Source organism: Zootoca vivipara, chromosome 1 (genome assembly GCF_963506605.1).
Source record: "Zootoca vivipara chromosome 1, rZooViv1.1, whole genome shotgun sequence".
In the NCBI taxonomy this organism is placed as follows: domain Eukaryota; kingdom Metazoa; phylum Chordata; class Lepidosauria; order Squamata; family Lacertidae; genus Zootoca; species Zootoca vivipara.
This window is the reverse complement of record NC_083276.1, coordinates 106,761,760-106,883,655: the sequence shown is the minus strand read 5'-3', so window position 1 is coordinate 106,883,655 and position 121,896 is coordinate 106,761,760. Positions and strand designations below refer to the sequence as shown.

General features: G+C 43.0%; 2 protein-coding genes across 4 annotated transcripts; both read right to left on the bottom strand.

Annotated features, from left to right (window-relative positions):
• Nucleotides 1-426: 426 nt before the first annotated feature.
• On the bottom strand, nt 427-11,687 carry TBR1 (T-box brain transcription factor 1). The gene is made up of 7 exons (XM_035130690.2): nt 11,406-11,687; nt 10,804-11,357; nt 9,422-9,576; nt 8,753-8,874; nt 7,918-8,076; nt 6,754-6,815; nt 427-1,387 (listed from the first exon to the last, which is right to left on the bottom strand). Exons 1-7 carry the CDS (start codon nt 11,685-11,687, stop codon nt 427-429), a joined length of 2,295 nt encoding a protein of 764 aa, XP_034986581.2.
• A 7,741-nt stretch (nt 11,688-19,428) lies between these two features.
• On the bottom strand, nt 19,429-78,363 carry PSMD14 (proteasome 26S subunit, non-ATPase 14). 3 transcript variants are annotated; one of them, XM_035132487.2, is made up of 13 exons: nt 78,199-78,363; nt 77,902-77,996; nt 73,798-73,881; nt 71,270-71,322; nt 55,687-55,758; nt 54,977-55,096; nt 51,801-51,871; nt 50,751-50,901; nt 32,626-32,733; nt 29,795-29,869; nt 27,116-27,241; nt 26,296-26,358; nt 19,429-21,789 (listed from the first exon to the last, which is right to left on the bottom strand). In XM_035132487.2, exons 4-13 carry the CDS (start codon nt 71,315-71,317, stop codon nt 21,691-21,693), a joined length of 933 nt encoding a protein of 310 aa, XP_034988378.1. In that variant the 5' UTR covers nt 71,318-71,322; nt 73,798-73,881; nt 77,902-77,996; nt 78,199-78,363; the 3' UTR covers nt 19,429-21,690. The 3 variants fall into 3 exon arrangements, with proteins under 3 accessions (XP_034988378.1, XP_034988369.1, XP_034988388.1); XM_035132478.2 differs by lacking the exon at nt 77,902-77,996; XM_035132497.2 differs by lacking the exons at nt 77,902-77,996; nt 78,199-78,363 and adding an exon at nt 77,464-77,861.
• Between the last annotated feature and the right edge of the window lie 43,533 nt (nt 78,364-121,896).

Genomic DNA, 121,896 nt, shown 5'->3' with positions numbered 1-121,896 from the left:
GGGGACCTGGGTACAAACAACTGGGGGGGGGGAGCTGGGGAGCGTTCCCTATGTTCCCTTTGCTTTTGCCAGGGGCGAAGCGATTAAAATCACCACTTCAGATGGGAAAGAGATATGGAGAGAGAGAAAACGATTTCTCGTCGCGGGTGCCGAGCCCAACCCCCACTGCGAAGCTAAAGTGGGTTCCGAGCGCGGATGTGCCGCTCGCGCCCTAACACGCGTGCGTGAGTGAGAGAAAGCGGAAGGGGAGCGAAAGACTGCGCGTGCGCAGGGCCCGGAGAAAGAGAGGCGCTCGAGTGACGCGCCTAACTAAGCGCCTAGCCCCTCGCGCAGGCGCCGAAGCTTGGCGGGAAGGAATTGGCGGGAAGGGAGAACCATTGAGGGGAGGGGGAGGAGTATGTGTGGGGGGGGTAAAGGGCCGCCTCTCTAGCTGTGCGAGTAGAAGCCGTAGTAGCCGATGTCCTTGGCGCAGGTCTTGTCGCAGTCCCTGGGCGTCAGGGCGGGCTCGCTCTTGAGCGGCGAGGAGCTCTCGGAGGCCGGCGTGCCCACCGGGGAGAGCCGCCGGCGTTTGGCCTGCTCGTAAATCCCAGAGTCGGTCGAGTCGATGGACTTTATGGACGATGGCGTCTCGATCCAGCTCGAGTCGGACAAGTCCTTCGGAGGCTTCGAGTCCTCGGGGGGCTGCCCGGCCGAGGGAGGAGGCGGTGGAGGCGCCACCAAGGGGGAGCGCTCGGGGGGAGCCAGGCTGTCAGGCTCCTCGCCGCCGCCACCACCCCCTGTGGGCAAATAGGGGTTGCCCCCCGCGCGGGCGCTGCTCCCTCCGCCTCCGTTGGGCCAGCACGACAAGGCCTTGGCGCAATACTGAGGCGGGCTGCGCGCTCCCCAGCCCGACGGGTCCGGGTAGTAGCTGAGGGGCCGCGCAGTGCAGCCGGCGGCCTGCAGGGGGAGCGCCTTGACTCCGGCCGCCGCGTAGGACAACAGGGTGGCGGCGTTTCCCGCCAAATCGCCCGCCGGGTCGTAGGCCGAGGCTGCCGCTGCGGCGGCGAAGTCCAGCCTGTTGTTGGCGGGCGTGACGAACCAACGCTGAGGGGAGGGAGCGCCGGGCTCCTCGGCTTGCTGAGGGGACAGCAGCCCGTTGGGGTGAGGCACCCCCCGCTCCGGAACCGGCCCTCCGGGGCCCACACCGGCTCCTGCGCCGGCCCCCGGGTGGTGGTGGTGGTGGTGGTGGAAGCCGCGGGACTTGGCGTAGTTGCTGACGAACTGGTCCTGCAGGAAAGAGCCGGCCGCCGCGGCCGCCATGGCGTAGCGGGCGCCCGGCACGATCTGCGAGCGAGGGGAGTCGTTGGGCGACGGGGTCAGGCGGTCCATGTCGCAGCCCGTGTAGATCCTGAGGGGAAGGGGAGAGCGGGAAGGAGGAAGAGAGACGTGTGGGTGACGGGTCAGTCGGAGGGAGAGAAGACGCAGAGCATCGCAGCCGCCCTTTAAGCGCTGCCCTCCCCCAAAAAACAACGTCAAGAGAGCCGCTTCAGAGCTCAAATCCTTGCTCAACTCACTGGGCGTCACTGTCGTCAGGGGTACCAACTTGAATAAAATATTGAGGGGCCTGCATAATCGATTATGTGAATATGGTGCATGCACACCATTTGAATGGCAATGCCCATCAACTTTGGGGAAGTGGCCCCCCAAATATTTTTTGGGGGTGAAGACCCCTCAGCTCCTAGGAGTTGGCTCCTATGCCTGTCGGGGCACCTCAGGCCTACCCAACAGGGTTGTGGTTAAAAGGGTGTGTGTGCATGCCTCTCTGAAGTCTTAATGATCAGCATCGTATGCATGACTAGTGTTCAACCTATGGGATTCTAGTGTTCCTCCTGTAGTAGGGGAGGCAGCAGCCCTACAGGTGCTTCAAGACCCCCAATTCCTATCAGTCCCAGCCAGCGTGGCTATTGGTCAGTACTGGTGGAAAAAAATTGGGGGGGGGAGGTGTCACAAATTTCCAATCCCTGGATTAGGCTAATCTCATAAATCAAGTCGTCGAGGCATCTGAGCATGCGTCAAGTTCCTCTGCAGCCACACCACCACCACGCACATAAAGGAGAAGAGCAGTTAGGTGACAACGTGACTTCCCAGGCGGGCTTTGTGCTAAGGTTGCTGCTCTCCTCCCTTTTAACAAGGGGAGGACAATCAACCTCCGTTCCACAGCAGTAAATGGGGGTAACGCTCATTTCTTCTCATCTGGTTTAAAAAGAAAAAGAAAAATGTGGGGCTGCAGCTCAGGCGCCTCCTTAAGTTATAAAAAGTCAAACACCAGACTCTGCTCTAAAATGAAGAAATCGGGCCAGTTAAGAACCGTTGGGTTCCAAAAAGAAATAAATACAATGGTCAGATCTTGGAATGAATGGGTTCTCACTCCCCAAATTTCCTGTAAATGATGGTTGGGCTGGAGATAATAGGAGGGTCTTGGGAAGGATGGGGGAGTTCACCGCTATTATTCCTAGGGCAGCCTTCCCCAACCTAGGGCTGATGGGAGTTGTGGTCCAAAGCATCTGGAAGAGGCTGTCCTACGCAAATAAGGACCACAAATAAGGGAGAGTAAGACTGCAATGACTTCAGGACCTTGGACAAGGACCTCTCTAGGGCCGCTTGTCTCTAGACTCTTGACAAGTATAAGGCTCTGAGCGAGCTATCGGCAGAACAAAACACGTGTGCTTGGGACTCGAGGAAACCAGAGATTAAACCTCAGAAGGCATCCAGGGGCAGTAGTTCTATAACCATTCTGGGGTAGAGCTAGATTTTGTAGAGTAAGGAGAAATCCGCTACACAAGCTCTAAGAAAGCACCTGCTATTCTATTATATTCTATTCTATTCTAGTCATAATACAGAAGGATCCATGAAATGAACAATCCAAAAACCTTTGATTCGAGAACCTGAAGCTGCAATCCTAAACACGGGTACTGGAGAAACAAGTCCCCATTAACCTCAACGGGACTTAGTTCTGAGGACTGCAGTAAGCAACAGCTGGACAGAGGAGCCCAGGAAGAGTCAGTGCTAAAAACTGCAGGGTCAGAATGGACTAGGTAAGTGACGTGACCAGATTACTCGGGGGGGGGGCTGCTTACTCTAGATAATCACAATTCTCATTCAAAAGAGCTACAAGCTTCAAATCACGATGGGCAATTTTTTTTTACTGCAAAACACCACAATTTTATACAGTGCAAGGAATCTCCCTTTCCAGAAAACGGTATTTTAGGACGTCTCTTAATCTTGATCCAGCAACTTCACTGGACAGTCAAATGCTTGGGAGAGGGGACCTAGTGGGGTTATTTCGCGGAGAGAAACTAGCACAAGGGAAGTCTACATTTCTGCCCCGTGGATCTAAGAAACTAAACAAACCCGAGGGACCCGAAACCCTTAAAGTAACCTGGAACCACCCCACGAAAAGGCAGCATTCCTAACCCCTTAAATCAATGGAGCCCCGTGGATAACGAGAAGCCTAGAGCTTCAGACAAGGCAGCGCACCTGGAGATCCAGAGAGGAAGAGGATCGCTGCCTGGCTTGGAGCCCAGAATCCAATCAACTGAGTCCTCGTCTGCTTGATAACTAACCCAGACAAGGAAACATTGGATTATGTCAGATTCACTAAAGTACACGTACGACTTTTCTTTTAAAAGGCGTCCTTTTTTAAAGGGCGGGTGGGGTGGGGAGAACTAGACTGGGCTTTTTTTTTTTTCCTTCCCCTGGCCAGATTTATTTATTACCATAAAAACGAAAAAGGAAACCAACAGCGTGCAAAAGGTTAAGACCGGTTTTTCATTTTATTTTAAACAAGGCACCCCACCCGTCCTGCAAGAATAAGCCTGCCAGTGGGGTAAATCGACGCAGGCCCAAATACACGCAACAGGTACTCCGGGGCCATTTGTAGCTAACAGCAGGCGAGGCAGCCTCTGAGCGGTTCCCTGAATAAGCTGCTTAACGAGCTAAGCGCCAGCGGCTGTGCGAGCAGAGACCAGCCAGGCGGCGTTCAATTGCAACCGCTCCGATCATCTGAGGGGGCAGGCACACGATCACACCCTTTTATTCTCTTCCCGAGGTTGCTAATAAACGGTGGATCGCGGAGCAACGGAAAAGGAGATCTATAGCGCGGGAAGCCAGCAAGAACCAAGTTCCGCGCGCTGCTGTTGCCCCTATACGATGGCTTTGTGCACGACTCTGTCGCCGTAATTGAGGGAAGGGCCCGCACTGATTAACTCTTGCTAACTTGCCACCTGTTTCTTTGGATGACCTTGCGGTCGAGGCTGTTTACATTACGCATGGATTTAAATCTCTAGGAACTTTCGAAATAAATCCTGCATTGTAAGTCAGAGGAGAGGAGAGAGCGGGGATGGTTGGAGAGTGTTAAGGAATAGTTGTCCCCTGCCGCTGCGGAAAATTGCTATTGTGCGCCTGGAGAAAGGGCAAATAAAGCCTTTAGTGGCAAATACCCTTCACCATATGCAAGGAACTATTTATACATTCTCGGTCAGATTTGGGCTTTAGGGAACTTCCTGCTCCGCCCAGAAAGGAGCGATGCAACATCTGTTTCCAACAAATTTCAGTACCATGGAGAGTGACTTCAGTTTTGCTTGCACTAGGCTAGCTCCCCCATTGACTTTACCCATCCGGATTTGCACTCCCTCTCGAAAGCTGTTTGTGGATTGAGGTCTTAAAAGGTTGCTTCTAAATCGCCACTGAAGAAGGACGAAGGAGCCGAGAAAAAGGGTCCTTTCAGGCCCCAGGCAAGGCACATTTCTCCAACACATGTCTGAAAGGCTGGGTAAACCTTTCCAAAAGCCAGGCCCAAGGAACACAGGCAGGGTCAGCATACTTTTTTCCTCTACAGCCCTGAGGACCTCGGGGTCACCTGGTGACTAGCCTCCATCAACCTGCCATCCTCTGCACGTTTACATGGGAGAAACCCCACTGCGCACAGTGGGAATTACTCCCGAGTAACACGCACGCGCGCACACATGGGGCTGCGCTGCTGGCCTTACGGGGTCCTCTTGGGTCTCCAGCATCAGCCCCAGACGGCCTTCTCCCATCACAGATGGTGCTTTTGCTTTCCCAAAGGTCTAAGACTTGCAATGGCAGCCCCTCTCGCAACATTGCCCCCTTTACCAACACCAGTCCACAGAACTGCGTGTTGTTGATGTCTTCCCGACAGAGGAGGAAGGTCGAGGATGAGTCAGGATCTTGAGGGGGGAGTGCTGTTTTTTGAGAGGGGAGGAGGATCACACAGCTGTGGTGATGGGGGGGGGGTCACAGGAAGCAGCAAAGAGTCAGGTTGTTTCTTTCTAAATCGATTTCGCTGATGCGAAGCCTAGAGGTGAAATCAGGGCGCTTGGGAAGTCACCGACAGCTTTGCGAAAAGTCTAAAAGAGCACATCTCACAATTTGAGGCAAAACTCGTGATAATTGGTGGCTCTAGGAACAGAGACAAGCAAACATCAGCCGAGGGTCTTCTTCCGGGGGCAGCCTTTGTCCCTGTGGGGACAGGCGAACTCTAAAGCTATTCTTCAGGGCCGCCGGCTGAGAAATTTGGGGTACTGTATCTCGAAAACCTGGCTAAGCGCATCACCTATTTTGTAGCTATTTCTTCTATCGCGTTTGTTAACACTCCTTTTCCTTTGACTTGTAGTTAGGTGGGGTGGGGGGGAGTGGGGACAATCTTACTTGGCAAACTTATGATTAGATAAAATTCTAGTACTGGGTCCACCGAATTTTCCCTTTGTTTGGAAATGAATACGTCGCACACCTCATCAATTTATCTGTACAAGGGGCACTCCGGTATCAGCCAAATATCAAAGCAATGACTACAGTCAGCTGTTTTAGACAGCAAAATCCAAGGGGTGTCAGAGAATGGGGGTGTTGTTGTTTTAAAGACAGGTGATAACTTTTTGGGTTTTAAAAGCTCGCCTGCAAGCGCGTTAACTTCGATTCTAAGTAAGTCCCATTTGATTGCCTTGAATAGAACTTATTATCTAGAAAGGAAGCTTGCGATCACTGCATTTGGCTCAAGTCAAACTTTAGGATCACTCAGTGAATTCCCTAAGTTCGCAGGGCCCTCTCTCGTGATCTCCTTTGCCTAACCTGCCTCACAAGGTTGTTGAGTGATTGGAGGAAGAGCGGGATACGAAGGTGATTCGGTAGTTAGGTCGATATTTATTTCTAACACAAAGCACTCGGGATAGTTTAAAGAGCCATTTCTTCGCACAAGTAACCTGCCCCTTCTTTCACAAGTCTTGTGTCAATAAGCACAGCGCACCCTCCTGCGGGAAAACCCACAGAACTGAAGTCACGCCTCCCAAAGTGCAACTGTTACAATTGGGAATCGGGTAAGCAAAGGAGATGAGGCTGCACTCCCTACCCCCCCTTCCTCGTGCACCAAAATATGAGCTGGACGACCAAACTGCGTGTGCCCACCTGCGCGCACTTTTGGGAGCATCATTCGCACGACCTACTCTGCCAGCGTCTACTAGGGGTGCGGAAGATTCCCAAAGTCCTAGTTATATAGCAGCCACGCCAAAGGGGGTGGGGGAGAGAAACGGAATGGATTCCAGGAGCGCAGGGTTAGTTCCTCTTTGGGGAAGCCGGAAAAAGGCAACGAACATTTAACTGAGCCGTTCTTTTCAATGGAGGTGAAGAAGGCTACCCGATCTAAACATTTTCCTACTACTAGCCAGCAGAGAATAAAAAGACTCAAGTCTACAGTTGACTTACGTGTCATAGTTATCTCGGAAGCCTTTTGCAAAAGGGTTGTGATCTATTTTCAGCTGTGTGATCTGTGGAGGGGAGGGAAAGCAAGAGTCAGAGGTGCTTCATTGGATAGCACATTTCATACTTTAGGATTAGGACTACCAATAAAAATAAAACCCACCCAACACCACCATCATTTAAAGCGGGGATTCTGTTGTTTCATTTTGGGATTGCCACGCTAACAGGAACGGGAATAATAGTCATAGCAATGGTAATAATATAGCACCAGCAGCCCTAAAGAACACGCCAACACGCTTACATATCCTCCCACCGAAGAATTTCATTACTCTGATGGGCTAAAATGTTCTAAATTAACTTTCAAATGCAGTTTTTTTGCAACTCAGCCTAGAAACGCTACACTTCCCTTTTTTTCAACCGGTGTGATCCCGCGTTTCAGCCGTTCAAACGACTTATCTTCGCGCGCGGATCGGGGCTCCCTCACTTCAGCAAGTGCCCCACTGAACTCAGGGGGACCGACTTCCCAATAAACTCGGCTCAGGATCGGACTGCAAAAGCAGCTCACTTCGAGCCACGTGCTTTATTTTACGGCGCCAGGACCCAACAGACTGACACGAGATGTAGATGAAAACAAAAACCCGAGCCATTCAAGTAGAGCTGGTGGACACGCGAACAGCAGCCTCCTAGCCGCGTCTACTCAGAAGCAAGTTCCATTGAGTACAATGGGTCTTCATCCCAGGGAAGTGGGGGTTGGACTGCAGCCTAAAGAAAGCTGTTTACTAAAGCGCTCCAGCAACACGACACCTACCGCTTTCTCTTACGCATACAGACACGAGCAAAGCCAGTTCAAATGTGTGTTTGCGCCTTAAAACTGTACACACAAGAACTGCCACAATACTTATCAAGTGGCCAATGCAGGGTGACAAACGCTGGAAGCTGTTTTTGGTCTCCTGAAACTGGTGTTTGTTTGTTTGTTTTACTTCCTTGGAACATCTAATTGTTCTCCCTACTTTGGGATGGGGGGAGGTATTTAGCATCTTAAAATTACATATATATATATATATATATATATATATATATATATATATATATATATATATATATATAGCCGCGGGCCTCTGTCCCGAATTCGGAGCGGGATTCGGAGCGAACAGACAAAAAGCTCTTTACATCAGTGTTCTGGTAGGCGGTGACGGCGATAAACTGCGTCTCCGGGAAGGTGAAAGTTTGCACCCTGCCGGGCTGGCTGGTATCCTCCGTGCCGTCCTCGTTCACCTCCACCACGTGCAAGCGGGGCTGGTACTTGTGGAGGGATTGCAAGACCACCATCTGCGGGTGGAGAGAGATAATGGGTAGGTTGGAGCGAGTGGGTGCGGGAGACAGCCCAGGCTTGACCGCGGTTATTTTTAAGGGAAATAAGAGGAACAAGAAAGGGGAAGCAAGATCCACCCGGGATCGATAGCCTTCTTGCAGCGTCTGGGAGCCAGCAGTGTAGGGGCAAGCTTTGATCCGAAATCTTTTCCCCCCGCTCCCCCTCCCCAAATCGCACTAGTAATTTCGCGCACCTACCCAGCTCACCTTCAGAGATCCACCGCGGATTCCTTCGCCTTCCCCAATACCCCTCTTTGTTCTCCCTGATCCCGCCTATTTGCCTTTTCCTTTCCCTCGCGGTGGCTCGGTGGATCCGCTCGGTTCTTTTGAAACTGAAACCAGATCAACTCTTACTCGGCTTCTGTTTCAAAAGCGGGGAAATTGGGCGAAGGTGCGGGGATGCTACGATCCGCTGCCCTTAAGGTGTGGGTGAAGTGGCTCAATTGGAAAGCGAATGAAGGTAGTGGTGGGGACCCCTTAGGATCCACAAGCGAGAAGTCGATCGGGTTCTAAGGCAGTCCCAAGTCAGAGCTGATCGGCATGGGGCGAGGTTGCAAAAGGATAAAAGAAATCAAAGTCCCTCTTTCCTCCTCCTCCTCCTCCTTTTCTCTGGCATTCGGGCGCAACAACTGACCTGCCCGTTGTTGTTGGAGGCGCCTTTATTGTTAGTCAATTTCAGCTTCCCGAAAGAGATTTCCTGGCGCATCCAGTGGGCTCCTGTGTTGGGGGAGTCTGGGTGCATATAAACCCGATTTCCTGAAGGCAGGCAGAAGGGACACGTTTGAAAACAAAACAACAAGAGAGAGAGACCACTTTGGAAAGCAAGACACGAGGTGTGCCTCTTTCCTGCGCCCCCTCCCCAAGCCCTTCACAGATGGCTCTATTCAATTCCCCAGTGGAAATTGACAGCGCTCAGGAGCCGCGGCGACTCCCCTTCGCCTCATCTTTATTTGATTTTAAAAATCTCAACGCGGGGAAGGATTAAAATAGCCATTCTACACACACACGAGAGAGAGAGAGAGAGAGAGAGAGAGAGAGAGAGAGAGAGAGAGAGAGAGAGAGAGAGAGAGAGAGAGAGAGAGAGAGAGAGAGAGAGAGAGAGTACATACACTCTGTCTTTCCTCACCAGGTTTTCCAGGTCCCCCACCCCACCCGCCCTCCTTGGCGTCGCTTCCTCGGTCTAAGGCAGTCCAGCCAGACTCCAATTAAGCCTTCTCACCTAAGCGACGTGCGCGCGTGTGGATGCGGAGAGGGAGAAGAGAGAGACAGGGGGAGCGAACGTGTTAATTGGGGAAGGACTCGCCTTGTACATTGGTGTCCGCTTTGCCGCAAGGCACCCATTTGCCGCCTTGAAATCTCCAGTGGTTTGGATCGGCCAGGATGACATCCACAAAAATATTGTAGTGAGCCGTGGGGTCCAGACCAGATATGTTAAAACTTAAGAAAGGGAACATTCGCCTGTTTGGAGGGGGGGGGGAGAAAGATTTAACATGGAGGAAAAATAATCACAATAACACTATTTTAAAAAATACATTCGGATGCCCTAGCACGCACTACACCTCTCACTAGATTTCTTCCAAGCCAGCGTCGATCTTGCTCTCTGCTTTAGGGAGTTGCAGACTGTAGTTTCGTTATAGTGGCTAAACGGACCTCATCGGACTGGGACGGAACCTCAGTTTTGAATGAGCACATTTGCCATCTTTTCTCTCTCCCTCTCTCGGGTCGTGCGCCCGAGGCAATAACAGCTTCCTGCGTATTTCTCCTTAAGCCACAAGTAAAGCTTCCAAGTAAAGCCGGCTGAAATGGACGAGACCTCCTTCCGAGGAAACAGGGTTGTCACCAGGCAGTCAGACTCTGGTCCGAACTACGATGGCTTGAATAAATAGTAGCTACCCTTGTTTCGAAATAGATTTGCTCGGAAACAAATCCCGGTGATTTCAGTGGAGCTTACTTTCAGGCCGTGCTGTTTCTGATCCGGACGGAGCGCGGGGAAACTATGCAACCGGTCGAGCGCGATCCCGGTTGCAAAATGTCCTGCTCCGGTCCTAAACTGCTGGCCACCGGGCTCCCGCTCTCCCTAAGGTACAAGCCGCTTCTCAAGTCGCCAAAGGAAAGTGAGGAAAGGAGCGGCAGCGGAGCGTAGCACCCGCTAAAAAGTGAAGTAGAAAATATGAAGATAATAATAATAATAATAATAATAATAGAAGATTTTATAGTGAGGGAGAAAGCAATTGACGTCTGGACGATAAATGGAGCGTACGAAAATAAAAGTCGCCCCGAAGGTAAAAAAGAAATAAAGAAGCAAGGCACTTCTTTTTTGTTTTCGGCCTCTTAAAAAGAAAAAGAAAAAGCTGCTACTATGAATTCCTCGACGAGTTCCTGGTATTCGGTGCGTTGTCCAAAAGGAAAGAAAAACGGAGAAGGGGTGTGCGTAAAGAAGAACAAGAAAAGTTTTGAGCAAACCCCAAAGAAGGAAGGAAAGTCTGTTGGAGCGAAGGAAGCTCTTCCAGTGGAAACGTTCTTGGAGTTCGAAGGGGTTGTTTTTGTTTTTGCCTTTGCGTCTTTTATTCCACCTTCCACCCTCCCTGCCGCCTTTGCCTTGCGCCTCGCTGGCATTTCTTTCCCGCCCTCGCCACCCCATCCCGCCGCTCCCGATCTCCTCCAGGCGCCGGCGCCGCCGCTTACCTGCCTTGCTTGGTTATGATCATCTCGGTCTGGTGCCGGTGGAACTTCAGCCAGAGCGGCCTGTTGCATAGGTAGACCTGCGCCTTTCCCGGGACAAGCCCGGCTTGCGCCGAGGGGAACTGATAGAAGGGAGAGCCCTGGTACGAGGGGCCGTACTGCTGCGGGTAAGGGTAGCCGGCGGCCGGGTAGCCCTGCGGGGCCGAGTTGGACAGCAGGCTGTTGTAGGCTCCGTTGGCGATGACCGGGTGGTGCGCCATGTATCGGCTGGGGCTGGCGATGGAGAAGGCTGCCGCGTGCGGGTTGTGCTGGCCCGGGTAGGGGAACATGCTAGCGGCCGTCGGGGGAGCCGACGCGGCGGCCGGAGGAGCGCTGGACGCGGTTGCGGCCGCGGGCGACGAGAGCAGGTAGCGATCGGCCGCCGCGGCCGCTGCTGCTGCTGCTGCTGCCGCTGCCGCAGCCGCGGCCGCTCCATCGAAGGAGGGGCGCAACTGTTCCGCGGCGCCTCCACCGCCGCCGCCGTCCAAGACGACGGGCGAGAGTTTGGCGCGCTGCTGCTGCTGCTGCGGAGGCTGAGGCTGCTGTGGCGGTGGCTGCTGTTGCGCGTCCCCTGGCGGGTCTTTGGAGTCAGAGAAATTGTCTGCCTCGGCCTGATTCGTCATCCCCCCCCTGGCGATTTTTTTCAGAGGTGAACTCCTCTCCAGGTTGTCAGCGCTCGACGACAGGATGGCGGCGGCGGCGGGATGGTGGTGGTGCGGATGGTGATGTTGAGGATGCTCGTGCAAGGCAAGCTCGGATCCGCCCGACGCGTAAGCGCCGCCGCTCACATGGAGAAATTTCTTGGAGAGCATCATCGACGGAGGCGACAGACAATGCTCCAGCTGCATCGCTCCAGACCCAGCCCGCGCTCTCGCTTTGCCTGCCCGCCTCCCCCCACCCCCCCCAAAAACAAGCCCTGTTGGTAGTGCTTGGGTTTTTTCTTTGCTTTCTTAAGGCCACCACCGCCGGGCCCTCATCCTGGGACCCCTCCTCGGCGAGGTATCCAGAGACGCTTCTCCCACCACCCAAGGCTGGTCCCAAACTGAAGCCACGATTGCAGTCTTCTTTTCTCGGGCCCCCACCACCACCACGTTCCCTCCTTCTTCTCCTTCTTCTTCTCCTTCTCCCGGATTTCTCCCCGGGAGGAGAGATTGGCCAATTGACACCGCGCAGCAATCAGCCAAGCCACACTTTTGATCTCCCTGCTTGCGGAGCGCATGAAACGGCTCCTGCCATTGGTTCACCGCTGACTGTAATTTAATTAGATAGACATTAATTAGGATAATCACCTGGCTCCCGGTCGCGACGAGCAAGGCAAATGGATGGGGAGAGACTTTTAAAAATAAAATAAATATTATTAATATGATTGCGGGGGTGGGAAGGGGATAGGAAGGCTGTGGGGAGAGGTTGTTTGTGTTTGTCATAACTGCGTGACCTTTTTGTTTGGGGGGAGGAGGAAGAAAAGACACTCAGGGGCACCTTAAGGAGGAGAGAGCGAGTGAGCGAGAATGTGGGCTTTAGGATCAGTCCCCACCTGACGCCATACAGGCCAGGGGTCCAAGCGCCGAGCCGCGATGTCCTGACTCCTAACCATGTGCTTCCACCGCAAGTTTCAGCTCCCTTTTTGGCATCCGAAGCAGGCGACCCTGAGCCCAGAGTCTAGGATAAGACTGGACACCTCTTCAGGTGCAGCGATTGGACAGGCTACCCTCCTCCACTCTCAACTATTAACACGAATTGACCACGGGAGAAAAGCGCCGCTGCCGGCGACTAAAATATAATACGAGATGATCTCAGGACGCGTCAGGGTCAGCTTCATCCTGGACTGCCCTCGTGGAAATAATAATAATGATAATAATAATAATAATAATAATAATAATAATAATAATAATAGTTATTATTATTTCACTCTAATTCCCTCCTCCCCCTCCCTGCCCATTCCATGTCGAAAACAAACACCAGCATAGAAAAGTAACTACAACCCTAGGGGGTAGAAAGGGAACGGGGAAAAACAACACCCCTTGTCTTTTTCTCCATCTGTATTCGCCCAAGGTATTATTTCCTTTCAGTTTTGAAATAATCATAAGCTTGAAGTGCCTTAATGTATTTGCCTTGATGTTTACGGGCTCTTTGGTAAATAAATATTTTATCTGCACGCAGTGCATGCGGGGGAGATTATCAGAGACAAGCCGCGCACGAGGCATCCATCTCCAGTCAGAGCGACATTCTCCAAAGCCCCCACCTCAAGCTCTCTCTTCCCTGCACCGCCGCTTTCTTCAGGCTTGTGTTCCTTCGGTGTTTTTGAATATTTTTCTTTCACACGGAGCTCTCTCCTGTGATAATAAGACGGTTGTCACAAGTAATTACCTGGATTTCGTAGGAATAAATTAACATGCTGCTAGAATCAGAGGAAATATGTTCTAAACCACGCTTTTTTTATTGAGAGAGAAGAGAGGGGGGTATTTTTAAAAATCCAGGCTTAGTTAAACAGTTTGAAGGCCATTGGTTTCAACAGGAGAGGGTTGTTTGCCTTTCAATCAATGCAGCGCGATCCTGCTCCTTGCGGCTCAAGGGTAAATCCCTAGACCAGAATTAGGTTAGGATACCAGCTTGAAAATGGCTGTCACTAATTAAATGGAAAACACAGCAAATAATTTTTAAAATATAGAATTAAGGGGATAATATGCCACTGAGACAAAGTAAGAGCTGCCTAGCAGGGGGTTGGGCTAGATGACAGTCGCGGTCCCACCCAACCTTACAATTCTTTAATTCTAAAGGGAGTAACACACTTCTTAGACAGGATGCGAAGAAATAACTTTCTTCAATAGCACAGCATATCTACAGTGTTATGCTGTGGACAGTCCCCAATTGGCTCGCCATCCCACCAATCGCAGGACAGCAGTCTGGGAGGAATGAAGACCGGACCATATTTTATAAGTGATCAGCTTCCTCTATTTCCATTTTGAAAGCTGAAACCCACTGCAGGCAAAGCTCAGCGCCTTGCCTCCTCCCAGAAACTTATTTTTCTATTCTTTTTTTAAAGCATCCAAGTCCGAACAAGACTTTGGTGTAACTGGGAAGCTGGCATTCCACATGGTGACCTGACATTAATTCCAACCACATCTGTATTATTTAACTATGTTGTCCCTCTGAATTTCGAAAGGGTTCAAGCTTTATTTTTAGCCCCTCTCCCAAAATCTGGAAGTTCTGCTCAGCAGGTTCCAACGCAGAGAAAAATATGCAGAGAAAAATGTGGGAAGACAGTCATTAAAATAAACCAGTCCTGCAATAATAGAAATGTTGAGGTTCAAAGTCCTTAAGGTTGTGTGTGTGCATTCTTTAAACTTCCTAGCTGATCTTACTCTATACAGTATGCAATTTAATTCCACATCACCATAACTTGTTTATATTCTGCAATGCTGGAGAGACTAAATGTGGGGCAGGTGGGGGGGGGCAGAGAAGATAGAACCTTAAAACTTTAGAGTACAATGGAGTCCTTAGGTTAGGCAGAAGGCTTTTAAAAACTGGTTGTCCAATCAATTCCATTAACTAAAACATAAAAATCCCAGTAGGCATAAACTTGAGGCATCCATTCTCTTGCAATGCATGCATTAAGAACAGAGTAGCCATGGGTTTATCTGCCCTTTACAGAGACTAGTATCCAAAGGGTACAAACCAGGCGAGAAAGGTGGTAATTTCAGTTTCCCAAAGCATCCTGAGCTGTATCCCATTAAGTTCTTCTTGGAGTAGACCCATTGAAATCAATGGCCCTAAGTCATGCCTGATGGTGTGAGTGGCTCCACTCTATGATTTAATGCAATCTTCTGTTGTGGCCCTTTAATGTAATTTTAAAAAACACACATTTCAATGGGAAATTCCAGCATGATGCTGCTAAGTTGCCATTCATTAGTACATTCCCTGAGGGGCAGTCCTGTTAGTTTGTTTCAGCAAAAGCGGATGCCCCAATAGAGTTGTGTTAGCCTTTAAGGTGGCTCAAGTCTCTTACTGCATAGCAGAAATTTATTGTGTGGAACTTCCAACACTACAGTGCTTAGCTGGTTATCTCAGTACAGAAAACCATTTAAAATATAAGGGAAGAACTCTCTCAGACTGCACAGGACAGAGATAAGACATGCCTTAACACAGGTCTCTGCCTCAGATATATATCTGAGGTTGTTCATGATGTAGATTTTTCAGCTAAGAACATTTACCTGCATTTTATCATTTCCACTAAGGAAAATGCAAGTTTGAGACATATGGAGAGTCTTGCTTGAGAGGCCATCATGAAGATTCTCCTGGGACAACAGTCAAGCAACAAATGGCCACATCCATTGTCCAATAATATTGAGAATCAAAGGGCAAAGGGGAAGGAACTCCTGGAAAACTTACCTGACCCTATGTCTGCAAATGCTATTCTAGGCTGCATTAATAGAAATATAGTGTCCTGGTCAAGCCTGGGCATAGCCATGGGGGAGCAGGGAGGGGCAGCTGCCACCCAAATCAATAAAAACCAATAAAAATCCATAGCCGAGGTTCTGCCCCCCTCCAACAAAAATCCTGGCTATGCTCATGTGATAAAGAGAAGCAATAGTCCTACTCTATTCTGCCTTGGTCAAACCACACCTAGAGAACTGTGTCCATTTCTGGGCACCACAATTAAAAAATGATATTGTGAAGCTGGAATGTGTGTAGAGGAATGTAACCAAGATTATAAAGGGTTAGAAACCCAAGCCTTATGAGGAACAGTTGAGGGAGTATTAGTATGCTTATCCTGGTAGAGCCTGATAAAGAGGAGACTGAGTGGAGATATGATAGCCATCTACAAATATCTAAAGGCATGTGACATGGAGGATGAAACAAGCTTGCTTTCTCCTGCTCTGGAGGCTAGGACCCGAATGAATGGGTTCAAGTTACAAGAAAAGAGATTCTGACTAAACATCAAGAACTTTCTGATGGTGGGACCTGTTTGACAGTGAGACAGACTCCCACAAGAGATGGTGGACTCTCCTCCCCTGGAGGTTTATAAGCAGAGGTTGGAGGGCTATCTGGCATGTGATCTAGTTGGGATTCCTGCATTTCAGGGAGTTGCATTCAGGAAGCAGCAATTCATATGCTGAAGGTCAGTGGCTTGAAAGATCGTAGGAAAATTTGATGAGCTTAAACAGCACATTCTTAGCTGACTGATGAGTTGTGACTTACACTGGGTTTACAGTGCAATCCCGACCATGTCTACTCAAAAATAAGTCCTATTGAATTCAGTGAGACTTGTTCCCAGGTAAGTGGGGCTAGGATCTAAGCCAGGCATAGGCAACCTTGGCTCTCCAGTTTTGGTACTACAACTCCCATGATTCCTGACCACTGGCCCTGTTAGCTAGGGATCAAGGGAGTTGTAGTTCTAAAACATCTGGAGAGCCAAGGTTGCCTATGCCTGATCTAAGCTGAGTGCCAGAATGATCCTTTAGAGCTGTGTAGAGGAAAGAAGGCAAGATCTAAATAGAAACCTGTATGCTTATAACAGAAGTAAAAGTAAAGTTTTGACAAGTGTAACACTGGAAGTTGAGGCTGGTGCCTATTGGCAAGGATACCTATAGTACGAGGAACTAGAGGCAATAAATTCTAATTTTCTCCTCCTGCTGCCGAATTCTTGTAGGTGGAGACACCATCAGTTATACCCTACACATGTCTACTTAAAAGTAACTCCTGCTGGGTTCAGTGGGCCTTAGTCCCAGAAAATGGGTTGTAGGTTTGCAGCCTTTCATCCTTATTAAAGCAATGCAACCTTGGCCCATTTGATTGCAGTGGAATGTGGGAACCGACTGCAACTCAAACTATCCCCAGCAACTATTGCCAGTGGTAAGAGATGGTGGAAGGTGTAGTTCACCAAGATCTAGCGGGCACATGTGGCTATCCTGAGCTTGGAGGAAAGATTCACCTTGCCCCCAGCTGTCTGAGAACAAATTGCTAGGCTTTGTCATGTGTGTATTTGTGTGTGGATGTGGTGTGTATATCCAGTCTGTGCATATCCGAAATAACTAAATAAAGCATGTGATTTGGGTCATGAACTCACATTTATGCATCAGTGTCTCGAAGATGATCAGGGACACTCTTAAGCAGGCATCCCCAAACTTCGGCCCTCCAGATGTTTTGGACTACAATTCCCATAATCCCTGACCACTGGTTCTCTTAGCTAGGGATCATGGGAGTTGTAGGCCAAAACATCTGGAGGGCCACAGTTTGGGGATGCCTGCTCTTAAGCTTCCAAGTTGCTCTGAGGCCTTGGTCTTTCCAAACATTTAAACAGGGGTGGGGGGCTTTTCTTTTTAGACGGAGGGCCACATTCCCTGATAAGAAACCTTCTGGGACTATGTTAAGAACTGCTCACAGGGGCGTACAGGGGACACACATGCACCAGGATGCAAGCTGTTGGGAGTGGGGGAACCACTTCAATTTCCTTTAGAAAAAGAGCAGTAAAGCAAAATAAAAAAATTCTTTCAGTAACACCTTAAAGACCAACTAAGTTTTTATTTTGGTATGAGCTTTCGTGTGCATGCACACTTCTTCAAATACCAAGTATCTGAAGATACCAAGATACCAAGTGTGCATGCACACGAAAGCTCAAACCAAAATAAAAACTTAGTTGATCTTTAAGGTGCTACTGAAAAAATTTTTTTATCTTGCTTCGACTCAGACCAACACGGCTACCTACCTGTAGCAGTAAAGCAGTTAGCTATGAAGAAAGTTAGAAAGGAAAGAGTGGAGGCAAATTTCAAAGGTTCCATCAGTCAGATACAGAGAAGCTGCTGTTGCTAAACTTGCTTACACAACTTAATTGCTGTTGCTAAGCAAACAGAGGAAGGACTACTCACCACTCTCACCTGGGAGTAGGGAGGCCTCCAACAACAGAAGAAACAGGAGCAGCTCATTGTTGCTACTAGCCAGATGCCGGATGATTGTATGTGTACTGGGATATATTTGTTTAAGCACTTTCCTCTGTGTCCACATTATTTCATTTACTCCCTGTGAGCTGTCTTTATAGTATAAAACACAACTGGCTGTTTTTGGCATGATTTGGAAGCTACTCCCTTGAAACCCCCCCCCCCCCAATATTCCATGTCTCTCTCTACCCTCACCCCAGTCATCACTGATCTGCATGTCATCTTTGCTGTTTATTAATATATAGTAATTATAATAGAAAATACAAACTTAATTTAAATTCTAACAGACTATACTTTAGAAGGGGCGGGAGAACTATCAAGTTTAGGACGTTTTCCAAGCTGAGTTGTGAAATGTCACATGCTTACAGTAGTAGTTGCTTGCCCTTCCATATACCCATATGTACCTTGCTTTTCCTTCCAGGAGCTCAGGGCTGTGTACACTGTCTTCTTCTCCCACCCCCTATTTTTATCTTCACAACAGCCCAGTGTGATAGGCCAGCCCGAGAGTTGGTAGTATGCAGACTGTGCATACTTACAGATTATTATTCTTGCTCATTCTTCACTAGGGTTGGCAAACTTTGATTTTGTTTTTGTTTTAAATATCAGGACTCTGGAAATTTTGCAGTTACAAGCAAGGAGGCTCGTCTTCTGACCTTAGGCATGCTTATTTTTGTGTGATCTCCGAGTAACATTTCAGCAGCAACCTTGTGTGGTAAGCTAGATTAAGTAAACGTGTACTTAAAAAGCAGCTCTAGCCAACTTGTAAGGTGCAGCGGAATAGCAGAGGGAACAATACACATGCAGTGTACCGGGTGCAGGAAATCCTGTTGGCATCCCTGCATAGATGGGGTAGATAAGTGGTAGATGGGGCTCTCCATCCTGGCAAGCAAAGGCATTGTGACACATTCCAGCCAGGCACTTGAGGAAGCCACAGGGCAGCACTGAAGATTGCAGCCTGGGAATGCCCCGAGCATCAGATGAAGAGAGCTAGAGGACTGCATTTGCCTCCCGCACCTGAGGTTCCCCCACCTTCAAGTTAAATGCGCAAGCTTTCCCCTACCTTTTATGAGAAATTAAACTAAGCTGATGGGAGAAAATGGCCAGAGCTGGAGAGGGAAGTGGTAGTTCTTTTGTTTTGATGGATAATTTTAGCTTCTTATCACAGTGAATTATTTTCCAAAGTAAATCACAGTGATTTGGGAGAGGGATGTTGAAGCCATGTATCAGGTTCATGCATCTCCCAAGTATTAGAATCATAGAACTGTACAGTTGGAAGAGACCCCGAGGGTGATCTAGTCCAGGCATAGGCAAACTCCAGCCCTCCAGATGTTTGGGACTACAATTCCCATCATCCCTGACCACTGGTCCTGTTAGCCAGGGATGATGGGAATTGTAGTCCCAAACATCTGGAGGGCCTGAGTTTGCCTATGCCTGATCTAGTCCAACCCCTGCAATGCAGGAATCCTGACTAACGCATCAATGACAGATGGTCATCCAACCTCTGCTGAAGAACCTCCTTAGGACGGAGACCTCCCAAGGGAGTCTGTTCCACTGTCAAACAGCTCTTACTGTCAGAAAGTTCTTCTGATGTTTAGTCAGAATCTCCTTTCTTGCAACTTGAATCCATTGGTTTGGGTCCTACCCTTCAAAGCAGGAGAAAACAAGCTTGCTGCATCTTCCATGCGATAGCCCTTTAGATGGTATTTGAAGATGACAGCCGTATCTCCTCTTTTTCTGGACAAACATACCCAACCCCCCTCAGCTGTTCCTTATAATGATTGTACAGTATATTTTTTTAATCTCCCAACCAATTAAAACAGTCCTCTTCAGCTGCAGTCTTCAATTTAATTAAAAATCCTTTACATCTTCAAGGCTGTGTGTATTGCTTTTAAAACAAAACCCCCCACAAATCTTATACCTAGATAGCCAGTTTTGCAATCTGCGTCAAGTTTGAATATTGCTTGTTTCACATTATTTATTCTGATTCTACTACCCTAGGTGAGGTGTAAAAACTGTAGTGCTCCAATGGCTTGCATTCTAACTACAAAATATTTTTTTTTATTCAAACAGAAATTCTAGGGGTCAGGGAAGTTATTGTAATTCTATTACATTTCATATGTTAGCTATCTTTTGCCAATGCATATTCAAGAGTGAATACTAAGACAGCATGTATGACAGTAGTTACCAGAACTTTATGCACCGGGTACTGGAAGCAAGCACATTTTTAAAAAGTGGACAGCAAAGATGTGGACTTCTCCTGTAGTGGCTGAACTTAAACATTATCTAAGAGTGAAAGAAAACAGACAAATCGGGATTGTTTTATTGGTAAATTTGTCTTCCTTTATTCACCTTCGAATCTATTAGTAAGAGATAGTTTACAAAACTGTTTTCAGAGGTTAAAAATCTCTCTTGAATGAGTCTTGACGGTTCCATCTTTTCTTATGGTTTTTAATGTGCAAATACTTATTTGAATAAATGCGTATTTTTCAGTTTCTTTTTTACAAATAATAATAATAAAAGAATTTACGAAGGCATGTTTTTGATTTGGTGTTTTTCAGAATTTGTTGACAAAGAATTATTGTATTTTATGGCAAGTTTGTTTTTAATAGGTTTGTTACTCTGGCATTGTGTACACTACCGGTACCCTTTTTTCTGAATTCACATACACTTTCAAGGCTCTTTGCAGTCCTAAGAGCAAGAACAAAAAATTGGGAAAAAGCGACTGAAAATGTAAGTTTTTGAGATACTGAATTCTGTACTTTACAGAGCTGTAGTGAAATAAGACAGAACGCTCACCATCGCTTATGGCAGTAATGACAGGAAGCTTGAGCCAGTTTCATGATTAGCTCACAAGGGTTTTTAGAAAAGTAGTTGTTTTGTGCAGCATTTGATGGTTTAGCATGCTTCTTTCAATATCTTGCTTCCCCACTGCCCCTTTCCGGCACACATCCCATAAAGGTGTCCGGGTTAGCTGCTGTAAAATTGCCCCTCTCTTGTTTGCTCAAAATGATAGCTCAAATTAACTGGGTCACCATAAACATTCTCAAAAAACCTGCCACCACTTTCAAGGTTTTTAATCAGCACATTGCAGGGGCCATTCATCAAGCTGGGCAATCCAAATTCTCTTCCAATACCATTGTATCCTGTTTCCACCTTTTGCACAAATTTATGAAGTCATTCCCCAATAAGGTGAACTGCCCTGCCCTGCGGTCAAGGCCACATAAACCGGCTCATGTCTGCCTGGAAGCCACACTCCTCTGACCTGAAAAGTTATAATTACAGATAGGAGTGGGATAGGACAGCAGCAAACTCAGTGCTGAGAAGAGCTTAGAAGTGCCCTAGTATTGCTTTGTGTATATATTTTAAGACTGACAAGCTCTTTTAAAGTTTCTGGGGTTCAGGCCTCCCTCACACAATAAGACCGCATTAGTGCTTCCTATACATAGAAGAGATATGTGCCACAACAACAAATGACCACATGCCACAGGTCTCCATGTCCCATCAGCTTACAGAAATATATTTCTTTGCTTGTTGAACTTTGTACAGTATTGTCAACAATATACCCTTCCCCAATTTATGAACAACACAAGCAGAACACTAAGGTTATTTTTTTAAAAAAACAACTACATGGCAATAATCAATATATATATACTGCTAATTTTCTTCCAAATATTAAAATGAAAAACCAAACCAAACCCCCAACCACATTTTTAACTCAGTTCCAGAACTGCTCTGGAATTTGCAAAGACCCTGACATAAAAACATATCCAAAGTAATTGCATAAACTGAGATGAAAAGGTGTTAGAGAGATGCTCTTAGACTTCAAATGATGTATTTGACATCCAAGCATATCTTAGTCTCAGTGCTTGAAACAATGGATGATCAGAGACTGGAAACAGCATTTACAAGCAAGTCATTATTTAAATACAACAGTATCCAACATAGCTGCTAAACACTGGACAATGTTGCAAGTCATCAGCACATCCACATGTTCTTCTAAGTGACGTTTGGGGTCCTAAAATACAAGTAGAAAATATTATTCGTAGACCTTATCGGAACATCACATTTGCAATTATTTGTTCTGTGTTTCTATTTTACGGCAGAACTGATGCCATCAATAAGCAATTAAAACTCAGGGTTCTCTTATGCAAGCTATTTGATGTAGTTTGTAATTAAAAAACCTTAAGTGTTAGATTGAGGCTACACAGTGTTCATACAAACTAAGCATGTTATTGTCCTGAAAATGGCATTTTGAACAAATGAGGACCTAACAATAAGAGACATACTTCTCTTTCCCTTAATACCCTGACATTGATGGGCAATTCCTGTGGCTACAGGAGTGGAGGACAATGATTGATAAACGAAACCCTCCACATGTGCAATTGCTTTCCCACTCATTGTATTGGCTTGGGCAGCTCCTTGTGTGCAATCCAGGTGAATGGGGGGGGATTACATTGCACAGAAAGCTGTGACAACACTGGAATGTACAGAGGATTCTTGATCATCATCATCATCATCATCATCATCATCATTTATTAAATTTCAGACCTGCCTACCACCATGAAGTGCCAGGGGAGATCTCAGAAGCGTGAACATTAACTGTCTGCAACTGTTTTGAGTCCGACACACACTGCCCATAAACACAGTGGTGTGGCATTGCACGGTGCTGCTTTTTTGCTTTTTCATATTAAAGGGCACCTATTCAAAACCTGTTCCAACACAGCAGTTCCCCCTTGTGGTTGCTTTAGGGCAGTTAAATAAGAGGTGGTGGCAGGGAGTTACTATAAAGGGAATAGGGCAACATTTGCTATTCTAGACTATGCTCCCCCATGTTGACTGTCTTAGTTGACCTGCGGATATAGGGCAGTATACAATTTTAATAAGTAAGTCACAGTAATAATAGTTGCCATGAGAATAGCCGTAGGCAAATAAGCATAATAATAAAAATAAGCATCATCATAATAATAATAGCGCAAAACAGCCTCAGAGGCTGCAATTAAGAGCGGGAAGAGTGGTTAGAGGATAATGGGTTGCTCAACACTATCCTTCCTACAATTTGTCCGTTGAAAGCCACACCAACAAGGTGCTTTCCCATCTGCAGGGAGAGGATAACGGCACACCACACACCCACATACGTCCCACCCCATCTTTTTGTAGCTACAGAGACTGAAAGCGCACATCTGTTGGGGGAAAGAACTGATGAGCAGTGGCAAAGGTAGTCTGGCCCTTAATCCAACTACAACACTAGCAGACTGCATCAGATCACAACCACAATCGGACAGCCCTTTACCCAGGAGTAAGCACCACTGAACTCAATGGGACTTACTTCTGAGTAGACATGTACAGTACTGCACTGCAAAATGCAATGTTGTTATTAAACCATAAACATGTCACCCTGTTGAAAAAGAAACTTATCTAAATATCTGGGTATGCATTCCATTAAAAATTAATAGTGATTTTCAACAATCCATTATAACACTGTCTCGTTCTTATTCATTTATCAAGTTCATTAATGAATTCTGGGCTCCATTGACATCAATGGGAGCTTTGCCATTTGCTTCCAATGGAACTGGGACTCCATCCCATGTTATTTTAAGATATCCTCACTCAAAACAAAAGTGCTTTCCAATTAAATAAATGAAAACAAACCATAAAATACAGATTGGGGGTGGGGGATAGTGAAGTGGGGGGGGGGGACCCTGATGCTAAAATGCTCTTTTTAGAAAATTTTGATTTGCAAACAAGTAGCTTATCCATAGTTTGATAGTGAATTAAACATTATTTTTGTCCACTCTTTGAGTGTTTCATGTGTCTCCGTTAAGAAACTGCACAGTTGGACAAAGGAGGATTATCTTTTGCCAAGATTAGTTATGCTTTCCAAGATGAACCTGGTTAATAAGCAAACCCAATGACACAGCCAGAACAAGACTTTGTCTTCTCAGCCTCTCTCCTATTGTCCTAAGCTGCAACTTAGGTTTATTACATTTGTATACTGCCCATCTAACTAAGTCCCCTGGGTAGTTTAATTTAAAAACAACCACACAAATTACAATTCGCAATTAAAACCACTAAATCCAAACACAATAAATCACAAAGGCAAAAAGCCTAGCAACCCCACCCCCACAACTTAAAATTGGCATAAAAAGCAGCCAAAACAATTTAAACCAGGATAAAACCCAGCAAGAAGAAACTGCATCCAATATCTGAAGCACCTATTAGATTGTAATTAAGAGACCCCCTTCTCCCAAGGCTATAAAGACATCAGGATAGGCACTTGGCAAGTCTTCCACTGCATCACCACTGCAAAAAGACCTCTCTTTATTATCTGCCTGCCTCTCTTCATTAGGAGAGGGAACCTGAAGGCCTCCAAACAAGATCAATGCAAGTGTGGATGGGAGAAGGGAATTCTTCAGATAACCACAATTCAAGGCAATTGGATCAAAGCAAGATTCATTTCTTATTAATAATCAGTGGGCCCTACCATGCATACCTGCTATAGATGTAGATGTACTTGCTCAGGCGGCACAATTTTTAAATGACATGATAAGGGAACATCTTCTGTTCCATGGCTATTATTGTTTATAAGTAAATAGCTGCATGCAATGCTGCAGTTCCATTTTCACAGATTTCCGCATGTGTAGCAGAACTTTCTTTTCCTCTGCCTGTAGCTCCACCCTTGGTAGTCTTTTCAAAATCTGCTCCAGAGGGTTTGACCCTCCAAATCAGGTTTGTTGGGGGTATGGGGTGGAGGAAAAGAAAGGGACGTTCTGAGCAGAAATCTGCTTGATCGGTGCTGGGTACAACCCACAGTAAACTTCAGTACTGCCTCTTTCTTCAAACAAAAGGGGTTTGTTTGTTTGTTTGTAAAAACCTTCAACCCCCCCACATTCTGGAATATCAGAATACCATACTTTTCCATTAAAAATCATGCTAAAAAATGGGGGCCGCCTTATACATGGTAGTGCATAGGGTGGACGTTTGATTGGTTGCTGGCGTGGCTGTTAGCGGCTATTGTGCGTGTTATTGGTTGCTGCATCAATGGGTGGTGTTGATTGGCTGATGCTGCGGCAGTTGGGCGGGTGAATGACATCTTCTGTTAGCGAGGGGACAGACAAGAGGCGGATTTTGTGATGCATGCTGGTGATTTTTGGCCACCCACCCCCCCTACAAAAAGCTCAACAACTCTGTGCCATCTGCCCCCATTTTATTAAATTTGAGTCCCCCAAAGAAGGGTGGCTGCTGGAATGCACCAATGAGGTACCGGAATACGACAAAGAGGTGCCGGAACTCAGTTCCAGTGAGTTCCAGCTGAAAAATGTCCTGCCTGACTTTCCTACACTAGAAACGCCTGGATATGCATGCTGTTCACTGAAACTCATGTCCAAGTCCTTGCCATGAGAGTCAATATTGGGTATTTGCATAGCATCTGGTAATATTCAAATAGTGCTGTCCTTACAACCACTACCTTGTATGGTAGGAAAATATTAAATCACCCCCATATTAGCTACCATGTTATTATACCTTTAGGGACGTGGGTGGCGCTGTGGGTTAAACCAGAGCCTAGGACGTGCCGATCAGAAGGTCGGCAGTTCGAATCCCCGCGACGGGGTGAGCTCCCATTGCTCGGGCCCATCTCCTGCCAACCTAGCAGTTTGAAAGCACGTCAAAGTGCAAGTAGATAAATAGGTACAGCTCTGGCGGGAAGGTAAACGGCATTTCCGTGCGCTGCTCTGGTTTGCCAGAAGCGGCTTTGTCATGCTGGCCACATGACCTGGAAGCTGTACGCCGGCTCCCTCGGCCAATAACACGATATGAGCGCCGCAACCCCAGAGTCAGTCACGACTGGACCTAATGGTCAGGGGTCCCTTTACCTTTAGCTATTATACCTTTAGCTTGCCACATGACGCAGCTGGGTGGGTGTACAATGGAAAAAGGCCTGCAGGATATATCACTCCCTCATCATGGATTTTAAGGTCATCGGGGGGCAACTTTACTTCCAAGTAAATGGAAACAGATTATGAATGCCCCCCCTCCTCGGAATGCCATTTGAAAAAGAAGGCGTTCCCATCTCTTTATGGCACAAGAAACAAATTGGGTAGTTCTCTGGGATTTAGCGCCCCAAAATCCAAAGGAAAACCAGGACGTCAATGGGCTTTGTGCATTGGTAATGGCTGAATTTTTGTGCTGATGACAGAATTTTATATGGATATTCTTGTTCTCTTGGCTTTGGTGCCTAAGTGCAGGAATACTAGGAAAACCCACTGTTTTTAAGGCTAGGGTGCCAGATGGTTTATTTAGGTAGAAAAATGTACCAAATGAAACAGTGGCAGATGCCAAATGACAATTTTATGCCCCACTGTTGAGACTATCTCAAGTCAAAGACTTCAAATAATTTGTTGCAGTGGAAATAAGTGCACCATTTGTAAGGAGTTAAGGAGAAAGGAAAAAATCATCAGCATGTGACTAAACAAAAATACACAAAACATGTTATTTCACGTCAGTATAATTCATTACACCTCACCTGCTTGCCAACATTTTTTATTGCCAGCTGTTCAGGTGTCATCTTATCTTCTTCCTCCACAGCCTGTGAAGGATATGCAGAAAAGGTTAGCATTTGAGATCTTATTAAATCAGGAGCCCCCCAAAATTAAACGTTCTTTTATAAGGCTGAAGCTGAAGTGACAGCATCATTTTAATCACTACATACCCAATGAAAAAGGAAGCTGTGCTAGGGAGACAGTCAAGGCCCACATCTCCACCCCCCCACCACCCCGTATAACAGTGCTTTCCTTGCCACTGGAAGTGGTCTGTGAAGTGTAGCATTTATATATGTAGCACTAACAATGTACACCACCCTTCACAGACTACCACGGAAAAGGAAACCCTCTTCTGATAGAGGGGGAGACAAGCGGAGGATGGAAGGAAGTGGCACGACCAGCAAGGAACACGCAAGTATCATTGGATCTTGCTTCTGATGGGATAAGCCCTTCTCTCTTGCTAGGTTTGCAACATATTTATATATATTATAAAGGCTAAGCCTGTCTATGTTGTGCACTTTCCTAGCTTTTTTTAAAAAAGAAAGGAGACGCCAGCAGGGCTATCAATTTCATGCTCCCTTCTTAGACACTTTTAATGGTCAACAATGCCATTTCAGCTTGCGTTTTTTTGCCCCCAATTCTAGTACTAAGTGCCCTGATTTTTATTCTTTGTTTTTCCCCACGAGTACATGTGGACTGGATATCTGAATCTGGAATTCCAAAGGCAAAAACGAGTCTGGGGCACCCACAGACTATCATCAGGATAGGCCTTACATCGCAGCTTAAGCGAATGTAATGTGGTACCTTGTTGTAGTTCTTTGCTAATTCCAGCATTTCCTTCACTACTGTCTCGTTGAGTTTGCAGTGCTCACTGTAATCTTGAAGGGTTAAACCTTCCATCCAACTCTTCTTATGTAAATTGAGCAACATCTGGTGAGGAAAGTCAACAAAGTATTACTGATTGTGGAAGTGCTTACTCCAGGCGAGGGCAGGAGTTTGCGTATTAATAATTGTGGCCTCAATTATGCAATAAACTTTGAACTGTGAAGAATCATGCAGATATTCCATGTCTATCAAGATTTGAAGCAACACACGGCAAGAGAGAGGAAAGTTTTTGATGACGGAAAGTGCTTAGAACACTGCTGCCAAGTCTGAATTAACTGGGGCTATCACAGATCATTTTTCTGTTTTGTAAGTTGACTCCTCACCCCAGAGTTGAGTATCCATTGGAGATCATCTGATGAGAGAGAAATTGTTTGCTCTAAAAGATAATTGTAAAACCTGAACCCACCCTCACAGGGGGATTTATAAAGACCCAATTGAGTGCTAAAAATGGTTTGTGATCATGTGGTTTCAGGCATTCTGCCAGGCTATCAGCTTCCAATACATAATTGGTGTCAGAATTGCAGAGGTCCAATTCCCAGTCATGAGAATGAAGTCATGAATGTGCAGAGGACGACACTGGACTGAAATGGATGCCTGCACACTAGGTGAAGACTTCACATGCTAATGGAAATAGCCCTGAATCCTAAAATCTCTTCTTTGTCACACTTGGCAATTACTGTTCTCACCTTTACAAAAGTGCTCGCAGTGTAATGAACAAAAATAAAATCTCCTCAGGTTAGTTCTAAGGCCTAGACTCCAAAATGTAGAGCAGAGAGAAAAGAAAGGTTTTTCTGCAGGAACTAAGATCCAAAGGAACCATTCATTTATACGTTTCTTAATGTCTTGAAAGCACAGGTCTATTTCAGAAGGCCCAACGCTAACATAAAAGTATTTCATTTCTCCTGGTTTAATTTTTTTGAATTGGCAAATGATTTGTCACCTGGTTCTCGCACACCTTTAATGAGCTGGTTCCAAGCAAAACAAAGGATAGATTCTGTTTGTCAATAAAATTATGTAACTGTAATGTTTGAGTATAGCCTTTATTTAATTTTTATACCCTCCAATAATTACGGTAGCACAGGAGTTATTTGACATAGAAAAAGGCTGTCTTAAAGGGCAGAATCTAGTTGGCACCCTGGTGCTTTTGATCCAGTAGATGCTTCTAATAACAGAACCAACCATTCCCTCCCGCAGTCCTCAGCATCCCCTTACACTGAAAATTGGCTCCAGAGAGCTGAGGGACTCTCTCGAACTTGGTGGAAGGGCAAATCAGCAAAAATCCCAGTCTCTTCTGTCTGTGAAAGCATCAATTGGATCAAAGCTCTTCCGTGATTGGATCAAAGCTCTTCCATCAAAAAACATTTACTGCCAGTGATGAACAAGCCAAGTGGAATCTATTATTGCTGTCATACCATACAATAACATTCTGCATTTGGGGAAAATTAGAAGACTTTGTAAGGTAGAAAGGAAACTAGCAGTATATTTTTTTTTTTGTTGTTGTTGTTTAGTAGTCCTTTAGTAGTGTCCGACTCTTCGTGACCCCATGGACCAGAGCACGCCAGGCACTCCTGTCTTCCACTGCCTCCCGCAGTCTGTCAGACTCATGTTGGTGGCTTTGAGAACACTGTCCAACCATCTCGTCCTCTGTCGTCCCCTTCTCCTTGTGCCCTCAATCATATAGAAACCAGTATATCGAATTCTAGAACAACTTTTTTATTGTATCATTTGAAGCACAGATAAGATTTTGGTTGTAATGAAACAACAACAACAAAAGAGTATGCTGTACAACAAGCAATTATTAACTTGCCAGCAGTTATTCTTATGTTCAGCTTTCAATGACTTAAGTGTGCCTCCCAAAATTACCTCAGCAAGTTTAAGGAAAAATTCTAATTGGATCATACAAAACTTGAGTTTTCATGAAACAAGGACCTTGACGTCATCGTTCATGACTTTGTAAACTTGAGGACTGATTTTGGAATAGAGTTTACATATGACTGTCCTGAAAATTTCTTTGGAAAATTTCTTTGGAATATTCAGCCACCGCAGAATGTTATACCATGCCACTCACAGGTAGTGGAAGGCATAAATATATTCATTCTGTACTGTAGCAACTACACAAGACAATTTAAGATACTGTTGGTAATCTATAAAAGTTCTACACCCTAGGGAATACCTCATTCTCTACATACAGGACCAAAGAAATGGAAAATAGCATTTAGAAATAAGTGGGTTTTAAAAATAGCCACATTTCCTCCATAATTTAAACAAAGATGTTCCTAAATTATTGACTTAAGACAGACTGATTTTCACCAAAAGCTCATTTAGCATTCACTAGTTAGGCATGCAGGTGCCTTCTGGAAGAAATGTAACATTCCACAATGAAGTTCAGGATGAGGTTCATTTGGGCAAGGCAATGCATTCACCATATGACATAAAGGTGTGGGGGGGAGAGTGACATAAATGACAACAAAAGATATTAGAAATTAAAATTCATATCACAACACTGCAGCATGCTGCAAGTCAATTTAAGCCATTTGCAAGCATTTTTTTTTTAATAATACCCCAAATAATTGAAAATGTGCTAGGAACAAAACTTACCTTCTGTTCTAGTTCATTCTTCCTGTAGTTGATGGTAATGGAGTAGTAATGTCTATTTAATCCATGAATTAAAGCCTAGAACATTTAAAAGGAATAAATAAAATACACCCGACAATTTCTGCTGAATACATGCAAGAATCTGACTAAAGTCTAGAAATATGAACTTGAGCTGTTAGCTTATTTGAAAAACTTTCCTGAAAGGTGTTTAGGTTTCTATATCCAAAGCTGCCCAAACATATAGCCACCAATTACATATTTTGCTGTACTTTATATCTTGCTAGAAGCGCATCCAAAATGAAACACACATTTCCAAAGGGTACAAGTAGTTGACTTTATAAGTAGGTACAGGAGATGATTAATCCTTTTAGTAAGGATGTATCTGTCTAAGTTATACTCAGAGCAGACCTACTGAAATTAATAGACCCAAAGTAGATATGTTCATTTTTTTTAATGAGTCAACCCTGAGTAGGACCAACAATGGATACAACTCCTATTCTGTCACCCAAAATTTTAATTTAAAATGGCCTTAAGCAAAGCAGACAATGTTCACACTACAATAGTTAAACTTTCAACATGAGTATTTGTCTCATAGGTCTTCAAAAAAAATGAAAGTTAAATAAATGCATGTAACCGTTTCTGGCCAGGATCCAAAGTAATATCAGATCTGCACAAGGGAGAGCCACAGCCTCAACTGAAACTTGCTGTTTTTTGAAGGACAGAGGGTTTTCTGCCTGTTCTGGTGCCACAGTTTCTATCGCTAAAAAGATAGAATCGCTTTTAGAAGCCAAACAGCAGCTTGTCTCTTTGACAGTAGGAGCTGCTACAACAAAATCCTATACGACAAGAGCTGTTATTCCAAATGCAGACACATAACTATTTGAATTCTTGTTTCTTGTTTCTAGGGAATGACACATATTAATGGATGGTAATTTAGAAGGAATGTTGGAATATACAAATTGTTAGGTTTGGGCTTGGAATAAAGAACCTGCAAAGGTTGGCAATGCCTTTAACAGCTTATCTGAGACCAAGGTATTACCAAACTCTCTAAAAGAAAATAATAATGAAGCATGACACTTTGGGGTTTGCCGGAGAGGTCATTACATACTGCCTTGGAAAGCCCAGTAATATATTCTCTAGAAACAGACAAGCACAGGCTTGCCTGCACCCAATCAAAAACATTAGTGGGTTCTTCCATACTCATTATGATTTGCAGTTTGCACAGATTCAAATTGAGTAATATACTTCCACCTTATTAAACAAGCATTCTTTTGTTTACTCGATATTTTGTTAAGCTACTGCATTCATGCTACCAATATACATTTTGAAGTCTGAGGAGTTTATGGCTATGACTAGATAGGAAGGCTCCAGGGTGAGAGCAAATGCTGGAGCCTATGATTCCAACTCAACAGTGGTACTATGCTGTTTTCAATGCAAGTCCAGTGTTTACAGCATATGTTGCTGTTGGCGCTGCTGTAATTAATCTTTGGAGAAATAATTAAGGTTCTCTGTGGCAACTATCTGGGCCTTTTAAAATTCATTTTGAAAGAAAAAATAATATATATATTTTTTGAAATTATCGTCATTAGAGCATGAGAATGATAGCGACAGAGCATTAATCATTCATGAGGGAATGCTTGTTTAAGAAAAAATATGCTTCTTCTATGGAGGTCTGTTTATATCCAACTCCATGAACTGTAGTCCTAAATGCCAGATTATTCTTACAAGATAAAATAATATAGGGCGTTTATTTTTATTTTTTTTAAATTATATGCCTTACTAGTACAAAAGCTCTCTAAGTGGTTTACTGTAGACAGTAAAAAATATTCATTAAAAAACCCAAGTTACATAAAAATAAGCTTTTTACATGCACAACTTTGGATAGAATGAATGATCCCCTTTATCTTCTACTCGTGGTTAAAGAGAACATGGGAGGATGCCTGCAAGCCCACGACTTGTATTTTGGATCACACTGCAAATAAAATCTCAGGTTATGAGAAAATATCCAAAAAGGCCTATTTTCTGAGGTGCTAAGATTGAAGTGCTAATGGAGGCAAGCTATAACCCCAGAAGTACAGATTTGTTTAGCAGAGTCAGCACAGATATTCCAAGCAATTAATTTGATGATTCAATGGAACTGCCCTTATGAACTCAGCACTTATATGAAAAACTAGGACCAACGGAAAGAGAGAACAGAAGAAGCACCAGTGTTTAAAAAAAAACAATGTGGAAATAATTTACTCTTAACACACACCTATAAAAATCTGATAAATCTGCAAGGGGCATGGCAGTTGTAAAAACGAGTCACTATAGATCTTTATGCAAAATGAAATCTCTTAACAACTTTGGCTGTAATATTGCATCTCTGTAGTAAGAGCCAGTATTTTATAAATGTAATTTATTGTATTTATAAACTATTTCATATTCAAAATGCTCAAAGCAATGGACTATAAAATGAAATACAAAAATAACAAATGTTTAAAATACAGTTCAACAACTTACACAAAGGCCGGTGGCCTACAAAGCTGATATTAACAACATAGGAATGCCTGGATAAACAAAAACAAGCTGCAGTTGGTACCGATCTAATTTCAGGAGGAAGAATGTTCCATAAAGATGGAGTTTTAATGTTAAATACCCTGCTCCAAGTAACCATAGGACGAATATGAGAAAGATGTAGTACCCCTAAGAGGGCCTTGCCTAATGACCTCAGTGATCAGATAGGGTTATGGAGTAAGATTACATTTACAAAAAAGTGTGTGTGTATGTATGCAAATATTTATAATATGTATTATAAATAATATAGACACATATATACCAAATACTGAATTTACCTGGATAGATGGCTTGTTTAAGTGACCCAGATTTGAAGTTGTTTGTCTTGGTTCATGTCCCAAGACCATCATATTAGCATTGATCAATCTGAAAGCATCAATAACAACCTGTAAAAACAAGACGCCAAAGTCAATTCTTCGTAGAAAACGCAAGTGATTGCACCAAGTAACAGTGGAGAAGTCACGATCAGCTCACATCTGTTTTTGGCCTTTCTCCAGAAAATTATTTAATTATAATATTAATAAAAAAGAACCACCTGCTGTCTCTGCCATCAGCACACCAACTCGGTTGAGTATTGTAAAGTGACACCAATTACTACATTTTTGGGGCAGTTGGGGAAAAAATAAATTAAGTTTTATACACTCTTATTTTGATGGCTTAAGTTTACACACACACACACGCACACACACAAACTTTAAAAATATGTTTGTCACCTACATCTTACCTAGTCAAATTGAATGACAGGGAAACTAAATCTGAAAGTGAGCACAAGCTAAGGGACCTTGTTTAAAGCCCAGTCCTGTCACATCAATTATACTACTGGAATACTTGAAATGACAACAAAATTATAGCCAGCAAGGAACTTTCCCCATGTATTCCCTTCTAGTCAGATGCTTTTTACTCCCTGCAAGTAGGAAAGAGGTTATAAACTGTCGGATGGATTATGACGACCTTGTCAGTGTCATGGCCAGGAGCAAAACCAAGCAAAACCAAAAAAAGGGAAGGGAACAAAAATCAAGGTCACTTACAACTGTAAATATACAGTGGGCAACTTTCGGGGAGGTGTTTTCGTTTTGTTATTTACTTATTTTTGTTTAATCCTGAAGAGCTCTCAAACCATAGCCATAAAGGCGACTCTTGATTTTGCCTATGGAGCCTTCAGAAAGGACAAAACAGACACTGCAAATTCTGACGTGGGGCAACCGACACAAAAGACTACAATGCTAGAGACAAGTTGTTTTTTTCAATTTAGCCCTCAGTCCTTCAAGCTGATTTGCTTAGCAGTGATCCAACTTTCCTTTTTCTCAAAGCAAACAGCGCCGGTGTAGTGTAGTGTGAGCTGAGAGTCTAAAAACCCCAGTTTATCTCACCTCAACTACCAGCTACATTCTCAGCTCTCCATCCATAGTAAGAGGATAATAACAGTAGCCTATTTTGCAGGATTATTTACTAGGAATGTGCAAAGCTTGTTGAAGGAAAGGAGCACATTGAAGCTTTACAATTTTGTAGGAATAGCATGGCGAAAGCCCACGCTGAGCCTTAGGAAATGATACCAACAGACAATTGCATCAACACACAACCACACATTTCCACTAGGGGACTGCCAGTGGCAGGTTAAATGGGATGTGCATGAGATCACGGGATGAAGAACACTCAAAGTTTTTAGGCTTCTTCCTAATGCATATGTTTTCTGTGTGGAAGCAGCGCTTGAATCAGACAATGACTCCAAGAAACATTAAGAGTACAGGAGAGAGGCAGCCAGGACTCATTCCTAAGAGGCATCCCAAAATGAAGGAAAGCTGCATGGAGTAAGGAGAATCAATGATTCAAAGGTTAGAATTACCAATGAGACCCCACAGAACTGAAATAAGCAGAGCTAAAAAGAAATCCAAAGGTGAGCAAAACAAATCCAGAGGTTATCTTCTTTCAATCCCTAAGCTACAGAAGCTGTTCGATTCTGCTCTTCAGCTGGGTACCAAAGGGCAGCAAACAAGAGTTTAAACTGTTTGGATCAGAGGGTGGAACAAACAACTTTTGGGCGATTACATATCCTTTATGCCTACATGGCAGAAGAGAGAAATAACAAATGCAAGAGTGTATGGTTGGAATAATATGTGATGCAAGTCATTCTTCATTGTAAGCACTGCCATAAGGCCAATGAGTAACAAACACAGCTACAAATAGGAATTTTCCTACAGCACTGTAAGCATCAACTATAGATTCTATTGTTCAGAAAATTAAAAGCATAAATTGTACTCCTGAACCAAAGTTTTTTTTAAGCACTTGCTAATGAATGGCACACCAAATGTTTAAGTCCTGTCTAATTAACAAAGCTCTCATCATGAAGTTAGAGGAAAAAGAGACGCTGAAGAACCTTCTCCTACATTTCAGCTCACAACCTTCATAGCTTAATTACAAACGGCGGCAACCCTGTTGGCTGATATTAACTCAAAAGGGGACATCTGTAGCTCACTGGCAGAACCCCAGTTTGTAGGCAAAGGGTCCCAGATTCAATCCTTGGCATCTCTAGGTAAGACTAGAAAAAACTGCCTGAAACCCTGGGCCACTGCAGGTCTGTGTAGACAATACTAAATTAGATGAATCATTGATGTGACTCAGGAAACCACCTGTGTCCTTATACCAACAGCAAACCATCAAAAGTATGAAGTTTGGGGAATTAGTTCTATAAGAAAAAGTCCTCAAACAGTATGGGACAAAAGGTGTCTTACTTTTTTTAGAACTTGCATTAAATGAATGAAAACTCAGGAGTTAGTAGGTGGATTTACACCATGCTCAGCCCCTACACACCAAGCCCAATAGGTTAGCACTACGCCATTTCTTTTGGGTAGTCTACAAAAAAACACCTATTATTTGCACATTAGTACCACAGAGTAACTGAAGTTGTTCAATGTAAGAGGTAACTGAATGCAAAAATATTTGGTGGGGGTTCTTTTTTTGGTGTGTGTGTGTGTGTGTGTGTGTGTGTGTGTGTGTGTGTGTGGAACACCTGCATATTCCTTCTATCCTTATGATTATCTGGCCTAATTAAATACATAATTTTAAACTAAAAAAAATCCTTCCAGTAGCACCTTAGAGACCAACTAAGTTTATCATGGGTATGAGCTTTCGTGTGCACGCCACGCACACTTCTTCAGATGCACACGAAAGCTCATACCTATGACAAACTTAGTTGGTCTCTAAGGTGCTACTGGAAGGAATTTTTGTTTGTTTGTTTCGACTACGTCAGACCAACACGGCTACCTACCTGTAAATAATTTTAAACTAACATTGTCATTCACTTGATGGGTTTCCCCCCGTTTAAAAAGTTAATTTAGATTCCCAGACAGTGAGATCCAAATATATGCATATACTGTGGGCTTCCTAGCAGAAGCAACCAAAAAGAGAAGAAAGAAATGAGAGTATGTAAGAGGTGGCTTGATGCTATGTATAATCCTGATAAGAAAACCCCAAACGCATATGTACCAAGAGTGGAGTGGGGTGCTTAACAGCCCAGGAGGGGGCATTTTCGGTATTATTTTCAGTTGTGGAATTCCCTCCCCTCCCAGAGGTACATCTGGCAATTTCACTATAGAGTTTCCAATGTATGCTTTGACAGAATGTATGGCCTTTGACACCCAAGATAGATAGATAGATAGATAGATAAGAAAGGACCCACTCTATCCTTGTCACTAATGGTTTTAAACTGTTTTTAACACTGTATTTTAAATGGTTGTAACCCACTCTATGGTGAAGGATGGGTTATAAACAAACCACCACCACAACAGTAACATTAGGGAAAGGTTGGCCTTGTGGCTGTTGCTTCTCAGACACTATTCCTTTTCCACCTCTTATCTCCTGTACTATCAGGGCTGATCAACCAACAAGGAAGGAAATAAAGTCACAGCTGACACTGCGGAGATATTAGCCATGTACCCCTCTGATAGATAGATAGAGAGAGAGAGAGAGAGAGTGTTAAAGTAGTTGTTAGTACCCCTGTCCCTGTTATGCATGCAGGAGAAACCTGGAAAGATGATTTCCCTGTGGAAAGTCATTTCCATGTATAGATTTCCCTTCCTAGATTGGGGGAACTGTCTTGACACCATTACAGCAACTACAAAAGCATAGTATTTTAGAGATCGTCGCCAGCTTTTAAATTTCAGTTATAAATCTAGTATTTTTTTTATGTAACGTTGGTTTCTTAGCAGTTTCCCAAACTCTTGAAGCAGCATTTGAACCAGATGTTTTAATTTGTGAACACCTGCAAATGCCCAACCACAGCAAAAAGGGGAGTACAAATAAAAAGTAAGTAAAAACATAACTAAATATTCTACACTGCAGTCCTCTAGAGGCTTACTTGATAGGAAACAACACAAATAAAGAATTTACACTGAGGAGAAAGATACAATTACTTGGCAGTGTATCAGATTCAAAAGGTGCTTCATATTTTAGAGTACTAACACATACACTCCTAGAATGGATTCTGACTGCTCCACTAGAAAACATGGAAGCCATCCAAGACTGCAATGGCGTTTTCTAACAAAATTGCTTCTACTTGTATTTGAGCTCCATATGCACTTTTCAAGATCGCCTGCTGCAAATGATGCTAAATCAATGGCCAAACATCAGGTTTTACAACTCTTGTTATGATTACAGCAGCCCAGTTTTACAAGGTCATATTTGGGCAACGTTTATGGAAATGCCTTTAGCCATCTAGTGGTTTGCGGTGGAACTATACAAGCACAAACGCTTTGGGAACCCTGAACATTCATCCAATAGCTTTGTTTCAAATCAATTTCCATGCTGCTCCTCGAACAGAGGCAATTCCATGTCTCTGATAATCACCAGTGGTCTGCCTATTTGACTGTGCTGTTGATCAGTGCTCAGATATATGTCCCTGGAGAAAATTATACTGGCCTTTATGCCTAGGGACAGCAAATGCATAAGGGCATCTGATTTGGAATTAAGAAAGACTCATTTCTAATAAACTACTGGACAAAAATATGACTTGAGCGACATTTTGCTTCTACTTAACAGCATCATTACAACCAATGAGAAAAAGAATATTTTAACTACACCAAGATTAAAGGAATTCACTGTGATCACTATAGCAACTGTCTTAAGGAAAACTAACATGCTCAACAACCTGCAACCTAAAATTAGATCTGGGATGCAATAAAAAAGCATAAATGCAGCAACACACCCTGCATTTTGATTTCTATGCAATCTTATAATTGCTTTTTTTGCACAGCAAGAACAAACGAGTCCCTTCTTTAGATAATCGTATCAAAATAAATAGGCTCATTAATGTCCAGTGCACTAATGAGCAATGGATGAAGGAGGTGTTAATTATGCTACAGTAAGATTCAGGGATAAAGCCCTGGTGAGCACTTGCGATATATGCAGTAGCTCAAGCCTTCTTTAGGTTTGTGTACTTTGAATTTCATTGTGATGCGGTGACAGCAGTGCAGTCACCTTATATTTAGCAGCAGAAACTTTGTGGACACAGTAGTTGGAACGCCGATCTCACAAGGGTCAATTCAAGAGGAAATAAATTGATATCGCTTCCGCTTTTGCAACCACTTGAGAGAGTTCTTTAGACCTCTAAATTTCTTGTGACCATGACAATGCATAATTGCATTAAAATGCAGCCTAAAGGCTTACATGACAATTACCTCTCCCTAAGAAGGGGGAATAAAGAGCTCTGTGGAACAGCAAAGTGAGAAAAAGTATACAGATCAAGGTGGCTTTTTGTTATCACATGTTGTCCTATACAGCAATTCTTTTCACCAACTGGACGATTTAATCCTGCCTAGTGCAAGTGCCTTGAGACTTTGCAGAGGTCACTTCAACAGTAGACAGCTTATAACAAAACCATTAGCGGTTTGGCTAGCTTAAGGAAACCTCTTCCTTTCCTTTTTTTTGTTTATTATCACTGCATGAATCTGCAGCATATGATAGTTTATAATTTCTCAGGCTTGTTAAATTCATGTTAAAGGTCTGTTTTCTTGTTGAATAAATTTTGTTCATATAATGCTGCCTATTTCATACAGTGAGTCTTTAATAGCACCTTTGGTCTATGCGCAACTCACAGATCAAAACAGAGGACTAAAATAGGGGTTGATGATGCTATTTACATGTGTGATTCCTGCTGTCTTCTTGTTAGTAGCTTTAATATAATAGAAGACCTTGTCTGTTTTGTAATTAACACATCTTTACTGGAGAGATATTTGGAAGTGATTGCTGTGAATATACTGGTTAGTAAAATAAACACAATCACACACCACTTTCTGTTATCAGACAAATTTGTGAATTGTACACATTATACTCCAGATCAACAAACTGTGATATAACAGCCAAGTAGAAGACACATTTATATAACCTTATATTTTTTCTGAATATGTGTATTCATTCTGACCTTGCAAATATAATTAGTTTGTGGGATGCATGGAATTCAGTACCATGTTTAGTAATTGCAATGTTTAGAAATAGATACTAAATATTTGGAAGCTGCCAATACAAATTAAAAACTGCACCTATGTATACATCTGTGTTGGTTTTAAAACTGTATGAAAAACAGCTACATTCCATATTTGTATCAACAGCTGTCTTCTGATCAAAGGTCCATGATATTGCTTGTTTTGTCAAAAGCTAGCATTCAACTGAATTTCCAAGTAGTCATCTATATACATTTTATCCAAACCATGAAATAATCCATTTAACAAGCTATCATCCTAATCAGTTCTTTCAATATGATTAACCAATTATAGACCAGTAAAGAGAATATTTTTACTACTTTTTTTTAAAAAAACTATTTTCTAATGTATTGTTGCGTTTTTAAAAATCCGAGACCTTCCAGTGGAATTATAGCCTTTACAGGTGTCTATATACTTGGAAGGTATTTTAAAAAAATAAATTAAAAAAACCTTTAAAATATCTATACACAATCAGAGGTAAAAAAACATTTTTTGGGGGCATGCTACTAATACAGGTGTAACATCTAAGGTGATTAACTGCAATCAGTTAATTCAGTTCAGTTACTCAGAAAAGAAGCTATTTCTGGCATATATTTCCAGCAAACCTCCCCCCCCCCACTAAACCCTATGACATACAGAAGCTCTTTCAAAAATGTATTGTGTTGCAATTCAGTCATGCAGCTATTGTTCATGCCATAGTTTTATGAAGAAACATAATAATGCATAAGAAATTCTGTGCAAAGGATATAATGTAGCTATGCTAGGTGCAGAAGAAGTAATGTCCCATCTAAAATCTCTTTTATCACCTGCAACTGACCTGTTATCAACTGCTTAGTTGGTTTCTAAATTCTTTAAAAATTAAATGGAACACATGACCCTTGAAGCACAGCTGAGGTTTATGACCACTTCGTTATTTATGCTGCCATGCACACTCAGACAACCACAACTGAAGAACATCTTTGGTCTCCTGTAAGCCCACAGCATAAAAAATTCAGAGAAATCTTACTTTTTATGCCATTTCCAATGAAAAGCACTAAGAACAGAAACTGACTCATGCCAAATGCATATCACTGAATTGCTTTGATTGTGAGTTTGAGGTCTGCTACATGGAAATTATTTATAAAAATGTCAATTTTAGCTCTGGAAAAGAGATTCCTAGGAGTATGCACATTTTATTTCTTTATCCTTGGAGAATTTGTTTGCTTTGGGTCAGGTCTACTATGCAACCTGAATACCCATACTGGGAGGGGAGACAGCTACAGAATAATACATTTATCTTGACAAGCAAAGGCATGCATCTCTAAGCCACAAGCAGAAAAACCGCAAGTTTCAAGGCTATATGCCTTAATGAAGATAGATGGATTATTCTACATCCACCATGGTAAAAGGCATTTAAAAATTAATACTTTTAAACAAAAAGTCGACTTGGAACTTTTTAGTTTAGGGGAGGGAAATAAACTGAAATAACCCTTCGAATTTAAGCAAGCAAGCACTACTGGCTTATCTAAAGCATAGCACTAAATGAGTGCCACTGCATTAAAGAAAACTATTCAGCATACAAAAATTGCATTTGTTAAGGAAGATATTTCATTTTCAGCTCCTAGAAGACAAACACACATCTCATCTTCACATAGCAAAAGATGAAATAAAAAACTTTACAAATTCTTAGATGTGCATTATACATACATTAAAGTTAACAGGACAGAAGAGAAAATTGGTACTGGAATACAATTTGCTACTAATGGTCAGATTAGGAAACCCACATTGAGTCTACTAAGATCTACCAAACCATGGAACCACTGTTAGGTGGAACATAAATGAGCCCCAGTTGCATGCAATTCCTCATTCCTCTCCTAATCACACAAGACTTTCCTTCCCCATTTCCCCTTCTACTCATGCATGGTTTTCCCCGTTACCTACTTAGCACTAACCATAGTTTGTCACGAAGTCTGAATTAGCTAACTGTTAAGTGCTTGCCTTCCAAAAGTAGAATCAGAAACACACCAACAGATTTCAGAAACTGATGTCCCAAACTTTGCATATTCAGACGGTGGAGAAATATGGACTGTACTAACCAGAAAAAAAGAAAGCCACAAGTCATATGGGAGGGGGTGACGAGCCTATGTGTGAATCTATGGCTTATTCACGATCTTCCAAACTATGGTTTGATCACTTGAATTAAGCCACTTGTTAGATGTAATTCTGTAAATTGTGCAAACGCCCTTGGTACATGTCTGAGGTTTATTATCATAAACAAGGTATGTGAAGTTGGCACATTCTAACAAGGTGTAAGCCAGCAGTTCTAATTCCCCCCCTCTATGGACGACTTTAAAATTGCTAGGGTCTCTGCTGATCACTTAATAAAATGAGCTTATCTCTTCAGTGTCAGTATCAGTATCAAAACCAATGCCATATTATGAAAACCACAGGCCCTAAGCCAGGATGCTGAGAAAGGCCACTTTAACTGATTTTTCAAAGGGAAAAATTAATAGGCTGCACCAACACCATATTATGAAAATCATAGGTCCACACTAGGACCTTGTTAGCCTGTTCGATAATCCAGCCCTAATCAAACAGTCTTGATTATCCATCATCTGAGGGGCAGGGCAGAGAATCAATCAAGTGCAGAGCCGGAGACAAATTCTTGACAGTTCCAAAACCTTTCCATGGATCACCTTAATGGAGTTCTGGGACAAACAGTAATCTACAGTTCTGGGACAAACAGTAAACTAGTTGAGAATATCTTGCCAAAGCTAACATTTAGGCCAGGCATCCCCAAACTTTGGCCCTCCAGATGTTTTGGACTACAATTCCCGTCATCCCTGACCACTGGTCCTGTTAGCTAGGGATCTTGGGAGTTATAGGCCAAAACATCTGGAGGGCCGCAGTTTGGGGATGCCTGATTTAGGCTATGTCACTTGTGCATGTGTATTTCACAATACTATATATATATATATGTGTGTGTGTGTGTGTGTGTGTGTGTGCGCGCACAAAACACACACACATTGTTTCATGTGCAAGGTGAACTAGCATCACAACCTGTATCAGCTTCTATGCCACAGAATCATAGAATTGTAGAGCTGAAAGGGACCTAGAGGGTCATCTGGTCCAAATCCCTGCAATGCAGGAATCTCAATTCAAGCATCCATGACAGATGGGCATCCAACCTCTGCTTAAAAATCTCCAAGGAAGGAGAGCCTCCAGTTTTTCGAGTGAGTCTGATCTACTGTCAAATAGTTCTTACTGTCAGAAGGTTCTTCCTGATGTTTAGTCAGAATCCATTGGTTTGGGTCCCACTCTCTTAAGCATGAGAAAATAAGCTTGCTCCATCTTCCATGTGGCAGCGCTTAAGATATTTGAAGATGGCTATCATATCTCCTCTCAGTCTCTTATCTTCCAGGCTCAACATACTCAGATCCTTCAACCATTCCTCATAAGGCTTTGCTTCCTGTCCCTTGATCATCTTTGCTGCCCTCCTCTGCACATGTCCCAGTTTGTCAATATCCTTCTTAAACTCTAGCACCCAAAACTGGACACAGTTCTCCAAGTGTGGTCTGACCATGGCAGAATAGAGTGGCATTAAAACCTCCCTCAATCTGGTGAGAGCAACTGCTCATTTCTGGAAGTGCTTCCAAGGACTAATTTTACCTTTACCTACTCATGTGTTTAAGATTTGTGAGGTTAAGAGGGAAAAAAATGTTCAGACATAAGTTGCTGTATTACTGAAATTAGCTTTAATGTATGTCAAAAATGTGCCTTAAGCATACAATCTATAGAACTGCTCAAAGATGGTAGTCTAGCATGCCGATATTACAAAGACTAATGTCTTTGGCAAGCTTTCTAACTCCTCCCTTACAAACACTCCAAAATATAAAGGAAGGTGGGGAAAAGCGAGACACTGGAGTCAGTACTAGAGTTGAGGATTTGTGATATGACTGAAAAGAGAGCTTATGAGTTAGGCTTCAGATCCAAGTTGTCAACTTGACAGAACTGAAGTTGCATTTAGAAGCAGCCAAAGATCTGTGCCAAAGTCATCTTCTTGCATTACAGAAGATCTGAATGTGTCAGTCACACAGCCCACAGTAATGCAGAGAGGCCAGAGAAATCAACATTAAGTTTTCTTGATTTCGTTGGCATTTCTCTCAACCAATTCACTAAGCTCTCCATATTTGTCCAAATAAGCCAGTTAGACAGAAGACAGGTAAGAATAAAATGCTTAAGAAAGGGCACTATTCAGTGTATAGATTAACACTCTGCATGTAAACACTCCTAAGCTGTGAAGCAATTTACATACAGGAAAGCACTGTGGATGAATCTACAACAATCTCACCAAAACAAATTACATCATGGAGAAACTTATTGCAGGCCACAATGTAGCAGACACAATTTCAAACAAACAAACAAACAAAGTGTTTCTAAACTCTTTTAAAAACTGGAACCTGAAAAAGCACAAAATGTGACAGGAAAGCAGGAATTAGAGGTATTAGCAAAAGTACTGAGAGATAGGGGAAAGATAGAGCTGCGGCATTTGAGAGCAAAAGGGAACAACTATAGGGTCGGGTACAGTGCACTGAAAAGATCAGAAACCACTAACAGGGAACAGTGGGAAAGAGGAAGCGGGGGGGGGGGGGGAGAGCACAAAAAGCAAAAATAAAAGAGGGGGCAGCACTAGTTGAACGGTTCAGAATGCACAGTGGTGACCCACAATCGCTGCTTTCAGGCAAAACTGTCTGCAGCACCATAGCTCTATGCTTCAAGCCTTGGCGCAGGCCCCCTGGAAAGGCTACTTTCCTAAACCCACTATTGCTTCTTCCCTGCCTGCCCCCACAGGAACAACTTACTGCACTGTGGCAAACACTGCTATAAATTATGTTCTGCTACGGTACAAGAAATAACAGTGAAGCTGATGATGCTTACCTCTCTGACTGAACTGTAGGCTGTCAAAAGAGAACCTCAGCTACTTCTGGAAGATCCTCAGGCACTGGATTACAGGAAGTCTCCAAGGGGACAGTCAGTGCCATAACCAGGGAACAGCAAACAAGATCACTTACCTGCACACCCTTTGCAACCAGAACTTGGCACAAAGATGGCTGTGTTTTGAAGGCACTCTAGGCTGATGCCAGGGAGGAGTACCAGAAGGGGGTGGGAATTGTGGGGAAGGGCTCTTGCTTCTACAGCACACTGGGCCCACGTGCTCATGGATTTCTGAAACTAGAATCTGCCCTTTGACTTTTGCTATGGCAACATTTAGGGAACCAATGCAAATTTTGTAGCGGTGACATAAAGTGCACCTAGTAGCCTTGCCAACCAAGAGGTGGGCTGCCCCATCTGTACAAACTGAAGGCAGAATGGATTGCAGTGGCCGGGTCCTATCTAGCTCACAAGGACACAGCCCTTTCAACAGATGGAACTCATTGTAAGAATACCTGGCCAGCACTAGCAGTAGATGCAGAACCAAAATCACTCCATGACAACCAACCGGAGGAACGAACTATTTATGGTGGGAGTCCAAACCTCCCACAGAGTACAAGATTTGCCAGCCATTGTTAGTTCTTCAGCTCAGGATTTTGCTTTGGAGGGCTCACCCATATTCAGCTTTCAATCATGGTTCGCCCATGAGTCGGCACTTCGATGAAAAAAAAGGAGGTGTCATTTTCTACGACAGCACAAGAATAATGTTTCTCTGTATGTTGCCATCTCATTAGTCTTTCCCTCCCCCCTCTCTGTGTCTTGTACAGTTACCTCTATAGCTAAGTGGACATCAAGGATCAAGGCCCAAAGCGCAGTATCTGCACCATGTATATGGGGCCAACATTCTGAAGCTGCAGGAGGAGGGGACAGCAGGGAGCATGTGGGGAGCAAATGAGAGGCAACTGCAAGCAACACCCACCATCTCTGCTCCCCAAAAGCAGACATTGCTGTCTGGTCTGCTTGAAATAAAGAAAAAAGGCTGTCTTGGGGGCGGGATCACCTGGTCTTAGTTCCCAGTAACTGTTATCTGGGTTGGGACAGATAAAAAAAAGGAGTGGGCCAGTCTAGTGGGTTAATTCTGAAGGGGAGGCACGGGGGGGGGGGTTACATGGGAGAATGTGGCAGCCAGACTGGTGTCTGGGAGCGGCCGCCGAGACCACATAACACCCGTCCTGAAATACCTACATTGGCTCCCAGTACGTTTCTGAGCACATTTCAAAGTGTTGGTGCTGACCCTTAAAGCCCTAAATGGCATCGGCCCAGTATACCTAAAGGAGCATCTCCAGCCCCATCGTTCTGCCTGGACACTGAGGAGGTCCAGCTCCGAAGGCCTTCTGGTGGTTCCCTCACTGCGAGAAGCAAAGTTACAAGGAACCAGGCAGAGGGCCTTCTTGGTGGAGGTGCCTGCCCTATGGAACGCCCTCCCATCAGATGTCAAGTAAATAAACAACTATCTGACTTTTAGAAGATATCTGAAGGCAGCCCTGTTTAGGGAAGTTTTTAATGTTTGATGTTTTATTCTGTTTAATATTCTGTTGGGAGCTGTCCAGAGTGGCTGGGAAAACCCAGCCAGATGGGTGGGGTATTATTATTATTATTATTATTATTATTATTATTATTATTATTAGCTGTCTACAAGTGATCCAACCCCTTTGCATACAGGTAGTTGCATTCTGAGCACAGCAGATAACCGCTATTTACATGGTCACTCGTAAGCACACTCTCTGGCCAAGGGAACCTGGAATGCTCCTTGGTTTTCTGAGGATGAAGTGGGCAGTTACAAGTCCCTGTGTGAGTCAGAAATCTACCATCCAGGTGATCAAGAAGGTGGTCACGAAGCCACTGCAGGTTTCAGGCCAGGTTTTATAACCAAAACAGCCTAGGTTGAACTGACTGATCTCAATAGAGAGGCAGGGCACGGCGACTGTTAATTCTCCTTGACCTCTCAACAGCTTTTGACACCACTGACCTTCTGGTATTACTTGGGGGTGGGTACTGGAGATGCTGTATTAGGATGGTTCTGCTCCTATCTGTAGGGCCCTTACTAGAAAGTAATATTAGTAATACTATTGGACTGTTGCTTGGGCTCTGTGACTTTTGACCTGTGGTCTCTTGCAAGGGTCTATTCTTTCTCTTATGCTATTCAGTAATGATGATGGCATCATCCGAACCAGGAATGACTATGCAAGTGTTGGACTGGTGTCTGAAAGCTGGATGGGGGTGAGTAAACCTAAATCCTGGTAAGACAGAGGCAGTGTGGGTGGGAGGTTCCTGTGCCTGGGAATTAGGTGGATGACGTCTTCTAGGGGTGGGGTTTCACTCCCCCTGAAAAAAACAAATCCAAAGCCTAGGAGTACTCCTAGATTCTAACCTATCACCTGAATCTCAAGTGGTTTCCGGGGCTGGGAGTGCTTAATTCCAGCTTAGGCTGGTTTGCCAGCTACAGCAGTTCCTGGAGTAGAATAGCCTGGCCTCAACTGTCCACGTTCTGGTGACCTTCTGCTTGTACTATTGTAATGCACTTGTGGATCGTCTGGAGACAGCAGCTAGTGCAGAATGCACCTGCTAGGTTAGGTAGGTGGGGCAACCTGATGAGACCATGTGCCACTGGTCTTGAATGAAAGAACTGCACTTTCTGTCAGTGAGCTAACATGCTCAAGCTGGGGTTTTTGCTACTAGTGTGCATTTGGAAATGGAAAGAAAGAGTGGGGATGTTGAATCTCAACATTTCATTAGGGTTTCAATTTTTGTTATTTTAATGTGCACATGAAAAAAAATGATTTAAAATTTGATCCCTTTGGGTTCTTTGAGCAAAAAGGACACTTAATACAGTATTTTAAAAAAAATGTCTCACAAACGAGCAAGCTGAAGATAAAAACTGCAGGAAGAAGCCAACAATAAAATAAAGGAACAGTAAAGATGTGATGCCTCATATTGTGTGGGGAAAATTATATGAGGTTTAAGCAAATAAGATGCTCTTGGGGGGGACGGGACTGGTCTCATGGTGCTCGCTGCTCCAAAGTACCCTGCAAAACACAAGGGGAGGGGAGCCACCATCCATTTGCAAAAGGAATGTTGTAATTTTACTTACTATACCTCGCCATTCACAAGCACTTTCGAATGTATCCCATTTTCTCTCTTTATAATAATTCACAACAAACCAAGAACAAAGGAACTACAGATTCTAAAGTGAGAGTAGCTGCTGGGGTGGAAAACAGAACATACAGAAAATGATATGGCAGACTGAGGTTAATGGGGCACCTGAACTTGTGGCAAGCACCCCCGTATGGGGTTTTACACTCATTGTGTCATTTTGTCACCATGTTACATCATAGGTAGGTGCAGTTATTCTTTGGCAGATTGCTTGCTTCCAACAAATTACATCTATTAGCTACTGCTTAGGAGGTGGATTCGCTATGGCCTGGGATAAATACAGTAGTTTCTACTGAGAGATAAAATGAAGCTTCATCTCCATCAATCTCTTCCTTACATCAGAGTGGATAAGCAGATAATAAGGACATATGTAGCTGCCTTAAACAGAGTCAGGCCACGGGTCCAGGTCTCTCAGCACTCAGCACTACCTTGACCAGCAGTGGCTCTCCAAGGTTTCAGATAGAATCTTTCCCAGCCCCACCTGGAGATGCCAGGGATTGAATCTGGCACCTTCTGCATGCAAAGCAGATGCTCTACAAACGAGCCATGGCCCTTTCACAAACAATAAAAAACAAAACCCTGAGAAGGTATAGATATTAAGTCCACTTCAGATAACCATTTTATGTGGTGAAATCAACTCAAGTTAATCTTCCCTAATTGATTTTGGCCTGTTATGCTGGAGTTTTTAACAAGACTCAATTCATGGCCAGATCTGGTTCTACCTATTTTTAAATGGTCATTTATCTGGACACATGTTTGATCAGTTACAAGTTTAGCTCAACAAAATAAGGGGAGCAGAGTGTGGAAAAAGTAGAGCACTAATCTCACTTTCTTTCTTTTTCATGCATGCCTTAGCAACTAGGAAGACTTAAGATAGTCCTCTCTCCTAATCACTTAAATATATTAAGGCAATTCCCTATGAGATTTGGCAGCAAGAGTATCTGTGAATCAATTCCTTCATCTTCCAAAGAACCCAAGCCTCTTGAAAGGTTGAGGAAGCCCTCTCAAGCAACACCACTCTACCATCCCAAAATTTCCAGTAAGTGATGTATGGAGGAGTACAAGAGCTTATTCCAACATCATGCTCTGTGCTTGATTCATTGCAGGCCCCTACATCTCAATCGCATCCCTCAACAAATGCAGGATGAGAAACAAGTGAAATGTTTAGCGGAAGAAAGGAAATGGCTGTGGATACAGTTTAGAGGCTTCATAATGCCTAGCAGCAGCCAGGAAAGCTTCAGAAGTGGAAAGTCTCATTAAGACCTATCATGTCCAAGGGCTACATAGGTATTTATTAGAATTAAGAAACTCTACTTCCTCAAACCTATCCATTCTTAAGGAAATCAGCCCTGAATGCTCCCTGGAAGGACAGATCGTGAAGCTGAGGCTCCAATACTTTGGCCACCTCATGAGAAGAGAAGAATCCTTGGAAAAGACCCTGATGTTGGGAAAGATTGAGGGCACTAGGAGAAGGGGACAACAGAGGACGAGATGGTTGCAGTGTTCTCGAAGCTACGAACATGAGTTTGACCAAACTGCGGGAGGCAGTGCAAGACAGGAGTGCCTGGCGTGCTATGGTCCATGGGGTCACGAAGAGTCGGACACGACTAAACGACTAAACAACAACAACAACAACAACAACACTTCCTCTTCTATTCATTCCAAAGTTGCCAATTAAACATGTGGTGAACCAGGCTAAGTAACTCTTTATACATGTTATTGTTTACTACACAAAGTGATACTAAATGGGCTCAAATAATAGCAGAAGCTATATTCTGAAACAATACAAAAACAATGGTACAATACTTTGTATCAAATGAGAGATCTTGAAGGCAAACTGGAGACTAGCACCAAAAACAATGCACAAAGTGCTCCTTCTCAGAATCTCTGAAAGTACTTCAGCTCTAGATATGCCTGAATAATATCCTGCACTTCAGATACTTGCTTGAATCTTATTTTTTTTAATTCCTTTTTGTTTTGTTAAATCAACACACTTGCACTAACATTCTTGGCTTTTAAAAATGAAAGTTAACAACAAACAACAATTATATGTTGTTATAATACGCATGCAAGTTGACATCTCATCATAACTACAGCAGCAATATTAGCTGCTCACCTGCATTACTATCCCAAAACCATTAACACAAGACTTAAATACTTAAAATATTTATAAAACTGTATAAATGCCATACATACTATTAATTTAATGACTATTCTGCAATACAATAGAAAAGCATGCTCAAACAAAACACCTCAGCAGTATTTTAAAGCAGTAACCAACTAGCCAATTTCTGTATGTTCTGAAGTTTTTCTAATCCACTCTCCCTGTGGCTGAGCAAAATCGAATTGCCTCTCACATTTGCAGACAGCTCTGTGAAGGTGATAATAGAGCTGCTCCCTGCTGTCATGAGGCAGGAAATAGGAAAATGGCATATGGGGCTAGAAAGAAATAAAAAAAAGAAAGAACCAAACAAGAACAAAAGAGATTTCAACAAAGGACAAACTATAACCCAATATGCTTTGCAAGTTAATCTCTTTTCATAATGATTTCACATAATCATTCATCTGCAAACTTACCCTAAAACGTGAATGGCTGCAAAGTCTTTGGGGAAAGTTTTTATTCCGAAACATTTGGACACACAAAGTGTTGTGTTCCTGCTCTATAAAGCAAGAGTGTTATTTCTATCCATGAAAGATCGAATCCAGCTCAATCTAATAGGGCAGATTATTTATGTTGCCAGGCTTTGAACTCATTTATTTCTTTTAAAAAATTAAGCTCTGCCTCAATTTAAAAGAGCAAGGCTGCTTACAAATGTATGTAAGCAATTGTTACAAGAAAAACCCTAAAATAAAGCCCCTACTAAAATTGCAGATCGCAAATGCTTACATCACAGGCAAGCTCCTAATCTGACTCTAAACACATTTACTCTGAAAAACTGTGCTGTTTCAATGGGACTCGCTTTTTAATTTCATTTCATATATTTCATATAAATTTCTAATTTAAGATTATAGCCTTAGGATGTTGTTGTTGTTTTTAAAAAAGAGATGTTACCTATAAACAAAATGCAGCAACTCAACTGCTCACTGGGTTCAGAATCTGACATCATGTTACGCAGCTCCTAAAAAGCTTGCACTGGCTGTCAATTAGCTACTGGGAGAGTTTCAAGGTGCTGGTACTGGTGCTGGTGCTGAAAGCCTTATTCAGCACAAGATAGGATACCTAGAAGATTGCCTCACCCCTTATATACCCAACTGATCACCGTTCTCTGCAGGAAAAGGCCTCCTGCAGATGCCATCTTATCAGAAGGTCCGCTTTGCACAATGTAGGAATTGGACAATTCAGTGTGATGGTACCTACCCTTCAGAATGCCCTCTCCTTACATATCAGAAACACATTGTCTCTACCACCCCTTCTGAAAACTTCCATTCCAAAATGCGTTCAAGTGGATATTATTTATCCCAGTTTCTTCATCTGTTGGACTGAAATTGTATTTATGTATGTCTGTATTGTCAAATCTTTTATGGGAAGCGATTCATAAATGACGCAAGTAAGCACAGAGGGCTCTTCAAGAGCAAAGAGGGAAAGCAAAAAAAGAGACAGCAGTTACAGGACCAAGTTGAGCTATTTCCATCTACAGAAGTATGGATGTGACAATGTTAATAATATCTCATTAATGAGAATCCAGAATGCCTCTATGGGATTTTTAAGTTAAAAATCCCATAGAGGCATTCTGGATTCTCATTAATGAGATATTATTAACACTGCCACATACATACTTCTGTATGCAACAGAAACGAATACATACCTTTCCTTTCACGCTTTGAATGGGATCCACCACTACAGCTACAGCTCTTTCGGACAGGGCTTCAAAACTCTGCTGAGTGTTGATATCTACACCAGACAACCAGCAGCCAAAGCCAGGGTGACTGTGATACCAGCCAACAACCATTTCAGGTCTGTAACAAAGAAGGCATTTGAAGATTACCATCACAAAATATGAAAAGCTGCAATGAAATATGGATGTTTTCAGTAGGAAATGAAACCCTGAGATGTGAAAAGGCACCGTGAGAAACATTTAAATCGCTGCTCACTAGATTGTGGTGAAAACATTAACATGTGACAAAGGAGTGCAATCAATTAAGGGATTGTATATTAGCCTTGGTAGCACCAGGCACTCACTTTTTCACCCTCCTACCACATCTCCCAATACAGTTTTTACCCTTTCAGCACTTCAGCAAATACCTTTGCAAACTCACTGCCACCAAAAGTTGGCTTTTCACAGCAGAATGTCCATTTCAGACATGGACGACAGGAAAAAGCGGTGGGAAAAGATTAAATATCAATTAAACCAGCAGTAGAACTAGGAACTCAGTCAAAAAGCAATTTGCACTATTCTGCTCAGCTGTTGAATCTTTTGTTAACAGTAATTTTGAAGTTTCTGCTGCAGTATAAGAATTTGAGCAAGCAGATGACAACTGTTGAGAGACCCCAAGTGAAGTAACAAAATTTGTTTAAATATTTGGATGCCTTTTTCTCAGGTAACCTTTACTGTGGTGTACAGACCACCATAGCTGAAAAATCAGAGTTGGGGTGGTAACAGTCTATTTTGTACAAGTGGAAGCTGTCAGCTGAATATTAATTCAATGTATGCAATAGTTCCAACCAAAAGCAGAGTAGGATGCAATCTTACTGTGTGTATACTCACAAGATAGCAAGCCCATGATTAGGCTTTTGTAACATGTGATGTTAGTTGTACAAGACTAAACCAATTGCTTCTGCTGCAGAATGAGTCAAGAGGAAACTAGGACTTGCATGATTTATTCCTTTTTTAAAAACCAATTGAGAAATTATTTACCTTCCAGTCTGCTTTAGCATATCCAACATTTTGGCTTGAAACACAGGATCAACCGCCTCTACGCTGACCCCCTGGATTTGGAGACAGATTAACAGCATAAAAATGATCTAGTTTACAGATATTTATGAAAAGACTTTTCTTGCACACATAAAATGGTTCATGATAGTAACAATCTGCTCCTGTATATAAAGGTCACATGGTTTTTTAGAAGTCACCTTTTAAGAATTCTAAGCATTTTATAGGACATATTGTATCTAATCCTTCTCCTCTAGGAGCTCAGAGCAATAGCAACCTCACAACATCCCTGTGAACTGAATGAAGGCTATGAACAATTTGTACAAGGCCACCCAGTGAACTTCATATACGGACAGAAATTAAACTTTTAGTCCTCCCATATCCAAAATGAACACACTGTAGCTTCTGCATCATACTTGCTAGCAAACCTTATTTTTTTATTTTTTTATTGATTTTCTAACAATTACATAGAAAAGAAACAAGAAAAAAAAGAAAAAGAAAAATACAAATAAAAAACAACTAAACACTTAAAAAGAAAAGAAAGATAAAATACATCAAAACTTAATCACATTTGGGGAAACATATTCTCATATATAATACCCCTTAACCAAATAATGCTCCCCTGTAATTCATTTACTCTGTTGACTTCCTCCTTCCCCCCCCCCCTCTACGTTTCTGTTTATAACTAATGTGGCACTCTCTAATTCATTCCTCCATTCTTCATTCTGGTTCACTTATGCATATACTATTCCAGTCCCATTTTTTAGACACAAACATAAAATAATTGAGAATCTCCTAGAGTCTGAAATATATAATAACTATTTAACATACAATCATTTCTCTCCTTTATATAACTTTTCGCCTCTTCAGCCACTCTATACTTCCCAGCAAACCTAATTTTAATATGTGATGATTTAGTTGTTCAAATGTGTAACATGCTAACTATTTGCATATTTTTATAAAACCCAAGAACAATTTGTACACCTCTTAGTGTTCATATTGTAGTTTCTGTTTACAAAAGGCTTCTGGGCAAGCCCACTGTCAATATTCAGAAGTCAATACTCATTTTCTTTGTCCTCCTGAGTATTCATGTCTGCTGCTTGGTTTTAGATTTACTGCTGGTGACAAAACATCCTCAATCAGTCAGTAGGAAAAAATAGCTCAGTTGGTAGAGCAGGAGACTCTCAATTTCAGGGTTGTGGGTCCGGGTCCATTGGGCAAGGAGATTCCTGCACTGCAGGGGGTTGGCCAGATGACCCTTGGGGTCCCTTCCAACACTGATTCTCCACCATCTTGCAGTTTCATTCAATGGAACTTTCCCCAAATGATTTGTGAAATAAGGGCAATGTGAGGGGACCCTCAGTAGCCTATTGTGACTTATTAGAGAAGCACTTAAGAGGACATAGCTGCTCACATCCACTTCAACAACAGAGGTATACAAATTGTTCCACTGATTCTGTAGGACAAGTTTTAGTTGGTTACACCTTTGGGCCACAACAAGTTGTTTGGTGGGGTGTGTGGTTGACCAGCTGGTTGCTCAATTATGCTCTCTCATAATCATACTTCTTTGCAAGAAGAAGCAGTCCTGGCCACCTTGAAGGAGATACTTGAGAGGCAGCCACAACAGAAAACATCCTTAGATACCAAGAACCATAACTAGTGGCTGTTCACCAATATCCAATTCCTGGGTAAAGTGTTTGAATGGGTGCTTCTTGTAGAACTTCAGTGACTCTTGGGTGAAAATTATCCAGATCCATGACAGCACAGAAACTGCCTTGGTTACTTGGCCATCTCAACAGTAGCAGCTTTCAGTAACATCAACCATGGAATTGCACTACTGTGGATATGCTCAGTGATTTGGGAACTGGAGCAGTGTACTTCAGCAGTTCCACTCCTCCCTGGATGGACAATTCCTTGGATGGGAGACTACTGCTCAGTGGGATCCCTTGTACTTCTGAACATCTGCCACCCAGCTCTATTTCTCCTTTTCACTGGATACAGGTGAGGCACTGGAGATGCTGGTGGCAGAAGATGCAATCCTGAACAGATTGTTTAGCCACAGTTATCCATGCCTTGCTAACATTCTACTAGTGCAATGTACTGCCTTTGAAGACTTATCAGAAACATCTTTTAGTACAAAACACATCAACTAGGTTACCAATTAGGGCTGTTTTTAGGAAGCATGTCAGCAGCACTTAAAAACAGCCACACTGTTTCCGGACACAATTCATAACCTATAAAGCCCTAAATGGCTACGAATCTGGTCATCTTCTACCACATGAACCTTCCTGAACCTTGCAGTTATCACGAGAGGCCCCCATCTGAGCTGTGACCCCATAAAAATGAACTGGAGAAATTATGGTGACTCATGTTTGGGATGATCTTCCCAGAGAAGCTCACCAGACATGAATGGTGATGTTATTTCAGTGTCAAAATCTTTTTTAAAAAAATCCAGGAATTTAAAAATATTGACATGATTTTATTTTGATGCCTCTTCTTATGTGGTTTCTCGTTTGGCTTTTGCCTGCTGCTTTTGTGATTCTACTATCTCCAAGTTTATATATTTTATTATTATTTCTTTAAAATCCTGGAAACCTTAATGCTCAAGGGCAGCTTATAAATTCACAATACATATATACAGGTAAGATGGGAGCAGCATCCCATAGAATTTGGGTGCACATCCTTGTAACTTGTAAACCAGCACACAGTAGTCTGTGCCTTCGAACAACTATGAGCTACAGACTCAAGTTCCATTAGTACCAAGTTACAGAGCAACCCCTAAATGTAACAGAAATTTCTGAAACATAAACTGAGCCACACTCAAAAGGAATCTATAAATAGGTTCAGAAGTATTATTATGGATAAAGCACAATATATTTTAAATCCCATTTTCTGTGCTGTAAACAATAAAGCTCGATACTTTCTGCAATTGAACAGTTCTAGCTATGAAACTGTGAGCAATACACCACTGAGGAACCCGGGTATATAAAGCTAATAACTGACATTGTCCAGTCCTAACAGACCACTATATTTCTTGCAGCCCGGATAGACACACTACTACAGCCATCAGTATTCTTTTCACAACCGTCACACATGTAGGGAAGGAAAGGATCTTGGGGTACAACTGGACATAACACATTCATTCACTGAAGAGCACTTACCGTTCCCGACTGTGGCATAGCAAACACATCAATCACTCTGACAGTATAGTCATCAACAAATTCTCCAAGCATCAGCCCCATAACTTCCATGGGAACACCAGCTCGACCATGCTTCAACATCTGGAAAGAAGATCAAATTCTACTGAAAGACTATTCAAGGGATACATTTGACTCTTATTCCCCAGCCCCTGCTTTGTTGGTTAATAAAACACACTTGAAATATCTATGTAACGCCAAAGGTATGAAGTTATTACATATTCATATTCACCCCTTTAGTACTATAATTGGCTTTATTTACTTATAAGGTCTCATTTCCTTGAAACAGCTGAAACTTCTCCATGCTATGCAAACCACTCCCTTCCCCAAGGGCACATGCCACAATAACAGACAGAAATTCAATAGTTTGAATTCAAAAGACAATGGGACAGTAAGACACCTTGTTTGGATTTGAGAAGCCAAGGTATGAAAATGTTTAAAAATGGTAACATTACAACAACTTATGCTGTGATGTTCAGATGAATGGCAGTCAGGATATAAATTGAATGAATAATAAAAATAAATAAATAAATGTTGCACAAGAATAGAAAACATCACCATCATCATTATATTGTTGACATTCAAGGATTACAGAAGTGTCTTACTTGTTCATAGTGGAGACAGATATATGCAGGGCTTTGTGAAATATCATCCAACAAAACACAAATACTTACCTTCAAAAGCGCAAGGGAAGAGATGTAAACCTGTTCAGCAGTGTCAACTGCAGGAGCATCAGTAGGAGGCCCCTAGGCAAAGAAGAAACACATCACCATGCCTTCAGATTCATGTATAAAAGGTTTTATTCTAGAAAGGCAACAGATGTACACATTCTGTCCTATCAATTTTACAGCATTTGACGTACAAGGCAAGAGCCCCATTCTGTAGAATCTTCCATCTCCCTCTTCTGCCCATCAGTCTCCAACTGGTCTCCCTAAAAGATTCAGCTGAATAGCAGGGGAAGCACCTGAAGGACCAAGGGCTACAAGCTGGAGGAAGAAAACCTAACAAACCGCCCTCCTTTGTTGTTAATACATTGAGCTATGAATCAGAAGTCTATACATCCCACCTTGCCAGTGTGTAGCCCCTGGCATGCCACTCTCTTGGTCTCAGCCCAGCACCTGAGCTATGAGGATAAAACTGACCAATCTTACGGGGTTGTTGAATGGAATACAGCACAATATTGTGAAATGCTCTCAACACTTTAAAGCAGCCTTCTTCAACCTTTGGTTCCCATATGCTGTTGGGAGTACAACCTCCCCAAGACAGCCTTAGACAATCTTAGATGGGAGTTGCAGTCCAAAAACATTTGGGGACCCAAGGTTGAAGGCTGCTTTAAAGCATCATACAAATGCTAAGTATTCTTATTGGATTAGCATGTGCACGCACACACACACACATCTCTGGATCCTGGCCAAAGTTGATAAAGAGCACTTCCCTATATAAACTAGTGATTTAGTCTAAGGGAAGGGAATTGTGTTTCTTTGATCATCTATCTACTCAGTATTTTAAAAATTAAAAATACTGTGCTTAGTGAAAATCTTATCAATGATACAGGCTTGGACTCCAATGAAGTTCTATTAGTGAATTAAATCTTGCAGGAAGTCTCCTCAGAAATATAGATATATATCTCCAATTCACCAATTAACTGCATGTTTCTTACAGTGGTGTGAATATAAATGCTGCTGGGCTAGCATGATTAACTGGCACCAACACAAACACAATTTCCTTTGCTTTCCCTTTGCTTCATCAGTTTTCAGCTAAAGAGGACTTGAAGAAAAAGGCTATGGGAGCACTTTGCAGATCCACTGGTGCAGTGAGAGAAAAATGGACCTCCAATCCCTAGGTGGAAAAGCTGTGAACAAAATACTGTGCTCTTTGCTTCATGAGTAGCTAATAAAAAATTAGCACAATTGTCCTAGGTGTGAATGATGGCTGAGGCCAGTGCTGTGTATTGCTCAAGTGGAGAATGCCAACTTGCATTTGAGAGGGGGAAAATGCCCTTCCTGGGAAGCAAGGTACTTCCTGTGAATGATGACAGTGGTACTAAATCTTTTTTTTCTAAAAGTGATTGGTAAGCCTAGAATAAACTCCACAGAGAATAGCTTGTACAAATTGATTATAATCAAGGATGATGATGAAGAAAATCAGTGATTTTTATTTTATTTTATAGTGTTGTCTTGCTTCTTTTAATTATATTTGAAGCAGCAAAAATCCATAAAAATAGGAAATAAAACAAAAAAAGTGTAGCAGTACTGTACATTAATGGGGGATTTTTTTTTGGAGGGGGGGAGAAGTTGGTGTAAACAGGAAAAAGGCTTTTAAAATGCCTTCCAATGACAGCAAAAATGAGTATTTACTTCTCTGGGAAGGGAATTCCAATGAAGTGGGGCCTTAGTAGACAAGGACCAGCCAAAAGTCCCTGCAAATAACAAATCACTGTAAGAGCTGCAACTTACAACAGTAGCTCTCAGCTGATGTCAATGGGCTGTGCAACTCTGCATTAATAGATGCTTCCTGAAAGGCACTATGAAAATAATTGCCATAATTCTTTGGGACTGCAGAGACTTAGGGGAGGCATACCCTGACCTCCACCACTGACCAGGGAACCAACAGCCACTAGAAGACTGCAACCCCTGACTCCCAGGAATAGCATCCTGGCCCCACCATCTGCCAGTGAATGAGAAGCTGCCCCAATGCTTGCTTTCCTCTCCCTTCCCATTCCTACTTACAGTGGTGCCTCACTAGACGAATTTAATTCGTTCTGTGAGTCAATTCGTTTTGTGAAAAATTCGTCTAGCGAATCCTATAGGAATGCATTGAGTTTTTTATTTTTTATTTTGCCCATAGGAATGCATTAATTGAATTTCAATGCATTCCCATGGGAAACCGCGATTCGCTAGACGAATTTTTCACAAAACAATTGCGAGGCAACCTCCGCTTTAAAAATCTCTCCGTTAAGCGAAAAATTAGTCTTACAGGGCATTCGTCTAGTGAGCTCCCTTGGATTTGCTACATTTCAATCTCACTTCAGACAATATTTTCTTCCATAGTAGCTCACATAAATTGAGGGTGGCTGTCAAGCTTACAAGCTGGAAAACTGGACATAATTTTTCACTGAATATGAAGGTAAGAGAAAATTGCGAAAAAATGGATGAGTAGGTGGCATATACCACCTGTTGGATTTTTTAAAAATCAATACAAACTATTCACTGAAATGTTTGAAATGCGGAATAAAATTGGGATTTTTTTTTATCACGAGTGGTGGAAGTGGGAACTGGCAAAAAAAGTTTGGGAAAAGGTCAGTATTCAAATAATCAAAATCTTTGGGTACAAAGTTCCTTGTGAACCACTTATGTTCTTGCTAAACTATGTGAAGGATTCAGTAAGACTGCAACAAAGAATTACTATCATATATGATAACTGCCACTAGGATTATATATATGCCAACGTGGAGGCAGCCATCCATTCCACCTGCAACCAAATGGCTATGAAAAGTTTTCCACATATGCTGTCAATGGCAAAACTGACTTATTATTTAAGGAATAAGTAGGGAGAAAAATTGGAGAAAAATTATTTCATTGGGTATGTATTAAAATGGTCATGGTTTTTCACTCTCTTTTTGCGTTACTAAAGTGTCTGCAGGTTTAACGGTTCATTTGCTTTTCATTTCCTCTATAAGGTAGTAGAGATTTGTGCAATTTTAATTTTTTAATTTCCTGTATATATTGTTTCGGACTGGCTTTAAATTATCAGGTGACAAAGATATAATAAATTTCAAAACCAAAATGTGCAGCAAAAAATCGTTATTAGCTAAAAAGACAAAGTCACACATGGAAAGGGGAATGGAGTGAAAAGGTAGAGGAGGTCACCAGTTCTTTAAGGCCAGCATGAATCAGCAACTGCTGGCCAGACCTTGATGGTGTTCTTGCTTGAACAGCAGTTGGTGGCTCTTTGGCTGATGAATGGGACCTTTCCCCGATGCTTCTGCAGCCCCACAGCACCTAGAGCTCAGTTTTCTTTCCAGCAGTGTAGTGGGAAGCAAAGCTCCTCCTGCTCTGGCTTATGGATGGGAGTACAGCCTCCCAGAGACCTTTGTTCCCCAACCTATAGCAGAGGCCAGTATGCACTGCCCTTTAGCTCTGCAGTCCAAGGGGGATGAGAGATTTTTTCCCCCTTTTGTTATCATATCTATTAGACTGGGAATTTGAAGGCAAGGATTGGCAACTTTTAATTTATGACTAGTGCTTACCACCACTGGGTTGCATCCAACAAAGTCTTTGTGTTGGTGCAAGGACTTCCACTTTCACAACTAGCCTTGCGCACCTCCAAATCTGCTCCACAACAGGGTACAGAAAAAGGAAGGCCAAGTCCCTAGGCAGAAGTCATGGCACTAACCAGATGACGTAACTGGATACAACCCATTATCATCAGCTGGAATAGTGTGAAAAACCAACATCCTGAAGATAATTTGGAGTAAGTAACTTGTGCAAAAGATGTATGTGTCTGTGTGTATAAAAAGAGGCGCTGGAAACTGAAAAGGGGGCAAAGGAGAATAATGGGTCTTGGTTGAACATTTTCTCAAGGACAGAAACTATTTGTAGTATGAGATCTAGGGGGCAGTAGCACGGAAGCAAGGAAAGGAAATTGTAACTTCTTGTCAATGGCCTATACAGGGGTGCACAACCTGCGGCCCTCCAGATGTTGTTGGACTACACCTCCCATCATCCCATATGCTGGTTGGGGCTGATGGGAGTTGTAGTCCAGAAACATCTGCAGGGGAGCAGGATGTGCACCCTTAGCCTACAGAGACCTCTATCACACCATACCATTGTCCATGCCTTTGGGCCACCAATGTCCATTACATAATCCCAAACCTTTTGGGGGTAAAACTGCAACAGTTACAGTGGTACCTATACTTACGAATTTAATGCGTTCCGAACACACATTTGTAAGTCGAAAAAATTTGTAAGTCGAATCACATAGGAATGCATGGGGAGCAAAAATTCATAAGTCGAAGCAACCCTATCTAAAAATTCGTAAGTAGAAAAATTTGTAAGTAGAGTTATTTGTAAGTAGAGGTACCACTGTATTTCTATAGCCTCTTGAAAAAGCTCAGAATATCCGCTAAATATTCTGATTTAATCAATCTCTCAATTGATACTTATACTACATAGTACTATTGACGTTTATAGCAACTCAGTTAAGAGTGCTACTTTTTAAAAATTCAACTTTAATGCCTGTTTATGCCCAACGCTATTGCTGCAGTCAGCTAATACTAAAATGTGAGTCGTTCAAGAATTTCACATTTTTACCTGAAGTGGAATGACACTTTCTACCCTCTAGGCCCTTCACACATTGCTGCTTTGCCCTCAGTGGTGTTCACAATGTTCCTTAATTTAGCCACAAGTTGTCAATATGCATGCACACACACTACCCCTGCCTCTACGTACTTTGTTAGAACTGCTAAAGAAAATATCCCTAAGGTACTTTACATAGCAAAAGTGCAATGTACTCAATCAGTCAAAATACAGACTCAATACATCCTACTCTCAAATATTCTAATTGATAGAGAACTACTATACAGTCGTACCTCGGGTTACGACCACCTCGGTTTGCGAACAGTTCGGGTTACGAACTGCGCAAACCCGGAAGTGTTTTCGCCGCGCGCACACGCGCATAAGCCGCGCGCGCGCGATCGCGCGATTTGCGCATGCGCAAAGCGCGAAAATCGCAAAAATCGCGCTTTGCGCATGCGCAAAATGGCGGCGCCCATCGCGCTCGGTTTGCGAACTATTCGGGTTACGAACTGCGATCCGGAACGGATCGCGTTCGTAACCCGAGGTATTACTGTATATCAATTATACTTCCTTCAGTTTGCTTAGTGTGGCTACCCTTAAATGTTGCCAATGTGGATACATTTTCACATTTACTTAAAAAACAAACAAAATGCATTCAACTGTATATGGACATATGATTGCAATCCCAAGTGCAGTCTTGTATTTAAGGACAAGCTTTATAGCCAGAGATGCAAGGAATTGCTGAGCAAGGAAGTGCAGTGGGTGGCTGCAGAAGAGACAAAGTTTCTGGTCCTCTTCTGACAGCACACTAGTACAGTGGTACCTTGGTCTATGAACTTAATCCATTCTGGAAGTCCGTTGTTGTTAAACCAAGGCGTGCTTTCCCTTAGCAGCGGGGGACCCAATTTGCAAATGGAACACACTCAACATGTTGTGCTTCCAAGGCAAAGTTCACAAACCAAAACACCTACTTCTGGGTTTGCAGCATTCTTAATCCAAGTTGTTCATAAACTAAGCTGTTCTTAAACCAAGGTACCACTGTAGCTGCTGTAGACTTCTTTACAAGGCTGCCCAATTCCATGGAAGGAATGTTAGTAACTTCCATAGTGACTAAATCAGTGGTGTCCAAACTTTTTTCAAAGAGGGCCAGATTTGGTGAAGTGAAGGGCCATGAGGGCCGACCAAAGTTCTTGAGCTTTTTAAAGGATTTTAGCCCAAAGTTGACGTTGTGGAGGTGTTTTTTTTAAGGGTTGAAGTTGTTGAGCTTTTTTTTTAGGATTGCAGTTGTCAAGGTTTCGAGGGTTTTTTTTACGATTTCAACCCAGGAAATAATAAACTGCCACAGGGGCCGGATTAAACCAACTGGATTAGGCCCCCGAAATGGACTTTGGACATGCCTGGACTAAATGCAGTGGTTTACAACCATAATCCGTTCCTGAGCTCCGTTTGTAAACCAAAACAGGTTGTAACCCAAGGCGCTCTTTCGCCAATGGGGCATCCAAACTTTTTTTGTTCATAATCCAAAAAAGGGGGGGGGTTGTAATCCAAAAAAGGTTGCAAACCAGGACACGCACTTCCGTGTTTGACGTGTTTGTAATCCAAAACGTATGCAAACCTAGGTACCACTGTAGCCTGAAAACCTACAGCAAAGACACAGTTGGTTGTGTTTTTGTTTCTGATACAAAATGCCAGAAATCTGAACAAGTATTTAAACCCATATTTTAAAATCAGATGAATTTAAATACTGAAGAATGGGGTCTAGAGAATGCCCTCTGAAAGTTGCAAGGAACACTGAACCTTCTTAAATCCATACCATAACCAATTCCTTTGCACGCTACTGTGCATATCTGTAAGCTTGTTAATATGTTAACAAAATATATCTATAAACCCCAAACTGTCAGGGGGCCTCATGCTGCCTCCCTTTTTACCTTCCAGCAATGTTAATGAAGGTGCATGCAGCCTGAACACTGAATTGTTAGATTACACATCAACCCTCATCTGCCAGTCATTTCCCATTCCAACCAGTAATCTACAAAGGTGACAAAAAGTAAATATACTTTTCTCCGATATACCAGATGCATCAAATTCCCCTGAGATTCAATGTGCTAACACCACCACCAAGGACTGAAACTGAGGCAAGCCTTTAATTTGGTCCTTTACTTTTAACTAAAATAAGCCATAAAAAAACAGAACTTCATTTTTTTAAAAAAAACCAACATTAAAGTTCTTTTGTACCCAATGCATACAAAGCAAAGGGGGAAAATCAATCCCGATTATACTTTTAAGAGGAGAAACAGATGCTTCTTCCTGACTAAACTGTCTTCCAAGTGTTAGTCAGTGAACTGACCTGCCTGCAGGGCAATCATATCAGTCGTAAGCCGTATCAATCATTTCTTTTAAGCCCTCGTTTATTAGAGAATGGAGGATTTAAGGTAGACTCACACTATTAAAAATCATTTCTTTTATCAACGTTTAGCAACATAAAATGCCTCCAAAAGCCTAAACGTGCAAAGATAACATAATCAGCTCACAAATCAATCAAATGGGGTTAACACGAGACGCTACTTTTCTTCAGGAGCATTCAGATATGATCCAGTTATAAAAACTGTGACTTTTCCTTGGGCAGCCCTTGTTGACTAAGTGTTAAAAAAAGGCATTTGCCATTATAACAGCATAAAACTAACGCCTCAGAGTGTTACCTACTCAGGCCTTTTAGCAAATTTGTTAACACTTTTAGGTATATTACTCCACCTTTCTCTTAGTGTGAACTGGTATCAATTATTTAGCCAGATTTATTATGTTATTAGAATACCTGCTGATTAATCATGAATCAGAGTGTTACTTTAGAACACTGCCCTTCACTTGCATCATGCATTTCTTCTCTTAAATACAAGAGATGCAAGATTAAACAACTGACAGAGCTACAAAAATGACCACCACCAACCTGGAGAGAGAAAATTGACACAGTACCTCAATCTGAGTATTGTCTTACTCCATCAGAGTACTTTAAAAGATTCTCATATATGGCCATGAACGTTTTAAAAAGTGGGACAACTAAAAAAAAAATCCAATTGCTGCCGAAATCAATACAAATGAGCTCTCCGCAGCTAAACTAAACTCTTACATGAGAGAGGGTGAGATCGGAACCAACTCCAACCTTTATTTTCACAATTAAAACGCCTTAAAAAATAAACACAACAAAACAGACACAAGCAAATGTACAACTATCCAACACTGTCATGTTTATTCTTACCCAGCAAAGTAAGAAAGGGAACCTTTTAATACTTAATTTTGTGAGTATTAAACAACTGGTGTGAAAAACAAGATGCATGTAAACTATTTCTACTGCCTCTGCTTCAATGACTAGCTGAGACAACCTGTTATAGGAGGTGTTAATTGGCAATAGGAGTGCAAGTCAGAAGCATGTTCCCCATCGTCCTAACCCAGCAAGGCTAGGTCATTAAAGTGGAAATGAATTCTTTCATGCTGACTTAACTCTTGGAGTGCAGATTTTCAGCTGTTACACCTACAGACAATTGAGTGTGTGTGTTAAACCACTCGCCTCTAAAGAAGAACCCCTCTATATCGTGTATAATTCATATTTATTATTCATGAAACTTATTCGTTAAAAATATGAATAAGTTTAAAGGGTTTTTAAAAGCATTAATGCATAGTATACCTCCCTATACGCAGTTTCAGAACAAAAGCAGTATGCATATATTTTAAGAGGCATTGCAATCTGTATATCTGGGAAGAAAGTGTAAGACATGTGGTTTTTCTTAACAAAGGTTAAATAATGCTAAAATCCCAAGGTAAAATTTGTGTTTAATCCCATCAATAGTTGTTAAAATCACCTGTACACTCCTATGCTTTTATCTCTGCTCATGTTTTATATTTGCAAGGCAGGGAAAAATTGGGTGTCCACGTATTTAGATATTTCTATACCACCAACACCATATGGTCACAGGGCAATGTTCACAGGGCAAACTCTACATATTTCTAAAGCCAATCAAAACATCAATACAAAGTAGACACAGCATAAACTAAAATGAGGAAAATCATGAAACAGCAATGGGTGCAATACAAAACTGCCGTCAAACAAGTTACACTTCACCTCCAACAGCTTGGCAAAAAAGTGTATCTTTACTTTCCTCCTAGAAGACTGTAATGGTGAGGTGAAACACATCTCAGTGGGAAGAACATTCCAATGTTTTGGAGCCGCCACAGATAAAGCCCTACTATGGGTCCTTGCACTGCTGATTCAGTGCTGGACAGGGACCATCAGATGGGCGTCAATGGCTGACCTTAAAGACCATGCTGGATTGGAAAAGGAGAAGGTGTTCAAAGTATAGTACACACATCTAAGCAATACCATATGCAGCCAGTGTGTGAGACTACAAGAATTGAGAAACAGAGATTTAGTTCAGATGCCTGCTCAGACATGAGGCGTTGGGCCGGTTGCTATCTTGGTGTCCAAACTCACTTGACAGTATTGTTGCAAGGAAACGATGGAGTGTGGGGGACATGCAAATCACATTAACTTGTTGGTGGAAAGAACCTCTACCTACCACAAAAAATAGTAGTGTCCAAAAAATACCTGTAGTTATTACCTACACACGGAATGTAGCAGTTAGATGTGCTCAGACACCCTTTTCAATTAATGCTTTACAAAAATGTTTTCTGAAATGAGATGTTCTACATCTTGCTAGAAATGTCCACTTTTGTTGTCCTTCAGAGCTAAGGATAGCTACATTAGCGCACTAGAGGAAGCCAACACACCAGAGTGATAAGCAGCAGACAAGTCATGTTTAATGTACCAAAGAAATCTAAAAAGGGCAATTCTCCAAGAGTTTTCAAGCATCAAAATACCATTCCACACTATGCAACACACTTAAAATGACTAGTCCCACTATTTGGCTCAGAGGAAAGAACTTAAGTCCATTTGCTTTTTCATGAGACAAATGTTTAGATGCCATCTGTAGAGATTACTGGTGGACAGTCATATGAAGGGAATTTACTTTCTGAAACATTTATAAGGAGACCGGAAGGAGCACTGAAGCTGACTGGAAACATATAGCACTGATATATTATTTCTAGAAATACTAGAATGTTCTAAAAAAATCCTTCCCCAGTCCATTAGAAGCAATTTTGTCAATATTATGTATACATGTATATATGAGATTCTCTGTTGCTCTAAAAAGCATATGATTACGTCAGAGATCCTGGAATACTGTTCATGTGTGCATTCTATAAAACTGGACATTATAAAGCTTAAAATCTTAGTTAAAATATCCCATGAGAATTGACAATTAATATGAACCTGCAAAAAAGTAAAACTTTACGAATGGGAGAATGCATACAGCTTGATACAGGGAACTCAACAAAATGTATGAAAAAAATATTGCCTGTGCTTTCAAAAGTCTACTGGAGGTTGCGTGTGTCTGATTCCTTGTCTTAAACAAAAAAACAACCTGATACTTGTATACTTTCATTGCTTGGATATTTTCAATATTTATGGAAGCTTTGTGATTTCCACTGCAGGGGACAAAGCCCTCAACCTTCCATGACATTTAACTCAGCTATTTCACCGAGAACACACAGAAGCCATTTTACCATAGGAGTGGGTGGGAGGGACTCATCTCACATCCTGCTGTATCTCAAGCTGAATGGGAGATGCATATTCACCCCATCCTCTCTCTGTGTGAGGAAGGCTCTGCATGCACAGGATCTGCTGGCTTAGCTCAAAACATAGGAAGAAGCAGGCAGGTTAGGAGCCAAGCACTCACTTTCCTGCTTTCCTCAATCTTCCAAAAGGTTGAAATCCTCTGCAAATTTTTGGGGTATAGGAAATGTAGAGGAGGAGACAACTTATTTTCCTGCCCTTTCCCACTAAAGGGGTATCAATACAATAGGCTGCTTACAGGCATTTATTTTTTCAGAATCTTGAACTGATTCAATGATTGAGGTAAGGTACCCAGTGTTCTTGATGATGTGATAGCCTGTTAGAAAAGGAGAAAATAGTAATATCCTGACCCCAAGATTTCCTGATGATCACTACTAAGCCCAGTTCAGGAATGCAGAGTTCCCAGCATGAGAACAGATGCTGCTTAAAGTTTTTCTTTATGCCCTCCCTCACATATCTTGGCTTTTTAAAGAGGTTACTTGAGGGAAGAGGTGGACCAACATACTTCTGCACACCTCTCCTCTGGGCTTTTCATTAATGCTTTAGAACCTGATCATGCACACATTGACTCAGGAGTCAGTCCCACTGACTGAGGAATATGCCACATTAAATTAAATTAAATTAGAATTGGCATAGGATTGCAAGCCATATCTGAATGGGTATGGGTGACCGAAAACATTGTTTTTTAACATCACTTCTGCCATACTCTTCTGCTGCACTAGCAGCAGAGCTTACAGGAAATTAACGACACCCCTGAAACCCTTAAAAATAATAATAATCAAACAATAGAACATGAAAAAGAAACTTTTAAAAATATATGCCTGGTAACCACAATGCCAGGATGCAAGTTCCTGAAGTGTAGGAAAGGCCTAACGCGTTTATGGTTCAAGATAAGTTAGAAGAATGCTTGCCTTCAGATTTTTCAACAGATCGTTCATCTGTCATTGTAAAACACACAAAGGGAAACAGTCCCTGTGAGTTCAACTTCTACATACATTAGATCAGCATGTACAATAGGATTTTTAGATCAGTGGCAGGTCTCTTAGGTGCTACAGGTTTTATCAATGAGTTCTTTTTTAAAAAAGAAAAAGAAAAGGAAAGAGTTTCTACAGAATCAAACAGTGCAGCACTTGAAACCTCTTTCAAAGTGACAGTTTTCAAGTGCCATGTACAATGCCCTAATCTGGAAGTGTCCCAGCTAACCCATCTGATCAACAATTTCACAGATGGAAGCACTTGATGCCTAATTGGCAAGCCCATTATTCAAACAAAATAGCTATTTGCAATTCTTGCTTCTTTATTTCCAGTTGAAGTGCTAACGCGGCTAAGAGACAGGTCACCCCTCCCCCCCCCTGCTCCTTTCTAAAAGAAAGTGGTCCACCTTTAGATTTATTCCCAGAAGACACCACTTAAAAGCACCCAGCCAAAATTGCAATAAGCAAATATGGCAAGATGCTATATTCTGCATTCAAGGACAGACTTAGCTGGCGTTGCAGTTACTCTTTTTGAGGGCTGTATACAGTGTTACTCTGGGTTATTTACCCACCCACCCGCATCATCATGTCACCAGCTGTCAGTGCTATTGTGCACTAGAAATGACATTTCAGAATTCAGAAAAGGAAATGCAGTGAGAAGAAATGTTTAATTTACATTAATAAATTATATCAGTAAATTCCAAATCCTTAGTCAACACAAGGTAATTGTATAGTTACCCCCTATAGCCCAGGTGTAGGCTAATGGAAGATAGGCATTTACTGGTAGATGTCTAGGTGGTTAGCAATATAACAGCAAGGGGCTCTGGCTCCAAATTGTTGGAACAGCAGAAAAAACAAAACAAAAAATCTTTTTCCATCTAAATGAGGCTGCTGATATTAAGAAAGCAGATCAGGGGTGGATTTTGATGTGACAGGAACGCAGCTCAATTCACTACAGGTACTGAAAACACATTACTAGGTTCTGAATGCACTCAGAAGCAGAATCATTTTTTAAATCCTCATTGTGTGTCTATTGTACATGGCTCCTGTTAGTAATCTTGGGGTTCTAGGAAAAAAAAACACAAAGTAGGCCTGCCAAGCCTAAATCATGCCCACTCCTGCTGCAACCCACTGGAGAAATCCCTCATCTGTCCTGTACACAAAAGACATGAGCAAACATGGCTGTTGACAACACAAATCTTTCATTATGAAAGCAATCAGTCTTATTTTTAAGAACTGGTCTCCATACTGCTCACTGGAAAGAATGGGTATGAGACAGGCCCAGGTTCTCAGCCACAATTCCACCTTTTGTAAGGCAGGAAAAATGTTATTCATTAAATTTATATCCTACTCTTCCTTCCAAACAGGGCTCACGGCAGCTAATATAAGATTCAGTGATGCTGCATGCAATCAACCACTTTGATGTTTTTTTTATTTTACAACCAAGCAGTATATAAATTTTATGAAATTGATAAGTAAACACCCAATAATTAAAATGACCAATATAAAAATGACAGCGCCCAAATGCACCAATTCCCTGGCCAAACAAAAATGATTATGATCTTCTGCATGTGGTCGTTAAAAGAAAAATATCCAAGGTGGAAAATGTTGCATTTATTAAACTTTCAAAGGAAGAAGCTATTTAAGGGGCAGATGTGCTCCAACACTTATTTATTCTATTGTACCTCCCCTATACACTCAATGTATCTCTTTAAAATAGAGTCATCAGAGGCAGTCTGAATTACTTTAAAGTAAAAATAGGCAATCTCAGGCCTGGGGACAGAATGTGGCTCTCCAATCCTCCCAACTCCCCTCAGCCACGTTACCTACAAGCTCTACTTTTCAGCTTCGTGCTTTTGCCTGGCTGGACTGTGCTATTTCTGGTGTTTCTTGCTTCCCTGGAAGGAGGATGTGTGAGTGCAGAAACTAGCTTAGTGCCTTAATGTAAAATTTACAGTAGTTGCCTCATCCACTGTTGCTTCTGGCTCCACCCTCCCCTGGCATGTGATCACTGGAGCATTTGCCAAAAGAGAATGTGGCCCTTGGCCTGAAAAAGGTTGTCGCCCCTCAGAGGTGAAAGGCCCTTTCTTTCTCCAAGGAAACAGATAATGGCCACATTGAGACTACTACCCAAAGACCAGTTATTGGTGATCTTAGTTTGCAAAGAAGCTATGATTTGAGGAGAATATGCAAGCCCAAGGTTTATCTCTACTTACATACAATCCTCTAAGCCAGAGCTTTCCAAACTGTGTTGCAACACCTTAGTGCAGAGGTTTTCACCCCTGTGGAGCCCAGTTATGTCACCCCTTGCCTGCAGACCCTCAGTCCTTTTTGAACACACCCTTGTGGAGTGTTCCTCAGCCTCCTCTCTTCTCCCCTCTCCTTGGCAGTCCTCTGTGACTACAGCTGCCCCTCCTGGTCTCTGAGCTGCCCCCCCCCCACTCCAAAGAGAGGTGCCTCCTCACAAAGGCCTGGGAAGCACCCCCTGGCCAGCCCCAAAGGCACCATTCACCTGGGGAGCTTGTAACCAGGGCTGCTGCGACAAATAGCTGGGCAAGCCTTTAGGAGGCAGAGATGCAAGAGGGTATCAGAGGAGGGAGGGAAGGAAAGAGGGACAGAGGCCAGTGTTGCCCGCAGCACCCCTGACCACCATTCAAGGCACCCCAGGGTGTCATGGCACACTGGTTGAAAACCACTGCATTAGTGTGTCTGCTGCAGTCTGTAGGTGTGTCGCGCGAACGGTCCCCACACTCCTCCCAGGGTTGGAAAGGGGTTAAACCTAGTTTACTAGTAAAAATGAATTACTGTGTCACAAAATGATGCATGCCTAAAAAGTGTCACCAACATGAACACTTTGGAAAGTTCTGACCTAAGCCAGTAATTCCCAGTAATTGGAACCCACTGCGACTAGAAGTTCTACACCAGAGTTATTTTCCTATCTTGAATGTATCCTCATTTATCACTCCTCTCCATTTACCTGGCTACCTGGAGAGTTCAGACCAAACTCAAGCCAAGAGACCCCACTCTCAAGCATCACATGAAAATATCATGCATAATTTTTCAAACAGGTATTCTGCTATCATTGTCTCTCCCTCTAATGGAGAACTATTGCTAACAACAGTTTTGCTTATTTGCCTTTTTCATCATGAAATTGTTTTACAAAACAGGTCACCAGAACAGAACAAAAAATTGCAATGCAATTTTATAATAAACTGAGTCACAGGAATTAAGTTTAAATGTGTTCTTTTCCCTGATTTGGTGAGAGAAGGACCATTACAATAGTTACAAAGCCTCTAACCTTCTTCGTTTCACTCTAAGGAGAAATTCTTATAGATTCTAAGGAGAAATTCTTATAGCCTAAATGCACATCTGTTGGAAATTATAAAGTGATGGAATTTCAAGCTTAATTTAAATTAAGATAGGCTTGAAAAGAAATTGCTACGGACTTGGTTATCAATATGCCAGTAGGCAGCAGTGATAGAAACATACATGGAAATCATTGCAAAAAAAGACCTCAGGACTTTTTAAGGTATGGCATTTTGTTGTGAGAGAGAATAAAGTACATTGGGTGGAAAGTGTCGGAGGCTTTATTGGAGGAGCTGTTATTTAAAATAATCATCTTCCTGCACCCAAAAACAAGCATTAAGTTGCAGTACCACAGATCTATTTCCTTACACACAGCAGTTAGTTTTCAATGTTTTTAATTTGTACTATGGCTATGGTGATAACCATGAGGTCTGTGTAAACTAGGTCTGTTCACGTTTCCATTGCATCATATGAATGAAAATTGAACTACTGTATCATCACTGACTAAGCCAGGAAGGTTTTATTTGCAACTTGTTTTCCACTGCTGGATCAGATTTTGCCAATTCATCATCTGTGAACATATGATCCCACACGACTAACAAAAATATCCTACAACTTCACACATTGCGTACAGACAAATTATGTTTGGAAAGTTAAGATGGTGCAATAATTTACACTGATGTATCAGACAAAGCAGGCTTTTGTGTATGAAAGTTCAAGCCATAATAATCATGCTTTCACGTTGACACAAGAAACCCTGTTGCTGCTTTTGCTGCAAGAAACATACACAGCTCCCCTTCAATAATTCATATACAATAATGTTCACTCAAAACCATGCAACAGTACACCCTCTTCTTTGCACTTACCGTATTTCAACGTTCTGCGGACGTTTGATCATATTGGGCTTTTTGTTTTAAGGTTAAAAGTAAGACTTTAGGAGATACTGTATAATTAAAACTTTTTAAAATTTAATTAACATAATGTACTGTATACTAACCTGTCCCAGACCAGGCATACCTCCTCCAAGTCGTAGAAGTCTATCCATGTTTTCTAAATAAAAGAAACAAAAAGAAAGCATACCTAGATTCTGATCTGTTTACTAAATTGTTCCCCATATAATTCACCTTCAGTCACTCAGTATGTCAAAAATATTGGTAGTAATTACAACACAACATCAGACTTCCTGTTAATTAACACCACATATTAATTCAAGAAGCTGTCTTCCATACTAATTAACAACCTTACTTTAACTGCATTGGTTTTGGGTTATCCCTGGATTTGAAAAAGACAAGCATTTCTTGTTTTTTATATATATAGCATTTGCAAAAATCATTGACATTCTCCTCTCACCCCACTTACCTGAAAAAGCATCTGCATAGCAAAGTAAACAAAACTCATCACCAGTATAATAGGATTCCCATCAATTTGTCCAGAACGCATAAATATAAAAATAATTCAAAAGTGAAATTTTTTAACATCCTCATTAGTAAGTTCTGTTCTAATTAACTTACAGCTTGTCAGTTAGCATCAAAACTACATGTGAAAGACGCTGAACAAATTATAGATTTCTGAATTAGCATCAAAAGCTTTTCTTAATGAACTCATTACACCAAAAGAATGCTGTAAACATTAAATGCCTTTAGTTAAAATACTAAGGGCTACAGTTCTGTACATTTCCAATCTTGTTAAATGCGGAAAGATTAAGCCATCAGCATTCTACCATTTGCTATATTGATCTAGTCCTAACCTATCTCCAGGTACAACATGTCAATACTAGGTTCTGAAATCCTGAATATCTTAAATTAAAAGCAAGCATGCATTAAAGTGCTCAGAATGGCTCAACGTCCTGAGCCAAGGCTCAACAGGCTCTAGCGCCAGAACTTAAAAGAGGCAGAACGTCTCTCTCTCTCCACTATCAACAGAGTCCCCAAGATGAGTGGTAAAGGCTTCCAGGGCAGAAGGCATGCAACAGGGGTGGATAACCTCTGGCGTACAGGCCTAGTTTGGCCCACTAGGCTTCCCTATTTGGTCCGCGAGACAGCTGCAGTCAAGCCACACCCACCTGCCCTACACCTGATGTCATATACCTGTATATGATGTCTGCTGAAGAGCTGCTTGAATGAAAGACTTTGCAAATTGCTTTGTCCAGCGCTTAAATTAATGAATGTTAGTGCGTCAGTGAGCTGTGGTTAGAGATTTGGAAACAAAGGTGTAAAAGGGGCACCCTCTAACAATCACCTGGTGACCAGTTAAATAGAGCCTCTTAGAAGGTGCACTAGGAATGCCAATCTGCACACACAGTCAAAGGAGGTTTGCTCTAACTGACAATCACCTGGCTGAGGAGCACAACAACTTCTTTCAAGTTTGACAGGTGGATGGTATTGCTCCAATCTAAATCCCTCCCTTGGCATATAACTTCAAGCAGGCCTAGATAATAGCATGGGGTGGGGTGGGGTGCACTAAGAACATCTCTCTAGATATGCTTGCTCTAGATCTGACCTAAGAATATGATGGGATTTAAGAGACAGGGATCCTTCAATACTTCATCTACTGATTGCTACAACTTCTCTCTTCCTCTTATTCAGGTGTCTATATAGTTGGTAAGAATGTAATATGCAATTTGCCCAAAGTGTTAAGCTACCTTTTGGTCTGGTTCCTATTAATTTCTGAATGAGTAGATAAATACAGTCAAGGGGTTCTTTATGCAAATGTGAGCTCCAACATGTAGATAAAGCTCCCACATAATGCAAATGTGGCCTTTCAACAACTTCAGTATCAGGGCAGCTCTAAACACCACCATCTGCACCTGAATGAAGCTCCCCACCACCACCACTGTAGCTCCAGACTGACTATAATTGCACAAAAGCTCCATGATGGAAGCTTTGGAGCAAGCCAACAAACTTCAATATTACATCCAACATTTAACTCATTTAACTTAACTTTTATGGCGAGAAAAGTTTCTAAGATTTAATAATTTTAGTGAGAAAAGAACTAGCAGTAAAAGACCACTGGCTTTCAAAGTCACTTAAACCATAGGTGCAACATGGAACTAGCTTTCTAATGCAGACAAACGTTCGCTGAAATACTCATTAATCAACTGATTATTGATACTTGCAAAGTGGTGGGCACAGGTGATTGATGGTACCTGCAAACCCTCTTTTGGCCCTGCTGCAAGTTTACCTGTCCTAGATTAGGTGTAGGCAGGTGGCTATGGCTTGGCCAAAATGGCTTAATTATACCCGTGGGCCAGAAGTATCTCGCTGCTGTTTATCTCACTGCTGCTCTAGATAACATAATTATGTTCCTAAACAATTTAAGTAACACACAGCCAAACATCTAAAGCAGGCATGGCCAAACTTGGCCCTCCAGATGTTTTGGGACTACAACTCCCATCATCCTTAACTAACAGGACCAGTGCGTCAGCGATGATGGGAATTGTAGTCCAAAAACATCTAGCGGGCCAAGTTTGGCCATGCCTGATCTAAAGGAATAACTGGATCTATTCTATGTTTACCTTGTACTCACCTGGTTTTATGTTCCTTTAAACAACTCTCTTCCTGATCTCAGCTGGATGTCCAAATTCTAGCGTAGGTAAAGCTTAATTCCAACCTAAACAGAAGGAACAACTATTTAGAGTAAGAGAGCATTTGCACTTCTTTAAGTATTCAGTGCTCATATATACAGTATAGTCAATAGCATTGTTAGAAACTAGGATAGAAAAGCCATTTGCCACATGGCTCCTGAAACCTAGGTTATGGGCCCCACAACAGGATGTCTAGCCACATTTTTTTTCCAATTCAGTCACACTTTCTATTTATTTTTTTTGAAACACATGAACTAATACACAGTTCACATCAGTGACACATTCTTAATCATATTTTTAAAAGCAATTCTTAATTGGACAACACAAACATAAATGGGGCTCCGCCCCTGCAATAGTGGCCAAAATCATGTTATTTGAATTAATTAATATTTACAAATACTGGCATATTTTTAGCGCGTGCGTGCGTGCGCGCGCACACACACACACACACATATGGGAGAGGCAAAGGGAAGGTCAGCCAGTGACCTCACTTGTGGGGCAGGAAGAGGCAAAGCGGCACACTGTCATGCCCGCAGTGGCAGCAGCTGTCAGTGCCAGCCTGGTGAGGTGACCGACACTTCCCTGTACAAGCAGCAGCGATCTAACTTGTGTGCAGGGTGGGGAGGCATTTCTCCTGCGCCCTCAGTCATCGGTGGCAGCGATTTTCCTGTGTCTCAGTCGCCACACATGGTGCCAAGGCTTCTCAAAGTGCTCACAATCTGCTAATCCCTGGTCTCAAAATGCACCTGGAGCTTGGCTAATTTCAAACCCTGGGCAATTGTAGTGTTTATTTTTAAAGTACAGGTGGTGACAAATTTGTGCGCAATCAGTAGGAAAGGGTTTTATGATCAAAGAACGCTAAGAGAAAGATGCATATTGTATTTAAAATAACAAATGATGTTCCAATACACTCAGCTTTATTTCTTTTTCTTTTCTTTTTTAAAACATATTTTTATTAAAGATTTCTTGGTTTACAAAAGTATGTGTAATGTCTCTTATTCAAGCTTTATTTATTGATACGCATATCAGTTTAATGAAGAGCTGTGTGCAGAAATATTTTTAAGCTAATAAAAAAACCAGAATTAGCTAATACATCCTGAAGGAACTCTCCAAGCACAAGCTAACTGCTATATTACCCATGAAAACTCTTCCTATTGTCCACATGAATCATGTAACCTTTTCCTATTGTCCACTTGAATCATGTACCCTTATCTCTTATTATCACATTTATAGGTGCTAAATACCAATTTGATTCAACTTGGCAAATTAAAATTATCTATTTAGCAACACAGAGTAGCCATTGTTAAAACATATCAACAATTATATAATGGACTTTGAGATTGCCACAATACAGTGGTACCTCGGGTTACGAACTTAATTTGTTCCGGAGGTCGGTTCTTAACTTGACACCGTTCTTAACCTTAACCGCGCTTTTGCTAATGGGGTCTCCCGCTGCCGCCGGCACACGATTTCTGTTCTCATCCTGGGGCAAAGTTCTTAACCCAAGGTACTACCTCCGGGTTAGCTGAGTTTGTAACCCGAGGTACCACTGTATTTAAAATTGAGGCTCCAGGGCTGATTGAAGGAATACTGTAGCAAACTTTATCATTCTGCCCTCCACACAGATTCAGTGTTACATACAAGTGGTACCAACCCTTAAGGAAGCTCTTAAATCCACTTTGAAAAACTAGTTTCATTATTGTCCTCAAAGCATGTTTAGGAGCACCCCGTAGGTCATTTTAATCTTGGCTGGCAACTGTCACACAATGCAGAACCCATTTTATTTTATTTTATTAACGATTAAGTGGTATATAAATACCTTAAATAAAATGGTAACATTTCTAAGTGGTGTTTACCAGATGCAAGGTGAAAGATTTGCAGGCTTTACAGATCAATCCCTAAATCCAAGTTAATTGTAAGTATGCACCAGTCCCAAGAAAATGTTGGATGCAAGCCTTTATTAGCCATTTACAGTAGTTAAACATTGCATGAAAGCTGAAAAAGCATTTTTCACATTTTCATATGGGCAAGTTTTTTGCAGATGGATGCTGTTGAAGTGCCAAAAAAAATTATAGTTAATGAACAAGTACACCAGGAGTTCTGCACAAATGCAACAGGATCTCCAATTATCATAAATATTTGTATTTGCAAATATGTATGCATAATGCAGTATTGTTTTAATAACTATTCCAATGCAAAAATGCTACTTAGAATTTTAAGCTTGGGGGAAGCGTTGCCAAGAAAACAATGTAAACATTCTACTATTGGTTTTGTCAAACATTCTATTAATAGCTAGTTATACATTCTTTAATAGGCTACAAGGTCCACAAACCCATTTTTCAATTAACTTCAACACCTACCACATGTGTATATGAGCATTCTCTACCCAGACATTCTGGGATGACAAGAGAAAGCTATCAATTATGTACAATAGAAAGAGACAGGGGGTCCCCCACCTGGTACTCAGATTTCTCTTGATTTGAACTCAACTGCTACCGGTAGACAAGAGAAGGCACCTTGCGCTTTTTCCTGACACGAACTGCCAAGGCATTTCCAAATAGTGCAGCATGAAACCAACTCACATTAGAGTTTTGGATCGTATGAAAGGACTAGCTCCTTGATAAATATGCAGCATAACTGAGTTACTTGTAAAAACAAAATTGTTGATTACAAGATCCAATGCTACACATAAGGCAATTATCTAGTTTGGGCTAATTTTGTTGTTAAATATTTGTCTTGCTTTTTCCATCTAATTTCTTCTGTATGTCCCTTATTTTTTCACAGAAGATGCTAAGCATGAACATTTTATATTAAAAATGCAAACAAAAACAAAAAAGTGGTTTGTTGTAGTTAATATACTATAGTCAAAGAATATAACATTTGCTAACAATCACTAAGCTACTACATTAATTTCATTACTCTGCAGATGGGAAACCACAAGAAAACATAAGAATAATACAAAATTATTACAATGACTGGCTCATCTTGAAGTGTGAACAACTGTATAGGCCTCTAGCCGCTAGCATAAAGGAATAACTTGCATTAGAAGGACATAGGGTCTCACACAAACATATCTAAATAGGGGAATCGAGAGATTACACATATTATAAAGCCCTTACAAAATGTATAAACTACTATTCTTTCTTCTCAATAAAAAACATACAGACAGTAAGATATAACAAACAAAAGCTTTGGTACACAACTCACAGCTACAGTGGTGCAGCAGTTAAAAATAGCTATATATTTTTTCTTTTAAAAGATGGGACTACTACCACCACAGGCAGTTATTGGGTTCAGAGTTCTTATCAGAGGCAGCAAGAGATCACTGGACTGCATCCTCAGTTCAGGTCCTTTTAACAGCACCCCTCAGTAAAACTTCCACACATCACACATGATTCTGAAAAGGACCTGAAATTATGGAAACACCCCACAAGTTCAAAGCAGCATTTTGAACTTGGGAGGCCGACAGCCCTCTACGTTAACAGGACTTACTCCCAGGGTACCTGGGTGCAGAGCTGAAGACTCAACACGTCCCTCTCACCTCAGGGTTTTAACCCCCTTTTTTCCTAGTACTATCCGTGGCAGAGAAAAATCAAAAGTTTGACTACCTTTCCTTCCGTCCTTCTCTTGGCAACAGCTTTAGATCAAGAAGAAGAAGATAGAAAGAGACCGTAGCCAGAGATTATGATGGCATAGCCAAGCCCTACACGTTCAAACAGAGTAAGTCAGCGATGGTGGATTTGTATAAGCAGGGCTGGGGAAAACGTGACCCCCATGATGCTGCTAAACCAACGGTGGGTGGGAGGGGTGTGGGTGTATGTATTCATGTGTGTGTACACATACCTACGTGTGTGTGTGTAGGCCACCCCAAATATACATTTTCTAATGCAGGCCACAATAAATAAATACTTTTACACACACACACACACACACACACACACACACACACACACACATCTATATTTGGGGAGGCCTGCATTAGACCAGCAAAAGGCTCATGACCCAGTTTTTAAACAATCATTAACAACAACATATATACCCCCCACCGAAATTAGAAACCCGAGTTCCGATGGGTCAGAGAAGCACGCCGGCCTTTGCTTCTGAACTGCGTCTTTCGCAGCCGCCTCTGTTGTTTTAGATCCTGGAGATCAAGATAAAAAGCAAAGTAAACCTGACGAAGTCGCCAGCGCCCCCTTGGCTCGCCTGCAACTCCCATGGCGCCGCCCCTCACCCCGCAGCTATCGGGTCATGCTGGTAGGGGCCTGAAAAGGGGTTTCGTGAACCCAACGAAGCCCGGAGGGCAACCATGCCAGCTACTGCCCGCGCGTGTGAGGGCGGCCTACCTGCCGCTCGAGCCCTTCCGTCTCCCCGACAGCCGCCGCTCGCCGCCTTCCGCTCAGCCGGGCCGCGATGAATCAGCCCGATTCATTCAAAGCCGGCGCACCGTCCCAGGCCTTCCCCCTCACGCCTTGCACTCTCAACAGCCTTCCCCCGAACACTTCCGGAGGCCAAAGGGCGACACCCGTCTTCGGCTTCCTCCCTAGGCTTCCGTTCCACGGCGGCGGCCAATAGCGCGACCGAACTCGGAGCCATGGCGACGGGACGTCCCGCCTACGCTGACTCCCTTTCGCCGCTTCAGCTGCTTCTCCGGCAACGCCCCGCCTCCTGGGTTGCCCCTAGCTTCGTGGCCTCAGCGCTGTTGTTCCCTACCTCCCCCTCACAACTCGCCTACGGCGTGCAACGTGAGCGCGTTTGACCGTGTGTTGGTACGCGCGGGACCCTGATTGGCTACGATACCCAGCGCGTGCCTGTTTTATGGTTGCTGTTGTTTTGAGACTCACTCCCGCCTTTATCTATCTATCTACGCGGTATCCGCACATGGCTCTTCCCTCTCCAAATAATCCTGGGAATTGTAGTTTCTTAAGGGTTTTTGGAATCGTAGCTCTGTGAGGGGTTTTATTTATTTATTTATTTAATCAGTCATTCATTCAGTGTTTTTTTTCTGGGGGAACGTAAACATTTTGTGAATCTTTGTACTTTTGTCCATTTATTTATTTCTCCTGATTTGAACTATAAAATGCTGATTTTCTTGAGTCAAAATGAGAGTACCCCTAAACATTTTTTGGGGGGGGGGAAGCACTGCATTCATTCATTTATTTAATCTGCATATTGCTCTATACCCGCAAGTCTCAGGGTAGTTCACAAGATAAACTCATAGTATAAAAACAAAATACATATCATAAAAACAACCCAATAACACCCCCGCAACACATTTTAAAAGGGCATTGGATGTCTGTCAATCAAAGGTCTGGTTAAAGAGGACCATTTTTGCCTGGCACCTAAAGGAAACTACAGTACCCAGGAATCCTTGGGGGAAAGCAATGTGCTTCAATTGTCAGACCCTTAGTATTGTCAACACCAACTGGCAGCAGTTTTCCAGGGGTGTCTCCCAGTTCTTCCCTTAATTGAACCTGAGATCTTCTGACTGCGTGCAAGCATAAGCTTCACCACTGGTCTATGGCCCCTCTCACCACCACACCCCATTTTATTGTCATGGCAGTGTCTTAGGCTGAGAGAGAGCAAATGGCCCCAGGCTCACCCTGTAAGTTTCTTGGCTGAGTTTTATACACTTGGCTGAGTATTATTCACTTTGTTCCTAGGGTGCTTCCACATAGTAGTTTATTGTGAACTGGGTGTTGCTCATGCATGCAAGTTTTGTGCCACACAATACCATCACCGAAAAGCTGGGCCATATTCCCCATTTCAACAGAAAATCCGATATGCTTTTTCTTTAATTGATTGGAGGGAGGGGATACGTACCAGCATTTTGATGAGAGCATTGTGTGGACCCTGCACAAATTGGAGCAGTACCAAGTCCACAATAAGCTTCCCAAGTCTGATATGACTACTACAGCACAGTCTTTACAGGAGGGATGGCAAACTTGCAGCTTTCCCATCAACCATACTGGCTGGGGCTGTTGGAAGTCCAACAACATCTAGAGGGCTGCAGGTTTCCCATCCCTGCACTGCAGGTTATGGACGGTATCCTAAAAAGAATTTATCCAGGAGCAAATCCTGCTGAAATCACACATACAAACAGGTTGCATATGTTTACAGCAGCAAACTCTATCAAGGTAAGCAGAAACACGATTGTCTCTTAAGGATACAGCGTTACTCAGGTCATTTCATGTGTTATGCTTTTACTCCACATAATAAACTTTGTAGGGTTAAAAGAAAGTGAAACCTGTCCAAACATCACAGCCACTTGCGTTTTCCAGGCATGTGCATCTGCAACACATCTGCATTGGTCACATGTAGTGATTTAGACCTTGGTTTCATGTGTTTCCTACCCAGGAGTGTGGCACTTGTAAGGAAAGTGTTACTGTAGGGAAATCAACACACTATCAGAAGTCTTTGGGTGGAGGTTGCTTCACAAGGAACACATTTTGGTGAATGTGATCATTTAAGAACTTAATTTAGGAATTATAAAAGCAGCTGTGATGCAAACAGGAAAGTCTTAGTGTCGGAAAAAAGCAAGTTTGTACCCAAGTTTTGCTAGTTTCATAAAGACTTTTCATATTTCATGAAATGGAACTGCCTACCATAATAGTATTTAAATATTTTTGCCTATCAACAAGTAGAACTTTCCTTTTCCCCCTTTCTGGAGCTGGTTCCCCAAGCCTTTTATAGCATTTTTCTTTTCTTATGTAACTGCGAAATGTGCAGAAAGTTTATTAAGAATGTGGCGGACAGGAGGAACAGAATTAAATAATCTTGAATGTGTGACCTCAGTTTATGCCATTCATAACAAGGTGGCTTGAGTTGCTTGCCTTTCATTACAAAATAGCCTGCTTTGTGTCCATTCTATATGGATTGGATTGACTGGGAACCCAGCCAATATTTCCCTTTATTGAAGAGACAATTTGTAACTCACGCAATGCTATTACAGGATTCCAGCGTTTCACGAGGTAATCATTTTAATGCAACAGTTTCTTGCAGGTGCAAGAATCTGGACTCAAATAAGAGATTTCTTATTCAACTGTTGAAGCAGTTCCAAGCACATGAATGAGTTTGTGTGAGAAGCTCCTGCTTCCCTGGACATGAATGTTCAGGCCATTTTCCCCTCTTCTTAGCTTGCACCATCAAGAACACATTTCTCACAACATGAAGTAAAACTCTCACAACATGAAGTAAAACAAGCTTTTAGGAAAATACTGCATCCCTTCCCCCTTGAGGCAACCAAATCTACAGAGCAATCCTGTATGTGTAGAATGGGGCTGAGTCTCAGGTAAGAGTGACGAGGGCAATAGAATGATTTCATCCTGGCAAAAGTTCATACTTTACATTGGAGTGTTCAAATAAATATATTAACAACTATCACAGCAAAATGAAATGTGGGGAAAGTGAAAGAAACAAATTCCAAGATAATGTGGAAGGTGAACCCCACATCTAGATTGGGTTCAGACTAATCCTGTAAGCTTTAATGTGAGCTGATAATATGTATTAGGACATACTAGGATAGAGACCCTGTTGAGGTCCCTATTTATGCGTTGGTTTGTTTATGAAAACATACAATTAATATACTGCTTAATATTACACAATCTCTAAGCAGTTTACATGAGATATAAAGGTAAAGGTAAAGGGACCCCTGACCATTAGGTCCAGTCGTGACCGACTCTGGGGTTGTGCGCTCATCTCGCATTATTGGCCGAGGGAGCCGACGTATAGCTTCCAGGTCATGTGGCCAGCATGACAAAGCCGCTTCTGGCAAACCAGAGCAGCACATGGAAACGCCGTTTTCCTTCCCGTTGTAGAGGTTCCTATTTATCTACTTGCATTTTGACGTGCTTTCGAACTGCTAGGTTGGCAGGAGCTGGGACCAAGCAACGGGAGCTCACCCCGTCACAGGGATTCGAACCGCCGACCTTCTGACCAGCAAGCCCTAGGCTCAGTGGTTTAACCACAGCGCCACCTGGGTCCCTGATTTACATGAGATATACTAAACACAAAATAGGAATAAATATTGGGGAGAAAATCAACATCTGTAAGGGGTGAACTACAATTTCCAGAATTTTCTTTTGTGGGGGGCGGGGGGAGCCATGTGCTTTAAATATGCTGTGGGTGTGCCCAGATAAAGAAAGCATTTGAGAAATTAGGAGACAAAGCAGTGCCTCTAAGGCTGGAAAGGGCTGTCTTTGCTTAGGGATGGTAAGGTAGTGGGGGCTATTTCAATGAAGGGAGGACAAAAAAAATCCTTAAAAAAAAACCCAAAACAAATTAACATATTACCATGTACTCCAGTCCTGGTTTTTTCCTTAGTACTTTATTTTACTTCCTTTTGCCAGCAGGGGAAAGGGGTGGACTGGTGAAACTTCAGCAATCCTTGAAAAAGAAGAGGAGGAGGAGGAGGAGGAGTTTGGATTTGATCACTACCCTAGGGAGTCTCAAAGTGGCTGACATTCTCCTTTCCCTTCCTCCCCCACAACAAACACTCTGTGAGGTGAGCGGGGCTGAGAGACTTCAAAGAAGTGTGACTAGCCCAAGGTCACCCAGCAGCTGCATGTGGAGGAGCGGAGACGCGAACCCGGTTTACCAGATTATGAGTCTACCACTCTTAACCACTACACCACACTAGCTCATGCCTCCAGGTTTTGGCAGGTGGTAGAGATGTCACCATACTACACCGCAGCCTCTAGGTCAGGGGTCCCCAGACTACGGCCCGGGGGCCGGATGCGGCCCAATTGGCCTGCCAATCCGGCCCGCGACGACCCCCGCCGCCCGCCGCTGCCCGCTCTTATGGCGCGCAGCGCGGCAGCGCTCTTCCGGTTCGGGAAAAAAGCACCGAAAATCCTTTGTGCGCATGCGTATGGGCCTCTCCCGACCCGTAAGAGGTCATTTCTGGTGCACTTCCGGGTCGGGGGAGGCCCATACGCATGCGCACAATGGATTTCCGGTGCTTTGTCCACCCTGGAAGCGCGCCACCGTGTCAGTAAGCGCCCGTGCGCATGCGCACGGGCGCGCACTCCCCCGCCCGCCGGCCCGCACAGGCGCGCGCTCCCCCATTGTCCAGCCCGCCGCGCGATCGGCGCAGTGAGAACCGGCCCAAACGCTGGTAAGTCTGGGGACCCCTGCTCTAGGTGGTGATAGCACTGTCCAAAATCAGAATCAGTGTACTATAAACTGGACTGGACTGGACTTTAAAGGGCTTAGAGTTGGGTCTGATAAGCATCTATGGATGTCCAATGGTCAAAATAAAACCAATGTCTTCTATTCTACTTCCATACCTCATTTTGTGTTTGTTTCTTACTACAGTATTTCTTCTTCTTCTTCATGACAAATAATTTCTGAGTAAATAAAATAATTTCACATTTAAAGTTTGCATTTTGACTGTTCCATCTTTAATTCTTAAACCTACTGTCCTTTATTGCAACTGTATCATAATCAGCCCTTTTGACATATATTTTTTAGATTTGTAACCCAGTATGACATCATATTAAAAACTGTTTTATCAACCATTATTTCATAGCTATGCCTTTAGACATTTACCTTAATTCTATCTTGAATCGATTTTATAGAGAACTCAATATACAGTACTTTCTGAATATTTTTACTTTACAATATCGCTTCAGGGGTTTTATATAATCAATAGGCGTCTTCCTCCCCACCACCACCTTCAGAGCTGAGCCCAAAATATAGAATTTGTTTATGCGATCCATTTTCCCAAGTTATCAACACCTTAACTAGCTTCCATCTCTAATTTGTTTACATGTTCACAGATTTAATCAGAGGCCAAAGTGAGCTGGAAGTGAGGGGGAAGCCCTAGATAATTAGGTCTTCTCAACTCATCTCCATTTCATTTCAGTGTAAGTATCCATATAAACAATAACACAGTTGTTATTTCAATTGGAACAGTGGAAGTGGAATTAAGAATCTCTGTAGTACGCAGTATCCTGAAAAATCACCTGAAAACAGCAAATCTGTTTGGGATTTACTCGTCACACAAATGGGGTTTGCTTCTTCCAGATAAAAAAAAATGAATTAATGTATCTTGTATTGTTTCTATGTCCAATATTCAGGGCAGCTTACAACCACTTTACAAACAAAACAATAAATTCAATTAAAAATGTGATTCCTCTCTTGTGTTTTTTTGTCTTTTTATTGAGTGCCTTGCTTTATATGATACTGTGATTTTAAAATGTTGTTCGCCACCCTTAGCAGTGTACAAATACTTAGAAAGGTAGTATATATCACTCAGTTCTTTTTACATGAACAGGTTAATAAAATAAAGATAATCCCATTGTGAACATAGTGGCAGGAATTAAGATAAAAAATGCATCATATGACGGGGTTCCGACTGGAATTTTGCACGTCCAAGATCCTTGATTTCTGTTTTCTAGGGGCTTTACAGAGGTATAAGAATCCAACACAAAGAGAAGTTGCACAGGATAATCCAAATGAAAAGAAGCTGTGTGGATAAATCAAATATGTATTTGGGGTGTTTTTCAGCCTCTGTTTGGGCATTCGGTATTTTCTGATGTCAATTTGCTCTCATAAACAAAGAGTTAACAGCAGGTATGTGCGTGGCAGAGGTACCTTTGAGTCTCAAATGAGTATTACATTCCTGAAGAAATAACCATTAAAATGCACTGTCTCTGCCCTGCAGGATTTTACAGAACTTGCATGAAATTTTAACACATATTAACAGACTCCGCTGTATCTCATAACGTGTACATTCTGGAGATATATTTAACTGTGGCACCCAGACTTTAACTGAACGGCATAGTGAATGCACTGTGATTTGGTGATCACTCATCTCTACAAAACAGGATTGCTGCATGCTTGCCACGAGAGGGAGGAGAACATTAGAAATTTTGGCATAATCTAAATCAGATTTAATTACAACTTACATAGCCATGTGTACTGTGACCTGCAGCATCCTTGAAAGCCTCAGTTTTTGCAGTCACAGGTAGACAGCAAACAAGAGCATTATGCCAAATAAATGTTTGCCATCTTCAACCCTATACTACAGCAAGCACCCTGTGAAATAACATTTTGGAGTCACAGGTGGCTGCAGTCCATGAGCACACATCTGCTGCTGGTTTTATGAGTCATCAAACCCAACATGGGCCTCTCCAGAACCTCTTTTTATTGGGCATTCATCACAATTTGTGTTGCGTGTGTTCAGTGGCGTAGCATGGGTTGTCAGTGCCCGGGGCCGCACAGAAGGAGCTGGTGGGAGAGAGGGAAACAGATAGAGTATGCATGCACATTCAACGGCCTAACGGCATCTGTGTCACCCAGAATATTGCAGATGCAGAGATAAGAAAAAAAAGAGTTGCTCCATTGTCTGGAGAGGTCACTTCCTGCTTCACGTGGAGAAACCATTTTCAACAGAGCCCAGTGACGGAAGCACGCACCTATTTTGAGGCAGACCTAGGTGTTGAAATTTTGCGCCCCAAACAATTTTGTCTGCAGGGGGCAACCACCTCTGTGGCCCCTCTTCCATGCTACACCATTGATTATGGTTCCAGGGCAGTGATTCATAATTCAACTTTCAATACAGTTTGTGCCTGCAGAAGTTTCAGGATGGATACCCCTGCTTCATTTCCAGTCAGTGTATGCCCTGGAACCTCTTGCTGAAATTCTGTTACTTTTTATGCCACAAATGTTTTTGGGCGGGTGGGTGTGTTGTCACACTTTTCCCGTGCTGTAGTGCACAAGCACCTCTCCAGATGACAATAATGGGATTACATTGGGAGAGCACCACTGAACAAATAGTAAAGGGGAACGGTGTGTGGATGGTTCAGTCTAAACCACCACTAATACACAAGTACCGCATCAGTGACATGTTGCAGAATACACCTCAAAAAAATCGCACCAGTGGTGGGGTCCTTGGAAGCAAAAATGCTACATCTCCCCTGATGCTGATTTGAGTTTAGCTTTGAAACCTGTAGATCCAGTACTGGCATTTTAGAATATAAAGTGACAACAGACTTTCGCTGTTATTCTTAATGATATATCAAGTCATCGTATTGTTTTCTCATGAACGATACATATATCGTAATATCATAATATAAATATCTATTCAGAACAAGAAAAGAGAGGAAACAAGAGAAATATTTACATTAGGAAGTACAGTGAATTAATTGCATATGTAAAACCAATATCCAAGTTGTTACTTCTGACAGATGGTATTTTATATTTTGATGTTAAATATATATATTCTTAATCATATATGTCAAGGAAAAGAGACCATATGTTGTTAAACACTTCCAAATCATCATTTATTACGAGGGGCCTCATTCTACTATGGTCGCATCCGGCATGACACATATTTGACATGCTGGATGAGACCATGGGGAGGTGAGGTTCTTGATTGCTCCTCATAATAAATGACAATCTGGAAGTGTCTAAAATACATCTACCCCATTTCTGCAATTATTGGTTAGTTTTCATTGTAAAGGTGCCACATAATTATTTTTCATGTCTGACTTATGTCTCTAAAAACAGAAAGGCCCATGAAGTGATAATGGGGGAAGGACCAAGGGAAGTTTCACCGATGAAGCTAAGCATGTCTTTCTGGCTAAAGTCTCATGGTAGTTGTTGGTTTCTCAATATTAACGGTGAACGTGATAAAAGCATTATTTCCTGTGGTTTGCACACACTCAGCGATTCTGTCTCTGCAAAAAGGTTTGTCAAGTTTAACAGCATACTGACCAATGTCCTTCTAACACTTGTGGCATTCCATTGCGGCAGAACATTGGAAGCAAAACCCACTTTGAGGGTGCTTCCAGGCTGTCACTATTTTGGGGTGGGGTTCAATCATGCACTGGCAAATGCAGCTTGTGCAATTATAGCTGACTGTGAAGTGTTGCACAACAAAACCTCTGGACTTTTTGCAGGGGCCTGAAAAATCTCCTGTTTTTTTTTCCTGCCTGAGTGGATTTCTACAAACAAGAGTTTGTTTAAGGGGGGACGGGACTATGTGGCTTGAGCACTTTCCACTTGCTTGGTTCATCACACAAATAGACTGGTTACAAAATGTTGAGGTGTCAACACTTTAATGACTGCATCATATTGACCCAGCAGTGGTATAGGAGAAACATCGTATGCCAGAAGGCTTGAAAGTTCCAGAGGGTTTTTCAGGCTGTTCTCAGGGTTGTGTGGATGGTGCTTCTAAAACGAGGAATCAGGGAGCAGACCTGTAAGGGGGAGAGACTACAGAGAACCTCCCCCTCTCATCAGGAGCAGTTCGTCCCCAAGCAGCCATGAAAGCGCAGGGCCTGAAGGGGCTAGTCAGGAAGCGGAGAGAGCCAGGTCTCCGGCAGCATGGGAGAGCCCCTGCTCCACAGGCGGGAAGAGAGAGAGACGGCAAGGGGGGAGAGGGAAAAGACAGAGCGTAGACCCTTCCCCCCCCCCCGGCACCAGAATTAAGGAGGAGGAGAAAGGGGAGGAGATTCGCTGTCCCTAGGCTATTATGTTGGTCCAAGTCACGAAAAGGGGCAGTGCCGGATTCTGAGACGGAATAAGCGGACATGAAACCGACAGCTCACCACACTGTAAATAACGTGCACCAATAAAGACTCTTTTAAAGACAAGTATGTGGAAAGTCGTTACTCGAGAGTAGCCGTAACAACCTCTGACAAGACCATTGGAGGATAGGATAATCAGTGGCTTCTAACCTAGATGGCTATTTTCTACCTCCACTGCTGGATACAATATACTTCTGAACGGACCACTGGGCTGATCCAACAGGGCTCTCCTTTTGCTTTTATGTTCCCATTGTGTGCCCCTGAAAGAAGTATTTCACCTTAATTGTGTGTGCATTGGGAAAGTCTACAGTTTGTTCAATAGTAAGAGAGGTGATCCGTACATGCCCAGAAGTACTTTTATTTTTCTTGAAAGAAAATTGAGACGGGGCAAGGCATATTTTGGGATGGGGTTGTTTCTAAATGACCATGACTAAAGGAAGAGGTATGGCCTACAAGACCAACAATACCTCTCTGCAGTTGATTTCCCCTCTCTCTTCACCATTGGTGACAGGAAATGAAAACCAGGACAATATTCATGTGTATCACATTTTATATGATGTGAGAAGTGAATCAAGCTCCGTAAAGATGAATCAAATCAAGCCTTCTGCATCTATCCGACTGAAGGCGAAGTTTGTAGAACACTGGAGAAAATGGAATTGGAATTGGGAAGGTTGAAATCCTTCACACTGTCATATGCAAGGATGCTTCCATTTATTGTTTGTTATCTGCTAATATAGAACTGAGAATGACTGGGAAGAGATGCTCAAATGTTCTAAGAACAATTTGGTCCATGCAAGGGCGTCACTGGTGTGTGTTTCCAAAACACACTTCTGAAACACAAGAAATGTTGCAGCTACAAAATAAAGCTTGGTGACGTAAGTCTGAATTGTGAGAAGGCAGATAAACTAATTAGATGGAAGTTATAAATGACAATCAAATATCAAAGTGATGCTTGCATATGGCACTGGAAGGAAGAGAGTAACAGTGAGCAACAACGGGCTTGCTAATGCCTCATTTGGAAAGGCAATGTACTATTAAGACTCTCCCCACAAGACTGTTGATTCTTCATACTTACACTTCACACTGGCAGTACGTATACCTTTGAATCTTTCCCAGCCTCTTACTAGGGTATATATGGACTAACATAGCAAGAATAGGGTAGGAAGCCAGTTGCAGCTCTTTGAGTTGGGATATGCTGGGGACTGAAGTAAAACTGTGCTCCTCAGTTATATTGAGGGGAATGGGCTATGCTGTGTAGTTTTCAGTCCTGAGGTTTATTTTTCAAAAATAATTGGGATTTTCAAAGTGTCACAGGCTGGGACTCCCCATGAATCATTTTTTTTGTTAATTTTTGGGATCAAATATTTTCCAGATGTGGCCTGAATGCATTTGTAATATTCTCCAAATGTTTGCAGCCTATATTTGAAACCCAATGCTGCATTACTTCAGTATTTGATTGTTGAACATTGCCTTCAGGGCCGGCTCATCATAGACCCCCGGTGGCGCAGGGCACCATGGCGCCGGCCTGCCAGGAGGGCGCCGCGAGCTGCACCCGCCCACTGGCCGGCCGGTCCGCCGGTCCGCTGCGCAGCTGCGCGCGGCGCCCACCTGCCCACCACGCTGGGAAACGGGGCGGGAGGGCGCCGGAGAGATCGCGCTGTGTCTGCCCGCCCGCCCGCCGCGCAGCAGCGCCGCGCCCACCCGCCCACCGCGCTGGGAAACGGGGCGGAAGGGCGCCGGAGAGATCCAGCGCACCATGGCGACAGGGGCACTTAAGATGGCGCTGATTGCCTTGAAAAGCTGGCTAGTATGTTTCTACCTGCTTCCCACACAAATTTGTCTGTTGGGGTCCCCCTGCGCATCAGACATGTGCTTATGCAATGTGCATGGCAGAGCATGTTCTGAGGTCTGCACCAAGTTCATGTGGGGCACTGTAAAACCTCAAACATCACACCTTTTTTCCGGTGGCCCCCACTTCCCCACAGAATGCCGAAATGGGGGTAAATATGGGGTAACCTTTTGATGCCAATGGGATCGTGTGGGTGCTGCCAGAAATGGCAAGCATGAGTTGTACCCATCCCACAATAAATCCAATATTCATCTTAAAACATGTCTTGTCTCTATTAAGAACAGCAGACAACTTTCTCTGGGAATAATTTTTCTATTGTTAATACAACCACAATATGCAGATGATCACACCAAAAGTTTATATCCTGGTGTTACATGCCATCTGCCATTTTCAAGGGTGACGAAATAGCACTTTGAACTTTTGCAAAGTTTTCCAGATGGCACAGAGAAGATGTGCACTACTACTATAATTCAAAATGCTGGTGATTACTTTTAAAGTCCTAAACAGTTTGTCTGGGTATGCAGAATGTATATAATTTGATCACATCCTAGAAGTTATCATTCCAAAATAATACAAACTGTGCACATCCATAAATAAGCATGTGTTTCATTTGAAATTAGTCCCACCTTTGTATATAATATATGTGTTTATATATTAGGGTGTCCTAAATTCTATGAACCAGGCAGAGGGCCTTATCAGTAGTAGCACCAGCCCTGTGGAATGCCCTCCCATCAGATGTCAAGGAAATAATCAACTATATGACTTTTAGAAGACACCTGAAGGCAGCCCTGTTTATGGAAAATTTTAATGTTCGATGTTTTATCTTGTTTTTAATATTCTGTTGGGAGTTGACTCTGGGAGTTATTATTATTATTATTATTATTATTATTATTATTATTAACCTTATGTGAGAGGAAAAGGCTTCCCCCCATCATAAACTATAGTACGCTGTAAATAGCAAATTACTTACCGTATTCAAATTAATCTCTTCAACTGCTCTATGTAAATTATTTAATAAGATCTTCAGAGGGTCTTCAGGGATCTTATCCCACGTGATCTTCTCAATGTAATAGAAGACAGTTTTGACATGCTAGCTACCACTTATTCTTAGACTCAAGAATGCTGCATCCTTGAACATGTTTGCCAATTGTTGAAGGACTTATTAGTTATTTTTCAGAGTCAGTTCACATAGGCATTATTTGATTTGTCATCAGTTGATCATTTGGTACTTGGTGACTCTTGCCTGAGCATGTGGATGTCACCATAGGAAAGTACAGAGGTTTTGAGTTAAAGTTCTGTTTGTGTTTCACACATACAAGTCATCTCTTGATGCTGTTGTCTAGTGGTGAACATTAGGAATGTAAACTCCATTGGCAAGTTCATTGCACACATGCTAGCTTGACATTAGTGCAGTAACAGCTATTCCTAACAATACCACCCACCCCTATTTTTTTTTTTTACAAGGCTTCGTTGCCTATTTTTGAAAAAAGCAGAACCATTCTTATGAGTCTTTTTGCCTGCCTGTAAAAAATAGCATTTCAAATTTGTCATGTGTCACTTGGACAAAGCCTAGGAATTTCATTGCAGCAAGCCTATTATATCACAGCATAAAAACCCAATAGGAAGTCTTTTGGAAATTTAACACTTATTGCAGCTTAAGTATTTTTCTTAGGCCACAATAAATTTGTTAGACTTTAAAGACGCCGGAAGAGGCAAATGGGGCTACCTCTCTGAGATAAGTTAAAATAGTTACTGTTACTCCAAAACTAGATAAAATTAAAGGGTAAAAGGTCCTATGATCAGCTTCAGATACTGATTTTGCAGTAATTGATAGAATAATTTTTTTCCATTGGTTGGAGCATAAAATAAGTAACAGTATGCAAATGATTGTTAAGCAGACCATCTGTGTCATTTTAATACAAGACCATTAATTGCATGGAAACTAATGCTTCGTGCAGTACTAAGCTTTAAGAGGAAGCTTCCCTCAAAAAGCAGCCTGTGAATAAATATCACAGCTAGAGCCTTCAAAATAATCCCAGACAATTTGGTGCTGTTGATGAACTGGAAGGGAATCCATTTGCAAGATGAGCTGGTTACAAGGCAAGTCAGTGAAAGACATAGGAGCAGAAGTCAGGTGGAGATATGGGACACTTGGGAAAGGGTCTATTAGGTTGATAGTAGTTGAGCCAGTTTGAATGGGAGGAAGTAGCCCTTCGGTTACTCAGGCCTCAAAGCAGGTAGAGTTTTAGAGGTTAAAACCAAAACCAGCACCTTGAATTATGGCAGAAACTTGTTCCTTGAAGTACCTATGGATGCTCAAGATGCTGGTCTTAAAAGTTGTTTAGTAAATTGCTATTGGCAGACCTCTCAAATTGTGAGCTTGGCAGAAGACTCTAAGATAGTTTATATGCTGTGCTGCCACCAGGCCAAACGAGAGAGTTTCATCTATCACCCCATTATCTTGATGATGCCCAGTTCTATCTCTTTTTTCCATCTCATCCCAATGAAGCGGTAGATGTTCCCAATAGGGAAATGGACGGAGTAGGCATGAGCATTCAACTGCCTAACAGTGTCTACAGCACCCAGGAGATCACAGCCACAGAGATAAGAAAAGAAGAGTTGCGCCATTGTCTGGAGAGGTCACTTCCTGGTTCGCACGGAGAAGCCATTTTCAGTGGAGCCCAGGAACTCAAGTGCAGCTGAATTGAGGCAGCACCAGGTGTTGCAATTTTGTGCCCCTAACAATTTTGTGGCAGGGGGCAACCATCCCTGTGGGCCCCTCCTCCCACTCTACTCCACTGTCCATGAAACGGGGGGGGGGGAGTCAGAAAAGAGTGATGAAAATGACCCTGAAGTTGGAGCAACTTCCCCATTGAGAAAGATTATGTCTTCATATTAGGGAAAAAAGGTGAACATGAGTTGGAGGGGGATGCATGGTATGCAAAAAGTATTTAAAGAGAAGTCTGAGGCTGTCTGATGAACCTGAGCATTAGAAAATGCAGGACAGACAAAAAGAATGGCTTCATCACAGTACATAGTGCATAGCTGAGCTATGAATTTTGCTCCATATAGACTGCAGTGATGGTCAGCAACTTGCATGAGTTATAAAAACTCATGGGGGATGAGACTATCAATGGCCCCTTGCGATGATGCTACGTTCTACCTTCACTGTTGAAGGCAGTCTCTGAATCGCGAGCAGGGTGAGTGGTGATACCCTCAGCTTATGGGTATCCCGTGGGTGCTTGGTTGGCCACTATGGGAACAGGATTCCAGATGAAATGGGGCTTTGATCTAATGCAACCAAGCCTTTTGAATGTTCTTATGATTCCAAGATGCCATATGTACTTCTGCTGCCTTTCCCCACTGCTGCTGCCATACATACCTAAACCCTATGTGGATATCATGCTTCTCACTCAGGCCCGATTCACACATCCAGCCACCCATAGGGATGGCCGCCTAAAACACACACACATGCACAATGAGCCTGCTCTGTTTTGTGTGAAGTGGCTCCCTACGTGTTCACGTCGCTTTCCACAATGCCCTGATTTATGGTGGTGCGAGGAAAATGCATTGAAACAGCATAGGGAGCCACTGCGCACAAATGGCGTACCATGTGCCGCAACTTCCTCCTGGGGCCACCCAGGTGGGTGGTGGTAGCATCTGTGAATTAGGCCTCCCCATATTGAGGTCTGGGAAAGAAGCCGGTGGGAGGATGAGAAGGTGAGAAGGAAGGGTGCTTCTCTCTCTGATAGGCACATTCCTTTCATTATTGTGGAAATCTTGGGTACCGTTTGCTTGCAATATTTGCCTAGACGTTTTGCCTAGGCACTGTGCAAAACAATGTTTAGACCTTTCCATCTGAATTTATCACTTATTTCAACTCTGCCCCATGATTTCCTTTTTCCCTATGAATATTTTTTTTATTTTGCTTCACACTTTCTTTGTTCCACTCAGGAGCATGCCTACCGTGAATATTTCCACCGCCACTTTCAAATTAGATAAGACTGCTCATATCTGAGTGACCCAAGTGATATTACTTTTGCAAACGGAATAGGGCTCACTGCTTGTTTTGTTTTGCTGGAATAATAGCAATTGTGCGCTTTTGTTCTTCTAAGGGGATGTGTTTCCATAGGAGAGGGACAGGAGCACAGTGAGAGAGAGCACATGTGTGGCATTCAGAAGGCTCCCTCAAACTCAGTCTTTGCCGATTCTCAAGTTTAAAGGGTCAGATGGGAGAGAAAGTCCATTTTCTACCCAAGAACCTGAGCACCAGTCAGATTTATTACCCCTCTTCACCAGTAGGTCTCAGGGCAGCTTGCAACAACTTTAAATCCAGAATTGAAAACATATTTCTTTCACAAGAATAAATTGAGTCCTGAAAACACACATCTCAGGTGCCAAAGGTCAGGGAAGTACCAAGAGGGCACCCTCTGCTGATCTTAACACCTGGGAGGGTCTGTAGGGAAGGTGGTCTCTCAGATATTTGGTCCTACGTAGTTCAGGGCTGCAAATACCAACATGACTACCTTGAATTGGGTTCAGAAATGAACTGACAGCTAGATGAACAAATAGTCAGACCTTGTGTAAGGTCAAACGTACCCAAGAAAAACCCAGCTGGATCAGGACAAATACCCATCTCGTCCAATTTTACATCCCTACAGGGGCCAACCAGATGCCTATGAGAAAACATGAGCACAACAGCGCACTCCAAACTTGTGCTCTCCAGAATCTGTTATTCAGAGGCATACTGATTACATATCTGCCGTGACTGTTAGGTGCTGGACACTGACAGCCTTCTCCCCTGTGAATTTATCTGCTCCTACCGTATATGTGTTCCACCAAGCTGAAAACAGGTCACCAGAGATGTGGGGTGGCCCCCCAGGGGCTTGATATAGTTCTCCGCATTTGGCCTGCCTACAAACATGTGTTTGGCAAGCACCATACATGGCCAGGCTGGACTGAGTTCAGATTTGTGGGTCACAAGTTATTCAGTGCTTCGCCAGAGTTTCTTTTGTCAGGTGGCACTGTTGATACCAACTTGCAGATGACAGATTTTTGCGTGGCGAGGTCATCAGATTCCCCCCAATAAATTCACACACACACGTTAATTAAGTTTCAGGTTTTTGGCCACAATTTTATTAAAATACAATCAAATGTGAGTGTTGTTGTTATTTTTTATTGATTTTCCGAATTGTTACAAATTAAATTAAATTTAATAAAATGTAAAACAACAACACCAGGTTTCCCACTCCCGTTGCAAACGTATGTCCATTTCCTCCTGTTGTCCCCACTTCGTTTTTTCTTCAAAAATCTTCGCTAGATGTAAACCATTCTTTTAGCCACCCAGTATGTCTTCCTTACAAACAGCACAATTTTTATAATGTTTAATGTTTTTATATATGTTTGAAGCTGCCCAGAGTGCTGGAGCAACTCAGTAAGATGTGTGGGGTATAAATAGTAAAATTATTATTACGGAATGTAATAATAATCGGAGAAATGTTGGAGGTTATGCCCTCTCCAGGACTCATCGCCTTGCTCCCTTGCCCACTGACCACCTCCTCCTGTCTCCTGGGGCTCTGACATCACCTGCCCAAACCCTCTAGGACCCTTGCTAGAGTTGTCTGGCTCTAGGTCTCTGAGCTCCTCCCATCCCTCCTTCTGATCTACCCACTCCCTCCAAGGCACTTCCACAGGACACAGGACAGTAGTCACAGCACCACATCCCACAGGCAATGGTTTACCATATCACCTTTGAAACTGTTGCCTGTATCGGCCAACATAATAGTTCTGTCCAGTGCTTTTTAAATAGAAAAATAGGTACTGGTACTCACCATGAGGTTGTTACAGTAGAGGGCCTTCTCGATAGTGGCACCCACCCTGTGGAACTCCCTCCCATCAGATGTCAAAGAGATAAATAACTACCTGACATTTAGAAGACACCTGAAAGCAGCCCTGTTCGGGGAAGTTTTTAGTGTGTAACATTTTAATGTATTTTAAATTTTTGTTGGAAGCCGCCCAGAGTGGCTGGGGAAACCCAGCCAGATGGGCAGGGTACAAATAATAAAGTATTATTATTATTATTATTATTATTATTATTATTATTGAAAGAACATCGACTTGATGGCAGGATTTAAATAAACACTCACATCTTTATTGATAGAGAACATTTAAAACAATGAAGAAATGAAGTGGATTGTAAGAAACAGCAGTATGCAATAAGAAGAAGAGTTTGGATTTGATATCCCGCTCTATCACTACCCGAAGGAGTCTCAAAGCGGCTAACAATCTCCTTTTCCCTTCCTCCCCCACACAAACACTCTGTGAGGTGAGTGGGGCTGAGAGACTTCAAAGAAGTGTGACCAGCCCAAGGTCACCCAGCAGCTGCATGTGGAGGAGCGGAGACGCGAACCCGGTTCCCCAGATTAGGAGTCCACTGCTCTTAACCACTACACCACGCTGGTGTATTAGGGTAACCATGCTGGTGTAGTGGGGTAAGGGGTAACAAACCAGAAATGGAAGCTTAGGGAAGCCCGGGAGGGAAGGAGTGAAGATGTGTAATATGTATGTTATTGATATGAGATGTTTATAATGACAGAAAAAAGAAAGAAAAGACAAAGAAGTTGTTACAGTCAAGTGCCACACTTTTTTAAAAAAAGGATGTGCTGGTACTGTGTACCCTTGAGTACCCCCTTTTTAAAAAGTCACTGGTTCTGTCCCTTGTGGCTTGGGAGTGCAATGGGGACACAACTGGAAACCAGCTAAGCTAACAACCAATTCCTATTATTATCAATTATCCCTGACATTAATGAATACGCCAAATGTAGAAAAGAATCTGCAGGGAATGCAAGCCTGTATCAACCAGTGTCGATACAGAATTGTTTAAGGACCATAACAATATGGATTTCAGTATATTTAGGCTGAGCCAATCCCGTGTGATGGAAAACAAGTGATTGCCTACAAAGGTTCGCGCTAAGCCTGTTCAAGTGCCACAGCCCTCTCGATTGCTTTGCTGCTTCATGCTAACTATGCTTGATTCCGTTGCATTTATTATATGCGCCTTGAAATTCATCTGGATTAAAAGCATCTGGCAAAGCTGTTGCTATTCAATGTTTGCACGAAGCTGCACGCATATCTATATGCTCTCAGAACGTTAGTGGGAGATAAAAACCATGCATATTCCTGTAGCAGAGCTGTTCATTGTATAATTTAGTTTTCCGGCTGAGTGTGAACTTACCGCAGGTGAAAATAAGATGATCTAGAACTGTCAGCACTGCTATACATGTAGGTGGTTCCATTATTATAATTTGTGAAACGCTCACAAGCTGTCTTTGTAAGGGTTTGTACATAGAATAATGTATTGCGAAGAGGCAATATGCTCTACCTTATAACGCTACTTACACTTGCACAGTCTGTAGAAACCATTGAACATGCCATAAATAATAATAATAATAATGTTATGCTGCAAAGAGGGTGGGTTGGGAGGCAATGAAAACAGGAAAGTTACACACAATCTGAGTGTTGAGAGGGCAAGATCTTGAAAGCACTCACCTGTAAGTAATCCAGTGCAAACGATTTAGAAATAAGGCCTTTTGTTGAGGATGCAGTATTCAATTTTCTCACTGCCTGCAGACAGCTTTACATATATCAACATCCTCTCTATCACATTATTATCATATCATAGAGTTCCTGTAATTCAGGCTAAGCCCGTGTTTTTACCCTTTTTGGAGCAATAGGGCAACAAAAAAAATAAGCCCACTGTGAAAATGGTTCACGGTCTTCATGTTCAGTGTGCCCCTAAAGGGCTTAATGGCTTCATTCAAGATGTGTCCCTTTATCAGGAAGCACTTGAGCATTTCATGATGCATTCTAGTGTGCCAGTAGCTTTGTGGTACATTCTCAAGAAGCATGTGATCACTAGGGATGTCTTGTATTTCTGGGCTCTATAAAGGGAAGAAACACTCCAAGATCTACCCTTGGGAAGTACCTTTATTGGGAGTAATAACAATGTCACAAAAAACATTGGAGTTCACCAGAACTCTTCAACAGCTAAGATGTTAAACAAAAAAGGGGGCAAGGAAACAAGGGGTGTTCTTTCCCTCCCCCCCCAGGCACATTAATTAGGAAGTTGTATGATGGAGTCAGCTTGTGGACTCAGTTCCAAAATGCTGATTGCAGGCTGAATAAGGCGACAACCCACTCTCCCAAGCGCTACCAACATCAGGTTACACACCTAGGATTGTGCAATGGCCATTTTTTGTTTTTGAGAAATTAAAGTTTGGCTAGGATTCCAGGTTTTGGGACAGATAACCAGCATGTGACCAGATACTGTAGCACCTGCAGTGCCTTTTCTAGTGCTTTCGTAGCTTTGGTATGTCAGCTGCAGCCTTATCCGGAGAGAATAGACCTTGCCACAGTCAGTTACTAACTAGTGACCTCCCTGCTGAGCTACTGTAATGTCCTCTGCTTGGGGCTGGTGCGACTGGCTGCCCAGCTTGGCTGGATCCAGGCAGTCAGAACATATTGCAGCAATATTCTACCATTTGCACGGGTTGTCAGTACGTTTCTGGACCTAGTCAAAAGTGTTGGCTATTACTTGTAAGCCCTAAATGATTTTAGATCTGTTTACCTTTAGAACTGCCTGGACTCAGAACAATCTGCCCATACCTAAAGATCTTATTGATATGTTCCCCCTGTTAAAAAGATTATGTTTGTGGACATATAAAATAGAGACTTTTCAGCAAGGTCTCTCCAGTTATGGAATCCAATTCCAAGTAAGATCAGACAAGCTCCGTCCCCTGCTAACTCATAATTTCATCATGGCCTTTGGAGGCTAATCTAGTTCATCGGATGCTAAACATGTTGTTTTGATGGCATGCTGGCTTGTATATTCCTGGGACAGAATGGGGTATTTTAAACTACATTTGCTGTTGGATTTTATATTTCTGTGTAGTTCTAAACTGCTTTGAGAGGAAACTTTGCCTTAAAAGTAATCTAAAACCCACCCACCTGGCCACCCACACATTTAAGTAAGACAAAATATTATGGGAAGCTGCCCATCATCTAGTTTTTAGAGTTCCGAATAAACTTTCCCTCCCCCTCCATCTTGCTCTGAGGGAAGAGGAGATCAGTTTTTACAAAAAATGGTTTTGGCTTTCCACCCTCCATAACTTGTTTTTTTTCTTTTTTGTTTAAAGCTGACCCTTCCCCCCCACCACCCAAAATAACTTTCTGGCCATTTTTTGTACATCTCTCCTGCTGCTGTAAGCTATTCATGAGCAGCTGGAGAATTTCAGTTTTCTTCTGCAGAATATTTAGTGAAATGGCCTTCCCAGGTTTTCAAAACCATCCATTAATTCTGGCGAAAGCTGTGGATCCAGCTTTAGCATTCTTTCATATTATTTTAATATTGTCAGTGAAGAAGCTCTGCTTCTTCTAGTCTTCCTCTCTTAGCTCATTGCATCCATCATTGACCAATACAAGCAACCAATAGAGTTTCAGTTAACATAAAGTGTGTCAAAAAAATTACTCAGAAGACTATTTTCTTAAAGGGGAAAAAAAAACTGGTTGAGGGGTTTTACTTCTCCCGTCCAAGAATATTGAACAGAATATCCCCCCCCCAAAAAAATGCCAGAACACACAAAGAAAGTAGAGAATTTTGGGAGGCCATTTTACTTTAGTCCTGATTTTATTATATCATTTTTAATTGTTTATTGTTATTTTAATGTTTAATGTTGATTGTTTAAAGCTTATTGCTACTGAGGTGTGCCTATGCCCATCCCTCTTAGGTTTTAAGTGAGTAATTAAGAAACATCTTTTTGGGTGGGTGTTTCAAGGAGGAGGGATCTGACGGCAGCTGCTGCTAGTAATTGTAATTTTTAATGTATTTTTATCTGTCTGCCTTGTTGTAAACCTCCTTATGGCTTATGGAAATTGAGGGTATATAAATCATCAAATAAAATAGATGAACAAAATATTAATATATATACTGCTTTGAGATGTTCACATAAAAAGTGATATGTAAATACCTTCAATCAATCAATCAATCAATCAATCAATCAGTGGTGTCTAGAATGGTGCACAGTGGATTTCTTAAAAATGAGTTTTCACTCATACAAGAACAAAGTTGCAATGTGAAGCAGGAGAGCCCAGACCTCAGTGATAATTAGGCCTAATCGTCCTTGTTTATCCTTTCCATTTTAACTGATTGTTTTATTTGTTGCCTCTTATTAATCAATAGTAGTTAATGTGGAAAGTGTTGTTGGTTGTGTTGTTGTTGTTGTTGTTAAAATAAGTAATAGTTTTGATCTGCTTATGATAGATGGGTAACATTATGGAGTGACTACCATTCCAGCTGTAGATACATTGTAAAGCATAGCAGACCAGCAGCAGTAAGGAATGTGTAGTGATAGCATGACTGTTTGAAGTGGAAACAAGGCTAAAACTAAGACCAACCAGTGGCTTCTAGATCAAAGAGCATGTAAACTGGAGAGTTCAAGCTGTCTGATACCAGATCAAACCATTGGTTCATCTCACACAATATTGTCTACGTTGTCTGGCAGCAAATTTCCAGGACTTCAGACCAGAGCAGTTGTGCATATTAAGTCCTGTCTGTTGTGGGGCCCATAGTACCTTGAGAAAGACTCAAAGGAGGACAAGGTACAGGTTGGACTAGCCAGGGGACAACCCTCGGTATCTTATCCTATGCCCTCCCAACTTGGGGGGGGGGCTAGCCGTACCATTGACCTCAGACAAATGCCTAACAGCACCTCCATCTCCTTGACCCCAAAGAATTAAACAGATTACAGAATCAGGCAAGGGTGCGTTAAAAACCAGAGCCAGGTCCTCCATGGTGGTGGAGCCTGCTACTGAACAGCCATTATCAGTCTATGTATCGTTTCTTGAGCTACTGCTGAGACAACATTTCTCTATAGCTCAGCAAGTAGGAACTATCCATGGTCCTGATCTCTGCCTTTGTTGTGGTGTGACTTGCTCTTGCCTGGCTTTGCTGGATTCAACTTGCCCCAAAAGACTCTGTCTTACTGCTTCCACTTCCTTTGTGAGTTCCAAGCCACATTGGAACAGAATACTGCCTCTCTAAAGCAGCCACATTCAGTTTATGTTGCATGTTCTCATAAACTGCATAAGATAAAAACACAGCATGCATAGTGGTGTATACTATTTATTATATATTTATTACATTTATACCTGACTTTTCTTCTAAGGTGCTGAAGTCTCCTTTCTTCATTTTATCTTCCCAGCAATCTAGTGAGGTAGATTAGATGGAGAGAAAGTGACTGCTCCAAGCTCACTTCATGACTGGGGGAGGATTTAAATATCAGCTTCTCCAATTCTAGAAGGATATTTTAACTGCAATATCACACTTACTCTAGGCTAGATTACTTTAAAAGTTGACTGGATGGTATGAACTTAAAAGTTTTTGTCATAAGTAGAATTGTTCAGCTGAGTGCCTAGTGATCTATGCCATGTAATAAGACACTAGATCTTTGCTCTACATGGTAAGCCATGTTGGAACTTGCAGTAGGTGGGTATAAAAATCAGTTTGCTATTATGCTTGGCCAAGATGGACAGGGCTACCAAGCTTACGAGAAGGAGTCATTGGCAGCTGATGATATTGGCAAAGAAACATCACCTTGAAGCACAATATCAAGGATGCATGTTCTCCTTGTTCTTCATCCATGGAAATCTCCTTGTTGGTGGCTACTTCCCGAGATGGTCCAAAGAGGGGATCTCACATATTCCCATGACCCTTGATGTCTCATAGCTCCTCCTTTGATGCAGAAGTGTCCAAGTCTAGGCTCCGAGCCATGGTAGTTACAAATAACAAGACTTCTCCTTGGCTTCCAATTGTTGGAATGCTTTACCAGCACCAACTACCATTGTTATTTCACAAGGGCTTAGGCTGATGAAGTGCGCATAGTGGCCTAACGTTGCTGCCAGATCCATGTCATGTTCAGAAACGAGTCCTATGAGATGGTGGTGACGTTCTCGCTCCATGCTTGCAAGTTGCGAACTTCAGACTAGTAAGATGGCTGGGAAAATGCAAAACTGAAAGCCAAGTGTTAAGAAGAGCACAGTGTGTTTCGTAAGAAGATGGTGCTATAAGTGCAACTGACAATAGGGAGTGTGGAGGCACATTTGAGTCGTCTCTCTCTTTCTCTCCTCACCCCACCCCCCATCCTCCAGTTCCAGACTTGAATTGTGAAGGAATGTCAGGAGCTTTCCAAGTTTCCGCTGCGTAGCAGCACAGCTTTTTGCCTCCTTTTGTTCTGCCCACTGTGCCCATTTTTAAATATTCAAACAAAGCTCCATAAACCGCTAGTTACACCATAATACCAGCTTGTGTTTACGTTTTCAGCTCTCCAGATCACGATCCCATTGAGTGCACATAGAGCGAGTGCTCGTGAGTATGCGCCCATTTACCATCAGGAGAAATCAGACTGTAAACACAAGCTGGTATTTTGGTGGGAGCGCACTAATATGGCGGCTGGGAGGGTCAGGAGTGAAAGGTCAATGATAGGTTCAGAAATTCCTTGCTTTTTTCAGGCTGAGTGATGCTGCTTGTGTAGTAGCTGTTATTTTTCACTCTCATCCAAATAGGAGACACTCAGCTGTTAGAAAGCAACAAGGCCTAGTTAGCATGGTTTCTTTTAAGGCAACAGGAGATGAATCTCCTAAGGCAACTGATAGGAACATTATTGAAAATATGTCAAGCAAGACTGGATCAGAGATGTGGATTAAAAGAAAAAGAAAAAAGCAACACATTGTGAGTTGGACTAGGCGACCTTAAAAGTCTTGGTCACAAATCAGAGAATGGCTGAACAAACTGATTATGAAGAGTTACAAAAGAAAGAAAAAAGACCATATACCCTTTCACCACATGGGAAACCATTTTTGAAATCAGGTGAGTACAAAAGGCAGCTTCCAATGTGTGTGTCAAATGTCCCACCAGGTGGGAATAGGACCTCTAAAGGAGCTCTCTAGATTGCAGGTCATCTCCTTCCCCCTACTTCCCGTGAAAGACTTTCTTTTTATAATATTCAGTTGGAGAGATCTGAGCACAGCTTAAAAATAAGTCATTTGGAGAGAAAAAAGAAGCTACCAAATTAACTCTGAGGAAGCTATTTAAATCTTGGAGATTTGCGTTGAGCTCCTGTAAATCTAAATAAAACAATACAAAACATTTGATCCTGAAAAATGGAGACCTAAGTTAACTGAGCTATGACGGCCCTGGTTAGAGGTCTGTGAGAAGTTCCCAAAATAGCTTTCTTCATTTAGATAATCTTTTAATAGAATTACATCATTTCAGTCACAAAATGATCAAGAACAGTCTACTGTAGCCTACTAGCAGAAAACATCATTAAGGAACAAAGAAGTAATGAGCAAGCTGTATCTCATGAGCTAAATATATCTCACTGAGATAATGTTATCCCTTCCATGTATTTATATAAACAAGTCATATATGGGCAAAGATCACAAAGATCTTTGGGAAATATTTTGATACCGACGACTTGCAATATGTATTCCTTAAGTGTTGATGCTCTTGAAGCTGTAAGTAGGGTCTTCCTTGCCTTGAAAAAAAGTTGATGTATCTCTAAGGAGAGAGACACAGGTACAAATTATCCATGTGATTGACTTCAATACGCCAGGGTTGAATAATTCTCCTTCATAATGGGTTGACACTTAACAGTGTTTGCAACAATGATCGTTTTCAGTGTGATTTAATTTACCCGAAAAGATAATATTCCTGAGGACACCACGTTGTTTCTACATAAATGGCTTATGCTATTATAAATAAGGAGATGCAATGCAATTACTACAAATTATATAACTGTTAACACTTATAATGAAACCAAAAAGGGTGGAAATTTCTCAACTATCAAGCTATGTAATACCAAACTCAGGGTTTCCATATGAATATTGTTTTAGGGCACCTATTGCAATTGCCTAGATAAGTGTTGTTGTTTAGTCGTTTAGTCGTGTCCGACTCTTCGTGACCCCATGGACCAGAGCACACCAGGCACTCCTGTCTTGCACTGCCTCCCGCAGTTTGGTCAAACTCATGTTCGTAGCTTCAAGAACACTGTCCAACCATCTCACCCTCTGTCGTCCCCTTCTCCTAGTGCCCTCAATCTTTCCCAACATCAGGGTCTTTTCCAAGGATTCTTCTCTTCTCATGAGGTGGCCAAAGTATTGGAGCCTCAGCTTCAGGATCTGTCCTTCCAGTGAGCACTCAGGGCTGATTTCCTTAAGAATGGAGAGGTTTGATCTTCTTGCAGTCCATGGGACTCTCAAGAGTCTCCTCCAGCACCATAATTCAAAAGCATCAATTCTTCGGCGATCAGCCTTCTTTATGGTCCAGCTCGCACATCCATACATCACTACTGGGAAAACCATAGTTTTAACTATACGGACCTTTGTCGGCAAGGTGATGTCTCTGCTTTTTAAGATGCTGTCTAGGTTTGTCATTGCTTCTCTCCCAAGAAGCAGGCGTCTTTTAATTTCGTGACTGCTGTCACCATCTGCAGTGATCATGGAGCCCAAGAAAGTAAAATCTCTCACTGCCTCCATTTCTTCCCCTTCTATTTGCCAGGAGGTGATGGGACTGGTAGCCATGATCTTAGATAAGTATGATGTCTTAGGCCTAGATAAGTATGATGAGTTAAATTGAAGACTACATTGAGCAGATCAGTGGGAAATTTGTAGCTTGGCTAACTGGACAAAAAAAATAATTCACAGGCAGTAAGAAAAAGGGAAAAATCTGAGTTAAACATAGATTGAATGTCAACTGTCACTCTGTGAGTCCTTCGAATTTATGTCTGCTATGATGTCATAAAAGCCCGAAAGGTGGATATGAAGCCCGAAAGGTGGATATGAAGGTGGATCTGAAGCCTGTGGGATGTCTGGCTAGAAATTAGTCTCGTTGGGTTCAGCAGGGCTTCCTCCCAGATAAATGGATTTAGGATTGCAGCTTTAGAGAATGAGGTGGCAGTACCCCAGAGAATTATGGATCTGAGGACAAGAAACACAGGCAAAAATGGGAAGTAGGTAGCCCAAAGAAAGTATGATGGAAAGGAAAGAATGGGTAGAGGAGATGGTGGGGATACAGATGTCTGTATATTGGGAAGCAGTGTAAGGAAATGAGGAGGCCTTATTTCCAGTATGATCCAATGGTCCATGAGTCTTAACATCAACCCCTGCTGGTTAGTGACATTTGTGGGGAAACTGGACATGGTTCTGTTCAGATGCATCCCTCAAAACATATGCATGTGCTGTTGGTGAAAAGGGTGTAATAAAGTAATGATGGCATTATTTAGAATAAACTATTTAGAATGAAATGTGTCCATAAATGGCATTAGGCTCCCACTTGTACCTTCTATTATGAAACATGCTCCTGAGAAACAGCCCCCTCCATGCTTTTTCTGTCCAAATTGCAGCATTGCCTAAACTGGATCTGGGATGGCACTGTTAGGCTTCCAGATGAGCCATTTACAGTGGAATCACCATGCCCCGATCACACACACTCACTCACTCACACACACACACACACACACACACCGGGGTGTTGCAGATATTGCCATGATTCACATGAAATCCTTCTGCATCTCTACAGTTCCTTGCTGACTGCTGATTCGTCCATATCTATACATTAAAAAAAGGTAAAGGTAAAGGACCCCTGATGGTTAAGTTCAGTATCAGGTGACTCCAGGGTTGCGGCGCTCATCTCGCTTTACTGGCTGAGGGAGCCGGCGTTTGTCCGCAGATAGTTTTCCAGGGTCATGTGGCCAGCATGCCTAAGCCGCTTCTGGTGAAACCAGAGCAGCGCATGGAAATGCCATTTACCTTCCCGCCAGAGCGGTACCTATTTATCTACTTGCACTTTTTGGCATGCTTTTGAACTGCTAGGTTGGCAGGAACTGGAACCAACCAAGCAACGGGAGCTCACCCCGTCGTGGGGATTCGAACTGTCGACCTTCTGATCGGCAAGCCCAAGAGGGCTTGTACATATGTACATATTCAGTGATTCTCTGTGCCTGAAGCAGTTTAGTCATGCTGGCCACATAACCCAGAAAGCTGTCTGCGGACAAACGCCGGCTCCCTCAACCTGAAGCGAGATAAGGGCTGCACTCCATAGTCAAGTTTGACTAGACGTGTCCCAGGGGTCCTTTACCTTTACCTTATCAAAAAAAATCAAGGCACATGCAGCTTCAAATCCACATTAAACTCCCATGTGAATGAGCCCATAATCACCCCAGATTTCTCCCAGACCAGAACACAAATGGTTGAAAGTATAAAAATGTATTTCTTTAAGGAATGTAACATTCAGGATAAGGTAAGGTAAGCCAGTGTATAGCTTCCAGGTCATGTGGCCAGCATGACAAGCCGCTTCTGGCAAACCAGAGCAGCACATGGAAATGCTGTTTACCTTCCCGCTGTAGCGGTACCTATTTATCTACTTGCATTTTGACATGCTTTCGAACTGCTAGGTTGGCAGGAGCTGGGACCAAGCAACGGGAGCTCACCCCGTCACAGGGATTCGAACCGCCGACCTTCTGATCAGCAAGCCCTAGGCTCAGTGGTTTAACCCACAGCGCCACCTGGGTCCCAAACATTCAGGATAAGTAGTCTTAATATTCAGAATTCTTTAGTGGTGGCTTCCTTATCTAAAGTAACTTTCTTAAGTTTCAGAACAGCTAGGCTCTTTCAAATATATGCTCTAACTGTTCTCCCTGACCTCACTCTCCCTTGTCCCTTCCTGTCCCTGTTGCTGGCACAATTGCCACTCACTGTCATTTTCTAACAGAGACTCTACCAGCCGTTCTCCCCAACTTTCCATTCCATTCCCCTAATGACAATGACTCTCCCACTAGCTCTTCTGTCGCACTCCCCTGATCCATATTTTAGAAGCATTCCGTCTATTACCACTTACAAAGATTTAAAAATAAAAGAAGGACTTTCCAGAAGTGCGTGCAGGTGACACTGCAGAACTAAGAAGAGCATCCCATTGTGAAAGAGTTGTAACTCAGTGACAGAGCACATGCCTTTACAGGTTCAACCCTTTGGGTCTCCAGATAGGGCAGGGAGAAACTCCCTGCCTAAAACCCTGGAAAGCCACTGCCTGTCACTGCTGACAATATATTCCTAGATGCAAAACCAGAGCTGAGAAGCTATAGGGCTTTTCAGAGTCACAGATGCAATGTGACTACACTAAATTTATTTCTTCGGTGACGTGAGAGACTCCAGCACATGCCGATCATTCATGTAATCAGATGTTCAAGTAAATGTGAATGTTATTCGCATGGGGTCATGAGATTTACACGGTGGGCACACAACAAGCTTGGCTAACACGCTCCATATGCCAGAGCAGCAAAACAGACAAAATGTGCAGGGGCTTCTTATCCCTTATCCATAAGATCATACCCTGATCTTATGTAGAATTAATTAAGACTGTTTATTTCCCCTTTTCATCTTGGTGGTGTCAGTGCTGAGTCAGGCATGAATCTGTTATCCCAAACCTCTTTTCCTACAGAATGTTAAACACTGCTTTGGATTTCCCAAATATAATCCAAAGAATTATTGGCTTGTGTGCATCAGATTTAAAAGGAATAACGGCTCGTGGATTCCTCTAAGTTTTATTTCAGGTTACTTGGAACAAGTCCTGTAGCTAATCTTAAAAGGAGCACCGTGTGAATGACCTTGAGTTTCCAGACATGCTTTATTTCCCTAACTTCTTGTTGCTGTTTCTCAATTATTTTCAGTTATATGCAATGCTATTTTTCTAGAAGTCAAGGTGCTGGAGCACACCATGATTTTCTCCCTTGTTCTCTTAGAATGGCAGTGGTGCCCACCTGGCTTACCTGAGAGGTGCCAGAGCTAAAATCTGGTGAGTTCCCATTGAAGAAAAAAAAAGCCCTGGGTCTATGGAACAGGGATTGGAATTTTTTGTTAAATAGATGTTGTGCTTCTGTATACTTTGCGACCCTCACCTTAAACCTGTTGATACCTCCCTCATGTTCATGGATGGTATTGTTGTTGCTTCCTAAGAAGCCATGCTTGAATTTTTGTATTAGTTTCTAGTATTGCCTTCAGCTAAGTCCTACTCAGTGTAGAGTCATTGAAATGAATGAGACCTAAGTCAGTCATCTCCATTCATGGCAATGTCTGTAGTCTGAGTAGGATAAGTGTGGAATACCACCCACTGGATATTGCTATTATAATGCTGCTGCCAGCGTAACAAGATCCTTTTCGTAGTCCCTAACTACTTGAAGTAGCTGGAAGCACAGCCAGAGCTTCCTGCTACGTATATGTTGCTGAAAGCAGTGAAAGGTTACATTTTCTCAGTTACATGTTATTCAAAACAACAGCCCCCGTGGCACTAGAAGGGAAGGGAGGCATGGGAATGTTTTTATAAATAAATAAAAATAAGCTGATCTTAAAAGCCATATATTGGCGTGGTTATATTTTAGAATGGGTCCACTAATCAGGCACTTAGAGAGTGCATTATAATGCACATCATGAATAGTTGTAGAATTCATCAAGCTTCTCTCGATTGCAATTAAAGCATCTTTTTACCTGTCACCAGCACTTTTTTTCAGGGGGTACTCAGGAGTATGCAGTTACCAGCCCCTCCTTTTTTGTTGTTAAAAAGTGTAGCACTTGCTGTAACAACTTCATTATGAGTACCGGCCATGGGCATACCCAGAGGGGGCAGGGGGGGCAGCTGCCCCCCAGAAGCTAAAAAGGAAGGGGGGAAAAGGTATAAATTACAGCTCATGCCACGAGCTGTAGCATTGCACTGTTTTTTTCAGTGCAAAAAGTGGCCGGCGGGGAAAAGTGGTTGTGGAGAACCGCGTGACCGCTGCCTCCCCTCCGGGGGGGGGGGGCGTGAACATCATAGCCAGCCAATCGCGCAAGGAGGCGGCGCGTGTTCCCGCCTCTTTCCCCTCCCACCCAGCTCCTGAGGAGGAAGAGGCTAGCTAGAGGAGCCTGCTGCAGCGGCTCCTCTCGCCCTCTTTGCCCTTGTACTTGCAGGCAAGTTCGGTGGCAATCGGTGGTCGCAACTTGGCGTTCACAGCAGGAGCGGAGAGGAGTGAGTCTGAGGAGCGGCGGCAAGGGCAGGAGAGAAAGCGCTTGAGTTGTGTTGTGTGTGAGGGACAGCACACGCACGTTTCCTCCTCCCTGCCACCTTCGCCAGGCTCCTCTCCGCCTCTCTCTCGGTCTCTCTCTTGGGGTGACCACCCCTCCCCTCCGGGGGGCGTTGACGTTGACCACGCCTCCTGGGGGGATCCCGGCCACGTCATCGCCAGCCAGCCAATCGGGTGGCGGGGCCGGGCCCCGTGGCCTGCCTGCCCCCCACTAGTTTTGATCCTGGGTACGCCCTTGCAAGGAAAGCTCACTGCAAGGAATCAAGTGAGCTGGAGAAAAATACCAGAAAACTATTGCAGTAACAACAGCTAGGGCCACTTCTACCATTGGGCAGAGTGGGTTAACTGTCTCAGGCAGCAAATGCTGGTGACATTACCCATTTTATTAGTATTATTTTTTAGTATTCTGTTCATTTTGTAATTAGGATCCTCATTTGTTTTGCTAGTTATTCATTCAATTAGCATTTGTTTCATTATTCATTTCTTGCCTTTTTTATTACTCAAATCACTTTTCTTTCCTTTAGCAGTTTTTTCTCCCAGTGGCAGCAGCAAGACTAGCTTCTGTAGCTGCTCCTGGTGACTGCCAATCCTTCTCCCAGATTGCTCTAGAAAGGTATTTTGGGTTTTTTAAAAGGGTGGTCACTAGAAATGGCCACAGATGAGACAGGTAAGCTTCCCAGACCCACCCAACCTTGAATGATACAAATAAGGTATGTCACATTTTTTGTACTCAGCTTTTGTTTCAGAATGAGTGGAAATAGAAATGAAATGAGCCTGATTTTGTTCGACTTTAACTTCATTCCAAAATGAATGAATGGCTGGGTGGAAGTTAAAGTGTAAGCAATATATGGAGTGCCTAGATTTAAGGGAATGATTTTTGCAGACTTTGGGTTTGCACTAAGCGAATAGATGGGTTTGTTTACCGGCAATCTGTTCAGGTGAGTACACCAGCAAACATGGACAAGGTTATCCCACAATTAAAGATACCATGGCTCTAAAACCAGTTATGACCTCAACTCAAACATAAGAAGAAAATTCAGTTTGAGTTCTGGGCCAATTTGAGTTCTCAACCCTGGAGGGACTGTTATAATAGACATAAAGTGGAAAGATAGAAAAGAAAGAAAGAAAGAAAGAAAGAAAGAAAGAAAGAAAGAAAGAAAGAAAGAAAGAAAGAAAGAAAGATGGATGTTTGTTTCCTTGTTTCCTTACTCCATATGTTCCCACGCGATCGTGTCAATCTGCAGATGTGGCACTGTTACTTGTGCCACATAGTATACGTTCTGCATTGGCCTTTTAGTGTGGCATCACCTGCACTTTAGAACTCCTGGTCTGTTGCCATCAGGCAGGCATCTTCACCATACTTTTCAAGTGCTTGCTTAAAACATTTTTGTTAAGGAAAGCCTATCCAGACATGCAGATGTTTACGTGTTTTAATCTTCTTCTATTAGTCTATTGTTAACTTTAATTATATTTTATATGTGTTTAACTGACTATTTTATTGCTCATTTAAATAGTTCTTGTTAACTGCATGGAAGGTTTAAAAAAATAAAAATTATTATTATTATTAATAATAATAATAATAATTTGATAAATAAATAAATTATTGGCCCAGTATTGTGGAACATTTTTCCAATATAGATGCAGCAGTCTTCTTTAACAGTAATATTTAAATGTTTGCTGAAAACCTTTCTATGCCACTAGGTTTATGCAGGAGATTAAAGGGGGAAAAAAGTAACAGTTTGCAGGTGATCTGTGATATTAATTTGTGTGTGTGTGTGTGTGTCCAAATGATGATCCACTGGAATGGACACAAATTATTTTGTGTTTTTATATTGTGATTTTATGTTGTGAAGCGCTCTGAGACCTGCAGGTGTAGGGTTGTATACAAATGAAATATAATAATAATAATAATAATAATAATAATAATAATAATAATAATAATAATAATACAATACAACAACAACAACAACAACAACAACAACAACAATACTAGGCTGCTGAAACCATGAAACTGGAGCATGCTGAGAAGATAATAGAGTTAACCCCGTATTTAGTTTTTGATGAGAAGCTGCCCCTCCTTCCTGAAATCTGCTACTGTTGTCGTTGCTTTGGAGAGGGCTGCTTCCTACTCCAAATTCCGCTGCCCCTTCTCATGCTCTATGCTTCTGCTGAAAATCCAAAGTGTCATTCACTAGCATCAGGCTCTGGTTCCACATGGGGTAGCTGACCAAAGGACAAAGGGGGTGACTAGTGTGTAGGATGCATGCCAGTAGACCCAGCACTTGCTCTCACTGCCTAATGGGTGAATAGGATGCTGTCATTAGAACTCACAGCACCGCTTCCTCTATTTTTCAGCAGCCAGTCAGGGGCTATATGAGAATTCGGTAGCACAGAGAGAAAATGTATATCATTCTAATTTCATGTAGGAAGCAAAAGCATTCAATACATATTGTGTATGCACATTCTAGGAAAATGCATAAACAGAGAAGAAGTTGGCTGGCTTAATTTTGAACAGGGGAGCCAAACTCTATAGACTTTTCACAGTGGTTCCATGTACTGAAATGAGCGTTTCAAGAAACACAGCCAAATTGGAGTTTTCGTTCCCTGCGACTCTAGTTTAGAGAATAGAATCCCTCAATATGCTGTGCAATTTCAAATTCGCAAATGTTTTCTTGTTACACTCTCACAGAACAATTTATTTGGACGCGGCTTAGCGGAAAGTGAGTGGGTGCAAATCAGGATGCAACCGTTGTTGTTTCCCTCCCCCCCCCCCTTCACACTCATACATGAATAAATGACTACAAAACAAAATGATTTTGTAGAAGCAACATCATCAGTCTTTAATGGTTTCATCTGCATTAAGCTAATCCGTCTAATCGCCAAGCCACAATTCAGCAGAGAGGTGAGCACATTTTTAAAACCCTGCACTTTGTCCCTGTGATCTACATTCTTTGATCAGCTTCTCTGCATTTCAAATATCAGTGAAAACACCATCTCTCGAATATGAAACTTGGTATGTAGCCTTATTTCATAGATATAGGAAGCTGTGAGCCCTCTCTTGCAGTACTGTGCAGATTGCTTTGCTGCTCTATCTAGAGCTTATTACACTTCTAGCAAGAATGAGAAGACCAGGCAGCGGTAGAAACTGTTCAAGGTCCACACCCTCACCCCATACATTTGAGGCAACAGCTTCTTCCAGTGAATCTAGGGAACTGTAGTTGGATAAGTGTGCTGGGAATCGTAGTCCATGGAGGTAAACTACAATTTGGGGGGGAAACTATGTGCTTTAAATTTATGATGCGACAAATGGAAAGTAGCAGAATGTGTGACAAAATGTAAAGGTAAAGGACCCCTGGACGGTTAAGTCCAGTCAAAGGCAGTTATGGGATTGCGGCGCTCATCTCGCTTTCAGGCCAAGGGAGCCAGCGTTTGTCCACAGACAGCTTTCCAGGTCATGTGGCCAGCAGGACTAAACCACTTCTGGTGCAACGGAACAGCGTGACGGAAACCAGAGCACACGGACGGAAACACAGTTTACCTTCCTGCCACAGTGGTACCTATTTATCTACTTGCACTGGCGTGCTTTCAAACTGCTAGGTGATAATGGAGAGCAAAGCATTGGGGAGGGGACCCCTCTTGTCCTGCAATGGCAGGTGTAGTATTTAAGAAACCAGTTTGATGCAATAGCTCAAAATTGAACAACCACCTATATTTAGGTGTCCTTGCTTGTGTGCATAGATAATAATGCTAGCAGGAGATGGTATCTTGTTTTCCTCTTATGTTCACTGAGGGGAAAGGCAGGCAGCAAGGCTCATGCATTGCAAGTGCCCTGCATGTATAATAAATGTATAAATCAGAAGTTTTCAACCTTTTTGAGCCCACTGATCACTTGACCAACTACATTCTTTCTGCGGCTCCCCTGTGGGAGCCCAGTTATGTCACCCTTTGCTTGCAGAGCTGGCAGCCCCTCACCCCTTTTCGAACACCTTCCCTTGTGAAGTGTTCCCTTAGCCTCCTCTCCTCTCCCCTCTCCTTGGGAGGCCTCTGGGCAGCCCCAGAACCACCATTCGCTTGTGGAGCTTGTAGCCAAGGCCATTGCAACAAACAGCTGTGCAAGCCTTTGGGAGGCAAATACGTGAAAGGGCATCAGAGGGGGGAGGGAAGGAAAGAGGGACAGAGCACAGTGTTGTCCGCACAACCCCTGGACATCATTCAAAGCACCCCAGGGTGCCACGGCACACTGGTTGAAAACCTCTGGTATAAATGTATTTTAATCTCACTTTTATCCCATCTATTCAAAATATTATTGGTTTTTACCTTGAGACTGCCGTCCTGGATACGCTTCTTTGAGAGCAGATGCCACGGAACACTTCAGAGTAAACATCCATAGGACTGCAGTGTGAAATGCAACAACAAAATTACATAAAAGTAAGGTGTCATTAATGTGTCATTAATGTGGGAGAAGAGGTAGAGATTTATGTGGGGAATATTCAGAGAGGGAAGAGCTGAATATCTTTAAATGTTGTTTTCAGATCACATTTTTTAAAATTTATTTTTTTATTTATTGTGTGCTTTTGTTTTTGTTTTGTTTTGTTTTGTGTGCTTTATGTTTATTTTGTTTTATTTATTTGTTTGTTTTATTAAACGACGTTTCCGTGCGCTGCTCTGGTTCGCCAGAAGCAGCTTTGTCATGCTGGCCACATGACCCAGAAGCTGTCTGCAGACAAACGCTGGCTCCCTCGGCCTATAGAGCAGGGGCGTACCCAGGATCAAAACTAGGGGGGGCAAGGGGCGGGGCCAATGCATGGGAGGGAAGGGAGGAAGTGCGCACGGCAGGGCGGGGGAGGAGCAGCAGATGCAGTTCAGCAGCAGGATTGGCAGCAGCGGGATCCTGCATTCAGAGGAGGGGAAAAGAAAAAAGGAGAGTGCTTCTGAGCATGTGGGGCACCTTAAAAGACCGCCACATTAGTGCTGCTTGGCAGAGCGGGCGCTAAGAAGCTTGGCCTCTTGTGCGCTGTTCCCTGGGAGCAAGTCCCATTGAACTCAGCAGCTTCTGCTGCCGCCGCCGCCAACCCCCTCGTCCAACAACCATCGCGCTCTGGCTTCTCCCCCGCCCCGCGCACTTCCTCCCTTCTCTCCCGTGCCTTGGCCCCGCCCCACTTAGGTTTGCACCCGCAGGTTATTTTTGGTGCAGCAGCGGGGGAGTCTCCAGAGGCAGGCGGCAGAGGAGAAGCACAGCCCAGCGGAGCGCGAATTCGGTGTTCCCGCCCGCCGTGGCCTCCAGCTTCCCGTTGCACTCACTGGTTCCCCGCCGTGCTTGGCCTTGCCGGAGGGCGCGATGGGGATCTGAAGGGAGGGCGCAGAGTGGTGGGCGGGAACGCCAAACTCGCGCTCCGCAGGGCTGTGCTCTGCCTCTGCCCACCAGCCCCGCTGGCAGCGCCGCTCTCATGCACCGGCCCTGCTGCTAGGGGGCAGCTGCCCCTCCTGCCCCGCGCTGGGTACGCCCATGCTATAGAGCGAGATGAGCGCCGCAACCCCAGAGTCGGACACGACTGGACCTGATGGTCAGGGGCCCCTTTACCTTTTTACCTTTGTTTTATTCAAGGTGTGGTGGTTGTGTGCATTTGCACCATAAAATGGCAGGGAAAGCGATTTAAAGAGAAAACATCTAGCTCCTCTCTGCTGCCTCATATTCTGAAATGGAGGTGACGTGTTTGTCAAGCATCAGCATCACTGGGGCTCAGTAACAAAATATGTATGTGATAAGGAGGACAGAATAAACTGCATTGTTAAAGAGCAATAGGTAAGGTCTCTGCAAAACAATATTAAACATTAGACGTTAGATATCCTAGGTGGACACCCTTTCCACATCAACTTACGCCTGCTAAGGATATATGGAATATGCGCATCAATATGCCCCAAATGCTAGAGCACATCCTGTTCTCTACATTGTACCTATTTTGGATGCTAAATTGCCAGATTGATTTCTTTGCTACCAGTCTTATTGCTGCGCTGAGAGTTTTAACATTTTGTAAGTTCTGGAAATGATAGCATTTGGGAACTAAATATTCATGACACCCTGAAAATAAATACTTCCGTTAAATATAAAATTGTGTTTTCTACGCTGCAAGAAAATGTCCATTAGGGAGGCAAGATTTTTATTTTTTTTATACAGTAGCAGCAATCCATAGAAGTGCTTTGCTCAGGCACCATAACCCACTGTGATATGCATTATATGTCTCAATATATCTCCTCCTGTTGCACATATATCATTTCAGGCAGGTTAAAGCTGAGCTACCAGTCAGCTTCGTCACCCAGAATCAGCATTAGGATGTATCAAGCCTTTAGCCACCACCTGTTCCTATGGTGCAGGGCTATTAGCTCTCAGGTACAGTTTCCAGGTATGTTTAAATCCCATTCAGACCTCTCTTTTTCCCAGAAATTAACCATTATCTCAGGCTCCATGTCCCTTATTATCCTGCCTCCCTGCAAGGTTTTTCCTGAACGTAAATTACAGAGGGATGAAATGTGTGAATGGGCAAATCATGTATTCTCTCCTGACAAGACAGAAGTACTGTTTTGGGGGGACAGGAGGCGGGCAGGTGTGGAGGACTCCCTGGTCCTGAAGGGGGTAACTGTGCCCCTGAAGGACCAGGTGCGCAGCCTGGGAGTCATTTTGGACTCACCGCTGCCCATGGAGGCGCAGGTCAAATCTGTGTCTAGGGCAGCTGTCTACAAGCTCCATCTGGTACGCAGGCTGAGACCCTACCTGCCCGCGGACTGTCTCGCCAGAGTGGTGCATGCTCTGGTTATCTCCCGCTTGGACTACTACAATGCGCTCTACGTGGGGCTACCTTTGAAGGTGACCCGGAAACTGCAATTAATCCAGAATGCGGCAGCTAGACTGGGAGTGGCTGCCGGGACCACATAACACCGGTCCTGAGAGATCTACACTGGCTCCCAGTACGTTTCCGAGCACAATTCAAAGTGTTGGTACTGACCTTTAAAGCCCTAAACGGCCTCGGTCCTGTATACCCGAAGGAGCGTCTCCACCCCCACCATTCAGCCCGGACACTGAGATCCAGCACCGAGGTTCCCTCATTGCGAGAAGTGAGCTTACAAGGAACCAGACAGAGGGCCTTCTCGGTAGTGGCACCCGCCCTGTGGAACGCCCTCCCAGCAGATGTCAAGGCAATAAACAGCTATTTTACATTTAAAAGACAACTGAAGGTGGCCCTGTTTAGGGAAGTTTTTCATGTTTGATGCTGTACTGTTTTTAATATTCAGTTGGAAGCTGCCCAGAGTGGCTGGGGAAACCTAGCCAGATGGGCGGGGTATAAATAAATAATAATAATAATTATTATTATTCTCAGGGGGGGAAGTGAGGTGCAAGCTTTTTACAGTGGTACCTCGAGTTAAGAACTTAATTCGTTCTGGAGGTCCGTTCTTAACCTGAAACTGTTCTTAACCCGAGGTACCACTTTAGCTAATGGGGCTTCCCGCTGCTGCTGCGCCGCCACCGCATTATTTCTGTTCTCATCCTGAAGCAAAGTTTTTAACCTGAGGTAATATTTCTGGGTTAGCGGAGTCTGTAACCTGAAGCATCTGTAACCCAAGTTACCACTGTATCTCCTTGCAAAAATATGGTGGCCAGGTCAGGCCCCCTCCCAACCGGTGCACCAGCCACCTCTTTTACATTTAGCAGAAGCTTCATATGTAGAAATGTAATGGATGAAGGCCTGCCGGACATAGGTGCCAACTGCTTGGGGCCCTGGGTGCCCGAGCACCCACAAAGTTCCCCATGAAGGGGCCAGGCACCCACAAATTTCAGCGCCAGGGCCATGCATGTTGCATGGCACCCATGGCCCTGGGCACCCATGGTTGTGGGGTCAAGTTTGCACTCCTGCTGCCTGGCATAGGAAATAAATGGTGTGTGTGTGTGTGGGGGGGTTATCCTGCTTGATTTCTGCATGTGGAGCAGTGTGTGTGTGTGTGTGTGTGTAAGTGGGCAACTCCAGTGGGGAAGGGCTTGACAAGTCCAGGCATGTCCTCTATCCTTTTCTGCCTCCTGTGGTTATCCAGATGTGGCTGGACTCCAGCTCCCATCATCCCTGACCATTGGCCATGCTGGCTAGGAGTGAGGGGAGCCTATCAACATCTGGAGGACCAGTGCTGCTCTATTGTGTGACCAGAGCTAGGAAAAGGGATGAGGTGGCAGCGGCCAGTCAAGACGAGGACCTTACTGGAAGCGCTCTTTGGGTCGTCAGGCAGCAGCAGCGCCGCGCAAAACTGACAAGCCCTTTCGCCTGTTCCTGGGTGCGCGCAAAACGCGAGGTATAATCGCAGTTAATCGTGTCTGCTCCGCTCCTTGGCTTGGGGGTCATTGGTGAGACGGTGGGTGGGTGGTCCGGGGTCCTTGATAACATCTATATGAATGAATCTTCCTCCCCTCTCACACACATACATTCCCCACCCCCACCCCGTTGTTTTCTTTTGCACAAAGACAAAGCAATGCTAAACTAAAGTAGAATCTTATCTTTTCTGGGAATCTAAAGTGACTGGGACTATTTCTACCCGGGCAAACTCGGCAATCTCTCTCTCTCTCTCTCTCTCTCTCTCTGTGTGTGTGTGTGTGTGTGTGTGTGTGTGTGAGAGAGAGAGAGAGAGAGAGAGAGAGAGAGAGAGAGAGAGAGAGAGAGAGAGAGAGAGATGTGAGTAGCCTAATTCTTGTGGGTGCAGGCTGGAGAGAGTGCTGGAGAAGAAAAATCCTCTCCAGTGGCTCATTAATTCTGCACCATTCTGATCAGAGCTTCGCTGGCACTGTTAAGGTTATTCATGTTCAGGTAGCTCCTTCCCCCCTCCCTTCTCCCTTCCCCTCCTCCCTTTGAAAAAAAAATTAAAACTCTATCTTTCCTCTTCTCTCCCCCCCCCCAAGCACCCCAGAATGTTATATTATTAATTGCCAATTTGCATATGTGTGCAGCTGCTGTTTTGGCATCCGATTAGCTTGCTGGAGGTATAGCGGAGCATTTGGCAGCTTTCCTCTTTGGAGGGGGGGAAAGGTGGGGGGAGGAAAGAGAGAGAGAGAGAGAGAGAAAACGAAGGAGACGGCCTCCCCTAACTACAGAACAGCTGATAGTCTATCAGCCATAGACCCTGACGGCGTGAATTACAATTACAGTACTTTTCACACTAAATCTGGGTGATAGCTACTTGGAAAGAAGTTTCATCTTTTTTTAAATAAAAAAACCCCACAAACTGGAGTGGGGGGGGGAGAGAAAAAGAAATTACATGGTCATGCTGTGCTTTTAAAGGCGGTTTAGGTCACTTTTGTCTATTTAACACCTAATTCCGAGGAGTCCATAGGCATCTGGGAGATGTGAACGGCGCCTAACTATGATTTAGCTGTTTAGATGGGGGAGATCTGCCCCCACCCTCGCCCCTCCCGTTTATAAATCTACCTCAAATTACATTTATTAACAAGGCGACCAGGAAGTGTTAAAGTTGTTAGACGCTTCATTGATTAAACAATTTGTTGGGGCGGGTTTTCAGTTGTTATCTCCAGAGTCATGGGAGTGGTTGTGGCTTGTTTTGTTTTATTATTAATAGCATTTTAAAAAATGCAGTACTGGCCACTGTGAACAAATTCACCATCGGATCCGGACATTTGAATGCAAGCGGGAGGCTTGAAATGGGGAGCCTCCTGATTGGTGGTTTGGTCTCTTGGGTGGCCCAATCCTGTCCAAGCTCGTCTCCCACTGTGGACCACTTGCCACAAACAATGGCGCTCAAGACGGCTTACAATACCCAAAACATTCATACACTGTGTTAAGAAGTCCTTGGGAGCCGTGATTCAGAAGAGTCCAAAACATGCATATTTACTCATATATATTTCTACTGGGTTCAACGGGTCTTCTTCCTCCCATCGCAGCCTAAAAATGGGGCATGCCCCTATTTCAGTATTTAATATGTATTAAGTCTCTCTGATTTCAATTGCTTGACTCTCCCACTGAAATCCCTCTACTCCGATTGGTGGGCTCATAGCCATTTAGGTTCCCCCGCACAGCTGCACAGCCCAATGGGCAGTCTTCTTGACTAACTCCCTGTATCTTGGGCTAATCTACCTCACGAGGGCGTTGTGAGGATACGATAGGATGACCCCCCCCCCACGTGTGTTAACATTTTCACCGACAGCCTTGGAGAAAGGGCAGGATGCAATTCGGGGGGGGGGGTGAGCGGAGATAAATCTCGTGCACGGTTATGGTATCTACCCAATGTGCCAGGAAGTCAGTGAGAGATACACTGGTCTCAGTTCGTGGTGGTCTAAAGGCGCACGAGGCCCCCACCTCGCTGAAGCTAAGCGGGGTTGGGTTTGTGCCTGGATGAGCGACTGCTTGGAAACCTCCTTTCCACGATGGAGGAAAGGCCGGCCATAAGTTGTGGGGAGACACTGTACATAAGCACATAAATGTACCATTCAGTAACCATGGTTAGGATCCCGATGCGCGGTTTTGATTTAACGTGTGGGTCCCCATCAGCCTGCAGAATAGCTCAGCCGGTAGCGCATGAGACTCTTAATCTCAGGGTTGTGGGTTCGAGCCCCACTTTGGACCAAAAGATTCCTTCATAGCCTCCCTAGGTGACCCACCTGGTCCTTTTCAACTAGAATTCTGTGATTCTAGGTGTCTTGCCTAGCTGCAGCTTGTTTCATGTACTTGAAACTTTAAAAAGTATATTTAAAAAAGTAAGAGGGACAGTCCTATCCATGCACATTGAGCTCGGAGCGCCGTCTTCGTGCGGTTTTCTTCCAGGCTCCCATCCTAATCCTTGTGTTTAGGACCGCGGCCTCCTCGATCCGAGGATTCCACTGCTTTAAATGAAAGTTCGAGGCTGCCAATGACCGCTGGTCACAGCTATATATAGGGACAACCTCCAGCAACAGAGCTGTATGCTTCTGGCTGGGGAATCACAGGTGGAAAGAAAGCATTGTTACGCTCATCACAGGTTCATATTGACATTCCATATATATTAATCTTCCGTACGCAAATCCAGTATTTAATATTCCATAATGCAAACAGAAGCCATCACAGGGAGAACACACGTTGTACATACACACAGAGACACCAATGCACTACCTCATGCCTTAAATATACAGTTCTAGCTAGTCCTGGCTCAGCTAACCTAAGAGAAAATAGACTGTTTTCCCCTTTTTTTGAGCTGCTTGCATTATTAGATTTCTCACTCTCACAGATTATCCAAAAACTACCCATTGATTGATCGCCCGTAGAGCTGCATTTGGTGTAAAGAAAAACTTCACAGCTTTATTGGCTCCCAGGAGACAAAACAAACAGAACAAGATATTCTTATTAAATACAAACAATGCAACAAGCGAAGGAAAAGTCCCATGGAAATCAGTTCAGCCAAGGCAGTCCAGCGCGCCGCAGCCCCAGGCTCAAGTTTTGCGGCTGGCTCTCTCAGGCAAAAGTCCCTCTGGGATTTGCAATATTGTTCGCAGCATCTCTTCGGAGGGATCCCAGTCAGAGCTGAGGAAGATGCCATCGAAGGAAAGCCTGGAGACCGGCTTGGCGTTGCTGCTCGATTGCGCTTCAATTCCACTACAAACCCAGATGGGGTTCCCGCCCCTACGCCACCCACAAAAAAATAATCAACCCCCACCCCCAAGCGCCCCCCCATCTCGTCCCCCCCGCTCTTTAACAATCCTTCATTGTTTGTGGAATTGGCATGCAGGCCTGGTTTCGGTTCGTGTTCCAGAAGCGTGAATAGCCGCGCAGCGCGATCCTATGCATAGCTACGCGGAAATGAGCCGTATCAAGGAGAGTGGGTATAGGATTTCAGCTTACCTGAGCCGTGTGTTTTTGCTCCTAGGTAGAAGTGCATAGGATCGCGCCCTCTTGACAAATAAGTAAATAGGATGTTCAGGAATCTTCGCTCGAGGTTGCCCTGCGCTATTATCCAAGATGCAGAACTCTACTTAGCATTTATTTAGGACGCCTAATGGCAGAGATACTAGTTTGTTCTCTGCTGGAGTCTGTGGGGTGAAAAATATTCTAATTAAAGGGATGACCAGTTAATTTTTTTCTGCGCATGGTGCCTTTGATAGGTAGTGTGGACAGAGGTGGGCCGGGTCAGGCCATTTTTTCTTGTGTCTTGAGGCATCCTGAGTTCAGTGGAAGGGTTCATTTTGTAGCCCACCTTTCATCCAAGAAGCTCAAGGCGGTCTACATTATTTTCTCACTCCTTGTTTTATGTACACAACATCCATGTGAGGTAGCGATTTCAAAATAAGTGCCCAAATAAGACCCAGTATCGACGTGCAAGTGATTTGAAGTCATAGTTGGGGGCTCGCTCCAAGGTACCCACCATCTGAGGTGAGGTGACCACCAAGAGGGTCTTCTCGGTTGTGGCCCCCTTTTCCTGAACTCCTTTCGCAGACAAATCTGCCTGGTGCCAGCATAATTCTTATACTTCCTTTATCATAAGCCTTTGAACGCACGCTTCTTCTAATATCCTGTTTTTGTTTGTCTAGCTTTTGTAAACTGCAGTGGGAGTACCACCGAAGAGGCGCTGTATAAATATTTTAAATAAATGCGTATAGAATTGCAGCTTTGATATTCTTGCGGAGCAGGAGAGGAGGCTGGGGCTGCGATCCCAATCCAAAGCGCACTTCCTAGAAAGACAGTCCCATTGAAACTCAGTGTGACTTACTTACCCTCGAGAAAACGCCCACTGTGTAATGTATGGGGACGCTATGAAACACGCACACTTAAAAAAAAAATCCTGGTTCTGAAAGTGAAGTGCACTTTTGTTGAAACCACTTCTTCAGTGCCTGATCTCCTATAGTAGATTCAGATCAATGGGAGTCAATCTGGAATAAAGGGAGTTTTGCCTGGTGCGAAATGAGACAGAGTACATAGCAGATTGTCTTCTACTGAGTTAGATCTTTCCTCCAGTAATGTCTACAATGAATGGCAGCAGCTCTCCAGGAATTCAGATGGGGAGCATTTCCAGCCCTACATTAAATCCTGCCAAGGATTGAACCTGGGGTCTTCTGCGTACAGAACAGATCCTCTGTCCCTACCATACTCTATCCCGCTTTTAGAGAATTTAAGCTAGGATAAGAGAAATTAGCAGTCGTGGGCGAAGTGATCATTAAAATTCCTTTACTTGTCAAGAAATTTCGCCCCGTGGCGCAGTGTTTAAAATACGGAAGCAAGGTTAGTGAAATCCCAATTCTTAGCCAATCATTCCTCGAGGACCTTAATACAGATCTGCAACAAAAAGTAAAGGCAGTAGGTCCCCATCCCCGCCCACTTAATTCGAGTAGGCCTACTATTACTCAGGTGCGTACCTAGGGGTTTGTTAGATTGGTCCCATCCAGTGCCCAGGCCCAGGTGGGCGCAAAAATCTCGAAGAAAGACAGAGAGCCGGGGATTGCCAAGGGCGCAAGGGGGCCTAGGTACCCCTCTGCTAATGTGG

What these genes read in the sequence shown, in the direction of transcription:
- TBR1 (XM_035130690.2), bottom strand. Translation starts at nt 11,687, where the DNA reads ATGCAGCTGGAGCATTGTCTGTCGCCTCCGTCGATGATGCTCTCCAAG. An exon ending in CCTCCAACAACAACGGGCAG is followed by an intron (nt 8,077 to 8,752) that starts GTCAGTTGTTGC and finishes CTCCACCCGCAG; the next exon opens with ATGGTGGTCTTGCAATCCCT. An exon ending in CCGCCTACCAGAACACTGAT is followed by an intron (nt 6,816 to 7,917) that starts GTAAAGAGCTTT and finishes TCCCCTCCACAG; the next exon opens with ATCACACAGCTGAAAATAGA.
- PSMD14 (XM_035132487.2), bottom strand. Translation starts at nt 71,317, where the DNA reads ATGGATAGACTTCTACGACTTGGAGGAGGTATGCCTGGTCTGGGACAG. An exon ending in CTTCCCTTGCGCTTTTGAAG is followed by an intron (nt 55,097 to 55,686) that starts GTAAGTATTTGT and finishes TCTTCTTTCCAG; the next exon opens with ATGTTGAAGCATGGTCGAGC. An exon ending in TAGCAAAGAACTACAACAAG is followed by an intron (nt 26,359 to 27,115) that starts GTACCACATTAC and finishes TATCCTTCACAG; the next exon opens with GCTGTGGAGGAAGAAGATAA.